Here is a 144,179-nt window from a genome sequence, read left to right as displayed (position 1 = left end):
CTCCAACAACACACTCACTCCACCCTGTCTTATACTCCAACACACTCACACCACCCTGTCTAATACTCCAACAACACACTCACACCACCCTGTCTAATACTCCAACAACACACTCACTCCACCCTGTCTAATACTCCAACACACTCACACCACCCTGTCTAATACTCCAACATACTCACTCCACCCTGTCTAATACTCCAACAACACACTCATTGCACCCTGTCTAATACTCCAACACACTCACACAACCCTGTCTAATACTCCAACACACTCACACAACCCTGTCTAATACTCCAACAACACACTCACTCCACCCTGTCTTATACTCCAACACACTCACACCACCCTGTCTAATACTCCAACACACTCACTCCACCCTGTCTAATACTCCAACAACACACTCACTCCACCCTGTCTAATACTCCAACAACACACTCACACCATCCTGTCTAATACTCCAACAACACACTCGCACCATCCTGTCTAATACTCCGACAACACACTCACACAACCCTGTCTAATACTCCAAAAACACACTCACACCACCCTGTTTAATACTCCATCACATTCACACCACCCTGTCTAATACTCCAACAACACACTCACACCGCCCTGTCTAATACTCCTACAACACACTCACTCCACCCTGTCTAATACTCCAACAACACACTCACACCGCCCTGTCTAATACTCCAACACACTGACACCACCCTGGCTAATACTCCAACAACACTCATACTCCACCCTGTCCAGTACTCCAACAACACACTCACTCCACCCTGTCTAATACCCCAACACACTCACACAATCCTGTCTAATACTCAACAACACACTCACACCACACTGTCTAATACTCTGACAACACACTCACACCACCCTGTCTAATACTCCAACAACACACTCACTCCACCCTGTCTAATACTCCAACACACTCACACCACCCTGTCTAATACTCCAACACACTCACACCACCCTGTCTCATACTCCAACAACACACTCACTACACCCTGTCTAATACTCCAACACACTCACACCACCCTGTCTAATACTCCAACACACTCACACCACCCTGTCTAATACTCCCACAACATACATACTCCACCCTGTCTAATACTCCAACAAACTCACACTACCCTGTCTAATACTCCAACAACACACTCACTCCACCCTGTCTAATACACCAACACACTCACACCACCCTGTCTAATACTCCAACAACACACTCACACCGCCCTGTCTAATACTCCAACAACACACTCACTCCACCCTGTCTAATACTCCAACACACTCACACCACCCTGTCTAATACTCCAACACACTCACACCACCCTGTCTAATACTCCAACAACACACTCACTCCACGATGTCTAATACTCCAACACACTCACACCGCCCTGTCTAATACTCCAACAACACACTCACTCCACCCTGTCTAATACTCCAACACACTCACACCATCCAGTCTAATACTCCAACACACTCACACAACCCTGTCTAATACTCAAACAACACACTCACTCCACCCTGTCTAATACTCCAACACACTCACACCACCCTCTCAAATACTCCAACACACTCACTCCACCCTGTCTAATACTCCAACAACACACTCACTCCACCCTGTCTAATACTCCAACATACTCACACCACCCTGTCTAATACTCCAACAACACACTCACTCCACCCTGTCTAATACTCCAACACACTCACACAACCCTGTCTAATACTCCGACAACACACTCACACCACCCTGTCTAATACTCCAACAACACACTCACTCCACCCTGTCTAATACTCCAACACACTCACACCAGCCTTTCTAATGCTCCAACACACTCACTCCACCCTGTCTAATACTCCAACAACACACTCACACCGCCCTGTCTAATACTCCAACAGCACACTCACTGTACCCTGTCTAATACTCCACCAACACACTCACACCGCCCTGTCTAATACTCCAACAACACACTCACACCACCCTGTCTAGTACTCCAACACACTCACTCCACCCTGTCTAATACTCCAACAACACACTCACTCCACCCTGTCTAATACTCCAACAACACACTCACTCCACCCTGTCTAATACTCCAACATACTCACACCACCCTGTCTAATACTCCAACAACACACTCACTCCACCCTGTCTAATACTCCAACACACTCACACAACCCTGTCTAATACTCCGACAACACACTCACACCACCCTGTCTAATACTCCAACAACAAACTCACTCCACCCTGTCTAATACTCCAACACACTCACACAACCCTGTCTAATACTCCGACAACACACTCACACCACCCTGTCTAATACTCCAACAACACACTCACTCCACCCTGTCTAATACTCCAACAACACACTCACTCCACCCTGTCTAATACTCCAACATACTCACACCACCCTGTCTAATACTCCAATAACACACTCACTCCACCCTGTCTAATACTCCAACACACTCACACAACCCTGTCTAATACTCCGACAACACACTCACACCACCCTGTCTAATACTCCAACAACACACTCACTCCACCCTGTCTAATACTCCAACACACTCACACCAGCCTTTCTAATGCTCCAACACACTCATACCACCCTGTCTAATACTCCAACAACTCACTCACACCGCCCTGTCTAATACTCCAACAGCACACTCACTGTACCCTGTCTAATACTCCAACAACACACTCACACGGCCCTGTCTAATACTCCAACAACACACTCACACCACCCTGTCTAGTACTCCAACACACTCACTCCACCCTGTCTAATACTCCAACAACACACTCACTCCACCCTGTCTAATACTCCAACACACTCACACAACCCTGTCTAATACTCCGACAACACACTCACACCACCCTCTCTAATACTCCAACAACACACTCACTCCACCCTGTCTAATACTCCAACAACACACTCACTCCACCCTGTCTAATACTCCAACATACTCACACCACCCTGTCTAATACTCCAACAACACACTCACTCACCCTGTCTAATACTCCAACACACTCACACAACCCTGTCTAATACTCCGACAACACACTCACACCACCCTGTCTAATACTCCAACAACACACTCACTCACCCTGTCTAATACTCCAACACACTCACACAACCCTGTCTAATACTCCAACACACTCACACAACCCTGTCTAATACTCCGACAACACACTCACACCACCCTGTCTAATACTCCAACAACACACTCACTCACCCTGTCTAATACTCCAACACACTCACACAACCCTGTCTAATACTCCAACACACTCACACAACCCTGTCTAATACTCCAACAACACACTCACTCCACCCTGTCTAATACTCCAACACACTCACACAACCCTGTCTAATACTCCGACAACACACTCACACCACCCTGTCTAATACTCCAACAACACACTCACTCCACCCTGTCTAATACTCCAACACACTCACACCAGCCTTTCTAATGCTCCAACACACTCATTCCACCCTGTCTAATACTCCAACAACACACTCACACCGCCCTGTCTAATACTCCAACAGCACACTCACTGTACCCTGTCTAATACTCCAACAACACACTCACACCGCCCTGTCTAATACTCCAACAACACACTCACACCACCCTGTCTAGTACTCCAACACACTCACTCCACCCTGTCTAATACTCCAACAGCACACTCACTCCACCCTGTCTAATACTCCAACAACACACTCACTCCACCCTGTCTAATACTCCAACATACTCACACCACCCTGTCTAATACTCCAACAACACACTCACTCCACCCTGTCTAATACTCCAACACACTCACACAACCCTGTCTAATACTCCGACAACACACTCACACCACCCTGTCTAATACTCCAACAACAAACTCACTCCACCCTGTCTAATACTCCAACACACTCACACAACCCTGTCTAATACTCCGACAACACACTCACACCACCCTGTCTAATACTCCAACAACACACTCACTCCACCCTGTCTAATACTCCAACAACACACTCACTTCACCCTGTCTAATACTCCAACATACTCACACCACCCTGTCTAATACTCCAATAACACACTCACTCCACCCTGTCTAATACTCCAACACACTCACACAACCCTGTCTAATACTCCGACAACACACTCACACCACCCTGTCTAATACTCCAACAACACACTCACTCCACCCTGTCTAATACTCCAACACACTCACACCAGCCTTTCTAATGCTCCAAAACACTCATACCACCCTGTCTAATACTCCAACAACTCACTCACACCGCCCTGTCTAATACTCCTACAGCACACTCACTGTACCCTGTCTAATACTCCAACAACACACTCACACCGCCCTGTCTAATACTCCAACAACACACTCACACCACCCTGTCTAGTACTCCAACACACTCACTCCACCCTGTCTAATACTCCAACAACACACTCACTCCACCCTGTCTAATACTCCAACACACTCACACAACCCTGTCTAATACTCCGACAACACACTCACACCACCCTGTCTAATACTCCAACAACACACTCACTCCACCCTGTCTAATACTCCAACAACACACTCACTCCACCCTGTCTAATACTCCAACATACTCACACCACCCTGTCTAATACTCCAACAACACACTCACTCACCCTGTCTAATACTCCAACACACTCACACAACCCTGTCTAATACTCCGACAACACACTCACACCACCCTGTCTAATACTCCAACAACACACTCACTCACCCTGTCTAATACTCCAACACACTCACACCACCCTGTCTAATACTCCAACAACACACTCACTCCACCCTGTCTAATACTCCAACACACTCACACTACCCTGTCTAATACTCCAACAACGCACTCACACCACCCTGTCTAATACTCCAACAACACACTCACTCACCCTGTCTAATACTCCAACACACTCACACAACCCTGTCTAATACTCCAACACACTCACACCACCCTGTCTAATACTCCAACAACACACTCACTCCACCCTGTCTAATACTCCAACACACTCACACTACCCTGTCTAATACTCCAACAACGCACTCACACCACCCTGTCTAATACTCCAACAACACACTCACTCACCCTGTCTAATACTCCAACACACTCACACAACCCTGTCTAATACTCCAACACACTCACACCACCCTGTCTAATACTCCAACAACACACTCACTCCACCCTGTCTAATACTCCAACACACTCACACCACCCTGTCTAATACTCCAACACACTCACACCACCCTGTCTAATACTCCAACAACACACTCACTCCACCCTGTCTAATACTCCAACACACTCACACCACCCTGTCTAATACTCCAACACACTCACACCACCCTGTCTAATACTCCAACAACACACTCACTCCACCCTGTCTAATACTCCAACACACTCACACCACCCTGTCTAATACTCCAACACACTCACACCACCCTGTCTAATACTCCAACATCACACTCACTCCACCCTGTCTAATACTCCAACACACTCACACCGCCCTGTCTAATACTCCAACACACTCACTCCATCCTGTCTCATATTCCAAGACCAAACTAATTCCACAGAAGAGAAAGGAACGGGACTAGATTCTTAGGCAGCATCAGGAGGCTGGGAGAAAACAGCAAGGCAGGCAGCATCAGGAGGGAGAGGGACACAGCAAGGCAGGCAGTATCAGGAGGGAGAGGGACACAGCAAGGCAGGCAACATCAGGAGGGAGAGGAACAGCAAGGCAGGCAGTATCAGGAGGGAGAGGAACACCGCAAGGCAGGCAGCATCAGGAGGGAGATGGACACCGCAAGGCAGGCAGCATCAGGAGGGAGAGGGAACACAGCAAGGCAGGCAGCATCAGGAGGGAGAGGGACACAGCAAGGCAGGCAGCATCAGGAGGGAGAGGGACACAGCAAGGCAGGCAGCATCAGGAGGGAGAGGGACACAGCAAGGCAGGCAGCATCAGGAGGGAGGGGGACACAGCAAGGCAGGCAGCATCTGGAGGGAGAGGAACACAGCAAGGCAGGCAGCATCAGGAGGGAGGGGGACACAGCAAGGCAGGCAGCATCAGGAGGGAGGGGGACACAGCAAGGCAGGCAGCATCAGGAGGGAGTGGGAACACAGCAAGGCAGGCAGCATCAGGAGGGAGAGGGACACAGCAAGGCAGGCAGCATCAGGAGGGAGGGGGAACACAGCAAGGCAGGCAGCATCAGGAGGGAGTGGGAACACAGCAAGGCAGGCAGCATCAGGAGGGAGAGGGACACAGCAAGGCAGGCAGCATCAGGAGGGAGGGGGAACACAGCAAGGCAGGCAGCATCTGGAGGGAGAGGGACACAGCAAGGCAGGCAGCATCAGGAGGGAGTGGGAACACAGCAAGGCAGGCAGCATCAGGAGGCTGGTGAAATACCTTACACTATCAAAGACAGCAGAATTACCAGCTAAGCCATTGCTATAATAAAACTTGAATATAACTCTCCCCTACTGCTGGTAGTGGTGACTACTCTCTCTTGGTTTACAATAGCTTCATCTCATTTCATGTACATTTGAAAAGTCTGCACCTCATTTTCCACTTGGGGACCTTGCAACCTCAGGACTCAATATTGAGTCAGGGCCTGGGCACCTCCCCCAACCCCCACACACCAGGCAATGTTACCACTTGAGCTGCTATAACACGCTACCCATTGTCAGTCTCTAATGTTCGCCAATAGCAGCTACTCATTCTCCCAGGCTGACCTTTATCCTCTCTTTTGTCTGTCCAACTGCTTTTCGCGCTCTCTGTCTCCGGGGTCCATCCCCACCTATTGCTTCCTATTTGTTGTTCATTCGTGGGTTGCGGGCATCGCTGGCTAGGCCAGCTGTTATTGCCCATCTCTAAGTGCCCAGAGGGCAGTCCTGAGTCAACTACATTGCTGTGGGTCTGGAGTCACGTGTAGGCCAGACCAGGTAAGGATGGCAGTCCCCTTCCCTGAAGGACATCAGTCAACTAGATCAGGTTTTTCCAGCAATCAAACTCTTCATTACCCCGGAAGACTCACAAGACCCAGAACATTAACTCTGTTTCTCTCTCCACAGATGCTGTCAGACCTGCTGAGTTTCTCCAGCGTTTTCTCCTTTTGTTTCTGTTTTCAAGCATCTTTGTTTTTTTTTCACCAAATTTCCAACTCCAGGTTTGGAGAGAGCTTCAGCTCTGCACTAATTGCATGAATTCATCTCCCTTCAGCTCCTCTAAATTCCCTCTGATCTCACTGGTTTTAATTCCGGGTAATTAAAAACACATAATTAGTCACCTCTCTCTCTCTTCAGCGCATTTCCAAACTCCATCATCAGCTTTCTCTTACACCCACGAGGCCAGTGTTCTTAATAATTAATATCACAAGGAATTTTGATATAATCACTGACATTAATGTTAAAATTCTGTCATCCAGACACTCACAAAGGGTAGTCAGGATGGGCACAAGCATTTTCCAGCCAACAAAGAGCTTTTTGACGTACACCTGTGATGTGGAGGTGCCTGTATTGGACTGGAGTGGACAAAATGTCTAAAGATGTGCAGGTTACATTCACTGGCCGTGCTAAACTGCCCATAGTATTGTTCAGGGATGTGTAGGTTAGGTGCATTAGTCAGTGGTGAATATAGGATAGTAGGGGAATGGGTCTGAGTGGGTACTCTTCAGAGGGTTGGTGTGGACTTGTTGGGCCGAAGGGCCTGTTTCCACACTGTAGGGATTCTAATATCAAAAATCACACCACACCAATAAACCTTTTGGACTATAACCTGGTGTGGTGTGATTTTTGACACTGAAGTATAGCTGGTATTTTAACACCTGAAATTCAGCTCAGAATTATTACAGGGCAAGCTCCCTTAAGCAGCAATGACTGGGTCTTTTCAAGTGAATTGGAGGATAAAGGTTTTGCAAAGAATAAACAGGGCACAGTCGGAGTACTGTAAAAAGGCTTTGGGCTCCTTATTTTCAGAATGATATATTGGCATTGGAGATAATTCAGGGTAGGTTCACTGGACTCAGCCTGGGTACAGAGGGGTTGAATAGATTGGGTCTGCATATGGTGGAATATAAAAGAATGAGAAGCAACTTTATTGAAACAAACAAAATTCTTAGGGGACTTGGCAGGTCAGGTGCAAAGAGGTGTTTCCCCTTGATCTTTCATTCATTGGATGTGGGTATCACTGGCCAGGACAGCATTTACTACCCATCCCGAATTAGCCAGCAGTGGGTTAAAAGGCAATCATATTATTGTGGGGCACATGGAGTTCAGACCAGGTAAGGATGGCACTTCCCTTCTCTCAAGGTCGTTACTGAGCCAGATGGGTTTTTTCCCAACATTCAATCATGGTTTCTTGGTTATCATGAGACACTCAATTCCAGACTTCGGACTGAAATGCCATCATCTGCCATGAGCAGGATTTGAACCAGAGGAATGTCTTCTCTGAAAGGGGAGGGAATCTGTAGAATTCTTTCTGGCAGGGGCAAGAGAGGTTGGGTCATTAAGTAGATTCCAGGCTGGAATAGACAGATTTTCAATCAGGAAGAGAATCAAGGGTGATGGGGATCAAGTGGTTTATCAGATCAGCCATGATCTCATTGAACAGCAGAGCAGATTAGATGGGCCGAATATCCTGTTTCTGCACCTGGGTCTTGTGGTCTTATAATCATTTGTCTGCACCCAAAAGGGGGAAGCCCACACACACTGACTCTCACTGGGATACAGTCCCACACACACTGACTCTCACTGCGGCACAGTCCCACACACACACTGACTCTCACTGGGGGACAGTCCCACACACGCACTGACACTCACTGCGGCACAGTCCCACACACACACTGACTCTCACTGCGGCACAGTCCCACACACACACTGACTCTCACTGGGGGACAGTCCCACACACGCACTGACACTCACTGGGATACAGTCCCACGCACACTGACTCTCACTGGGATACAGTCCCAAACACACTGACTCTCAGTGGGGGATGAGCCCACACAGGCACTGACTCTCACTGCGGCACAGTCCCACAAACACACTGACTCTCACTGGGATACAGTCCCAGACACACTGACTTTCACTGGGGCAGACACCCACAAACACACTGACGCTCACTGGGGCACAGTCCCACACACACACTGACTCTCACTGGGGTACTGACCCACACATACACTGAACCTCACTAGGGGACAGTACCACACACGCACTGACAGTCACTGGGGTACTGTCCCACACACACACACGCTGACAGTCACTGGGGGACAGTCCCACACACACTGACTCTCACGGGGGGGACAGTCCCACACACACTGCCTCTCACTGGGGAATAGTCCCACACACACTGCCTCCCACTGGGGTACAGTACCACACATACTGACTCTCACTACGGGACAGTCCCACACACACTGACTCTCACTGGGATACAGTCCCACACACACTGACTCTCACTGGAATACAGTCCCACACACACTGACTCTCACTGGGATACAGTCCCACACACACTGACTCTCACTGGGATACAGTCCCACACACACTGACTCTCACTGGAATACAGTCCCACACACACTGACTCTCACTGGGATACAGTCCCACACACACTGATTCTCACTGTGGTACAGTCCCACACACACTGCCTCTCACTGGGGAATAGTCCCACACACACTGACTCCCACTGGGATACAGTCCCACACACACTGACTCTCACTGGGGGACAGTCCCACACACACGCTGACTGTCACTGGGGGTCAGTCCCACATACACTGACTCTCACTGGGGGACAGTCCCACACACACTGACACTTACTGGGGGACAGTCCCACAAACACACTGACACTCACTGGGATACAGTCCCAATCACACTGACTCTCACTGGGGGACAGTCTCACACACACACTGACTTTCACTGGGGGACAGTCCCACACTCACTGACTCTCACTGCGGTACAGTCCCAACACACTGACCCACACTGGGGGACAGTCCCACAAACACACTGACTTTCACTGGGATACAGTCCCACACAGGCACTGACACTCATTGGGGGACAGTCCCATACACACACTGACTCTCACTGGGGCACAGTCCCATACACACACTGACTCTCACTGGGGTACTGTCCCACACACTCACTGACTCTTAGTGGGGGACAGGCCCACACACACACACTGACTCTCACTGGGATACAGTCCCACACATACTGACCCTCACTAGGGGAAAGTCCCACACACACTGATTCTCACTGGGATACAGTCCCACACACACTGACTCTCACTGGGATACAGTCCCACACTCACTGACTCTCACTGCGGTACAGTCCCAACACACTGACCCACACTGGGGGACAGTCCCACAAACACACTGACTTTCACTGGGGGACAGTCCCACACATACTGACCCTCACTAGGGGAAAGTCCCACACACACTGATTCTCACTGGGATACAGTCCCACACACACTGACTCTCACTGGGATACAGTCCCACACACACTGACTCTCACTGGGATACAGTCCCAGACACACTGACTTTCACTGGGGGAGACACCCACAAACACACTGACTCTCACTGGGGCACAGTCCCACACACACACTGACTCTCACTGGGGTACTGGCCCACACACACACACACACAGACAGTCATTGAGGAGAGTCCCACACACACACTGACTCTCACTGGGGTACAGTCCAACACACACAGACTCTCATTGGGGGACAGTCCCACACACACGCTGACTGTCACTGGGGGTCAGTCCCACATACACTGACTCTCACTGGGGGACAGTCCCACACACACTGACACTTACTGGGGGACAGTCCCACAAACACACTGACACTCACTGGGATACAGTCCCAATCACACTGACTCTCACTGGGGGACAGTCCCACACACACTGACTCTCTCTGGAGGACAGTCCCACACACTCACTGACTCTCACTGGGATACAATCCCACACGCACTGACTCTCACTGGGATACAGTCCCACACACACACTGACTCTCACTGGAGGACAGTCCCACACACACTGGCTCTCACTGGGATACAGTCCCACACACACACTGACTCTCACTGGAGGACAGTCCCACACACACTGACTCTCACTGGGATACAGTCCCACACACACACTGACTCTCACTGGAGGACAGTCCCACTCACTCACTGACTCTCACTGGGATACAGTCCCACACACATACTGACAGTCACTGGGATACCATCCCACACACACACTGACACTCACTGGGGGACAGTCCCACACACACACTGACTCTCACTGTGGGACAGTCCCATACACACACACTGACCCCTCACTGGGGGACAGTCCCACACACACACTGACTCCCACTGAGGGACAGTCCCACACACACACTGACTCCCACTGAGGGACAGTCCCACACACACATTGACTCTCACTGGGGGACAGTGTCTCACACAGAGTCTCAGATGTGTATGATTCCATTACAGAAAGGGTTAGTGACAGAGGCCCTGGAGTGATGAGGAGAGTGGATGGATGATGGTGAATAATTCTGCAATTTCATGGAAGGGAATATTCTCTGAACCAGTTCCAGTTCCAGAACCAGCAGCAAACCCTGCCCAGAGTTCAGCTTCTGATGTAGAATGCTATGAGGCAGGATCAATGGTGAGTGAGTGAATTGTAACAGTTCAGGCTCTGACCCACTAACCCAAATGGGGAGATGGCCAGAACCTTGAAGCAACCTTAGTGAATATGGCCAGCCTAGTCTCTCAGCAAAGTCTCTGCCAATTAACTGCTCTGCAACTTCACACAGCCACATCCTGATGATGGGACGTGATAATTTTCAGTAAAACTTTAAATTAAAACAAAACCTGCATCAAAGGGATTTTGAATTGTCTGAACTGCAAACTTGAGTAATTTCAGGTTCACAGGTCATTACTCAGAGGGGGATTGGAGGATTATGGGAGTGGGGCAGTGCAACGTGGGGAAACTTATTTTCATCTCAAAGATCTGGATAAACTTGGACTGGTTTCTGGTGGTTCTCTTTTGTTGTCCAGTTGCTCCTCCTGGTGGTGATTTAGGAAATCTTCTCTATTTAAACTCTCAGAGGCAGCAGGTACATAGGCACTTCTGGCGTGGATTTTCCCAATAGCCAGCAGTTGTTATTCCATGCAGCATCAGTGTGCGAGTCCCTATTGAATCCCCACCCAACCTGACACCAAGAGAATTTTCCCGGGAATTCAAGATTCTGCTGGGCAAGCTCCCTCCAAAGGTGCCATTCAGTAAAAGTTACTCGGGAGATATTAGACCATTAAAAACTCCATCGAACCCCTGAGTAATTATTCAACTGACTGCTGACATATCTCACACTCCTGGCTGCACTTTGCCCCCCAACGTCTCTTCCACATCCCAGATCTGGATCTAACCTGATCTCCGTCCAAGGTCTGACCCCCTGCCTTACTCCCCCAACACCCACATCCCCGCCACCTTGCCATCAGCCCCAGGACTCCCCAACAACACCCTACCTCCCAATTATACATACGGCAACTGCTCAGCCCAAGACTGTAAGAAATTACAGAGAGTTGTGAATGCAGTCCAGTCCATCCTGAAAACCAGCCTTCCATTCACTAACTCTGTCCACACTTCCCACTGCCTCGGGAGAGCAGCCAACATCATCACAGACCCCTCCCAATCCGGTTAGACTCTCCCCCACCCGCTTCTTTTGGGCAGAAGATACAAAAGTTTGAAAACACATACCAACAGAATCAAGCACATCTTCTTCCCTGCTGTTATCAGACTTATGAACAGACCTCTCATATATTAGAGTTGATTTTTCTCTGAACTTTCTCTCTAACCTTAACACAATATTCTGCATTCGGTTCCATTACCCTGATGTACCTATATAAGGTATGATTTGTCTGGTTGCTGCAAAACAATACTTTTCCCTGTACCTCGGTACATGTGACAATAACAAATCAAATCAAATCAAACTTATCTAGCCCTTTTGCCACTTTGTGCTTTATCATCCACTCACCTACTTCATTTGGCACTCTTGCAGCTTACTCCCTACTCTCTGGCTTGCTATCTACCTGGCATCTTAGCTATCTAACAACCTACTTAACTAGCATCTTCCCCCTACCCACCTGGCACTGCACTCACTTGGTGTCCCAGCACCCTCTCCCCACACGTCCTTACATACTTATACTGTCAAAGAGTCTGACTGTGTGGCTGAACATTAAAACCTTAGAATACACATTGACTGATATGAGAAAGAGGACATGGCTTGAGTTCCCTCGACTATCCTGAATGGGAGGGACCAGTTAGACTTAAAGTGCTCTCCTCATTTCTGTACAGAATCTCTGATTTGATTTGATTTATTATTGTCACACGTACAATGGAAAGTTTTGTTTTGCATGCAGTACAGGCAGATCACATCATACAAAGTGCATCAGGAACAGAGCGAGGAATACAATGTTACAGCTGCAGAGAAGGTGCACAGAGAGTGAGATCAACGTTAAATTTAAAATTTGGGAGGTCCATTCAGCAGTCTAATAACAGCAGGAAGAAGCTGTTCTTAAACCTGTCAGTACATGTGTTTAAGCTTTTGTACCTTTTGCCTAATGGAAGAGGTTGGAGGAGATTCTGACCGAGTTGGGAGGTGTTTTAATGATGTTGGTGCCTTCCCGAGACAGTGAATCTCCTGTCAGAAACACACAGCTCCTTCTGCAGGTAATAAAGGAGCAGAGGAGCAATTTGCGAATGATTGCCTCTCTCAAAAACTCTAGCCCAATGTTTTCCAACAACTCTCCTCCTTATTTTAATCCTTCAAAGACTGTAGACAATTTTGGTTTGAGAAAGAAAAATTTGGGCATTAATTATTTCGTAATACGTTAAAAGCTGTAACAAACACAGAAGTTGCTGGAAAAGCTCAGCAGGTCTGGCAGCATCTGTGAAGAGAAGTCAGAGATAATGTTTCGGGTCCGGTGACCCTTCCTCAGAACCTCAGGTTCTGATGCTGCCAGACCTGCTGAGGTTTTCCAGCAACTTCTGGTTTTGTTTCTGATTCACAGCATCCGCAGTTCTCTAGGAATTTGTGTTAAAAGCTGTCTCTGCCAGTGCAGTACCAAGGGAGTGCCACGCCATTAGAGACGGCAACTTCTGGATAAATCATCACGGTGAGGCTCTGCCTGCTCGAGCAACTGGATATAAAAGGTCTTTTGGAAGAAGAGAAGCAGCTCTGGTCAATACTTATCCTTCAAACAGCATCACATCGTATGGTCATTATCATAACGCTGACTGAGAGAGCTCACTGGGCACAGCCTTGCTGCTCTGGTTATAACAGCATCTACACAACTTGAGAATTTTGTCAGCTGCAAAGCTTTTTGGGAAGTCAGACGTGGTGAAAAGCACTGAATAAATGCAATGTCTGTTTTAGCAACAGGATAAAGGAGGATATGGGGTGACAAAGTGGGAGAGATTAGGGGGTAGAGGATATGGTGGGAGAGGATACAGGGGAGAGGATACAGGGAGAGGATACAGGGGAGAGGATATGAGGAGAGGATACGGGAAGATTATACAGAGGGAGAGGATACGGAGGAGAGGATACAGAGGGAGAGGATACGGGGAGAGGATAAAGGGGAGAAGATGTGGGGAGAGGATACGCGGGAGAAGATACAAAGGGAAAGGATACAGAAGAGAGGATACAGGGGAGAGGATACGGGGAGAGGATATGGGGGAGAAGATACAAAGGGAGAGGATACGGGGAGAGGATACGAAGAGAGGATACAGGGGGAGAGGATACAAAGGGAGAGGATGCAAAAGGAGAGATTACAGGGTAGAGGATACTGGGGAGAAGATACTGGGGAGAGGATACAGGGGAGCGTATATGGGGAAAGGATACAGGGGGAGAGGATACAAAGGGAGAAGATACAGGGAAGAGGATACGGGAAGAGGATACAGGGGAGAGGATACAGGAGAGAGAATACGGGGAGAGGATACAGAGGGAGAGGATACGGAGGAGAGGATACAGTGGAGAGGATACAGGAGAGAGGATACGGGGAGAGGCTACTGGGGAGAGGATACAGGGAGAGGATACAGGGGGAGAGGATACTGGGGAGAGGATAGAGGGAGAGGATACAAAGGGAGAGGTTACAGGGGGAGAGGATACTGGGGAGAAGATACTGGGAGAGGATACAGGGGGAGAGAATGCAAAGGGAGAGGATACATGGGAGATGATATGGTGAGAGGATACGGGGAGAGGATACAGAGGGAGAGGATAGTGGGGAGAGGATACAGGGAGAGGATACAGGAGAGAGGATACAGGGGAGAGGATACTGGGGAGAGGATACAGGGGAGAGGATGTGGGGAGAGGATACAAGGGAGAGGATACAGGGGAGAGGATACAGGGGGGAGGATATCGGGGAGAGGATACAGGGGAGAGGATACGGGGAGAGGATACAGAGGGAGAGGATACGGAGGAGAGGATACAGGGGAGAGGATACAGGGGAGAGGCTACTGGGGAGAGGATACAGGGAGAGGATACAGGGGTAGAGGATACTGGGGAGAGGAAACGGGGAGAGGATACAAAGGGAGAGGTTACATGGAGAGAGGATACTGGGGAGAAGATACGGGGAGAGGATACAGGGGGAGAGAATGCAAAGGGAGAGGATACAGGGGAGATGATATGGGGAGAGGATACGGGGAGAGGATACAGAGGGAGAGGATAGTGGGGAGAGGATACAGGGAGAGGATACAGGAGAGAGGATGTGGGGAGAGGATACTGGGGAAAGGATACAGGGGAGAGGATGTGGGGAGAGGATACAAGGGAGAGGATACAGGGGAGAGGATATGGGGGAAAGGATACAGGGGGAGAGGATACAAAGGGAGAAGATACAGGGAAGAGGATACGGGAAGAGGATACGGGGGAGAGGATACAGGGAGAGGATACAGGGAGAGGATACAAAGGGAGAGGATATGGAGGAGAGGATACAGGGAGAGGATACAGGGGGAGAGAATATGGGGAGAGGATATGGGGAGAGGATATGGGGAGAGGAAAAGGGGGAGAGGATATGGGGAGAGGATATGGGGGAGAAGATACAAAGGGAGAGGATACGGAGAGAGGATACGGGGAGAGGATACGGGGGAGAGGATACAAAGGGAGCGGATACAAAGGGAGAGGATACAAAGGGAGAGGATACAGGGAGAGGATATGGGGAGAGGATACAGGGGGAGAGAATGCAAAGGGAGAGGATACAGGGGAGGTGATATGGGGAGAGGATACGGGGAGAGGATACAGAGGGAGAGGATAGTGGGGAGAGGATACAGGGAGAGGATACAGGAGAGAGGATGCAGGGGAGAGGATGTGGGGAGAGGATACAAGGGAGAGGATACAGGGGAGAGGATACGGGGGGAGGATACAGGGGAGAGGATACGGGGAGAGTATAGAGGGAGAGGATACAAAGGGAGAGGATATGGAGGAGAGGATACAGGGAGAGGATACAGGGGGAGAGGATATGGGGAGAGGATATGGGGAGAGGATATGGGGAGAGGAAAAGGGGGAGAGGATATGAGGAGAGGATATGGGGGAGAAGATACAAAGGGAGAGGATACGGAGAGAGGATACGGGGAAAGGATACAGGGGGAGAGGATACAAAGGGAGCGGATACTAAGGGAGAGGATACAAAGGGAGAGGATACGGGGAGAGGATATGGGGAGAGGATACAGGGGGAGAGGATACACAAAGGGAGAGGATACTCGGGAGAGGATACAGGGAGAGGATACGGGGAGAGGATGCAAAAGGAGAGGTTACGGGGGAGAGGATACTGGGGAGAGGATACTGGGGAGAGGATACAGGGGAGAGTATACAGGGGAAAGGATACGGGGGAAAGGATACAAAGGGAGAAGATATGGAGGAGAGGATACAGGGAGAGGATACAGGGGGAGAGAATATGGGGAGAGGATATGGGGAGAGGATATGGGGAGAGGAAAAGGGGGAGAGGATATGGGGAGAGGATATGGGGAGAGGAAAAGGGGGAGAGGATATGGGGAGAGGATATGGGGCAGAAGATACAAAGGGAGAGGATACGGAGAGAGGATACGGGGAGAGGATACAGGGGGAGAGGATACAAAGGGAGCGGATACAAAGGGAGAGGATACAAAGGGAGAGGATACAGGGAGAGGATATGGGGAGAGGATACAGGGGGAGAGAATGCAAAGGGAGAGGATACAGGGGAGATGATATGGGGAGAGGATACGGGGAGAGGATACAGAGGGAGAGGATAGTGGGGAGAGGATACAGGGAGAGGACACAGGAGAGAGGATGCAGGGGAGAGGATACTGGGGAGAGGATACAGGGGAGAGGATGTGGGGAGAGGATACAAGGGAGAGGATACAGGGGAGAGGATACGGGGGGAGGATACAGGGGAGAGGATACGGGGAGAGTATACAGGGAGAGGATACAAAGGGAGAGGATATGGAGGAGAGGATACAGGGAGAGGATACAGGGGGAGAGGATATGGGGAGAGGATATGGGGAGAGGAAAAGGGGGAGAGGATATGAGGAGAGGATATGGGGGAGAAGATACAAAGGGAGAGGATACGGAGAGAGGATACGGGGAAAGGATACAGGGGGAGAGGATACAAAGGGAGCGGATACAAAGGGAGAGGATACAAAGGGAGAGCATACGGGGAGAGGATATGGGGAGAGGATACAGGGGGAGAGGATACACAAAGGGAGAGGATACTCGGGAGAGGATACAGGGAGAGGATACGGGGAGAGGATGCAAAAGGAGAGGTTACGGGGGAGAGGATACTGGGGAGAGGATACTGGGGAGAGGATACAGGGGAGAGTATACAGGGGAAAGGATACGGGGGAAAGGATACAAAGGGAGAAGATACAGGGAAGAGGATACGGGAAGAGGATACGGGGGAGAGGATACAGGGAGACGATACAGAGGGAGAGGATACGGGGGAGAGGATACGGGAAGAGGATACAGGGGAGAGGTTACAGGAGAGAGGATACAGGGGAGAGGATACTGGGAAGAAGATACTGGGAGAGGATATGGGGGAGAGAATGCAAAGGGAGAGGATACAGGGAAGATGATATGGAGAGAGGATACGGGGAGAGGATACAGAGGGAGAGGATAGTGGAGAGAGGATACAGGGAGAGGATACAGGAGAGAGGATACAGGGGAGTGAATACTGGGGAGAGGATACAGGGGAGAGGATGTGGGGAGAGGATGTGGGGAGAGGATACAAGGGAGAGGATACAGGGGAGAGGATACAGGGGGGAGGATACAGAGGAGAGGATACGGGGAGAGGATACAGAGGGAGAGGATAGTGGGGAGAGGATACAGGAAGAGGATACAGGAGAGAGGATACAGGGGAGTGAATACTGGGGAGAGGATACAGGGGAGAGGATGTGGGGAGAGGATGTGGGGAGAGGATACAAGGGAGAGGATACAGAGGAGAGGATACAGGGGGGAGGATACAGGGGAGAGGATACGGGGAGAGGATACACAGGGAGAGGATACTGGGGAGAGGATACTGGGGAGAGGATGTGGGGAGAGGATACAAGGGAGAGGATACAGGGGGGAGGATACAGGGGAGAGGATACGGGGAGAGGACACAGAGGGAGAAGATAGTGGAGAGAGGATACAGGGAGAGGATACAGGAGAGAGGATACAGGGGAGTGAATACTGGGGAGAGGATACAGGGGAGAGGATGTGGGGAGAGGATGTGGGGAGAGGATACAAGGGAGAGGATACAGGGGAGAGGATACAGGGGGGAGGATACAGGGGAGAGGATACGGGGAGAGGATACAGAGGGAGAGGATACTGGGGAGAGGATACAGGGGAGAGGATGTGGGGAGAGGATACAAGGGAGAGGATACAGGGGAGAGGATACGGGGGGAGGATACAGGGGAGAGGATACGGGGAGAGTATACAGGGGAAAGCATACGGGGGAGAGGATACAAAGGGAGAGGATATGGAGGAGAGGATACAGGGACAGGGGGAGAGGATATGGGGAGAGGATATGGGGAGAGGATATGGGGGAGAAGATACAAAGGGAGAGGATACGGAGAGAGGATACGGGCAAAGGATACAGGGGGAGAGGATACAAAGGGAGCGGATACTAAGGGAGAGGATACAAAGGGAGAGCATACGGGGAGAGGATATGGGGAGAGGATACAGGGGGAGAGGATACACAAAGGGAGAGGATACTCGGGAGAGGATACAGGGAGAGGATACGGGGAGAGGATACAGGGGAGAGTATACAGGGGAAAGGATACGGGGGAAAGGATACAAAGGGAGAAGATACAGGGAAGAGGATACGGGAAGAGGATACGGGGGAGAAGATACAGGGAGACGATACAGAGGGAGAGGATACGGGGGGAGAGGATACGGGAAGAGGATACAGGGGAGAGGTTACAGGAGAGAGGATACAGGGGAGAGGATACTGGGGAGAAGATACTGGGAGAGGATATAGGGGGAGAGAATGCAAAGGGAGAGGATACAGGGAAGATGATATGGGGAGAGGATACGGGGAGAGGATACAGAGGGTGAGGATAGTGGAGAGAGGATACAGGGAGAGGATACAGGACAGAGGATACAGGGGAGTGAATACTGGGGAGAGGATACAGGGGAGAGGATGTGGGGAGAGGATGTGGGGAGAGGATACAAGGGAGAGGATACAGGGGAGAGGATACAGGGGGGAGGATACAGGGGAGAGGATACAGGAAGAGGATACAGGAGAGAGGATGTGGCGAGAGGATACTGGGGAGAGGATACAGAGGGAGAGGATAGTGGGGAGAGGATACAGGCAGAGGATACAGGAGAGAGGATGTGGCGAGAGGATACTGGGGAGAGGATACAGGGGAGAGGATGTGGGGAGAGGATACAAGGGAGAGGATACAGGGGAGAGGATACAGGGGAGAGGATACAGGGGAGAGGATACGGGGAGAGTATACAGGGGAAAGCATACGGGGGAGAGGATACAAAGGGAAAAGATACAGGGAAGAGGATACGGGAAGAGGATACCGGGGAGAGGATACAGGGAGAGGATACAGGGAGAGGATACAAAGGGAGAGGATATGGAGGAGAGGATACAGGGAGAGGATACAGGGGGAGAGGATATGGGGAAAGGATATGGGGAGAGGATATGGGGAGAGGAAAAGGGGGAGAGGATATGGGGAGAGGATATGGGGGAGAAGATACAAAGGGAGAGGATACGGAGAGAGGATACGGGGAGAGGATACAGGGGGAGAGGATACAAAGGGAGCGGATACTAAGGGAGAGGATACAAAGGGAGAGGATACGGGGAGAGGATATGGGGAGAGGATACAGGGGGAGAGAATGCAAAGGGAGAGGATACAGGGGAGATGATATGGGGAGAGGATACGGGGAGAGGATACAGAGGGAGAGGATAGTGGAGAGAGGATACAGGGAGAGGATACAGGGGAGAGGATACTGGGGAGAGGATACTGGGGAGAGTATACAGGGGAAAGGATACGGGGGAAAGGATACAAAGGGAGAAGATACAGGGAAGAGGATACGGGAAGAGGATACGGGGGAGAGGATACAGGGAGACGATACAGAGGGAGAGGATACGGGGGGAGAGGATACGGGAAGAGGATACATGGGAGAGGTTACAGGAGAGAGGATACAGGGGAGAGGATACTGGGGAGAAGATACTGGGAGAGGATACGGGGGAGAGAATGCAAAGGGAGAGGATACAGGGAAGATGATATGGGGAGAGGATACGGGGAGAGGATACAGAGGGAGAGGATAGTGGAGAGAGGATACAGGGAGAGGATACACGAGAGAGGATACAGGGGAGAGAATACTGGGGAGAGGATACAGGGGAGAGGATGTGGGGAGAGGATACAAGGGAGAGGATACAGGGGAGAGGATACAGGGGGGAGGATACAGGGGAGAGGACACAGGGGGAGAGGATAAAAAGGGAGAGGATACAAATGGAGAGGATACGGGGAGAGGATATGGGGAGAGGATACGGGGGAGAGGATACAAAGGGAGAGGATACTCGGGAGAGGAAACAGGGAGAGGATGTGGGGAGAGGATGCAAAAGGAGAGGTTACGGGGGAGAGGATACTGGGGAGAAGATACTGGGAGAGGATACAGGGGGAGAGAATGCAAAGGGAGAGGATACAGGGGGTGAGAATGCAAAGGGAGAGGATACAGGGGAGATGATATGGGGAGAGGATACGGGGAGAGGATACAGAGGGAGAGGATAGTGGGGAGAGGATACAGGGAGAGGATACAGGAGAGATGATACAGGAGAGAGGATACGGGGAGAGTATACAGGGGAAAGGATACAGGGGAGAGGATACGGGGAGAGGATACAGAGGGAGAGGATACGGAGGAGAGGATACAGGGGAGAGGATACAGGAGAGAGGATACAGGGGGAGAGGTTACAGGGAGAGAGGATACTGGGGAGAAGATACTGGGAGAGGGTACAGGGGGAGAGAATGCAAAGGGAGAGGATACAGGGAAGATGATATGGGGAGAGGATACGGGGAGAGGATACAGAGGGAGAGGATAGTGGAGAGAGGATACAGGGAGAGGATACAGGGGAGAGGATACTGGGGAGAGGATACTGGGGAAAGGATACAGGGGAGAGGATACAGGAGAGAGGATACAGGGGAGAGGATACTGGGGAGAGGATACTGGGGAGAGGATACTGGGGAGAGGATACAGGGAGAGGATACAGGGGGAGAGGATATGGGGAGAAGATATGGGGAGAGGATATGGGGACAGGATACAAAGGGAGAGGTTACAGGGGAGAGGATACTGGGGAGAAGATACTGGGAGCGGATACAGGGGAGAGGATACAGGAAAGAGGATATAGGAGAGAGGATACAGGGGAGAGGATACAGGGAGAGGATACAGGGGGAGCGGATACAGGAAAGAGGATATAGGGGAGAGAATACAGGGAGAGGATGCGGGGAGAGGATACAGGTGAGAGGATACAGGGGATAGGATATGGGGAGAGGATACAGGGAAGAGGATACAGAGCGAGAGGATACAGAGGGAGAGGATGCAGGGGAGAGGATACAGGGGAGAGGATGCAAGGGAGAGGATACTGGGGAGATGATACAGGGGAGAGGATACAGGGGAGAGGATACAGAGGGCAAGGATATGAGTGAGATGATACAGGGGAAAGGAAACGGGGAGAGGATACAGGGGGAGACGATACAGGGGAGACGCTACAGAGGAGAGGATACAGGGAGAGGATACAGGGAAGAGGATACAGGGAGAGGATACAGGAGAGAGGATACAGGGGAGAGGATACAGGGAGAGGATACGGGGAAGAGGATACTGGGGAGAGGATAGGGGAGAGGATACGGGGAGACGATACAGAGGAAGAGGATACGGGGGGAGAGGATACGGGAAGAGGATACAGGGGAGAGGTTACAGGAGAGAGGATACAGGGAGAGGATACGGGGGAGAGGATACTGGGGAGAGGATACTGGGCAGAGGATAGGGGGAGAGGATACGGGGAGGGGATACAGAGGGAGAGGATACGGGGAGAGGATACAGGGGAGAGGATACGGGGAGAGGATACAGGGGAGAAGATGTGGGGAGAGGATACGTGGGAGAAGATACAAAGGGAGAGGATACAGAAGAGAGGATACATGGGAGAGGATAAAGAGGGAGAGGATACGGGTGAGAAGATACAAAGGGAGAGAATACAGAAGAGAGGATACAGGGGAGAGGATATGGGGAGAGGATATGGGGAGAAGATACAAAGGGAGAGGATATGGGGAGAGGATACGGGGAGAGGATACAGAGGGAGAGGATACAAAGGGAGAGGATACTCGGGAGAAGATACAGGGAGAGGATACAGGGAGAAGATACAGGGAGAGGATATGGGGAGAGGATACTGGGGAAAGGATACGGGGAGAGGATACAGGGGGAGACGATACAGGGGAGACGCTACAGAGGAGAGGATACAGGGAGAGGATACGGGGAAGAGGATACTGGGGAGAGGATAGGGGGAGAGGATACGGGGAGACGATACAGAGGAAGAGGATACGGGGGGAGAGGATACGGGAAGAGGAAACAGGGGAGAGGTTACAGGAGAGAGGATACAGGGGAGAGGATATGGGGAGAGGATACAGGGGAGAGGATACGGGGAGAGGATACAGGGGAGAAGATGTGGGGAGAGGATACGTGGGAGAAGATACAAAGGGAGAGAATACAGAAGAGAGGATACAGGGGAGAGGATATGGGGAGAGGATATGGGGGAGAAGATACAAAGGGAGAGGATATGGGGAGAGGATACGGGGAGAGGATACAGTGGGAGAGGATACAGAGGGAGAGGATACAAAGGGAGAGGATACTCGGGAGAAGATACAGGGAGAGGATACAGGGAGAAGATACAGGGAGAGGATATGGGGAGAGGATACTGGGGAAAGGATACAGGGAGAGTATACAGGGGAAAGGATACATGGGGAGGGATACAAAGGGAGAAGATATAGGGAACATGATACGGGAAGAGGATACGGGGAGAGGATACGGGGAGACGATACAGTGGGAGAGGATAGTGGGGAGAGGATACGGGGAGAGGATACAGGGGAGAGGATACAGGAGAGAGGATACAGGGGAGAGGATACTGGGGAGAGGATACTGGGGAGAGGATACAGGGGGAGAGGATATGGGGAGAGGATATGAGGAGAGGATATGGGGAGAGGATACAAAGGGAGAGGTTACAGGGGGAGAGGATACAGGGGAGAAGATACTGGGAGCGGATACAGGGGAGAGGATACAGGAAAGAGGATATAGGAGAGAGGATACAGGGGAGAGGATACAGGGAGAGGATACAGGGGGAGCGGATACAGGAAAGAGGATATAGGGGAGAGAATACAGGGAGAGGATGCGGGGAGAGGATACAGGTGAGAGGATACAGGGGATAGGATATGGGGAGAGGATACAGGGAAGAGGATACAGAGCGAGAGGATACAGAGGGAGAGGATGCAGGGGAGAGGATACAGGGGAGAGGATGCAAGGGAGAGGATACTGGGGAGATGATACAGGGGAGAGGATACAGGGGAGAGGATACAGAGGGCAAGGATATGAGTGAGATGATACAGGGGAAAGGAAACGGGGAGAGGATACAGGGGGAGACGATACAGGGGAGACGCTACAGAGGAGAGGATACAGGGAGAGGATACAGGGAAGAGGATACAGGGAGAGGATACAGGAGAGAGGATACAGGGGAGAGGATACAGGGAGAGGATACGGGGAAGAGGATACTGGGGAGAGGATAGGGGAGAGGATACGGGGAGACGATACAGAGGAAGAGGATACGGGGGGAGAGGATACGGGAAGAGGATACAGGGGAGAGGTTACAGGAGAGAGGATACAGGGGAGAGGATACTGGGGAGAGGATACAGGGAGAGGATACAGGGAGAGGATACGGGGGAGAGGATACTGGGGAGAGGATACTGGGCAGAGGATAGGGGGAGAGGATACGGGGAGGGGATACAGAGGGAGAGGATACGGGGAGAGGATACAGGGGAGAGGATACGGGGAGAGGATACAGGGGAGAAGATGTGGGGAGAGGATACGTGGGAGAAGATACAAAGGGAGAGGATACAGAAGAGAGGATACATGGGAGAGGATAAAGAGGGAGAGGATACGGGTGAGAAGATACAAAGGGAGAGAATACAGAAGAGAGGATACAGGGGAGAGGATATGGGGAGAGGATATGGGGAGAAGATACAAAGGGAGAGGATATGGGGAGAGGATACGGGGAGAGGATACAGAGGGAGAGGATACAAAGGGAGAGGATACTCGGGAGAAGATACAGGGAGAGGATACAGGGAGAAGATACAGGGAGAGGATATGGGGAGAGGATACTGGGGAAAGGATACGGGGAGAGGATACAGGGGGAGACGATACAGGGGAGACGCTACAGAGGAGAGGATACAGGGAGAGGATACGGGGAAGAGGATACTGGGGAGAGGATAGGGGGAGAGGATACGGGGAGACGATACAGAGGAAGAGGATACGGGGGGAGAGGATACGGGAAGAGGAAACAGGGGAGAGGTTACAGGAGAGAGGATACAGGGGAGAGGATATGGGGAGAGGATACAGGGGAGAGGATACGGGGAGAGGATACAGGGGAGAAGATGTGGGGAGAGGATACGTGGGAGAAGATACAAAGGGAGAGAATACAGAAGAGAGGATACAGGGGAGAGGATATGGGGAGAGGATATGGGGGAGAAGATACAAAGGGAGAGGATATGGGGAGAGGATACGGGGAGAGGATACAGTGGGAGAGGATACAGAGGGAGAGGATACAAAGGGAGAGGATACTCGGGAGAAGATACAGGGAGAGGATACAGGGAGAAGATACAGGGAGAGGATATGGGGAGAGGATACTGGGGAAAGGATACAGGGAGAGTATACAGGGGAAAGGATACATGGGGAGGGATACAAAGGGAGAAGATATAGGGAACATGATACGGGAAGAGGATACGGGGAGAGGATACGGGGAGACGATACAGTGGGAGAGGATAGTGGGGAGAGGATACGGGGAGAGGATACAGGGGAGAGGATACAGGAGAGAGGATACAGGGGAGAGGATACTGGGGAGAGGATACTGGGGAGAGGATACAGGGGGAGAGGATATGGGGAGAGGATATGAGGAGAGGATATGGGGAGAGGATACAAAGGGAGAGGTTACAGGGGGAGAGGATACAGGGGAGAAGATACTGGGAGAGGATACAGGGGAGAGGATACAGGAAAGAGGATATAGGAGAGAGGATACAGGGGAGAGGATACAGGGAGAGGATACAGGGGGAGCGGATACAGGAAAGAGGATGCGGGGAGAGGGTACAGGGGAGAGGATACAGGGGAGAGGATATGGGGAGAGGATACAGGGGAGAGGATACAGAGGGAGAGGATACAGAGGGAGAGGATATGGGGAGAGGATATGGGGGAGAAGATACAAAGGGAGAGGATATGGGGAGAGGATACGGGAAGAGGATACAGAGGGAGAGGATACAAAGGGAGAGGATACTCGGGAGAAGATACAGGGAGAGGATACAGGGAGAAGATACAGGGAGAGGATATGGGGAGAGGATACTGGGGAAAGGATACAGGGAGAGTATACAGGGGAAAGGATACACGGGGAGGGATACAAAGGGAGAAGATACAGGGAACATGATACGGGAAGAGGATACGGGGAGAGGATACGGGGAGACGATACAGAGGGAGAGGATAGTGGGGAGAGGATACGGGGAGAGGATATGGGGGAGAAGATACAAAGGGAGAGGATATGGGGAGAGGATACAGGGGGAGAGGATATGGGGAGAGGATATGAGGAGAGGATATGGGGAGAGGATACAAAGGGAGAGGTTACAGGGGGAGAGGATACAGGGGAGAAGATACTGGGAGAGGATACAGGGGAGAGGATACAGGAAAGAGGATATAGGAGAGAGGATACAGGGGAGAGGATACCGGGAGAGGATACAGGGGGAGCGGATACAGGAAAGAGGATGCGGGGAGAGGGTACAGGGGAGAGGATACAGGGGAGAGGATATGGGGAGAGGATACAGGGGAGAGGATAAGAGGGAGAGGATACAGAGGGAGAGGATGCAAGGGAGAGGATACTGGGGAGAGGATACAGGAGAGAGGATACAGAGGGCAAGGATATGAGTGGAGATGATACAGGGGAAAGGAAACGGGGAGAGGATACAGGGGGAGACGATACAGGGGAGACGCTACAGAGGAGAGGATACAGGGAGAGGATACAGGGAAGAGGATACAGGGAGAGGATACAGGGGAGAGAATACATGGGAGAAGATACGGGGAAACGATACAGGGGGAGAGGATATGGGGGAGAAGATACAAAGGGAGAGGATACAGGGGTGTGGATACGGAGGGAAAGGATATGAGGGGAGAGGGTACCAGGGGAGACGATACAGGAGAGAGGATACGGGGAGAGGATACAGGGGGAGTGGATACAGGGGGTGAGGATACGGAGGAGAGAGGATATGAGGGGAGAGGATACAGAGGAGAGAGGATATGAGGGGAGACGATATGGGGAGAGGATACAGAGGGAGAGGATACAGGGTAAGAGATTACTGGGGAGGGGTTATGCAGAAAGGATACTGTGGGGTGAGGATACGGAGGGGAGAGGATACGAGGGAGTGGATACAGAGGGAGAGGAAATGTGGGGAGAGGATATGATTGGAGAGGATATGATGAAAGGGAACACCGTGGGAACACGTCAAGAAATAAAGAAAGAAGTTGCATTCATATAGTGCCTATTACAAACTCCAGCCCTATCTTTTCCAGCTCTGTATCTCCTTCGGTAGATGATTAATAGTCAGGCCAGGACAACCGGTGATGGATAAATAATGGGGCCTTGCTACTTGCATCCATATTCCAAGTACAATAATGATCTGTATTTATATATCACCTTTAAGATGTGATAAATTCCCACAGGTTTTCAAAGAAGTGACAGTCAAATGCAACATAAAATCAATCACATTGAGGTAAGTTTGGGGCAGGTTTGGTTCAGACAAAGATCTGGGACTTGGGGAGGAGTAAGAGGTGGAGATGGTGAGATCTTAGGGAGAGAATTCCAGAACTAAGGATCCAGGGAGGCATCAGAGGTAGTCGAGAGGCCAGAATTGGAAGATCACAGATGTTGTAGAGAGTTCCAAGGCTGGAGAAGATTATAAAGATGGGAACACCATGCAGAAAATTAAAAACAAAGATAGAAATTTTAAATAGAGAGGCTGTTCAACTGACAGCCAATGTAGACCAGCAAGCCCAGAGGAAATAGGTGAACAGGACTTGGTGCAAGTTAAGAAATATTCAAAGTTTTATATGAGCTCCGGTTTGTGGAGAATCAACATATTTCAAGCATTTGGTGTTCGCTCCAATTCACACTTGGCTGTTATGCATCTTCCACTAAAACGGTGGCTGTGTGTTAAAAATATTTAATGAGACATAAGACTTTTTGAGACATTCTGACATCACGTTATATAAAACCACATGTGTTCCTTTATTGAGCTGATTTAACCCATTTGTTACCAGAAGTCACATGACACCAGGTTATAGTCCAACAGGTCTATTTGAAGTCACAAAGTTTCAGAGTGCTGCCCCTTCATCAGGTGAGGTGAGAGAGTAGCGCACAGGCACATAATTTGAAGGCAAAGAGCTCAATGGGCAGAGGATCAAAAAAATCACATAAATGGTGTGAGTGGAGTGATGATAGGCTGAATAATAAGTCTCTGCAGGTGATCAAAAGTGTCAGACAGTGTGAGTAAAGTGCAAACAGCTGAATAGCAAGGGAAGGGATGGCCTGTAATCTGATTAATTGAGGCAGAGAGATAATTATAAAAAATGAAAAATAACCTAGTGGTGGAAACAAACCAAATGACTGGAAGAGTATGATAGGGATAAGAGTCACATACTGAGAGTCTAACCAAAGTAACAAGCAATCCAAAACAGTACAAGCTAATTAAGGGAGAGAGACCATAACAAGATGATGGTGTCATAACAGAACATAAGTTGCTCATGTTGTACCCCTGTACAAGAAGGGTAGTAGGGATATTCCGAGTAACTACAGAGCAGTGAGCCTGACATCAGGGGTGGGAACATTGCTGGAGAAGGTACTGAGGGATAAAACCTACTTATATTTGGAAAAGAATGGGCTTATCAGTGATAGGCAACATAGTTTTGTGCGGGGGAGATTGTGCCTTACAAATTTAATATTGTTCTTTGAGGAAGTGACCAAGTTGATGGATGAAGGAAGGGCCGTAGATGTCATATACATGGACTTTAGTAAGGCATTTGATAAGGATCCCCGTGGTAAACTAATGGAGTTCTTTGAGGAGGTGACAAGACAGGTCGACGAAGGTCGAGCAGTGGATGTGGTGTATATGGACTTCAACAAGGCATTTGATAAGGTTCAACTAGGAGACAGTGAGGACTGCAGATGCTGGAGACCAGAGTTGAAAAGTGTGGTGCTGGAAAAGCGCAGCAGGCTAGGCAGCATCCGAGGAGCAGGAGAATCGACGTTTTGGGCATAAGCCCTTCTTCAGGAATGAGGCTGGTTTGCCAAGTGGGTTGAGATAAAAGGTGGGGGAGTGGAATTTGGGGGAGGGGTGCTGGGAATACGATAGGTGGAAGGAGGTGAGGATGAGGGTGAGGGTGATAGGCCAGAGAGGGGGTGGGGGCAGAGAGGTCAGGAAGAAGATTGCAGGTCAAGAGGGCGGTGCTGAATCCAAGGGTTGGGACTGAGATAAGGTGGGGGGAGGGGAAATGAGGAAGCTGGAGAAATCTGATAAGGTTCCCCATGATAGACTCATTCCTAAAGTCAGGGGGTATGGGATACAGGGAGATTTGGCTCTTTGGATTCAGAATTGGTTGGCTGGCAGAAGGCAGAGAGTGGTTGTAGATGGAAAGTATTCTGCCTGGAGGTCAGTGTTGAGTGGTGTCCCGCAGGGCTCTGTTCTTGTGCCTCTGCTCTTTGTAGTTTTTATAAATGATTTGGATGAGGAGGTTGAGGGGTGGGTTAGTAAATTTGCAGAAGACACAAAGATTGGAGATGCCATTGATAGTATAGAGGGCTACTGCAGGCAGCAGTGCGACATAGACAGGATGCAGAGCTGGGCTGAGAAATGGCAGATGGCGTTCAACCTGAATAAATGCGAAGTGATGCATTTTGGAAGGCCGAACTCAAATGTTGAATATAGGATTAAAGACAGGATTCTTGGCAGTGTGGAGGAACAGAGGGAGCTTGGTGTTCAAGTACATAACTCCCTCAAAGTTGCCACCCAAGTGGATAGGGTTGTTAAGAAAGCATATGGTGTTTTGGCTTTCATTAACAGGGGAATCGAGTTTAAGAGCCGTGAGGTTTTGCTGCAGCTCTACAAGTCCCCGGTGAGATCACACTTGGAATATTGTGTCCAGTTCTGGTCGCCCTACTATAGGAAAGATACAGAGGCTTTGGAAAGGGTGCAAAGAAGGTTTACCAGGATGCTGACTGGACTGGAGGGCTTGCCTTATGAAGAGAGGTTGACTAAGCTTAGACTTTTCTCTCTGGAGAGAAGGAGGAAGAGAGGTGACCTGATCGAGGTGTACAAGGTAATGAGAGGCTTAGATAGAGTCAATAGCCAGAGACGTTCCCCAGGGCAGGATTGACTGGCACGAGAGGTCATAGTTTTAAGATATTAGGAGAAAGGAATAGAGAGGATGTCAGAGGAAGATTCTTTACGCAGAGAGTTGTGAATGCATGGAATGCGTTGCCAGCGGTGATGGTGGAAGCAGAGTCATTGGGGACATTTAAGCACCTACTGGACATGCACATGGTTAGCAGTGAGTTGAGGGGTACGCAGGTTAAGTTATTTTATTTTATATTACAATTAATCCTCGGCACAACATCGTGGGCCAAAGGGCCTGTTCTGTGCTGTACTTTTCTATGTTCTATGTTCTGTGACATGAAGATTGGTGGAGTAGCAGAAAACATAGTAGACTGTCAAAGAAGACAGGAGAATATAGATAGACTGGAGAGTTGGGCGGAGAAGTGGCAGATGGAGTTCAATCCAGGCAACTGTGAGGTGATGCATTTAGGGAAGTCTAATTCTAGAGCAAACTATACTGTAAATGGAAGAGCCTTGGGAAAAGTTGATGAGCAGAGAGATCTGGGAGTTCAGGTCCATTGTACCCTGAAGGTGGATGCACAGGTCGATAGAGTGATAAAAAAGGCATGTGGTATGCTTGCCTTCATTGGACAGGGAATTGAGTAAAAGAGCTGGCAGGTCATGTTAAAATTGTGCAAGACTTTGGTTTGGCTGTATTTAGAATACTGTGTACAATTCTGGTCGCCACATTACCAAAAGGATGTGGACGCTTTGGAGAGGGTGCAGACAAGGGTTACAAGGATGTTGCCTGGTATGGAAGGTGCTAGCTATGAAGAGAGACTGAGTAGGTTAGGTTTATTTTCACTAGAAGAAAGGAGATTGAGGGGGACCTGACTGATAATGAAGGGTATAGACAGGGTGGATAGAGACAAGCTTTTTCCCAGGGTGAAGGATTCCATAACGAGAGCTCACATGTTCAAGGTGAGAGATTAAAAGTTTAAGGGAGATACATTTAGAAATTACTTTACACAGAGGGTGGAACGCATTGTCAACAGAGGTAGCAGAGGTGGTAGAGGCAGGTACGGTAGATTCATTTAAGGAGCATCTGGACAGCTGCATGAGTAGGTGGGGAGCAGAGGGACACAGATCCTTAGGAATTGGGCGACGGGTTTAGACAGTGGATTTGGATCGGCTCAGGCTTGGAGAGCTGAAGGGTCTTTTCCTGGGCTATAATTTTTCTTTGTTCTTTGTTTAATACTAAGGTCTTTTTTACAAATATAGAATAGTGGGGTTACATGTAGCGTGACATGAATACAAGATCATGATTGAGGCTGCCTTCATGGGTATGGAACTTGGCTGTCAGTTTCTGCTCAGCGATTCTGCCTTGTTGTGTATCTTGAAGGCCACCTTGGAGGATGCTAACCCAAAGATCAGAGACTGAACGTCCCTGACCACTGAAGTGTTCCCCAACTGGGAGGGAACATTCCTGTCTGGGGATTGTTGCACAGTGTCCATTCATTGTCGTACCATCTGCATGGCCTCACCAATGCACCATGCCTCAGGGCATCCTTGCCTGCAGCGTATGAGATTGACAACATTGGCAGAGTCACGTGAGTATCTGCCGTGTACATGGGGGATGGTGTGCCCACGTGTAATGGTAGTGTCCATGTCGATGATCTGGCATGTCTTGCAGAGGTTGCTGTGACAGGGTTGTGTGGTGTCCTGGTCGATGTGGTCCTGAAGGCTGGGTAGTTTGCTGCAAACAATGGTCTGTTTAAGGTTTGGCAGTTATTTCAAAATGATAAGTGGAGGTGTAGGGATGACCATGGTGAGGTGCTCATTGTCATCGATGACCAGTTGAAGGCTGTGAAGAACAAGGCATAGTTCCTCTGCTCTGGGGAAGTACTATTTGCCAAAGGGTACTGTATTGGTGATGTCCTGTCATAGAGTCATAGAGATGTACAGCATGGAAACAGACCTTTTGGTCCAACCCGTCCATGCTGACCAGATATCCCAACCCAATCTAGTCCCACCTGCCAGCATCCGGCCCATATCCCTCCAAATCCTTCCTATTCATATACCCATCCAAATGCCTCTTAAATGTTGCAATTGTACCAGACTCCACCACTTCCTCTGGCAGCTCATTCCATACACGTACCACCCTCTGTGTGAAAAAGTTGCCTCTTAGGTCTCTTTTATATCTTTCCCCTCTCACCATAAACCTATACCCTCTAGTTCTGGACTCCCCCACCCCAGGAAAAAGACTCTCTATTTATCCTATCAATGCCCCTCATAATTTTGTAAACCTCTTATAAAGGTCACCCCTCAGCCTCCGACGCTCCAGAGAAAACAGCCCCAGCCTGTTCAGCCTCTCCCTGTAGCTCAGATCCTCCGACCCTGGCAACATCCTTGTAAATCTTTTCTGAACCCTTTCAAGTTTCACAACATCTTTCTGATAGGAAGGAGACCAGAATTGCACGCAATATTCCAACAGTGGCCTAACCAATGTCCTGTACAGCTGCAACATGACCTCCCAACTCCTGTACTCAATACTCTGACCAATAAAAGAAAGCATACCAAACGCCGCCTTCACTATCCTATCTACCTGCGACTCCATTTTCAAGGAGCTATGAACCTGCACTCCAAGGTCTCTTTGTTCAGCAACACTCCCTAGGACCTTACCATTAAGTCAATCCAATCATTGACAGAGCTCAGTGCAGAGTCGAAAAGGGTGGTGCTGGAAAAGCACAGTAGGTCAGGCAGCATCCGAGGAGCAGGGGAAATCAATGTTTTAGGCCTAAGCCCTTCATTAGGAATGTGATGAAGGGCTTGTGCCCAAAACATTGATTCTTCTGCTTCTCGGATGCTGCCTGACCTGCTGTGCTTTTCCAGCACCACCCTTTTCATCTCTGACTCTCCAACATCTGCAGTCCTCACTTTCTCCGAGAGGTCATTGCTAACACCAGGCGGCGCTGCAGCATCAGATAGGACAACCACTGGTGTAGACAGAGTTTATTTCTGAGAACTTTTCTGAGTAATAATACCAACGGGAATTTCTTTTTTCCAGAAGAGACTTCAAACAATAAAGAGTTGAGGAGGCAGGAGGGGTGAAACCAGGCAAATCTGTGGAGATTTACTGCTGAGAATCTTTATTTCCAGAACAATTCTTCCCTTTAAAACTGCAGGGGTTTGACTATATTCTCTAAAAGTCTTCTGCTATAAAATATATGTAATGTATTTAAGTTATTTTCAATTATCTATTTAATATTATTTCAGTATATGGCAGAACAGGTTGAATGGGCTGAATGGTCTACACTTGCATCTCTTTTATTCCAAAAAGACGTTGACAGGTTGGTGCAGGGGGTAGATGGTCGGCAGGTGAAACTCAACACAGACAAGTGTGAGGTGATACACTTTCACCAGAGGGACATGGAGGCGCAGTATAAAACAAAGGTACAATTCTAAATGATGAACAGGAGCAGAGCGCCGAAGTTATTAACAATAACAGGACAGGTGAAGGGAGCAATGGTAGAATACATTGTACCCGAGGTGTTATAAATGGGCCTTAGAGTACAGGAGCAAGGAGGAAAGAACAAAGAAAATTTACAGCCCAGGAACAGGCCCTTTGACCCTCCAAGCCTGAGCCGATCCAAATGTACTGTCTAAACCTGTCGGTCAATTCCTAAGCATCTGTATCCCTCTGCTCCCCACTTAATCATGCATCTGACCGGACGCATCATAAATTAATCTTCCGTGCCTGCCCCTACTACCTCTGCTGGCAACACATTCCAGGGACCTACCACCCTCTGTGTGAAGTACTTGTTACGTGTATCCCCCTTAAACTTTTCACCTCTCACCTTGAAAGCGTGACGTCTCGTTATTGAATCCTTCACCCTGGGAAAAAGCTTGTCTCTACCCATCCTGTCTATACCACAGGAGTTGTTGAACATGTATAAGGCAGTAGAGTGTCCACAGCTGGAGTATTGTGTACAGTTCAGGGTGCCACACTTTGGGATGTGGACACATTAGGGAGAGTGAGGGAGAGATTTATGAGAATGAATCCGGGGACAAACAGGTTTTGGTTATGATCATAAATTACACAAGCTGGGACTGTGCTCTTTGAGGAAGAGAAGACTAAGGTCTGATAACAGAGACTAAATGTTCCCAATCATGGAAAGATTGAGAAGTTAGAAGGATTCAGAATAATTCATCATATAGAATCCCTACAGTGAGGAAGCAGGCCATTTGGCCCATCAAATCCACCATGGCACTTCAAAGAGCATCCCAGCCAGACCCATCCCCTACCCTATCCCTGTAACCCTGCATTTCCCATGGCTAACACACTGAACCTGGACTATGGGAGGAACCCAAGGCTGGAGTCAAACCTGGGTCCTAGTGCTGTGAGGCAGCAGAGCTAACCACTGAGTCACCGTGCGACCCAATGCGGTTCAACATTTTCATGCACAACTGGTCAAAGTCTGGAAGGTACTGCCTGAGTGATTGCTGGGGGCATTTGGAAAGGAGTTAGACTGTGATCTGTAAAGGAACAATGTGTAGGGTTCTGGGGAGAAAGCTTGAGAATGAGCCAGCAAGGACACAATGAACCAAATGAACACCTTCAGCATTGTGACAATCCTGTGCCCCTACGTTTGGTGAGTTTAAATCACCAGGAAAGGTTTGGACTTTTTAAAATTGGAATTGCTTTATTTTAGCTGATGAGCTAATTCCAGCTGAGTTTGTTAAACTTCCTCAGGCTCTTGCTTTTAAACCCATCAATGGATCAGAAACACAGGCATTCATGAACAGCTTCATTGTGATGAGCTCCATGCACCTGTGTAAGGCTTCTCACTAACACAGCGTGGACAAAGTCAGAAGTCACATGACACCAGGTTATAGTCCAAACAGTTTATTTAAACTCACAAGCTTATTTGAGCACTGCTTCTTCATCAGATATGGCTGGCATCTGACTTTCTCCACCCCAGTCCAACCCCAGCACCATCAACACAGCGAGAGTGGTCCTCGCTAAAATGAAACTGGACAAGGCAGGGTTCCTCTGCAGCTGACCCTCAGCACTGGGACCTCAGTCCAAACCCTGTATTCTGATCTTGTAGAGAGATGCAAACAATACTGCAGTTCCTGAGGATTACTCACTCTACAGAGTCAGCCTCCGGGCATGTGCATGAGTTAAATAAGTATCAAGAAGTACCATACAATAGAAATCAGGAGAAGAGTACATGATTATTTCTGACAGTGCAGTTTGAGAACAAGAGTTGGTAAGAGGTTGACAAGAGCCAACAAGATTCTATGCCATGCTCTGTCATACAAAAGAACAAGACCTAATGAGCAAAGTGACATTGGGATATCTAAAACATTCTTTCACTCCTTGGTCCCAAATAGAGATTGACTGTAGAGTGAAAACCAACATCTTCCACTCACATCATCCCTCCAGACAAGGTAATAGCGTAGTGGTATTATCGCTGGATGATTAATCCAGAGATCCAGATAGCATTCTGGGGACCTAGGTTCAACTCCTGCAATGGCAAATGGTGGAACTTGAATTCAATAAATATCTGAAATTAAGAATTGAATGATGACCGTGAATCCAGTGCTGATTGTTGGGGAACAACCCATCTGACTCACTCATACCTTTAGGGAAGGAAACTGCCATCCTTACCTGGTCTGGTCTATGTGTGATTCCAGACCCACAGCAATGGGGTTGACTCTTAACAGCCTTCTGGGATGGGCAATAAATGCTGGCCTAGCCAGTGACGGCCTCATCCTGTGAATTAGTTAAAAAGCAAGGGAAGAATTGACAATAAAAAAGACAGAGCTGTGCTGACCAGGGTACTAAGCAAGAGAAATGATCAATAAGAAATGCTCTCTAAATGAAGTCTTTAAATATGGCAGAGATTTTCAAGTAACCCAGGCAACATCAGCAAAGCTTTCAATTAAGAACTGTGTGGAATTTGCACATTCTCCCCGTGTCTGTGTGGGTTTCCTCCGGGTGCTCCGGTTTCCTCCCACAGTCCAAAGATGTGCAGGACAGGAAGATTGGCCATGGGAAATTGCCCCATAGAGTCCAGGGATGTATAGTATAGGTGAATTAGCCATGGGAAATGCAGGTTTGTAGGTATGGAGCAAATTGAGATGGGATGCTCTTTGGAGAGTTGGTGTGGAGTTGTTGGGCCAAATGGCCTGTTTCTACACTGTAGGGATTCTATGAAGAACGTGCATTTTTGTAGGGTCTTTCACAATCCTAGCCTGTTTCAAATGTGCATTGCAACCAATTAATAGAAATCTGATTTCTGTTATAAAGAAGGGAGCATGACAGACAATTAATACATAGCAAGATTCCGCAGAAAGCAGTGTGACAGTAGGCAAACAATTTACTTTCAGTAAGTGTTGGCCACAGGATAAATATTGGCTGGAGGTCTGGGGAGAATGCTGCTGTCCTTACAGAGGGATTGTTCACACCCACACAAGGACCTTGGTTAAAATCTCATCTGGTGGATGGCACTTCTGACAGTGCAGCACCCCCTCGGTGTGGGAACTGGGACTTGCAGATTGAGTTTTATCACTGGGGTTGAAGATCAGACTCAGAAGCCAGATAGTGCTACCCTCTGAGCCACCACTTCACAGGGGCTTCTCAATTCCAAAGGCCAACAGGAATAAAAAAAGGCAGGCTTTGCTACATTCTGCATTTCAGAAAATCTGTGTGACTTTGCTCTCTCTCTCCGCACTGTGCACTTCCTTTCTGAAATGAAAAAGTCTCACTTGTTTTTTTTTGCAGATGCTCTACAGGAGTTAATTAATGGGAACTGTGTCCCTTTACAGCAATCCACTGATTGTTACAACTCCATCTGCTGCTCTCCTGCTTGTTAACTGACACTAATCATCACTAAAATCAATTAGAAAATGGTCATGGAGGGGAAAGAAATTATTCACATTTTCAGCAGTTTAACACAGTTCGACTGAGTGAGACTTTTATTAAAGGCGTGTTGATATCATTGACATCTGAGTTGAAAGCCAAATGATTCTCCTCATTAACAGGCAGTGCGCTGTAAAGGAGAGGTGTTTGAGATTATTTGCAGCATCTGCCACCTGACTGGGTCATGGAGAATCATTCCAAGTGTTCACCCTGATGAGGTGAGCGGTTTTAAAATCAATCTTTACATCACAGCTTTTGAAGTAGCTCTTTAATATGGGCTGATAGATCATAGGTCTACGCTGGTGGATTGTCACATACTCTCCAACTTATAGACAAAGAGATCCTCTGCCTGTGCTGACACAGGTCAGAGTTCTTCAAGGGTTTACACAGAGCACTGATGCTACATTAACTGTTTCCTCCCCCTCAATGTGATTAAGTCAGAGACACAGTCTGTCTACCACGAGGGAATATAACATTTAGCGAGAATCAGCCTGCTATATCTGGATAATGATCAATGGGTGCCCAGCATAAATAAATTAATTGTTAATAAAAAAGTTTCAATTTCTAGTGTAATATTTAAAGTCAAGGCTACAACCGTTGGACTTATGCTACAGGGTTAATGTCCCTACCTTTGGGGTAGAAGGTTCTAGTCCTACATGCTCCAGACGTGTCTGAAAGGTTATTTAACAATACAGTCAGTTCATCTCTAATGTCACGGTTGGGTTCTTATGCAACCCTGTGTAATAGAAAATCACGCTTAAACTGTTGGTGATGTAATTATGTTACAGCCAACACCTGTTTTAAAAGTTCACACTTTAGAAACAGTATCCCCAATTTGTCAGCCACGATTAGTGGCACAGTGGTTAGCACTGCTGCCTCACAGCGCGGAGACCTGAGTTCAATTCCCGCCTCAGGCGACTGACTGTGTGGAGTTTGCACATTCTCCCCGTGTCTGCGTGGGTTTCCTCCGGGTGCTCCGGTTTCCTCCCACAGTCCAAAGATGTGCAGGGCCAGGTGAATTGGCCATGCTAAATTGCCTGTAGTGTTAGGTAAGGGGTAAATGTAGGGGTATGGATGGGTTGCGCTTCGGTGGGTCGGTATGGACTTGTTGGGCCGAAGGGCCTGCTTCCACCCTGTAATGTAATCTAATTTAATGATACAGTGAATTCGCATTGATGAAACGTGCATTATAGTTGAACAACCTGTATCTCCAATCTTTGGCTCAATGAAAGGAACTTTCAACCCACTGCTCAGTTCAAAATCTTGGAAGCGAGAACAAAAGAATTGAACATTATTTAATTAGAGAGAAACTGTAGAAAGCTGCAACACAAAAGGACTTGTGGGGACTTGTGCATGAAATGCAGAAAGCTGCCACACAGGGGCAGCAGGGAGTAAGGAAGGGTAAAGGAACGTTGGCCCTTATTTCTGTGGGTCAGAGTTTAAAAGTAGGGAAGTGCTAACTGTTCAGACCGTACAAGGTGCTGGGAAACCACATCTGGAGCACTGTGAGCAGTTTTGTTCCCCTTATCTGAGGAAAGATATCATTTCATTGGAGGCAGATCAGGGAATGTTCACTGGGATGATCCCTGGTGTGGAAGGATTGTCTTATGAGCAATGGCTAAACATGCTGGGACTCTACTCACTGGAGTTGAGGAGAATGGGAGATGATCTCACTGAAACATGTCAGATTCCAAAGGGGTTTGACAGAGTCAATGCTGAGAGAACATTTCCCTCATGGGAGAGTCTAGGACCAGAGGGCAAAGTCTCAGAACAAAGGGGCACCATTTTAAGATTGAGATGAGGAGGAATTTCTTCTCTCAGAGGGTTATGAGTCTTTGGAACTTCTGGGAGAAGAATCCTTGTCTATATTTTAGGCTGAGATCGAGAGATTCTTGATCAGTCGGGGAAAGAAGGGCTATAGGGATAGGGCAGGAAAGTGGACGAGAGGAATGTTGGAGCAGCCATGAACTAATTGAATGCATGGAACAGGCTGGAAGGGCTGAATGGCCTACTCCTGTTCCTATTTCTTATGGTTTTATAGAAGGCTTGGGTTTTGTCCCATTGGCTCCAGACATGTCTGAACAGGTTATCTAACAACAACTATTGGGTCATTTGAAGGATGTTTCAACACCAACCATTTATCCCACTGTCCCATGATCCATTTCAATGTAGCCCTCAACCCACCTCACTGTTTCTCACTACAACATAAGATAAAGACACTGGAGGGAAAAACTCCCATTAGAGAGAGACAGAAAGAGCAGGCTGATGGTTGTTTAACCTGAGGGTCACTACACATCAGGCAGGGTTGAGAAAGTGGGACTTCTAGTAACCTCAACTGGTCTAGGAATTGAACCTGTGTTTTTGCTGTCATTCTGTATCATAAACCAATTGTCCAGCCTACTGAGTTAAACCGCCCCTATCGTGATCCTTAGCCCAACCACCCAGCTTGCTATAACCTCTCCCCACCTTCACTATTTCATTCAACTCTGGTCATCAGCTTCACTATTTTACTTCAGTTTTGCCTGTGCTCTTTCTTGCTGTATAAGAAAGCTCTGGCACTGGGTGAATGTGAACTTTTTTTTTAGCAAATTTCATCAGAGCACGGACTCTCTCTGTTAGTCTTATCACAACTGCAATGTCCTAGTTCTCACACTCTTTGTCAGACCCTGAGTATTAAACAGGGATTTTGCTACAACTCTGTTTGAGAAACACTGACAGATTCCATGGATCAACTGAGGGGCTGAGATTTATACAAATAATCTGCAGTGTCAATGGTCAGCTCTTCAAAGGAGTTTTGGTGGCTCGCACGTCATGCTGATGCTCTTAACAATGTTTAACTCTTTCTCATTTAGTTTCTGATTAGACACAAAACCCACAGTTCTACATGGAGGGTACTGTTATTCTCATTTACACTGTCATGATGGTGATATTGGACCAGCCTGATCCCACAACGAAACCAGCTTTGCAGGTTGTATACTAGATGAACAACTACTGAAAGAACTGCAGATACTAGAAATCTGAATCAAAAACAGGAATTGCTGAAAAATCTCAGCAGGTCTGGCAGCATCTGTGGAGAGAAATCAGAGTTAACGTTTGGATCCAGTGATCCTTCCTCAGATGGTAGCTAGGAAAAATATATTTTTTATACAGATGACGGGTTCGGAGGGAACAAAGAGAACAAAGAGAGCAAAGAAAATTTACAGCCCAGGAACAGGCCCTTCGGCCCTGCAAGCCTGAGTAGATCCAAATTCACTGTCTAAACCGGTCGCCCAATTCCTAAGCATCTCTATCCCTCTGCTCCCCATCTATTCATGCATCCGTCCAGACGCATCTTAAATGAATCTACCGTGCCTGCCTCTACCACCTCTGCTGGCAACACGTTCCAGGCACCCACTACCCTCTGTGTGAAGTACTTGCTGTGTGTATCTCCCTTAAACTTTTAATCTCTCACCTTGAAAGCATGACTTCCTGCTATTGAATCCTGCCCCTGGGAAAAAGCTTATCTCTATCCACCCTGTCTATATCCTTCATGATTTTGTAAACCTCAGTCAGGTCCCCCCCATCTCCTTTTTCCTATTGAAAACAATCCTAACCTACTCAACCTCTCTTCATAGCTAGCACCTTCCATACCAGGCAACATCCTCGTAAACCTTCTCTGCAACCTCTCCAAAGCATCCACATCCTTTTGGTAGTGTGGTGACCAGAACTGTACACAGTATTCTAAATGCAGCTGAACCAATGTCTTGTACAATTTTAACATGACCTGCCAGCTCAACTTTTTCCCAAGGATCTTCCATTCATTGTATAATTCGCTCTAGAATTAGAGACTTACCTAAATGCATCATCTCACATTTGTCTGGATTGAAATCCATCTGCCACTTTTCCACCCAACTCTCCAGTCTATTTATTTTCCTCTGTATTCTTTGACAGTCCCTTATGCTCCACCAATCTTCATGTCATCTGCAAACTTGCTGATCATACCAACAGTGCCCTCTTCCAGATCATTTATGTATATCACAAACAACAGTGGCCCCAATACTGACCCCTGTGGAACACCACTGGTCACCTTTCTCCATTTCGAGAAACTCCCTTCAACTACTACTCTCTGTCTCCTGTTGCTCAACCAGTTCTTTATCCACCTAGCTAGAACACCCTGCACACCATGTGACTGCACTTTCTCTATTAGTTTACCATGGGGAACCTTATCAAACACCTTACTAAAGTCCATGTATATGACATCTACAGCCCTTCCTTTATCTATCAACTTGGTCACTTCCTCAAAGAACTCTATTAAATTGGTAAGGCATGATCTCCCCCGTACAAAACCATGTTGCCTATCACTGATAAGCCCATTCTTTTCTAAATATAAATAGATCCTATCTCTCAGTACCTTCTCAGCAACTTTCCCACCACTGACGTCTGTAGTTACTCAGAATATCCCCACTACCCTTCTTGTACAGGGGGACAACATGAGCAACCCTCCAGTCCTCCGGCACCTCACCTGTGTTTAAGGATGCCCCAAAGATATCTGTCAGGGCCCCAGCTATTTCCTTTCTCGCCTCCCTCAGCAACCTGGGATAGATCCCATCTGGTCCTGGGGATTTGTCCACCTTAATAACCTCTAGTCTACCCAATACATCTTCCCTACTTATGTCAACGTAATCCAGACTAATCACACTTCTATCTCTAATCTCAACATTCATCATGTTCCTCTCCTCAGTGAACAATGAGGAAGGTGAGAGAGAATTTTTTTCTCTCTCTTTGGATTCTATCCCCACCTATCATTTATTCTTTCTCCCTCTCCCCCACTCCAACTTCTGTATAAAATCCATCCTTTTCCGAGCTACCGTCAGTTCTGAGGAAGGATCACTGGATCTGAAACGTTAACTCTGATTTATCTCCACAGATCCTGTCAAGACCTGCTGAGATTTTCCAGCAATTTCTGTTTTAGACTGGTTGTACATTTGACTTTTTGCAGTTGGTTAATGTGGTGTATAATCATTGAAACATATTCATTAGAGGCTGCATATGTTCTTTAACGACAGAACAAATGTTTATTTTACAAAAGAGAGGCTTCAGTCAAGCAAAATGATAAATATAAACATGAAAGATTTTAACAAAAAGTGCCAAAATGATGTTTCAATGTGTTTCACAACACCATCTATTTACAGATACTCAGTTCCACAAGGTATCACTCATATCCCAAACTCTTCAAGAGTTAACTTTTAAATCTTACATCTCTGATTCCTCCCAATTCCTTTCCCTTTGACTAAGGAGACAATTTTATGATTCATGTTTAATTCTAGGGCATGAATCTTTCACAATGCTGACAGTATGGAGTTTTTTTTTAGTTCTAACAACTCGAAAATTTCTATCCAAACTTCCCTGGCTTGGAAACTTCACAGACTAAGACAGCTCAGTAATGGATTGCCCTGACCTGAAACTTAATTCTCTTGCTGGAAGAAATTGTTTTTTCTCCTGAACTGAACACCTAATTCTTCTAAGATGAAGTGAAAAGTTAAAACTAATGACATTTTGGTCTGTTGTAAACTCAGCAGTGTAAACATTCTGTCCATTAACACCACAGGAATTCTGCCAGGCGCTTAACTGAAATCATTGCTTTCTTAGAACTGATACACTGAGGTCACTGCTCTCAATGAGTTTCTGACTTGTTGCTTAAAAAAGAATTACTCTCACAGAACTGACCCACATCCATCTGCCTCCAGGTTAAAATCCAAATGCCAAAGTAAAAGATATAATACACCTTCCATCACAAAATGAAATGGATTAACAGAAGTTAATAGCATTGTTTCTGCAACATATTTTACTATCCTGTGATACCCAGTATAGCTCTTATTAGAAATGCAACAACTACCATTAGGTACAAAAAGCAGCAAAGGAAGATCCCACAGACAGCAAAGTGATCATGACCACGCTATCAGTGTTTCTGATGTTGATTGAGAGACTAATTTTAGTTCCAGTGCCAGGAAAATCAACGGAATCTATTCCATCAGTTGGGACCACCAGAGACAGCATCTCTGACAGTGCAGCATTCCTTCAATGAAGCACGGTGAGTGTCAGGATGGGTTAAATGGCCCAGTCTCTGAAGTGGGACTTTAAACATGCAATCATGACTCAACAGCAGGGGAGATAGTTGTGGGAACTGGTAGTGTAAAAGCTGACTGCTGCATTTCCAAAATTATGGGAGTGACTGTACTTCAAAAGTGCTTTGTTGGCTGTGAAGCATTTTGGACACCTGAATGCAAATGCGAGTCTTTGCTTTAATCTCATATTCCCATGAATTCACAAACATGGAGGGGGCAGAGAGAGGGCCCTCTCCAAGTGGATGTTTCTGGCACATTGTCATGAAACATGCTGGGTGCCAGAAAAGTGTAAGGAGATGACACTGAAGATCCTGACAGGTTTCTCTATGGGAGCATAGACAACAGCAGAGCCAGGTCACTGCCACTCTCATCTCACTATCATCAGTCAAGTCAAAACTGGGGGAGGGGATTTCATAAAAGAGTATAGCATAGGAATGGTCTCTTGAGCCCACCATGTCCGTGCCAACCTTAGCGCCATTCTAAACTAATCCAATCTCCCTGCACATGCTCCCTCTCACTCTATTCCCCTGCCTATTCATGTAGGAGAAAGTGAGGACTGCAGATGGTGGAGTTGAGAGTGTGGTGCTGGAGAGGAGCAGGAGAATCAATGTTTCAGACAAAAGCCCTTCATCAGGAATGAGGCTTGTGGGCCGGGGGGCTGAGAGATAAATGGGAGGGGGGTTGGGCTGGAGTGAAGATAGCTGAGTGTGCGATAGGTAAATGAAGGTGGGGAAAAAGGGGATAGGTCAGAGAGATGGGAAAAATGATGGACAGATCAAGAGAGCAGTGCCCAGTTGGAGGTTTGGGACTGGGATAATGTGGGGTGAGGGGAAATGAGGAAACTAGTGAAATCCCCATTAATCCCATGGGTTGCATGGTCCCAAGGTGAAAGATGAGGCATTCTTCCTCCAGGCGTTGGGTGGTAAGAGTTTGATGGAGAAGGCCCAGGACTTTGACGGAGTGGGAGGGGGAGAGGGAGTGTTCAGCCACGGGGCGGTGGGTTGGTTGATGTGGGTCTCCCAGAGATGTTCTCTGAAGCAATCCACAAGTTGCGTCCTGTCTCCCTAATGTCGAGGAGACCATATCTAGAGCAATGGATACAGTAGATGACATTTGTGGAAGTGCAGGTAAATTTCTGTCGGATGTGGAAGGATCCTTTAGGGCCTTGGATGGAGGTAAGAGGGTTGGTGTAGGTGCAGGCTTTACACTTCTTGCAGTAGCAGGGGAAGATGCCAGGAGTGGGGTGTGGGCTGGGGAGGGTGGGGGCCTAGATCTGATGTGGGAGTCATGGAGGGAATGGTCTCTCCAGAATGCTGATAGGGGTGGGGAGGGAAATATATCCCTGATGGTGGAGTCTGTGTGAAGGTTTCTTTCTCCATTTCTTCCTCTCCCACCATCCCAACCAGTATCCAACCATCGACACCCTCATCTGCTTGACTGAACTGGTCCTCACCCTTCACAACTTCTCCTTCCAATCCTGCCACTTGCTCCAAACCAAAGGGGTAGCCATGGGCACCCACATGGCATCCAACTATGCCTGCCTGTTTGTTGGGTATATGGAATAGTCCACCTTCTGCAGCTACATTGGCACCATTCCTCACCTTTTCCCCTGCTTCATCGATGACTGTATCGGCACTACCTTATGCTCCCACAAGGTGCTTGAACAGTTCATCAACTTCACTAACACCTTTCACAACTTCAAATTCACCTGGACCATCTCGGACACCTCTGTCCCCTTCCTCTCCATCACCACCTCTGGCGACTGACCAATCACAGACATCTACTACAAACCCATGGACTCCCACAGCTACCTGGACTACACCTCCTCCTAACCTGCCTCCTGTAAAAACACCATCCCTTATTCCTAATTCTTCCACCTCTGCCGCATCTGTTCCCAAGATGACCAATTCCACCTCAGACAGTCCTAGATAGCTTCCTTTTTCTAAGATCACAATTTCCCCTCTCACATGGTCAATGATGCCTTCCAACTCATCTCCTTCACTTCTTACACCTTCGCCCTCAAACCCAAACCCTCCAATCGCAACAAGGACAGAACTCCCTGGTCTTCTCCTTCCACCCCACTAACCTCCATATACATCACATCATCCTCCACCACTTCTGTCACCTACAAACTGATACCACCAGGGATATATTTCCATCCCCACCCCCATGAGCATTCCAGAGAGACCATTCCCTCCATGACTCCCTCGTCAGATACACACCTCCACCCTCCCCAGCCCACACCCAACTCCCAGCACATTCCCCTGCCACCATAAGAAGTACAAAATCTGCACCCACACCTCCCCCCTCACCTCTGTCCCAAGGCCCCATGGGATCCTTCCACATCTGACAGAAATTTACCTGTACCTCCACCAATGTCTACTGTATCCGTTGCTCCCGATGTGGTCTCCTCTACATTGGGGAAACAGGACGCCAACTTGCAGATTGTTTCAGAGAACATCTCTGGGAGACCCACACCATCCAACCCACTGCCCCGTGGCTGAACACTTCAACTCCCCCTCCCACTCTGGCAAGAACATGCAAGTCCTGGGCCTCCTCCATTGCCGAACCCTTACCACCTGATGCCTGGAAGAAGAACACCTCATCTTCCCCCTTGGGACACTGCAACCACATGGGATCAATGTAGTTTTCCTCATTTCCCCTCCCCCCACATTATCCCCAGTCCCAAGCCTCCAACTCAGCACTGCCCTCTTGACCTGTCTATCGTTTTTCCCATCAATCTGCTCCACCCATCTCTCTGATCTATCACTTTCTTCCCCACCTTCATCTACCTATCTCATGCCCCTTAAATGTTGCTATTGTATCTGCTTCTACCACCTTCCCCTGACAGCACATTCCAGGCACCTACCACCCTCTGTGTAAAAATGTTGCCTCACACATCTCCTTTACACTGTCCCCCTCTCATCTTAAACCTATGCCCCCTAGTATTTGACATAACCACCATGGGAAAGAGTTCCTGATAGCATTAAGCCATTCACAATGCCAAGGAGATATTAACAGATAATACCTCTCTTAAGGGGTAATGTATTATTAGAGCTGTGACTGAGTTACTCTAATATTTTTTATATTGTTCACACAATCTGTTATTAAAGACCCTTTGTCATTAACGTGATACCCCATCCGATTTTCCAGGGGAGTGTAAAATATTTTGTGGCACACTTAAAAGATAAGCAGTGACCTACCCAATCTCTAAGCTCAAACAGCTGGCCATTAATTCAATTCCTCATCTCGACTTTGGCTGTGCACAGTTGCTACATTTGCAAATAAAACTACAATAACAACATTTCTAAAGTTAAAAATCACACAACACCATTTTATAGTCCAACAGGTTTATTTGGAAGCACTAGCTTTTGGAGCACTGCTCCTTCATCAGGTGATTGTGGAGCAGAATCATAAGACACAGAATTTATAACACATTTCTAAAGTCCTTCAATGTCTGTAAAGCACTTTGGGTCATCCTGAGGTTGTGAGGGCACTATGTAAATGCAATCAGTTTCTTTCTCTCTCTGTTTTATTGTTGAGCTTTGATAATAAGGTACTAGGTGAAATGGAGACTTTTGTTTCCATAGTCCCCATCCCCAATTATAATGAAAATTATAACCATTCCTCTTCAGATCTCAGCAGCACGTCAGTATTAAATGAACTAAAAGTTTGCAATTATAGAGTAGTAGATGGCTGTCTCTTGATAATGATTGTCTGAAACATATCAGACCAATCTGAGGCTCAAAACCATGCCCTGAACATGGTAATTATATAATGAAATAGATAAAGTGATAGGTTAATGAGAATTTCATATTTGAGATCTAATTGTCAAAGCACAAGTTTGTAATACACTTCTCACATCCTCCAAAGTATTTTACGGACACTGGAATGCTTTAACTTAGGAAATGTGGCAATCATTGATGTCTCAACAAATTTCCAATCTTCTAATGGCCACCCTAATCGGATCTGCTTCAGGAATAAATATTAATCAGAATACCAATGATAAAACTCCCATTATTCCTTTGGAAAGGACAGACAGAACCTCCACTTAATTCCTCAGTTGAAAGACTGAACCTCTAACGGTGTAGTATTCTCTGAAGAAGGGTCACTGGAGCTGAAACGTTGACTCTGTTTTCTCTCCACAGATACTGGCAGACCTGCTGAGTTTCTCCAGCAATTTCTATTTTTACATGTAGACTCTGTCAGTACCCCACTGGAAGTGTCAGCCTAGGTTGAATGATTATGTCGGATTCAGGATTGAGAGATCTAATAACGGAGGCATGGCCAGCTCTTGATATTACAAAGGAGTGCGGATTAGAGTGGTGCTGGAAAAGCACAGCAGGTCAGGTGACATCTGAGGAGCAGGAAAATCGACATTTCAGGCAAAAGCTCTTCATCAGGATTCCTGATGAAGGGCTTTTGCCCGAAACATTAATTTTCCTGCTCCTCGGATGCTGCCTGACGTGCTATGCTTTTCCAGCACCACTCTAATCTAGACTCTGGTTTCCAGCATCTGCAGTACTCACTTTTGCCTATTACAAAGGAGTGTGGTAAATTTAGTCAGGTCAGAGTTTAATAGTGTGCCTGCCTAGTTCTATGAGATAGTTGTTTCTTAACAATGTTTAAGAACTAGTCAAATTGACATTCACTTTGTAAATACTACCATGTAAGTAGGCAGTCAAATTGTGTAACGATATCTGTCTGTCTAGCTCAATCAGTACAGCATGGGACTCTTATTCCATCCCACTGCTGTACGTTCAAGCCCCATGCTTGCCAATGAATCATTTCCACTAGTGAAAAGAATGAGATTTGAAGTAATTGGCAAAAGCATTATGAGAAAGTACTTGTTCCACAGCTCTCGGTTAGGTTTTGGAATGCACGTTGAGAGTGTGGCACAGACACATTCAAAAGGAGTCGAGAGTGTGGTGCTGGAAAAGCACAGCAGGTCAGGCAGTGTCCAAGGAGCAGGAGCAGGGCCTGATGGCCGAAATGTCGATTCTCCTCCTCCTCGGATGTTGCTTGACCTGCTGCGCTTTTTCAGCAACACACGTTTGACTCTGATCTCCAGCATCTGCAGTCCTCACTTTCTGCTAGCACATTCAAAGGGAGTCAGACTATTATTTGGAAAGGAGCAATGTAGAGGGAGAAGGCAGAAGGATAGCACTCAGTGAAAAGCTCATCCAGAGAGCTGGTGCAGACCCAGTGGCCTGAAAGGCCTCATTCTGTGTTTAATAGTGCTAAGATGCTTATGGCAAAGAGGAGAGCCAGTGATACGCTCACAAGAATCACTCACTGAAACAGAATGAAAAAGTGAAACACCCTTGCATGTGCTTTGTGCTTCTTGCAACCTTACGATGCCCAGAAATGTCCTGTACAGGAACAGACTTTGGCCACTCGTTCTCTCATTTCGATAAGATCATGACTATCTAATTACTCCACGTTCCCGCTTATCTTCCAATAAAAAAAGACTCTTCCATACCAAAAATCTACTCACCTCTGCCTTAATAATATCCAAAGTCAGAAGTCCCACGACACTAGGTTTATTTAAAATCCGAGCTTTCATAGAATCCCGAGAGTGTGGAAGCAGGCCATTCGGCTCTTTGAGTCCAGACCAATCAACAGAGAGCACCCCACCCAGACCCACCCTCCTACCCTACCCCTGTAATTCCAATAGCCAAACCATCTAACCAGCACATAGAACAGTACAGCACAGAACAGGCCCTTCAGCCCACGATGTTGTGCCGACCACTGATCCTCATGTATATCTTTGGACTGTGGGAGGAAACCCACGCAGATACAGGGAGAACGTGCAAACTCCACACAAACAATTGCCCAAGATTGGAATCAAACCCAGGACTCTGGCTGTGAGGCAGCAGTGCTAACTACCGAGTCACTGTGCCACCCCTTCATCAGGTGAAGTGGAGGGAAGCGCACAGGCACAGAATATATGACTATGAACAGATAAGTACAAATGGTATCAGTGGAGTGGCAACAGGCTGAATAATAAGTCTCTGCAGGTGATCAAAAGTATCAGACAATGTGAATAAAGTATCGATAGCTGAACAACAAGTGAAGGGATGACTATGAACTAATCGATTCAGGCAGAAAGATAATTACAAAAAGTCAAAAATCAGATGGTGCTAGAGACAGACCAAATGGCTGGAATAACATGAGTTATTCAAAGATTCTACTCCAACTGTCTTTCAGGAAGAGAATGCCAAAGAGTTGTGACCCTCTGAGAGAACAAGACATTATCCTTGTCTCTGTCTGAAAGGAGCCATCCCCTATTTTAATTCCCCCACAAGAGAAAAGATCCTCTCCACATCCATGTGGTCAAGTCCTTTCAGGACTTTACATGTTTCAATCAAGTTATTTTTCCAAACTCCAGTGGGCTCAAGAGCCTTTTGTCATAAAACAAACCCCATATTCCAAGTGTGTGGTAAATCTTTTCTGAACTGTCTCCAACAGATTTACAGTTTTCCTAAAAGAAAGAGATAAATACTGTTTACAGAATTAAGAGTCGAATGATGACCATGAAACTATTGTCTAGTGTCAGATTCACTAATATTCACCTGGTTTAGCCTACATGTGACTCCAGACTCACATTTACCTCTTAATAATAAAAACAAATAAATAATAGATGCTAGCCTACCAAGTGCCACCCTCGACCCTGTGAATGAATAATAGAAAATAGTACCAAAGACTTATGTCCCAGAATTGGCTTCTTTCCTAGCCAAGCTATTCCAAGTTACAATACTGGTATCTACCCGACAGTGTGGAAAATTGTCGAGTTATTTCCTGTACAGAAAAAGCAGGTCAGATTCTATCCAGCCAATTACAGCTCCATCAGTCTACTCTCAATCATCAGTAAAGTGATGGAAGGTGTCAGCAACAGTGTTATCAAGCAGCACCCGCTCAGCAATTACTTGCTCAACGACACCCAGTTTGGGTTCTCCCGGGGCCACTCAGCCCCTGACCTCATTACAGCCTTGGTTCAAACATGGACAAAAGAGCTGAATTCCAGAGGGGAGGGGAGAGCAAAAGACTTTGAAATCAAGGCTGCATTTGACCAAGGGAAGGATAATAAATGCTGGCCCAGCCAGTGATGACCACATCCCATGAGTGAATAAACAAACCCCCACAGTAATGGGTTTTACACTAAATGGAACAGCAGGAATAGGAGACCAGTTAGCTCTTCAGCCTTGTCCATATTTCAGACTGGTTATTGTTTATGTGTCCTGGAACTCTAAAGAAGCATTGTTTCAATGCACACATGCAGGGAAATGCAGAACATCAATGGAATAGATGATCAGTGCTTCAGTGATCTTGGTACAGATGCTCTTGGACTTCTAGATGTTTACAGCATAGAAGGAGGCCATTCAGCCCATCATGTCCATGACTGTCAGCAAAGATCTGAACTACATGAATCCCATTTTATGACCCATGGCCCTGGAGGCTATGGCAATGCAAGTGAACATCTAAATACTGTTTAAATGTTACGTAGCTTCTGATTCAACTACCTTTTTAGACAGTTCCAGATCCCCATTACCCTCTGGTTGAAAAACGTTCTCCTCAACTGTCCTCTTAGCCTTCTATGTCTTACCTTAAATCTATGCCCCCCTGGTTACTGTCCATCTACTACTGGAAAAAAAGTGCCTTCCTATCCAATCCATCAATGCCCCTCACAATCTTTTACACCTCTGTCAGATTCTCACTCAATCTTTGCTGGTCTAAGGAAAACAACTCCAGCCCATCCAATCTTTCCTCATAGTTCAGACCCTCCATCCGGGCAGCATTCTGGTCAATCTCCTCTGAAACATCTGTCGTGCAATGATATCCTTCATATAATTTAGTGAGTGCAAGGAGGTCAACCAGGTGGACTTCATAAAATATGGGTTCCCTGATCAGACCTGGTCCAAACAGGGAGCCCTGGCTGATAGAAATGAACAACAGTGTCAGACAGCCTGTTCACTCTGAGAGTTGGCTCAGAGGGAGCTGGATCAGTGTCAAGGACTCTCCATGTGTAAATAAAGCGTGACTTGGTGGTGGGATACTGGTCCCTCTGAAGTTATTTCAGTGGCAACAAGAGAAAAACACACTCCTGAAGACGTTCACTCACAACGGTTGTTTTGAGTTGGGGTAAGCATTTCTGGCATCATGCCTTTATTTGGGAAGCTTGACTCATTCAATCCTACCGTCAAAGACCAGACCCATAATATGGAAAGAATAGGTTATTTTTTCCAGGCAAATGATATTGGGGCAGATGAAAATCAGCAAGTAATTCTCCTGATGGCTTGTGGAGCTGCAGCTTTTTAGGTTATTGGCAGCTTGACTTTCCTTGAGGCACCAGATACTAAAACATTTCAAAAGTTGATGGATTTACTTAAGAAATATTATTACCCTAAGACTCCTCTAATTCTGAGATGCTATCAGTTTTACTCAGCAATTTGTCAACCAGGGAATCCCTATTGGGACTTTTGACCAGGTGAAGACGACTGGCAAAGGCATTTGACTTTGGTCTAACCCTAAAATAGATGTGAGAGACTGTTTGGTATGTAGGATTAATGATGCAACCATACAAAAGCGCCTATTAGCTGATACCCAATTGGACTTCAAACAGGCATGATAACTGACTTTATCATTGGAAAATGCAGGAAGTGGAGCATATGAGTTGCAGGAGACTCTGATGGAAGTAGACACTCTCACCAGTCTGAATGAGCTTGGGGAACACCAATGCAGGGAATTGCATAGCCTCACTCTTGCTAGCCCACAGCAAAACCCCAAAACAAAGCCAAGCCTCGGCCGAAAGGTTAAAATTTTTTTCAGGATCCGAAATAGCTAGCCATTGTAGCGGATGTCAGTGTGTGGACTGAGGACAGTAAAGAGTCCCACCACATCTAAATTAAATAATATGATTCATAGATCAGTATACAGGAGAATGCACACCCTGGAAATATCTGGTTTGGAACAGTTAAATTGCTTAGCAACATCCAAATCAAAACCAATCAAAACAAGTATCTGTCTAAATGGTCACCCAATTCTAATGGAGGTTGATATCAGTACGGCCATTTCAGTGATTGCAGAACAACTCTTCAAAAAATTTGCATGGGACTCCAGCCCATAAGTTTGTGTAAGGCCTCAGCTAGACTGAGAATTTATACTAGGCAACCTTTACAGATTAAGGGTACAACTTTGGTTCCGGTCTCCTACGAGAAGCAGCCAGTTCAGTTACCACTGATTATAGTAAAAGGTTCAGGCACAAGCTTGATGGGGCAAAATTGATGGAGAAAGATTCACCTAGATTGGTTCGGCAATTTTTGATTAGAAAATGTCTGTGTGAGTGAAGTCTTAATAAAATATCCAGAATTTTTCAAGAAGGTCTAGAGATTATCAAAGGTTGAGAGTGTGGTGCTAGAAAAGCACAGCAGGTCAGGCAGTATCCGAGGAGCCAGGGAATCGATGTTTCAGGCATGAGCCCATTTCCTGATGAAAGGCTCATGCCCAAAATGTCGATTCTCCTGCTCCTCAGATGCTGCCTGACTGCTGTGCTTTTCCAGCACCACACTCTCTAGTCTTCACTTTCTCCTCCCAGATTATCAAGACCACCTTGCATGTTGTCCAAGAAGCAATTCCATGATTCTGCAAGGCCTGCCCAGTGCAATTTACCTTATGGCAAATAGGTCGGCATGGACCTATGCTGTAGGACCCGATGTCACTAGAGGCAGAAATCAAAAGATTGGAAAGTGAAGGAATCATCAAACTAGTCCAGTTTGTGGAATGGGCAGCACCAGTCAAACTGATTTTTGCAGGTGGATAAATCCCAATCCCTTGCTTAGAGGATTTAGATGCAAAACTGGCAGGGAGGAGCTGTCCTTCATGAAACTGGACGTGAGCCATGCATACTTGCAATTGCGGTCAGATGAGGATTCCCAGAAGTATGTTATAATTAATACACATAAGGATTTGCACCAATATACAAGACTGTCTTTTGGATCGTCAGCCTGCATAATTTTTTCCAGTGAACGAAGAAAACATTTTACAAGGTCTACCCCAGGTCACCGTTTATCTAGATTATGTGCTAAGAACAGGTAGCAATCAGAGAACTTGGACATAGTCCTTAAACATTTCTCAAAGGCCGACCTATGGCCTTAGAAGCAAAAGCTGTGTGTTCCAGGCACCCCAAGCGACCTACTTGGGCTACAGAGTTCACAAGATGAAATCACAACCATTGGAAATTAAAGTGAGTGCGATCAAAGGTGCCCCTACTCCCACCTCTGTACTGGAGCTTAGGTCTTTCTTTGGGCTGGTAAACAATTATGGAAAGTTCATATATAACCTGGCTTCCATCCTGGCAACTTTGCATCAACTCTTAAAAAAGGGTCAGCCTTGAAAATTGTTGCATTGCCAAGCCATAGCCTTCAGAGAAGTGAAGAAATAGCTATCATCCTCTAAGGTGTTGGCGTTAAATGATCCCAAATGAGACCCTGTATTGACATGCGATGCCAATAAGGACATTGAAATAGTCATTGGATAGACATATGGATGAAAATGGAATACTGTAGTGTAGATGGGCTTCAGATTGGTTCCTCAGGTCGGTGCAACATCAAGGGCCGAAGAGCCTGTACTATTATATGTTCGATCTCTGGCTTAAATTGGCACCCTTCCAAGACGATGCCCTCTGGTCATAGACGCTCCCATGAAGGGAAATATTCTCTTTGCATTTACCATTTAAGAATACTATACACTTTAATGAGATCACCTCATTTTTTAGAGTTTAGAGGTGTGGTCTTAAGAAAGTCCTTTAGATATTTCATAACCTATTCATAAAGACACTATGACAAACCTCTGGAGCAGGTGCGACTTGAACCGAGTCTCCTGCCTCAGAGGTAAGGACACTACCAGTGTGACACAAGAACCTGCACTCTAAAGGCTCTGCTTCACTGCAAGCTGCATGCTCCAGGTCTGAACTGCTCTTTGATGAGCTGTCACATGAGAGCGTGGCCTTGCCCTTTAAGAAGGCGGGAGCTCTGTGAATGTTTGACGTCGGTCGCAGCCAACCACCATCTAGTGTGGGTTCAAACCCCCATTGGGCGGGCCCACAACTTTGATTGGCGTCGATTCTATGCAATGGGAGGTCCGAGACCGGCCAACGGCGATGGGGCGGAGGCGGGACTCGGTTCGGGCACTCCGTGGGCGGGGTCGGGGCAGGCCGCGGAGAATGGGAGCTTTGTGCAAGCGGTAGCCGCGGCGGATCGAAGGTCTTTGGGCATCGGCGGAGAGCGAGAGGCGTCAGTGCGGGGAGCCGCGGTGTTATACGGCGGGGTGGGCAGGGAGGGAGAGCAGGGTGTGTGGGGGGAGGGGGTTTGTTGTGTTTTTGTCGGTGGGGGGATTCCAAGATGGCGGTGGCGGGGCCTCGGCTCGCTCCCTGGTTACTCGCGGCCGCTCTCCTCCTGGCAGCAGCGGCGGCAGCAGCAGCTTCAGCTTCTTCCTCGGCTTGTCCCCCGCAATGCATCTGCGACGACAGCCTGGTGGATTGCAGCAAGCGGTGGCCGGCGGCGATTCCTCAACAGCTTCCAGTCTGGGTCAGGCAACTGTGAGTGTCCTGCGGGCGGGCGGGCATGAAACTGCAAACAGGGGCGCGGGAGGGCCCGGCACACACCGCAGAGAGTATCATTGTATCAGCCTGAGCCCAGAGCAGGACAGGTACTTACACCCTCAGTAATTATTGCACCCTCAGTAATTATTACACCCTCAGTAATTATTGCACCCTCAGTAATTATTACACCCTCAGTAATTATTGCACCCTCAGTAATTATTGCACCCTCAGTAATTATTGCACCCTCAGTAATTATTACTGAACATCCCCATTTATAAAAAAATAAATAATTGCTGGAGATCACAGCAGGTCAGACAGCAGCTAGGGAGAGAAAGAGAGAGAGCGTTCAGTGCAGATTCCAGCATCTGCACTAATTGCTCCTACATCCCCAATAAAAACCTCCATTTGCAAACTTCATCAAAACGCTCGGCCTTCCTCTCCTAAGGTGTCAGTTTTGACCTTTCTCGCCAGATAGGGCTGGAGTAGAAGGTCATTAACGCCCCCCCCCCCCCCCCTCTGTCTCACCACAGAAGCTGCTTGACCCCCCCCCCCCCCAACCTTTCCCAGCGCTTTCTCTCCATTACCCATTTCCAGAAGCTGCACTGGTTTGCTGCTTGTTGTTTTGTATGGTTTCCAGTGTTTGAGGGGGCTGGTGTGCCTCTGAAGAGATGAGGGATATCACCCAGAATGACCCGGCATTCCCCCCCCCCCCCCCCCCCCGCAGCCCTGACATTCTCCCCCCCCCCCCCCCCCCCGCAGCCCTGACATTCTCCCCCCCCCCCCCCCCGCAGCCCTGACATTCTCCCCCCCCCCCCCGCAGCCCTGACATTCTCCCCCCCCCCCCCGCAGCCCTGACATTCTCCCCCCCCCCCCCCGCAGCCCTGACATTCTCCCCCCCCCCTGCAGCCCTGACATTCCCCCCCCCCCCCGCAGCCCTGACATTCCCCCCCCCCCGCAGCCCTGACATTCCCCCCCCCCCGCAGCCCTGACATTCCCCCCCCCCCCCCGCAGCCCTGACATTCCCCCCCCCCGCAGCCCTGACATCCCCCCCCCCCCCCGCAGCCCTGACATTCCCCCCCCCCCCGCAGCCCTGACATTCCCCCCCCCCCCGCAGCCCTGACATTCACCCCCCCCCGCAGCCCTGACATTTACCCCCCCCCGAAGCCCTGACACTTCCCTCCCCCCGAAGCCCTGACACTTCCCTCCCCCCGAAGCCCTGACATTTCCCTCCCCCCGAAGCCCTGACATTTCCCTCCCCCCGAAGCCCTGACATTTCCCTCCCCCCGAAGCCCTGACATTTCCCTCCCCCCGAAGCCCTGACATTTCCCTCCCCCCGAAGCCCTGACATTTCCCTCCCCCCGAAGCCCTGACATTTCCCTCCACCTTCCCAGAATGATCTGATGTCACCCCCCCCCCCCGGAATTATCCGATGTGTACCGCCCCCCCCCATGCATTCCCCAGAATGATCTGGCTTTCCCCCTCATCCCCAGACTGGTCTGATATTCTTCTCCTCACCAGAATGATTAACAGCTCTTGTGATAAAAATAGAATTTGCAACCCCACTCCTCTAACCCGCAAGCCAGTGGCTGTGTTCATTTAGATTTGTAACTGAAACGTTTAACACTTTGTGACACAAAACATTGAACTTCCAGGTAGTCTCCCCATAACGAAAATTACGTTTCCATTATTCAACCCCCCTCAGAACTGCTTGGCATCAAAAATAAATCCTATTTATTTCCCAGTTGCAGTTTCTGCAGTGAATCAAATCCATCCGAGCCAGCAGCTGTCATGATCATATCAGCCCTCGTAAAATTTTATGATCTGGCCGACTCCCCTGATGGTGATTTGATCTCCCAATGCCGGCTGTGTATGAGCACATTCTGATATTTTCCCAGCCCCTTGTCACTGTTAAGTTGCAGTTTGGTCCTTGAGGGTATAGTAAATGGATTCTAATTGTTATGAGTTGGAGTGGATTGCTTAAGAGAGTAGTGGAAGCAGATTTAATAGAAACTGATTTAATAGTAACTTTAAAAAGGGAATTGGATAAATACTTGAAGGGATGAAATTGTAGAGGAGTGAGACTAATTGGTTAGTCCTTTCAAAGAGCCTTTCATTCTCTAATGTACCAAGTTTTTCTGATCAGTTTGTGTAGGTTTCTGTAAGACAGCATTCCTCTCCGTAATGTTGGGGAATTTAATTATGGTACATGACAAATTGCCTTCCTACTCTTTAAGGTTCTGTGATTAGTTGTGGAGTGGGTACAAATTCGTCTTTATTGTTAACTGCTTTTTTCTGAGTTTCATATCCTGACTTATGTTGAAGTATATTCATTGTTAACGTAGAAAAATGTGGTAACCAAATTGTTCACAAATAAAAACAGGCTATTCTTTTCTTTGCAGAGATGAACTTTGCCCAGAGTTTCTTATTAAAATACTCATATTATTCAGAATAACTAGTTTACTGATGAATGTTGGTTTTTGTTTGACACATTGGAAGTTTTAACCCCAAGTAAGAGTCTCGAAAAGAAAACTGGATTGCGAAGTGGATTAATCCCATTTGATACTTCCTGTTTTATTGACTACCTCAATTCTGATTCCATTCATTCATGCTGTCTTAAGGTTCCATGTTTCATTTCATCAGTCCTATGCAAAAATTTGTTTCAACAAAAATAGAGCAATACATTGCATATACCTAGAAAAGCAAAATCAGATTGAGTTCCTGTTCATGATGAGTATCTGTTACCCTTGCCAAGTAAGGATATGAAAGTTAAATGTGAGCAGCATATAGGATGATGCCCATCACAGTTAAATGTCCTGTAACTCACATGTGAAGAGTGGTCAGTTGTGAGTTGCCTGCGGGATGACTGGTGCTCGCTGAATTTTACTAGAGCACAGTTTTTGCTCTATTCTTTATTTTTAGCCCGAGTGATAATGTGTACAACTGCTTAAAATGTTTTTGCAGAGCCTTGCAAGTGTTTTTCTTCTGTTTGGATGCCAGTGTCACTAGCTAAGTCGGTATTTATTGCTTATACCTATTTATTGTTGAACTGAAAGACATTCTAAGTTACTTCAGAGGAAATTAAAAGTCAATCACATTAATGTAAAACAAAGAATCCTGGATGATGGAGATGTGAAACAAACAAAAACAGAATTTGCTGGAGAAGTTCAATAGGACTGGCAGCATCTATAGAGAGAAAAACAGAGTTAACATTTCAAGTCCAGTGACCCTTCAGAACTGTCCAGAATTTCTGAATTTCAGTCACATGTGGGTCTGGAGTTACAAGTAGGCTAGAACAAGTAGTGTAGAGTCATAGAGATGTACAGCACGGAAACAGACCATTCGGTCCAACCTGTCCAAGCCGACCAGATATCCCAACTCAAATCTTCACCCAAACTTTGAATCCCAACCCAGTCTAGTCCCACCTGCCAGCACCTGGCCCGTATCCCTCCAAACCCTTCCTATTCATATACCCATCCAAATGCCTCTTAAATGTTGCAATTGTACCAGCCTCCACCACTTCTTCTGGCAGCTCATTCCATACACATACAACCCTCTGCGTGAAAAAGTTGCCCCTGAGGTCTCTCTAATATCTTTCGCCTTTCACCCTAAACCTATGCTCTCTAGTTCTAGACTCCCCGATTCCAGGGAAAAGACTTTGTCTATTTATCCTATCCATGCCCCTCATAATTTTGTAAGCCTCTATAAGGTCACCCCTCAGCCTCCGACGCTCCAGGGAAAACAGCCCCAGCCTGTTCAGCCTCTCCAGCCTCTCCCTATAGCTCAAATCCTCCAACCCTGGCAACATCCTTGTAAATCTTTTCTGAATCCTTTCAAGTTTCACAACATCTTTCCAATAAGAAGGAGACCAGAATTGCACACAATGTCCTGTACAGCCGCAACATGACCTCCCAACTCCTGTACTCAATACTCTGACCAATAAAAGAAAGCATACCAAACGCCTTCGTCACTATCCTATCTACCTGCTTAAAGATCATTCATGGACTTTTAGGTTTTTACAGCAATGACAGTAGTTACATGGTAGCCATTTTAATTGCAGATATTTATTGAATTCACGTTTCACCATCTGCCATTATATTAGACTGGGACTCCGGATTACTAGTCCAATGGCATTCCATGACACCACCATCTCCCCAGCTAACTTAAAGAGTGACTTATGTATAGACTGTGCAAGGATCTTTGGGGGTCTATATGGCCATGCAACTTACAGGAAGCATTGTTTGGGGAATAAAGGAGCTTTCATGTTTTAATTAATGATATGCTAATGTTGATATCTTTCTGTAAGCCACAATGTATAGCAACAAATTCTCTCTGACCCCACACTCCTGACAGTAAAGTTTTATTAGGCCAGTTTTAGCAGGTGTAGTTATGAATGGCTAACTTGGTGCAGAGCAGAGATCGATTGCATGAAGTTCCTAGTGTACAGCAGTTACTCACTGAACATACTTGCTGTTTGAAATGGAATTACTTTTAAATATCAGTAGATTAAAAAGGAAAATTGTGCTTTTATCTGGCTTCTTTCACCATTTAAGGATGCCCCAAAGTGCTTCACAGCCAACAAAATGCCTATGAAGGGTGCATCCTTTTGTAAGGTAAAAGAAACGCAGCAGTTAATTTAGGCACAGCGAGATCCTATTAACAGAAAGCGAATAGGTTAATGATGAGATTTTTAATGTTTTAGAGATAAATATCAGCTGGGAGAATGAAGTATATGCAGAGGTTGTGGTCTCAATGTGGACACCTCAGCCTTCAGAAATGGGTGGGCCTATGGCTTTCTATCACAGATGTACTGAGAAGCCCTTCAGTAAGATTTTATTTTAGTTTTTTGAAGTATGGTTAATGGCTACAATTTTTCCACTTGTGCAGTCAACAGTTCAGATCTGTCCAATAAAATAATCTAACGGAGGAAAGACTGCAAGCTGGCGATGGCAGAAGGGGAAATCATAATTTTTAAAGAGTACTGGTGTGTTGTAAAATAGCAAAGTGGCACTGGGTGGATATTAAATCTAAAATTTCATTTATTTAGCTGCTTTAACATTGTAAGACACCGATATTATCTGACAAAATTTGACATTGATTCAATTTGGAGTTATCAGGCCGTATAACCAAAAGCTCAGTCAAAGAGACCGATATTTTACTGTCTTTAAAGGAGGAAGACGGACATGGAAGATGTAGAATGTGGGGAAATAGATGGTGACATCTTGAAATATGTTCATATTACTGAGGTGGAGCTGCTAGATGTCTTGAAATGCATAAAACTGGATAAATCACCAAGACCTGACCAGGTGTGCCTGCAAATGTGGTACTACTGTCTAAGAAAGGTGGTAAGAAAAAGCCAGGGAACCATAGACTGGTGAGCCTGGCGTCAGTGTTGGGCAAGTTGTTGAAGGGAATCCAGAGACACAGGATTTACAAGTATTTGGAAAGGCAAGGACTGTTTAAGGATAGTCAGCATGGCTTTGTGCATGGGAAATCATCCCAGGAGCAGGAGAATCGACGTTTCGGGCATAAGCCCTTCTTCATGCCCGAAACGTCGATTCTCCTGCTCCTTGGATGCCGCCTGACCTGCTGCGCTTTTCCAGCAACACATTTTTCAGCTCTGATCTCCAGCATCTGCAGTCCTCACTTTCTCCGCGTGGGAAATCATGTCTCACAAACTTGATTGAGTTTTTTGAAGAAATAACAAAGAGGATTAATGAAGGCAGAGCGGTGCACGTGATCTATATGGACTTCAGTAAGGCTTTCGACAAGTTCCTCATGGGAAACCGGTTAGCAAGGTTAGATCTCATGGAAGGAGAAAGTGAGGTCTGCAGATGCTGGAGATCAGAGATGCAAATGTGTTGCTGGAAAAGCGCAGCAGGTCAGGCAGCATCTAGGGAACAGGAGAATCGGCGTTTCGGGCATTAGCCCTTCTTCAGGAATGAGGAAAGTTGGTCCAGCAGGCTAAGATAAAAGATAGGGAGGAGGGACTTGGGGGAGGGGCGTCAGAAATGTGATAGGTGGAAAGAGGTCAAGGTGAGGGTGATAGGTCAGACTGGGGTGGGGGCGGAGAGGTCGGGAAGAAGATTGCAGGTTAGGAAGGCGGTGCTGAATTTGATGGATTTGACTGAGACAGGCTGGGGGAGGGGAAATGAGGAAACTGGTGAAATCCGAGTTCATCCCTTGTGGTTGGAGGGTTCCTAGCCAGAAGATGAGGCGTTCTTCCTCCAACCGTCGTTTCGCTGTGGTCTGACGATGGAGGAGTCCAAAGACCTGCATATCCTTGGTGGAGTGGGAGGGGGAATTGAAATGTTGAGCTACAGGGTGGTTGGGTTGGTTGGTCCGGGTGTCCCAGAGGTGTTCTCTGAAACGCTCCGCAAGTAGGCGGCCTGTCTCCCCAATATAGAGGAGGCCACATCGGGTGCAAAGGATGCAATAGATGATATGTGTGGAGGTACAGGTGAATCTGTGGCGGATATGGAAGTTTCCTTTGGGGCCTTGGAGGGAGGTGAGGGGGGAGGTGTGGGCGCAAGTCTTGCACCTCCTGCGGTTGCAGGGGAAGGTGCCGGGAGTGGAGGTTGGGTTGGTGGGGGGTGTGGATCTGATGAGGGAGTCACGGAGGGAGTGGTCTTTACGGAATGCTGATAGGGGAGGGGAGGGAAATATATCCTTGGTGGTGGGGTCCGTTTGGAGGTGGCGGAAATGACGGCGGATGATGCGCTGTACATGGAGGTTAGTGGGGTGGTAGGTGAGGACCAGTGGGGTTCTGTCCTGGTGGCGGTTGGAGGGGCGGAGGATCGGGAAGTGGAAGAGATGCGGTGGAGGGCATCGTCGACCACGTCGGGGGGGAAATTGCGGTCCTTGAAGAAGGAGGCCATCTGGGATGTGCGTTTTTGGAACTGGTCCTCCTGGGAGCAGATGCGGCGGAGTCGAAGGAATTGGGAGAATGGGATGGCGTTTTTACAGGGGGCAGGATGGGAGGAGGTGTAGTCCAGGTAGCTGTGGGAGTCGGTTGGTTTGTAGTAGATGTCCGTGTTGATTCGGTCGCCTGAGATAGAAATAGAAAGGTCGAGGAAGGGTAGGGAGGAATCTGAGACTGTCCAGGTGAATTTGAGGTCGGGGTGGAAGGTGTTGGTGAAGTGGATGAACTGTTCAACCTCTTCGTGGGAGCACGAGGCGGCGCCAATACAGTCATCGATGTAGCGGAGGAAAAGATGGGGGGTGGGGCCAGTGTAGTTGCGGAAGATGGATTGTTCCACATATCCTACGAAGAGGCAGGCATAGCTGGGGCCCATGCGGGTGCCCATGGCTACTCCTTTCGTTTGGAGGAAGTGGGAGGATTGGAAAGAGAAGTTGTTCAGGGTGAGGACCAGTTCAGTCAGTCGAAGGAGGGTGTCATGGAAGGGTACTGGTTGGTACCGCGGGAAAGGAAGAAGCGGAGGGCTTTGAGTCCTTCGTGATGGGGAATGGAGGTGTACAGGGACTGGATGTCCATGGTGAAAATAAAGCGTTGGGGACCGGGGAAGCGAAAATCATGGAGCAGGTGGAGGGCATGGGTGGTGTCCCGAACGTAGGTGGGGAGTTCTTGGACTAAGGGGGACAGGACGGTGTCAAGGTAGGCGGAGATGAGTTCGGTGGGGCAGGAGCAGGCGGAGACAATGGGTCGGCCGGGGCAGTCAGGTTTGTGGATTTTGGGCAGGAGGTAGAAGCGGAAGGTGCGGGGTTGTGGGACTATGAGGTTGGAGGCGGTGGATGGGAGATCCCCCGAGGTGATGAGGTTATGGACGGTCTGGGAGATGATGGTTTGGTGGTGGGGGGGTGGGGTCATGGTCAAGGGGGCAGTAGGAGGAGGTTTCTGCGAGCTGGCGTTTGGCCTCAGCGGTGTAGAGGTCGGTGCGCCAAACTACTACCGCGCCTCCCTTGTCTGCTGGTTTGATAGTGAGGTTGGGGTTGCAACGGAGTGAGTGGAGGGCTGCGCGTTCCGAGGGTGAGAGGTTGGAGTGGGTGAGAGGGGTGGGGGAGTTCAGGTGGCGGTTAATATCGCGGCGGCAGTTGGCTATGCAGAGGTCGAGGGCAGGTAGGAGGCCAGCACGGGGTGTCCAGGTGGGTGGGGTGTGTTGGAGGCGGGAGAAGGGGTCGTCAGAGGGTGGGCGGGAGTCTTGGTGAAAGAAATAGGCGCGGAGGCGAAGGCGGCGGAAGAATTGTTCGATGTCACGCCGCGTGTTGAATTCATCAATCCGGGAGCGTAGGGGAATGAAGGTGAGGCCTCTGCTGAGGACCCGCCCCCGACCTAACCCCGCCCCCACACCCAGCTCCAGCCCCACACCAGGTCCTAGCTCCCAGCCCTGCCGTGTTTTAACTATCCCTCCAGACCTACCCCTCTCTGAGGATGAAAGATCAGTCCTCAGTAGAGGCCTCACCTTCATTCCCCTACGCTCCCGGATTGATGAATTCAACACGCGGCGTGACATCGAACAATTCTTCCGCCGCCTTCGCCCCCGTGCCTATTTCTTTAACCAAGACTCCTGCCCACCCTCTGACGACCCCTTCTCCCGCCTCCAACACACCCCATCCACCTGGACACCCCGTGCTGGCCTCCTACCTGCCCTCGACCTCTGCATAGCCAACTGCCGCCGCGATATTAACCGCCACCTGAACTCCCCCACCCCTCTCACCCACTCCAACCTCTCACCCTCGGAACGCGCAGCCCTCCACTCACTCCGTTGCAACCCCAACCTCACTATCAAACCAGCAGACAAGGGAGGCGCGGTAGTAGTTTGGCACACCGACCTCTACACCGCTGAGGCCAAACGCCAGCTCGCAGAAACCTCCTCCTACTGCCCCCTTGACCATGACCCCACCCCCCACCACCAAACCATCATCTCCCAGACCGTCCATAACCTCATCACCTCGGGGGATCTCCCATCCACCGCCTCCAACCTCATCGTCTCACAACCCCGCACCTCCCGCTTCTACCTCCTGCCCAAAATCCACAAACCTGACTGCCCCGGCCGACCCATTGTCTCCGCCAGCTCCTGCCCCACCGAACTCATCTCCGCATACCTTGACACCGTCCTGTCCCCCTTAGTCCAAGAACTCCCCACCTACGTTCGGGACACCACCCATCCTCTCCACCTGCTCCATGATTTTCGCTTCCCCGGTCCCCAACGTCTTATTTTCACCATGGACATCCAGTCCCTGTACACCTCCATCCCCCATCACGAAGGACTCAAAGCCCTCCGCTTCGTTCTTTCCCGCCGTACCGACCAGCACCCTTCCACAGACACCCTCCTTCGACTGACTGAACTGGTCCTCACCCTGAACAACTTTTCTTTCCAATCCTCCCACTTCCTCCAAACGAAAGGAGGAGCCATGGGCACCCGCTTGGGCCCCAGCTCTGCCTGCCTCTTCGTAGGATATGTGGAACAATCCATCTTCTGCAACTACACTGGCCCCACCCCCCACCTTTTCCTCCGCTACATCGATGACTGTATTGGCGCCACCTCGTGTTCCCACGAGGAGGTTGAACAGTTCATCCACTTCACCAACACCTTCCACCCCGACCTCAAATTCACCTGGACAGTCTCAGATTCCTCCCTACCCTTCCTCGACCTTTCTATTTCTATCTCAGGCGACCGAATCAACATGGACATCTACTACAAACCAACCGACTCCCACAGCTACCTGGACTACACCTCCTCCCATCCTGCCCCCTGTAAAAACGCCATCCCATTCTCCCAATTCCTTCGACTCCGCCACATCTGCTCCCAGGAGGACCAGTTCCAAAAACGCATATCCCAGATGGCCTCCTTCTTCAAGGACCGCAATTTCCCCCCCGACGTGGTCGACGATGCCCTCCACCGCATCTCTTCCACTTCCCGATCCTCCGCCCCTCCAACCGCCACCAGGACCGAACCCCACTGGTCCTCACCTACCACCCCACTAACCTCCATGTACAGCGCATCATCCGCCGTCATTTCCGCCACCTCCAAACGGACCCCACCACCAAGGATATATTTCCCTCCCCTCCCCTATCAGCATTCCGTAAAGACCACTCCCTCCGTGACTCCCTCATCAGATCCACACCCCCCACCAACCCAACCTCCACTCCCGGCACCTTCCCCTGCAACCGCAGGAGGTGCAAGACTTGCGCCCACACCTCCCCCCTCACCTCCCTCCAAGGCCCCAAAGGAAACTTCCATATCCGCCACAGATTCACCTGTACCTCCACACATATCATCTATTGCATCCTTTGCACCCGATGTGGCCTCCTCTATATTGGGGAGACAGGCCGCCTACTTGCGGAGCGTTTCAGAGAACACCTCTGGGACACCCGGACCAACCAACCCAACCACCCTGTAGCTCAACATTTCAATTCCCCCTCCCACTCCACCAAGGATATGCAGGTCTTTGGACTCCTCCATCGTCAGACCACAGCGAAATGACGGTTGGAGGAAGAACGCCTCATCTTCTGGCTAGGAACCCTCCAACCACAAGGGATGAACTCGGATTTCACCAGTTTCCTCATTTCCCCTCCCCCCAGCCTGTCTCAGTCAAATCCATCAAATTCAGCACCGCCTTCCTAACCTGCAATCTTCTTCCCGACCTCTCCGCCCCCACCCCAGTCTGACCTATCACCCTCACCTTGACCTCTTTCCACCTATCACATTTCTGACGCCCCTCCCCCAAGTCCCTCCTCCCTATCTTTTATCTTAGCCTGCTGGACCAACTTTCCTCATTCCTGAAGAAGGGCTAATGCCCGAAACGTCGATTCTACTGTTCCCTAGATGCTGCCTGACCTGCTGAGCTTTTCTAGATCTCATGGAATACAGGGAGAACTAGTCACCTGGATACAGAACTGGCTCAAAGGTAGACGACAGGGGGTGGTGGAGGAGGGTTGTTTTTCAGACTGGAGGCCTGTGATCATTGATGTGCCATGCTGGATCCATTACTTTTTGTCATTTATATAAATGATTTGGATACGAACATAGGAGGTATAGTTAGTAAGTTTGCAGATGACACCAAAATTGGAGGTGCAGTGGACAGTGAAGAAGGTTATCTCAGATTACAATGGGATCTTGATCAGATGGGCCAATGGGCTGAGAAGTGGCAGATGGAGTTTAATTCAGATAAATGTGAGGTGCTGCATTTTGCATCAGCAAATCAACCATTATACACTTAATGGTAAGGTCCTAGGGAGTGTTGCTGAACAAAGAGACCTTGGAGTGCAGGTTCATACTTCTTGAAAGTGGAGTTGCAGGTAGATAGGATAGTGAAGAAGGCATTTGGTATGCTTTCTTTTATTGGTCATAGCATCGAGTACAGGAGTTGGGAGGTCATGTTGCGGCTGTACAGGACATTGGTGAGGTCACTTTTGGAATATTGTGTACAATTTTGGCCTCCTTCCTATTGGATGGATGTTGTAGTGTTCAAGACCTTGCAGCACAAGGACTAAGGAAGTTGGTTTAAAATGTGTTAAGCTTCACAGTCGGAAATAAATGGCAGTATGTCACTATAAAAAAAATTACTGCCATGTTAAGCGGAGTGCATTGTTTCAGATTTAATTAAATTTGTCCTTCCATACTGAACAACATGATCATTTTGAAGCAAATATCAAGCTCAAATTGTGGTTTTGCAAATCAGTGCAAGGTTAGATGAGACAGAAATCCACTATGGTCAGTACAACACAATTCTTCCTTTTAATAGTGACGGATTTCTTATGCATGGAGAACATATTTCATTTCCATTAGGGTTTTTTGAAGTTATAACCATCCCTAGGTGTATTAGATTTGACTGATCCCAAGATTGCAGTATGATTATCAGTACGAAAGACCTGTTAGTTTTTGTTCAGAAATGCCCTCCAGCTTTCCTATTGCAGCATCTAATATTTTTCTCTAAAATGCAACAAGAGTTTTTGCCATCAATACTACCAGAAAACTTACCTGCAAACGTTGGTTCTTCTCGTCATTGTTTTTTTTCCCTCAAGTTCTGAGGGCACATTGGACCAACAGCACCAATGATTTCCACTTTTTAGATCAGCTTTAATAGGAATTGAATCTGAATACTTGGAAGATGAAAATGTTTATACTCTCAATATATAATTTTATAAAATGAATAGTACATTTTTAACCATTTAAAATATTCTGAGTGATTTTTGTTTCAAAAGTTCAAATGTAGTTTGTTTCATTGCAACAATTGGAAACTGACAGAAAAAAATATTTCTTCTGGTTCATGGTGCAATTACAATGGTGTAATTACAAATTAGTTTTTGTTACGTTACCTTAGTGTTTTGGTTACATTCCTTCAGAGAGGAGTCCAAAGTTATGATGTTTTGTGTGTGTGGAGGAGTCATGTCATAGATGTTGTGTTAATCAGCGCTTGTTAAGCTTGATTTAGCAAATGTCTGATTTAAATAAAAATTAATGTCGTGTAGCATCATGTGAATACAGTTATTTATTTCGATGGACAATTGAGTTATCCTCTCCATCATTCCCTACTTGAGGGAAAATGTTTTTCTATGCTCCCAAACTAATATAGGATATTGGTTGTCAACTTTACCTATTCCCAACTACTCTTGGCGCAAGACTCGTGAGTGAAATGTATTGGAGTGTTCAATGAACAAAGGATTCTTCCTGATCTACACAGTTCTGGATTCATCTTCAGCTAATGTTGTTATTAATAGTAGCCTATCATCGGAGTTCCAGTAACAGTGAGGCTTTAAACCAGATGTTAGGTTTGAGACTGTCATTGGACACCTGTTCATTGACCTATCTGCACTGCAGCCATGTCAGAGCCTGCTGGTTGTTAATTGAGTCAAAAATTATATCTGTCTTTTGATGGCATTTCCTCCATTGAATGTCTCATTCATTAAGGTTCCATTTTCACTTCCCAAGCCTTTGAATTCTACCACCGAGGACAGCCCACACTTGGGAGCACCACCACCTATGTATTCCCCTCAAAGTCTCATGCCATCCTTACTTCGAAATGTGTCAGTTTCTTCACTGTTATTGGATTAAAGTTCTGTAACCACCTCCTCAACAGCCCTGTGGGTGCCATACATCTCAAGGACAGCAGCAGTTTACAAAGCTGGCTCATCGCCATGTCCTTGAGGGCAGTACGGATGAGCATTAATTTCTGTCTAACCCTGTTGTGTCCACATCCATGGAATAAATAAAAAATAGTCTCCAAGTGTTTATCTGTCACCTGTTTTCCACTCTTCAAAAGTGCTACCTGTTGTCAAGTAGAAGGTTATATACCTGACCTGCCACCATTAAGAAATAGCACACAACTTTATTTACAACAACAGATCTGATCTAGAACAGTCATGCAGCACAAGAAGTGTAGCAAAAGTATTCTTGACATGAAGCTGAACTCTTCCCTAGTACAACCCTGAATAAATATTCTTACTACCCTTAGTGGTTCATTTGAATAGGTACTCTGAACATTACCATTCTGTCAGTTTGTCTGCCTTTAAGAATTGACTTTAGGATCCTTTGCTTTAAATATATTGCATGGTCGTCTTCATTACTGCTACAACAGAGTCCTCCAGATATTTATCCTTACAAGTGCCTACCACTGCATCAGAACAATGTAAGCTTGTAATTTGCTGTCGTGTGCAAAATTTTGGAAATGGCGTACCTTCCTTTTCAGAATCTTCTTTCTCTTTTTTTTCTGCTTACAATTCTTACCTTGTTCTTCCTTGGGTTCCCCTGTCCATTGGTTTCTTCCTCTTTTTCTTTTCTTTCTACTTCTCTCGACTGTTCTCTCTTACCTTTTGCCCTGTGTGGCTACTCTGTATGCTTTTCACTGTACTCCTGTACTCAGTTACAAGAAGCAATGTAGACCAGGAAACATCTAATAATGATAGCATATTAAATAATGTAGCAAGGGTAATCTCAATATTAAAGTAAAGTACTGCAATGCTGTAGATCAGAAATAAGAGAAAATGCTGAAAGTGCACAGAGGAACAGTTGAAATTTCAAGTAAAGACCTTTCACAGATGCTGCCAGACCTGTTGAGTCTTTCCAGTATTTTTTTGTTTTTATTTTATATTAAATTCTTTCTTCCAGCTAAGTACAGAAGGTCAGTGTGGAGGAAAACTTAGCTTGAGTTGATGCAATGTATACATGTAAAACTGTCACTAGAAATAAGAAAACATCTGCCAAGCGGATGGTAATAGGGGATTCTGGATACTGAAAATATGAGGTTCAATTGTCCAATTGCTTTATTTTCTTAACCTTTAAAGATATGAGCAACTTTCTATAAGTTGGTGTTTAATTTGTTTTGTTGATTTTGCGCAGTGACTGCTCATAAAGTCACACAGAGTGGAAACAGACCAGTTGATCCAATCCATCCATGCCGACCATGTTCCCAAGCTAAATTGGTCCCACCTGCCTAAGCTTGGCCATGTCCCTCCAAACCTTTTCTATTATGAACTTATCCAAATGTATTTTGTACTTGTATCCATCGCTTTCTCAGGCAGTTCATTCCACACCAGAGCCACTCTGTGTACAAGTAAAAGGTTGCTCCTCCTTTTAAAATCTGTCTCCACTCTCCTTAAAAATATGCCCCCTAGTTTTGAACTCCTGCATCCTAGGGAAAAGACCCTTGTCATTCACCCTATCTATGCCCCTCATGATTTTCTAAACCTCATTAAGGTCACCCCCTCAACATCCTACACTCCTGTCTATTTTTGTATCTGAAACCCTTCTTTCCCAGCAACATCCTGGTGAATCTCTTCTAAACCATCCCCAGTTTAAAAATATCCTTCCTATAACTTAAAAAAAAATTCAATAACAATTATTCTCGTAAATGAAGAATGACACAGCCATGATGTTAGTGCAGCAAATACTGTGGACTTTTGTGACTGAGGTTTGAATGTCTAAGATAACCAGATATTCCACTGATAGATACGTGTCCAGTCTCCCAATAATAATTCCTTGTGTGAATTAGTCTTTCATTGAGCCAGAAAGTATTTCAGCCATGTAACATTGAATCAAAGCACATTGGTCTGTACTGACTGTAAAAACAAGTAATTGTGCCAATGTAACATTTCTTCTATAAATTCAAAGTACTGTTCATTTCAAGTTCTGAATTGTTTTATTCTTTGGTAATGACCAGAAACAATGCATCTGCTACTGAATGTGAAGTGTGTGGGGCACTTACATGAAATATGCAATATCATGTTTATGTGTCTTTTGTACTGACCTGAAAACTATCCCTGCGGATCTTGCATACTGCTGTTTTTGTTGTCTTCCTCCTCCCATGGACTTGACCTCATCCAAAACTCTGCTATCCAAACTCTGGCTTGTACCAAGTTCCCATTCCTCTTGTGTTTGCTGACTGATAATAGACTACTGATCCACCAAATGTACACATAAGATTTTAATCTTCATTATTAAATCCCACTATAATTTTGCTGGCTAACCCATCTCCACCAACTCTTTGGCCTACTATTAATTGAGACCTTTTGTTTTACACCCTGCTTGCTTGTCCATCTTACCCTGGCTTTACTGCAGTACTAACGACCATTTCTTCAGCTATCTTGGTCCTAACCATGAAATTCCATCTCTGGATATCTCTGCTTCTTGTCTGCATCCATTACTTTGGATTTGACTTCTACAAGTTAATGAAGGCAGCATTTATGGCCGTTGCCACCAGTAGGGTGCTTCAAGTTACAGCGTTTTTTTGCGCACGTGTAAAATGGTTCACAATTTGGAGTTGACCACTCAATAGTGAGTGGAATACATCAATTGAACTCATCTTGTTCTGAAGTCACGTCAGAGCTTTACTCCAGGTTGACATGATAATTTACACTAAGTTGTATACGTGAGCAGATAAAAGTCATTGTAACATTACTGTAAGTGTTTAGACAGGGAACAAAAGCTCAACAAAACATAGTTTAATAACATTGTTAAACATTACTTGAGCTGAATTAGGGTTAGTAGGTATCAAAGGGCCATTTGTGCAACTGACAGTTGCTTTCCTAAAGACATCCTGCCTCCTCAGTCACTGACAGTTTGTAGCTAAGCAATTGTTAACAAAAATTGAAGGTATTCAGTAGGGAAGTTCATTTCGTGGGAATTGTTTGTACATGTGCTGTTTCATGTGCTTATGCAAATGACTCAAGCCCCATTTTAAATGTCAGCCTGCATTGGGAACAGGCACTGTTTAATTGGAACAAGGGTAAGCCATTCAGTTCATTGAGCCTGCTCCACTATTTAATATGACAATAACATCATTTAATACATCAATAATTTTTTCTCAAGTCCATCCACATATCCTGCATATCATTGATAAAAATCTGTAACAATCTCGACCTTAAACATACTCCCAGACAGTCTTCTGTGTTAGAGAATTGCAAAAGTTCACAACTCTCTCAATAAAACAAATATTCTCCTTGTCTTGGACCTAATTAGTATCACCTTTATTTTTAAATTGTGCTTCCGAGTTCTGGGCACTCTAACCAGGAAAGATGTCTTGCCTGAATCCACCCTCTGTATCCCTTTAAGTACTTAGTAAGTTCCAGTGAGAACATCTTTCACTCTTCAAAATTCTGGAAAAACAAGGCTAAATTTGCCCATCTTCTTAATAAGACAGTCCTGCCATCCTAGGTAAAAGTCATTGTTCTCCCTCAGACAATAATGTGCTTCCTGAAATAAGCAGACAAAAGCTGTACTGAGTACTCCAGGTGCAGTCTAACCAACTCCTATACAATAGAAGGAAGACTTCACTACCCAATGAAATGTAATTATCCAGCCCTACTGTGTTTTCAGGATTGTGGGAGCAAACTACTCGAAAAGCTGAATGTCAGTACTAATGTTTTACTGCAAAACTGGTTAAATGTTTCTCTGTACAGTAATAAGCTATCAGCATGAATAGAAAATTTCATCTAAGATATCAGGTGAAGAATGTTAAGTTTTATAGAACAAGTCAAATTCAGTTTGTCGAGAGGAGCAGGAGAATCAGCAAGTTCAGTGTGTGTCATATGTGTGCTTTATCATCCATCTCAATAGCTATGGATCAGTGGTGTCTCTCTGTTTCTACTGAGGCAGAAGGTTGTGGGGTTCAAGTCTTGCTCCAGATACTTGAGTGCACAAATGTAGACTGATGCTTCAGAGTGCCATCTAGTCCCTCAGGCAGATGCAAAAGATACCATAATCATAGCTTGGAAAAACAGGCAAGCTTTTTGGTGCTCTCAGCCAAAACAGATTATCAAGCTTGTTATCACATTGTTGTTTGTAGGATCTTGCTGTGTTCAAAAAGGCTGCCATATTGCAGACAGTGGGACCTTGTTGTGGCTCTTGTTGCTGTGTTCATTCTTCGGTACTGTATGAAGGGAATACTGCACTAAATGTGCTGCTGCTTTTTGGAAAACTGAGGCCTGAGTTGTCTTCTCTGGTTATCAGTGAAGATCCCCACAGAATTGATTCAAAGCAGAGTGCATGTCTGAAGCCGATATTTATTTTTATTTCACTTTTCAAAAAGAACTGAATATTGTCATGTTGCTGTTTATGGGAGCTTGCTCTGAAAATTTAGCTGCTGTGATCCGACATTGCAATTGGGTCTTCTTTTCAATGGGAACCTTAAAGCACTCTACAACCAAAGACCTGAAAGGTGTAAATGAATTGCAAGTTTTTCTTTCCTGAAGGTTTTTACATTTTTCACAGACACTGGTTTTAAAAAAAAATTTTAATTCTAACGTTGATATTGTTCTGCATTCTCCTCCTGTAGTTCTCAGAGCCATATGAGCAGTTGTTGCTTGTATGATTTGCTGCATTAACTGTGGAAGTTAATGTAAATTAACGTAGGCTGTAAGTGGAGCTTGTCTGCTCCATGTTTCTAAGTACCAGTGTATACAAACATGTTTATGCTAATTTGAAATGGACTGCTTTTTTACCCTGTTTTGCTAATTGCAGATTAAAATGGTTTAATTTTAATTTTTGTTACAATTGTTAATTTAGCTTTGAAAATGTCATCAGGCAGCAAATGTTTGTAGATTAATTTGTATTGGCAGATATGGTTTTGTAAATGGAGGGATATGTTTTAAATTTTTATTGTGGCGGCAAATACAGCAGGCTAAGATGTTGTTCCAACAGCAGTAGCACTTTTATATATAGCAGTCAATCATTACATTATTCACAAGACTTGACAACCAAAGCTACCACCTACTGGATATGACAATGTAATAGTTACATTTCTGATTTTGTAATCCAGATATCTGAGCCAATAGTCAAGAAAACATGAACTCTCTTGATATTATATGACTTAAAGGAATTGAATTTCGTTTTTAAACTCTACAAATAAAAAACTGGCAACAGTGAAGGTGATCACTAAACTGTCTGATTATCTCACAAAGACACTGGTTAACCAATGGCCTTTTAAATGAGTGCATCTGCCATTCATGTTTGACTGGTCCAGTCCAAATTTGACTCCTGTCTCTTAGCCAGTCTCTGAATTGATCTCAAAGCCATCCACATGTATTGAATATCTATATCAGGCAAATAGAAATGGGTAATAGTCTTGGTCTTGACAGTGAGTCTTTTTAAAAGTTAAACATTTAATTGCTTTGTGCATTATTTTAAATCTGTGTTGGGAATATTTTGCTGTTTGAGTTTTACCTGCTGTGCTTATTGCCATCTTCTATCGGACAGTGTCATGTCAGAATTTTGATTATTATTTTGGTTGTTCTGTTCAAATTCTAAACTACTTTGTCTGGATTGCTGCATGGTACTGTTTGATTTCAAACCCCTTGATCTGAGGGCTCTATAACTTCATCAGATAGGCTTTTTTTGGTGCCGTTTTAAGTGCCTAAGTAGACTTTATTGTTATCAGGCAGTATTAAGAATTCTGTGGTGTGAATTTTAATAGCTCTGCATCAGATATCTGTGATCTTGGCAGCTTTCTGTCAAGAACTTTAAACTCATAATTTAAAGGGCATGAAGCTGTCAGGTTAATGGAAGCTGGGTGTGTTTGGTTTATTATCTCAACTACAAAACTCAATGGGATTTACAGTGTGCACTTGAAGTGACCTTTGAAGGAAGCAAATCAGTCTTTTTGTAGGGCTATAAAAAGAATCTGTCAAATAGTGCAATATGAACTTAGTGTGATCTGAAGAAGAATACTTTGGATGAGCAGTTGCCTACACCCGAGTTGTGAATTAATGATTATAGATCACAAATGTTGAGGTAGACATTGAGAAGCATTTTGTTAATTGTAGAATGGGTGAGTGGATTGAGAATTTTCTTGGGATCTGACAATTGGGCTTGCAATAAAGTAAGTTTTTGTTTTTCTAAACTCTGGTGTAATCTGACAACCTTCAAGATTATAAAGTGTGAATAATAACTGCGACTAGTTAATGAGATGGCTTATTAGAATACAAATTAAATTGAATCACAAAAATTGAAGTGACAAGCTTATGGAATAATTCATTCCACAGGAGATAGTTACAGTTAGAATGTGAAATTCTTGGCCACAAATTGTTGAACTAGGCTTTTTTCACTGGGGAATTAAATAGTTGGATAAAAGAACTGTTAAATATTTTGAACAGTGGCAGTAGAGTTGTGTGCAACAGTTTATAAAGAAAAGCTGGCACAAACTTGCACAATGCTGAACATCTGAAATAAAAACAGTAATGCTGGCAATAGTGGAACATAAACAGAGAGCATGCAGCTGGTCAAATCCACTGTACCATTCACTTAAATCATGATTGATCATCTACCTCAATGTCACTTTCCTGTGCTATGTCCATATCCCTGATAGCATTAACTCCAGAAATCTACCTTTCTGTCTTGAACATGCTCAGTGAGCTTCCACAGACCTCTGGGGTGGAGAATGCCAAAGATTCCCCACTGTCTGAGTAGAATGTTTCTGCTCATCTCATTTTTAAATGGCCTTCCCCTTATTCTGAGACTGTCTCCCTTGGTTCTAAATCACAGCCAGGAGAAACATCCCATCCACATATACCCCTCTCTATGGCAAATAGATCTTTCTTTAGATAAGCAGACCAAACTGTACACCACTCCACATGTGGTCTCATGAAGACCCTATATCATTGCAGCAAGATGCTATTACTCATATATTCAAGCTCCTTTGCAACAAAGACCAATGTACTGTGTGCCTTCCTTATCGATTGTCCTACCTGCATGGTAACTTTAGTGACTCATGAATAGAGACATCAAGGTCCCTTTGGGAACCAACAATACTTAACTTTACACTATTTTTACATGCTACTTTTATTTTCTACCAAAGTGGATAACTTCACACTTTATCGCACTCTATTCCACATGCCCATGCTCTAATCCATTCACTTTACCTGTCCATGTCTGCTTAAACCTCTTTACAATCTCTTCCACGCTCTTTCTCATCTTTTTTTGTATCATTAGCAATTTAGGAAAAATTCCACTTGGAATATTGTTCTCCACACTGAAGTTTGCAGACTCAGCAGGTTTAGCAGTATCAGTGGAGAAAGAAACAGGGTTGATATTTCTGATGAATGATCAACCTGAAATATTAACTCTGGCGTGGTGCCTGACCTCTGGCTTAAAGGGCAGTTTCGATGGGAATGCTGAAGAACCATCTCAGCCCGTATATTGTGGTATTTGTTTCATTGTCAGTGTCTTATAGAAAGGTGTGTAGCAGTCTTCCTGTTATTCTGTGTTTATTATAGTGGAGACATTTAAGTTCCCATGGTGTTGCTGTCAGAATTTATGACTGTGGAATTTTAGTACTGTTTCCAAATTCTGCAAGTATTATACAAAGAGAAGTATAACACAGGAACAAGCTCTTTGGCCCTCCAAGCCTGTGCTGATCATTGTGCCCTAAAGTGAAAAAACAAGCCTTCTGCCCTTATTCAGTCCATATCCTTCTATTCCCTCCCTACTCATGTAACATCCAGAAGCCTCTTAATTGTCACCAACATACCTACTTCCACCATCTCTTCTGGCAATGCGTTCCAGACTCTTACCACTCTCTGCATGAAAAACGTCCCTGTCACATCTCCCTTAAACTTTTCCCCCTCTCACCTTGAACCTGTGCCTCTTTGTAATTATGGGGGTTGTGGTTAAATACAGGTTCCAGCAATTGGCCTGAACATGTCTAGAAGGTTTACCTTGGGAGTTGCAAGGAAACTGAATATCAGAAATCAAGAGCTCTGCCAATCCATTTGAGTATTACATTAAGTATACCTGAAGAAGTCAGGCTCTACCCCAATATGATTTTACTCCTTTTAAAAACTAATGCTCTTTCCTTCTTTTTATTCACTTGGCTTCTGTTGCCTGTGTGGCTGAATATTGTGGGGAAGTGTACTTTATGGTCTCTTTTCAATGCGTTGATGTTTGTCAATACATTAAAAAGTGAGTACAGTTGTTGAAAGTATGATCCACAGAAATACTAAGCATATTGTTTTGAGAATAAATTCTTCAATCAGACCAGTACATTGCTGTCTGAAGAATGAATGATGTTTTCATAAAGTGTTAATTTGTTAAAAATAAATTCTGGATTAGAGGTGCTGGAAAAGCACAGCAGTTCAGGCAGCATCCGAAGAGCAGGAAAATCGACGTTTCGGGCAAAAGCCCTTCATCAAGAATACAGGCAGAGTGTCTGAAGGGTGGAGAGATAATTGAGAGGAGGGTGGGGAGAAAGTAGCATAGAGTACAATAGGTGAGTGGAGGAGGGGATGAAGGTGATAGGTCAGGGTGTAGTGGATAGGTGGAAAAGAAGATAGGCAGGTAGAACAGGTCATGGGGACGGTGCTGAGCTGGAAGTTTGGAACTGGGGTGAGGTGGGGGAAGGGGAAATGAGGAAACTGTTGAAGTCCATATTGCTGCCCTGGAGTTGAAGTGTTCCGAGGCGGAAGATGAGGCGTTCTTTGGGCGTCGGGTGGTGAGGGAGCAGCGATGAAGGAGGCCCAGGACCTCCATGTCCTCGGAAGAGTGGTAGTGGGAGTTGAAATGTTGGGCCACAGGGCGGTGTGGTTGATTGGTGCGGTGATGTTCCCTAAAGCGCTCTGCGAGGAGGCGTCCAGTCTCCCAAATGTAGAGGAGACCGCTTCGGGAGCAACAGATACAATAAATGATATTGGTGGATGTGCAGGTAAAACTTTGGATGTGGAAGGCTCCTTTAGGGCCTTGGATGGAGGTGTGGGCGCAGGTTTTGCAATTCCTGTGGTGGCACGGGAAGGTGCCAGGACAGGAGGATGGGTTGTAGGGGGGCGTGGACCTGACCAGGTAGTCACAGAGGAAACGGTCTTTGCGGAAGGCGGAAAGGGGTGGGGAGGGAAATATATCCCTGATGGTGGGGTCCGTTTGGAGGTGGCATTTCCTAAAGGAGCCTTCCACATCCATCAAAGTTTTTCCTGCACATCCACCAATATCATTTATTGTAGCCATTGCTCCTGATGCTGTCTCCTCTACATTTGGGGAGACTGGACGCCTCCTTGCAGAGTGCTTTAGGGAACATCTCTGGGACACCCGCACCAATCAACCACACCGCCCTGTGGCCCAAAATTTCAACTCCCCCTCCCACTCTGCCGAGGACATGGAGATCCTGGGCCTCCTTCACCGCCCTCCCTCACCACCCGATGCCTGGAGGAAGAACGTCTCATCTTCTGCCTCGGAACACTTCAACCCCAGGGCATCAATGTGGACTTCAACAGTTTCCTCATTTCCTCTTCCCCCACCTCACCCCAGTTCCAAACTTCCAGCTCAGCACTGTCCCCATGACTTGTCCTACCTGCCTATCTTCTTTTCCTCCTATCCACTCCACCCTCCTCCCTGACCTATCACCTTCATCCCCTCCCCCACTCACCTATTGTACTCTATGCTACTTTCTCCACACCCCCACCTTCCTCTCATTTATCTCTCCACCCTTCAGGCTCTCTGCCTGTATTCCTGATGAAGGGCTTTTGCCCGAAACATCGATTTTACTGCACCTCGAATGCTGCCTGAACTGCTGTGCTTTTCCATCACCTCTAATCCAGAATCTGGTTTCCAGCATCTGCAGTCATGGTTTTTACCTTATTAAAAATAAAGGTAACCTAAGTACATTACAAGTTGAATTTGCCTTTTTGACAATGAATATTAGTGTATGCCACCTTCAAAATGATAAAGGTTACATGTGTGTTATAACAGCAACATGAGGACTTGTTAGTGGTCTGTCTTTCTTTGTTTCCCCCAGATGCTTCACAGCCAATAAAATATTTTGAAGCATTGTCCCTGTTGCAATGTGAGAACTGTAAAAGTTAGTTTGTGCACTGCAGTCTCTGGCATACAGCTCTGAAATATTGATGATAGGGGCAATAAATGTTAGCAAGACCACTAGAGAGACCTCTTCTGCTCTTTGCATAATGCATAGCTCTTACAACTACCTAAGACGGTATGGGAGCTCAGTAAGGGTGCTAGCACTGAGCCAATTGGTCATTAATGTTCTGGGTGAAGGTTTGCTCGTTGAGCTGGAAACTTCGTTTTCAGACATTTCGTCAACATACTAGATAACATCTTCAGTGAGCCTCCGGATGAAGTACTGGTGGTGTAGCCCGCTTTCTATTTATATGTTCGGGTTTCCTTGTGATGATGTCATTTCCTATGGTGATGTCATTTCCAGTTCTTTTTCTTAGGCAGTGTAAATGGGATCCAAGTCAATGTGTTTGTAGATAGAGTTCTGGTAGGAATGCCATCCTTCTAGCAATTCTCGTACGTGTTTGTGTTTGGCTTGTCCTAGGATAGATGTGTTGTCCCAGTCGAAGTGGTGTTCTTCCTCATCCGTATGTAAGGATAGTAGTAAGAGTGGGTCATGTCTTTTTGTGGCCATTTGCCATTTCTCGGCCCACTCACCCAGCTGATCAAGGTCTTGTTACAATTTATGATAACCTTCCTCACTGTACGTGATACCGCCTATTTAGTGTCATCTGCAAACTTATTAATCATGTCTTGGACATTCTCATCCAAATCATTGATATAGATAACAAACAGCAATGGGCCCAGCACTGACCCCCGAGGCACTCCACTAGTCACAGGCCTCCAATCCGACAGACATCCTTCCACTATTACCCTTTGCTTCCTACCATCAAGCCAATTGTGTATCTAATTTCCCAGCTCACCCTGGATTCCATGTAATCTCACCTTGCAGAGCAGCCTACCATGTAGAACCTTATGAAAGGCCTTACTGAAGTTCATATCGACTACATTTACCGCCCTGCCCTCATCAACCTTGCTGGTCACTTCATCAAAGAACTCTTAACAAATTTGTGAGGCATGATCTCCCACGCTCAAAGCCATGCTGACTATTTCTAATCAAAGCCTGTCTTTACAAAAGCATGTATACCTTATCTCAGAATTTCCTCAAGTAACTTACCTACCACAGATGTTAGGCTTACTGATCTATAGTACTTAGAGTCATAGAGATATGCAGCATAGTTCCCAAGTTTTCTTTGCAGCCCTTCTTGAGTAAGGGCACAACATTCACTACTGGGACCTCACCCATGCCTAATGATGCAGAAATGTCAGCCAGGGCCCCTGCAATTTCTTCTCTAACTTCTTGCAGTGTTCTTGGATATATCTGGTCAGGGCCAGGAGATTTATACACCTTCATACATTGTAATATATCCAACACCATCTCTACTGTGATATGTTCTGTCCCCAAGATATGACTACTAACTCCCCCAAGTTCCCGTGTCTTTCTCCATGGTAAAATATTCATTGAGGACCTCTCCCATCTCCTGCAGTTTGACACATACATGTCCGCTTTGGTCCTTGAGGGGCCTTATTTTCTCTCTCTCTAGTTATTTTTTCTTTAATATTCTTGAAGAACCTCTTTCGAGTCACCCTAATCTTCTCAGCCAAGGCTATCTTATGCCCCTTTGTGCCCTCCTAATTTCCTTCTTCAGTAAACTCCTGTATCTCCTATATACCTCGAGGCATTCCCTCGATCCCAGCAGCCAGTACCTGAGCCATACCACCATTTTTCTGGTCAAAGCCTCAATCTCTTGTTCTCCAGGTTTCCTTCTTCCTGTCAACATTGCCTTTTACGCTCACAGGAACATATAGACCTTGAACTGTAGCTATCTCGCTTTTAAAGGCACCCCATCTGCTGGAGGTCCCTTTGCCTGCAACAAACTATTCCAATCAACCCCTGTAAGTTCCGGTCTAATTCCATCAAAATTCACTTTGCCCAAGTTTAGAACTTGAATGTGAGGACCAACTTTGTCCCTCTCCACAAATATTGTAAAATTAATAGAACTATGGTCACTGGTCCCAAAGTGTCCCGTTTCTCCCCCCTGTCACTTCAGTCTCCTGTCCTGTCCTATTTCCCAAGGATAAGTCGAGTTTAGCCCTTTCCTGAGTAGGACCCTTTGTATACTGCATGAGGAAACTTGCCTGAACTCACTTAACAAAGCATGTGGGAGGCTTTCTTCTAATTACAGTATCTAGATTGCTGTTTTGTTTTCAAATTGGGACTGGAACTAATCAGTTCCTGCATGATGTTGAGTGCTTAGTTTGTGGACTATTTTGACCTAGTTTGGATATTCCTGCTCCTCTGCTGCTTGACCTGCTGTGCTTTTCCAGCACCACACACTCGACACAGATGTGCAGGTATTTATTATCCTAAATCAGGTTGCAGTTATTTTGCAAAGCAGTGTGTGTCAGCAATAGAGTCATAGAGATGTACAGCATGGAAATAGACCCTTTGGTCCAACCTGTCCATGCCGACCAGATATCCCAACCCAATCTAGTCCCACCTGCCAGCACCCATCCCATATCCCTCCAAACCCTTCCTATACCCATCCAAATGCCTCTTAAATGTTGCAATTGTACCAGCCTCCACCACATCCTCTGGCAGCTCATTCCATACATGTACTACCCTCTGTGTGAAAAGGTTGCCCCGTAGGTCTCTCTTTATCTTTCCCCTCTCACTCTAAACCTATGACCTGTAGTTCTGGACTGTCCGACCCCGGGGAAAAGACTTTGTCTATTTATTCTATCCATGCCCCTCATAATTTTGTAAACCTCTATAAGGTCACCCCTCAGCCTCCAATGCTCCAGGGAAAACAGCCCCAGCCTATTCAGCCTCTCCCTGTAGCTCAGATCCTCCAACCCTGGCAACATCCTTGTAAATCTTTTCTAAACCCTTTCAAGTTTCACAACATCTTTCCGATAGGAAGGAGACTAGAATTGCACGCAATACTTAGATTGAATATGAATGTCTCTCTGTTTTTATCCTTAGCACTGCACCAAATTTACGTATTGACTTTAGTAATGGTGCTTTGTAAACTCTTATTGGTAAACCGCTTTTGAGTGTGTCTTGATATTTTTAGCTTGAAAGTAAAGTAGCTTACCCTGCTACAGGTTAACTTTGGGCTTGGGTTTCTGGCAAGATTTCATTAATTAAACCGTTTTCTCTCCATTTTTTAAAAAAAGGTACTTCCTTCACAATTAAGCAAATACAGTAGGGATATCAAATCAACTAACAAGTTGTATTAGTGTGGTGCGTTTAGTGTAACAAAAATCATTTACACTTGGCGAGTTCATTAGAATCCAAAAGTTGATACATGAGGTAATAGGACACAATAATTAGCTTGGTCAGTTAGCTTGAGTAAACAGAGAAAGTGTGTGAGAGTGAGATAGATACACAAAGGTTTAGGGAGGGAATTTGAGTTTATAGCCATGACTGCTAAGCTGAAGGCACATTTCTGTTGTGCTCAAGTCCAAAATTAGAGCACAATGTCAAAAGAATTATGTGATTGGAGGAATTCAATATGGAACGTAAGATAAGTAGTACGCAATTAGATTGAATGCACCTGCTGAACCATTAAATAAGAAATTGGCAGATCTAATCCTGGTCTTAACTCCATTTCACTGCCTACCACCTTCCTCCTTTTAAACCTTCTGCTTCTTTGTACATCAAGACCTGTCTGACTTGACCTTGAACATATTTCATAGCCCAGCCCCTCTGGTCTCTGATGTAAGGAATTCATTTCATTTTGACATCACTTGGATGAAGTACTGAGGGTAACAAGGGGGCAAAATGTGGGAAATATTCTTTTTAAGTTTGTTTATGGCCAGTGGGCAATGATAGTCATGTCTTGCCCTTCCCTGGTTACACTAGAGAAGGTGGTGAGCTGTTGATTTTGAGTACATGTGGTATGGATGAGCTCTCAATGCTGTCAGGGAGGGATTTCCAGTATTTTGATCCAGTAAAACCGAACAAACAACAAAAAAATTTAAAATCAGGATGGTGAGTGATTTGGATGGAAACTTCTCATGTACGAGATGAGTAAAAGCAGTGGAGATGAGGAATTGATTGAATGTTTTCAGGAAAGTTTCTCAGACCAACATGTTATAGCACAAACCAGAGAATGGGGGTTTTGACCAACGAGATAGGCTTAATTACTGACCTCACAGTGAAAGCACCCTTGGGTAGCAGTGATCAAAATATTTCTGTTTAAGGGAGAAAAGTGAGAGTCCAAGACTACTATTTTAATTTAAACATGAGCAATTATGAGGGCATGAAAGCAGAGCGAGCAAGAGTCAGCTGGCAGTTTAGATTAAGACTCCAAAAAAAGACATCATTGTGCAAATATAGGTGGCCGGTCAGGAGAATGGACTGAATATTAAAGAAAAACAAAAAAAAAGTTAAAAGTTCTAATGGAAGTTAGTCAAAAATATAAGAATACATAGAAAAAGTGTATTCACATGAATTAAAAGAAGTTAACAAAGTAAGTGTCAGTCCATATAAAATTAATCTGGGGAATTAGTAATGGATAGGAAGGAGATGGCAAACAAATTGAACAAACGTTTTGAGTCAGTCTTCACTAGAGACAATATGAGTAACATCCTGGAAATAACTGTAAATCAGGAATTGAAAGTGCAGAGGCAACTCAAAATAACCAGGAAAGTAGTACTGAGTAAGTTGTTGAAAAGGCAAATTGACAAGTCCCCAGGTCCTAATGGATTTCATCTTAAAATAGCAGCCCATAAGATGCTTGATGTGTTTTCTTTAATTCTCCAAAATTTATCAGATTCGGGAAAGGTCATTTTATATTAGAAAACGGTCAATGTATCTCCATTATTTGAAAAAGAAGAGAGGTAGAAAGCAAGAAATTACAGGCCAGTTATTTTAACACCTGTCAAAGGAAAAGTAGTAGAAGCTATTGTTACGTAATGACAGGGCACTTGAGTAAATTCAAGGTAATGCAACAGAGCTAATATGAGTAGAAAGCAGGAGCAGGAAACTGAATTAGATGATCAGCCATGATCATATTAAATGTTGGATCAGGTTCAAAGGGCCAAATGGCCTATTCCTGCTCCTATTTTCTTTGTTTATATTATCATTACATAATGCTAATCTCCTGCTTTTCCCCATCCCTTGCACACTACTACTGTCCAAATAACCAACCAGTGTCCTCTTGAATGTCTGAATCGAACTTGCAGATCAGGCAGCATCCGAGCAGCAGGAGAATCGACATTTGGAGATTCCTGATGAAGGGCTCCGGCCCGAAACATCGATTCGCCTGCTGCTCAGATGCTGCCTGACCTGCTGTGCTTTTCTAGCAACACACTCTCAACTCTGATCTCCAGCATCTGCCGACCTCACTTTCTCCTCCTCAATTGAACTCGCCTCCATCACACTTCCAGACAGTACCTTCCAGACCCTGACTACCCCCAAGTGAAAATGGTTTTTCTGACATCACCCTTGATTCTTTTGCACATCATTTTACGTCTATGCCCTCACATTCTTGTTCCTTTTGCCAGTAGGAACAGTTTCTCTCCCCTTCTGTCCAGTCCATTCATGATTATGAAAGCTTCTATCAAATTCCTATCGTTGCCTTCTCTCCAAAAACAGTCCCACCTACTTCAATCTATCTTCATAACTAAAGTTTCTCACTGCTGGAACCATTCTTGTAAATTGATCTCTGATTCTCCAGTGCATTCACTTGTTTCGTTTAATGTAGTGCCCACAACTGTAGACAGTACTCCAGCTGAGGGCAAACAAGTTCAACATCACCTCCTTGCTGTTGCGTTCTATGCCCCTATTAATGAATGAAAGGACACTATTTATTACTGTTCTTGCTACTTGGTCCTGTCACCTTCAGTGATCTGTGCACATGTAAACTCAGGTCCCTCTGCACCTGCACCCCTTTTAGAATTGTTCCCCTTACTGTATGTTATCTTTCAATGTTCTTCCTACCAAAGTACACCAAACTGTCACATCTCTTGTCATCTATTCACCCACTCCTCTCATTTGTTGGAGTCCTTTTGGAGTTCAACATTGTCATTCTCGCAGTTTGCAATTCTTATTGGACTAGCCATATAAATACACTGGCTACAAGAACAGATAGGAGGCAAGGAATCCTGCAGTGATAAACTAACCTTTTGACTTCCAGTGCCTGTCATCTGTTTATAAGACCCCAGTTCAGTTCCAGCAACACTCAGGAAGTTTGACACCATCCGGGGCAAAGTAACTGCATGAACACATCACATCTGCAAATATTCACTTCCCACTACAGACAAACAGTGTCTAAGACACACACTACAGTACTTCAAGGCTCGTTAGACAGCATCCTCCAAATTCTTGACAATTGCAATCTGGAAGGACAAGGGCAGCAGATATCTGGGAACCACCACCTGCAAGTTCCCCTCCAAGCCGCTCGCCATTCTCATCTGGAAATAAATCACAATTGCTTCATTGTTGCTGTATCAAAATCCTGAAACTCCCTCCCTAGGTAGTACATGTCTACCTACACCAGATGGACTGCAGCGGTGTATGAAGACAACTTGCCAACACTTTCTCTAGGCCAATTAGGGATGGCAATAAATGCTGACGCAGCTGGTAAAGCCCACTATCCCCGAACAAATTTTTTAGAAGATCTGTTCTAAATTGATAGTCCCTTGTTCTGAAACTCTAAATTCCTCCATAAAGTGAAACATCCTGTCAGCATCTATTCTTTGAGATTCACTCAGATTCTGATATTTTTCAATACAATCATCTTTCATTATTTAAACAGCAGTGACTATAGTTGCAAACTGCTCAACCTGTCTCAAAAGGCAGTCCCCTCCTTCCAGGGATCAACCAAATGAAACTTCTCTGGTTTGGCTCCAAACCAATTAAACTTGAAGATCACAATTGTACAATTGGTAGCAAGACCTCGCCTTCTATATCCCATTCTCCATGCAGTAAAGACTAAGACCCCATTTATCTTCGTAATTACTTGCTATACCAGCATGGTAGCTTAGGATTTATATGCAAAAACACATTATTCTGTTGATAATTGTGTAGTCTGGAATCATTATCAAATGTAGTGAAAATTCATATTCACTGCATTTACCATTTCCCCTTTTTAACCACCCTTCTCTTTACACCTTCTAAAATTTGTCAGGCATCATTTTCCTTTCTTATTTTTTCGTGTTAACTCTGCTTGATTGTATTGTGATTTTCAAAATGCCATGCTACTGCTTCCTCAATGGATTTCAGCATAGGAAAGGGATGTTCCTCAGTACTCCCAGTGAGGCCCCAATGATGCTTAGAATGTTAAATTGTTTTCTGTAAACAGTTGTGGACGAAAGGTCTATGATCTATTTTCTGCTATTGAATGTGTTTCTACATTTTAAAAAAAAAGGTATGATTTGAGCAGGAAAGTGGGATCTGTCCAGGGGAGGAGACTAACTTGATGGGCCAAATGGTATTCTAAGATTCCAAGTATGTGAACCAGTCCTAAGTTTGCACACATCACTGCTAAAAGCTCAGTTTATTTGTAAGGAGTCCTTTGGGTTGGATTGCAGTCCTCCACAAAGTGTCCTTATGTTACTCAAACAGGTTAGCACTGCTGCCTCACAGCGCCAGAGACCTGGGTTCAATTCCCGCCTCTGGCGACTCTCTGTGTGGAGTTTGCACATTCTCCCCGTGTCTGCGTGGGTTTCCTCCAGGTGCTCCGGTTTCCTCCCACAATCCAAAAATGTGCAGGTTAGGTGAATTGGCCATGCTAAATTGCCCGTAGTGTTAGTTGAAGAGGTAAATGTAGGGGAATGGGTCTGGGTGGGTTGCGCTTCGGCGGGTCGATGTGGACTTGTTAAAAAAAGTGGGCAGCACGGTGGCACAGTGGTTAGCACTGCTGCCTCACAGCGCCTGAGACCAGGGTTCAATTCCCGCCTCAGGCGACTGACTGTGTGGAGTTTGCACGTTCTCCCAGTGTCTGTGTGGGTTTCCTCCGGGTGCTCCGGTTTCCTCCCACAGTCCAAAAAGATGTGCAGGGTCAGGTGAATTGGCCATGCTAAATTGCCCGTAGTGTTAGGTAAGGGGTAAATGTAGGGGTATGGGTGGGTTTCGCTTCGGCGGGTCGGTGTGGACTTGTTGGGCCGAAGGGCCTGTTTCCACACTGTAATCTAATCTAATCTAATCTAATTTGTACTTGCCATGAGCTGCAAATGGTTTCAGGCAATCTTCTGTTGAATTTTTGGTGCTGTACATTCAGCATTGGTTATAGTGAGCCTTTTTTCTAAAAGCAAATACATAAAGTAGCACAAAAAGTTCTACATATTCAACAAAATAAAGTTTTTTGACAGATATTGATGATTATTTCAATAGTGGCAGGCACATTGAGAATGCGATATAGCAGTGGATGTTTGGTTCATTGTGCCTCTGGTGTTGACAATTTTTCAGCTGGAGCTATCTGATTATGATTCCCACTGTTTTAGATTAGATTACATTACAGTATGGAAACAGGCCCTTCGGCCCAACAAGTCCACACCGACCCGCCGAAGCGCAACCCACCCATACCCCTACATTTACCCCTTACCTAACACTACAGGCAATTTAGCATGGCCAATTCACCTGACCTGCACATCTTTGGACTGTGAGAGGAAACCGGAGGACCCGGAGGAAACCCACGCAGACACTGGGAGAACGTGCAAACTCCACACAGTCAGTCGCCTGAGGCGGGAATTGAACCCGGGTCTCCGGCGCTGTGAGGCAGCAGTGCTAACCACTGTGCCACCGTGTGTTGTTTTCTCTTTTTTTTTCCCCCCACCAGTTGTCTAACTTAATTAGAATTACTTATCCCAGTATTTTGAAACACTGCAATTCTCAATGCTTGACCTTGTCTCTTCAAACAGCATTCAAATAGTTTTGCCAATGCTTGAAGGAGAAAACATTGTCAAATTTTGATTAATTCATCTGTGCCACACTAACAAAGTCATCATTTATTTCCCATTACTAAATACCCTTGAGAAGCTGCTGATTAGGACACTATAAACCTACAACCATTGGCATCTACCTAACAATGTGGAAAATTGCCTAAGAATGTTCTTTGGTGTAAATGTATGCAGAAATGTTGCAATACTGTTCAAAGCTTTTAGTTGCCGCTAACAATTTTTAGCGTGTGGTGGTATCGACCTTGTGTCCACATAGATTCAGCCAGATACTCTCAAATTATGTGTCGACTTATTATGCTAGCTTCAATGAATAAATTGCTGACTGAAGTAAAACTTTTGCTCTAAAACAACTTCTTTTCCACCATGTTGACTGTCTCAGGTGTGATTAATTTCCAAAAAAAACTCTTGTTTTATTTCTGTCACTAACCCTCTATAGATAAAGATACCATAACAGGCCGTCTAGTCTCGTTGTGGACGTTTCAGCTAGTGAACGAGAGATTTAGAATTCCAAATAGTGTTAATTTACTATTTCTCTACTATGAATTTGTTCAATTCTGTGGCTGTTAAAGTGTTTTATACACATCCAATTGTAAGCTTGTTGGAGGAAGTTGTTCATTGTCAATAGGAAGTAATTAGACATCTGGAGTAACCATTGGAAACAGTTGAAATTTGCCAAAGCAGCCTCCTTTTTCCTTTGCAATCTGCAGTAAAACATCTAGAAAAACTGTTTCGAAGAAGAAATTTTTTATTATCTACTGCTTTTGAAAATCCAGCATTCCTGTATATTGAAACTTCTTTAACATAGCTGAAAATGTGTTGCTGGAAAAGTGCAGCAGGTCAGGCAGCATCCAAGGAGCAGGAGAATCGACGTTTCGGGCATAAGCCCTTCAGGAATGAGGAAAGTTTGTCCAGCAGGCTAAGATAAAAGGTAGGGAGGAGGGACTTGGGGGAGAGGCGTTGGAAATGCGATAGGTGGAAGGAGGTCAAGGTGAGGGTGATAGGCCGGAGTGGGGTGGGGGGCGGAGAGGTCAGGAAGAAGATTACACGTTAGGAAGGCGGTGCTGAGTTCGAGGGATTTGACTGAGACAAGGTGGGGGGAGGGGAAATGAGGAAACTGGAGAAATCTGAGTTCATCCCTTGTGGTTGGAGGGTTCCTAGGCGGAAGATGAGGCGCTCTTCCTCCAACCGTCGTGTTGCTATGGTCTGGCAATGGAGGAGTCCAAGGATCTGCATGTCCTTGGTGGAGTGGGAGGGAGAGTTGAAGTGTTGAGCCACGGGGTGGTTGGCTTGGTTGGTCCGGGTGTCCCAGAGATGTTCTCTGAAACGTTCCGCAAGTAGGCAGAAGCACTTCTTTAACATACCCATGCATCAGTACATTGTTACTTCCCCAGAGAAGGCTGGTTGAAATGTTGCTCCCTGGGTCTCCATTTCTTCCTGTATGTTGTGATGAACAGCTAAGGAAACCTGCCTCACTAAGAACTAAATGTTTATACGACTGGCCGCTTTAACAGAATCAGTGATGCATTGTGCACTTGTTGGCGCATTTTCTGCAACTTGCTGGAACCCAGGGTGAAGAGTGGAAGTGAAAACCACCGAAATCAGCATTCCAAGTGCAAAGTTAACTTCCCTTTCAGATATCAATTCAAATCCATTATCCCTCTTTCCCTTTTCTTAAATTGGTCCTGAAAGGAAAGTGCTGACTTGTGATTTTTTTCAGAGGCTGGAGCAGTTCTCTAATAGATTCCATTAGTTGTTTCATGTAGTGAGTTTGTACAGATAGTTTAATTGCATCACATCCAAATCTGATTCTATTTTACCCAGACTCCCATGAGCATAATTTCTAGCAAGGGTCAGTGTATAGAAATCAGGCAGAGCAATAAAAGCAAAAAATACTGTAACCACTGGTTTGGCAGCAACTGACATCAGAACATAATGTTAGTTTAAAAAAAAACGAGTTGGGGGGAAGATCTGTGATACAGTGGAGGTGAGGATTGATTATATGACAAAGATGTGGTTAGTAACAGGGCAATAAATAAACAAAAGTTGGGGGGTGGGGGTGTTTGGGGAGGTTCACCTAAAACATTCCCACTGATAATAAAAGGAATGTAGACTGGATAATTCCAGTAATAACCCTGGTCTGATTTTTAAGAGACAGAGAAAGAAATGATTCCAAAACAGCGTATTGGAAAAGTGAGTTTTTATTTCAGATTTTCTGCATCCACAGTACTTTGCTTTATTTAAGAAAGATCATTTTTATTGTCTGACATCATGCAATAAAATTTAATTAGAAAAAAACTGGGAGAAAAATGAATATCAATACGTAGGAGGAATGCTGAGGAAGGTAACTGAAAGCATGATCAAAGATTGACTTTTGAAAGAAGCCCTGAAAAGAATTGTGGGGTGGGGGGGAAGGCAAAAGGCAATTCTAGAGCATTGGCTTTTGGCACCCAAATGAATGCCTGTAAGTGTTGCAGCAAATTAAATTCTGGAATTCCCTACCTCACAGCATTACGGGAATACTTCACCATAACAGGATCTCCAGTGATTCAAGAAAGCAGTCCACAATGACCTGAAGAGGAACTTGGGATGGACAATAATTGCTGGTTGTTTTGCCACCAGTGCCCATATTCCAAGAGTTGACATTTCAAAATGTATAGAAAAGAAATGTGCAGATTGAAATAATTGCAACTTGCAACTCAGGCAGCAGTAAAATGTGTACTTTAACTATTTTGCAAATCATTCTTTGAAACAGATGTATTAAAAATTGGCGAGAAGAGGCATTTGTGTTCAGAAAGGAATCAACCCTCACCTGAAAGTTGGAGCTGTGGATAATGGCAGACCTTTTAAAGCTCAGAATCAGTAAGCTTGTGTTTCCCAGACACTTTCAGTGCTTCCAGTATCTGAATAATTCAGACATTGATGGCACTAAAAGGCTACATTATCAGCACCTGTGCCCTGTGTAATATCAGAGCTGTGAATAATTTATGATTCTATGTAGTTATGTACATGGAACTAACAATTGGTTCTGCAGCCACTTATTCAGAATTCAAAGCATTCATCTATTAATTTATTATAAACGCTCGAATAATTATCTAATATTGTTGTTTCTGTTCCATGGTAGGTTTAAGGATGCAAGAGTTGGCTTGTATGTTTAGAATATCCTCATTATTTAAATATGGGACCATTTTGCATTTCCTCCCTAATGTGTTCAAATCTGATTAAGTCTCTGATTTATTTGTGTGTCAATAGTTATGTTGCATTTCCTGTGTTGCTCCATTTATAATGTAGAATATAAGAAAACACGAGTGCAAAACAGGAAGGATTTTGTAGGCCATTAATACTGCTCTACAATATGTTCTTGCTGGATCACTGACTTTGTCTAACCTGTTTAATCTCCTGTGTAAAGAATTCTTGATTCCTGAAGGTAATAAAGCATTAATTTTCATAACCGCTATTAAACCCCAGCTTGCTGTAATGGTTAGGAAGTACAGTTCCTCAACCTTGAACCCCTTTTAAACCATTGTCATATTTGAACATCGTGAATCAGGTTGTGCCTTTTTGAGTCTACTTTTTAAATGAGTTAATCAAGAAGGGTTCTGCTCTTATTGCTCTTATAACAAGCATTTTGTTTTAAATATCTGTTTATTTAAATTTGAGACTTATGTATTAGGTTCTGTTAGTTATATGTGTGAAACTATTCATTTTATCTGTATTCATTAAAGGAGCTTAAACTGTCATCAATAACTTGTATTTGATAAATATGACAGTGGTTCTTGCAGCTGAGCAAATCCTCACTCTACATAGACATCAAGCCATATGCCATCACTGGACCTACAGATTGTGAAATAATGTGATATCAAGAATTGGAGTGAATATTAGTCTCACTGGATTGCCACAGAAATGATTTTTCATTAGTTTAGTGTGAACAGTGTTCTGATTCTTTAGAAAAATGAACTCCTGTTGTAATATATGTCGTATAAAGTTTCATTTGGGAGTTGAACTATGAAAAACCTAAAGGCTTTTAAGGGCTTTGTCGGTTTTTCAGCCATTGGTCAAAGCATGTTATGTTACAAATATACAGCCTTGGCCCAGTTGTAGCTCTCATCAGGGCCAGAAGGTTGTTTGCTCAAGCCACACAAAAGACAGTACCTTATATAGGCTTCAGTGCAGTATTGCAGGAGTGCTGCACTATCGGAGGTTTTTTTTTCTTCATTCTTGAATGGGATGTGGGTATAACTGGCAAGGCCAGCATTTGTTGGCTATCCTCATTTGCTATGGAAATAATTTGGCTTTTAGGACATTTCAGAGGCAAATCTATTTTCAAAAGACCATCACACATAGGAGCAGAAATAGGCCATTCAACACATTTTGTCTGGTCCACCATTCAAACATGACTGACAGGTTTCTCAATTCTGTTCTCCTGTCTTCTCCCTATAATTTTTGATCCCCTTACTAATCGAGAACCTGTCTACCTCACCCTTAAAGACACTCATGACTTGGCCTTCACAGCCCTCAGCAACAGTGAGATTCATCAACCTCTGGTTGAAGAAATTCCTCCTCATCTCTGTTCTAAATGGTCGTCCCTTCACTCTGAGGCTGTGCCCTTGGGTCCTACTCTGTCCTAGTGGAAACATCTTCTCCATGTCCAGTCTGTCTAGGCCCCCCTCTCTTCTGTCAGTTTCAACTTTCGGCCCAGCGTCGTAGTCTCTCGGCCCGGCATGATCTTTTGGCAGTATGTGGCGGTCTCTCAGCCCAGTGTGGACCTTTGAGGTGATTCCTCAAAGTTTAGTCCCACTGTAGCTAAGCGCTTAAGAAAGACTGTAATGATTGAACTTTAAGCTTAATTTCTGTATTTTCTAACAAGGTCTGCAATGTGTAACTTTTAACCTTATTTCATATGTTTTACATTATACTATAATTACTGCAATGCTTAGCTTTCTACCTTGTTCTAAAAGTTCTGTACCTAGGTACTTGTATTTAATGTAGCGCCTTGTGTGGCGACATTAAACACTTTTCACCATACCTTTTGTACTTGAGTGCATGTAAAATAAAATAAAATCAAGATCCCCTTATCTTTCTAAACTCCGCAGAGTACAACCGCAAAGTCCTTAACCACTCCTTGTATGGCGAGCCCTTCGTTCTTGGGATCAGTCTTATAAACTTCCTCTGGATCCCTTCCAAGACCAGCATTTCTTCGATACGGAGCCCAAAACTGCTCTCAATGTTCCAAATATGGTTTGACCAGACCCTTGTACAGCTTCAGTAGAACGGCCATGCTTTGTTTTCTAGCCCTCTCGAAATGAATGCTAAGATTGCATTTGCTTTCCTAACTGAATCTGCATGTTAATCTTAGGAGTTCGAATATAGGATTCTCTTGTTTCTTTGTGCTTCAGATTTCAGAAACCTTTTTCTCATTAGGAAATAGTTGACCTCTCTATGCTTACTGCCCTGGTTTATAACCTCACACTTGTCCACATTGTTTGCCCACTCTCCTAGCCTGACTAGGTGCTTTTGCAGCCACCCTGTTTCCTCAACTCTACCTGTCCCTGGAAGAGACAGGCACTTTAACTGGATGCAAAATTCTCATGACCTTAGTTGGAAAACTGTGAAGTTCTTTTATCCTTGTCACTATTTATTCGTCAAACATTAGGTTGTGTTCTTTATGTGCAAATTAGCAGTCTTCTCCACCTAGGTGAAAATGACTGCTTTGAAAAAGTAAGTAAAGTATTTGGAATGTCTTGAATGATGATATAGATGCAGGTTAGTTTTTTTTTTAAAAACTGTATCAATGCAGGTTATTAAAGGATTTTGCTGTGAATACTTTTTTTCCCAGTAGACAAATTGAGACAATTCTATAGAACTTACTAAGCACTGTAGTGACCCAGTCAGTAAGACATAATGTTTTAACTTTGTATTTTAGATTTTCCTTGTCTGCATTCCAATGCTAGTGCAGTGTTAGTGATATGGTTTACAGTTTAAAATAGAAAATGCTGAAAAACAATATATGAAGATAGAGAGTCAATGCTGAAAACATAAAATACTGTAGTCTCTTTCTTAGAACAAAGAACATTTCAGCGCAGGAACAGGCCTTTCGGCCCTCCAGCCCTGCGCCGTTCCACATCCTCTATCTAAACCTGCCATCTATTTTCTAAGGATCTGTATCCCTTTGCTCCCTGCCCATTCATGTATCTGTCTAGATACATCTTAAATGACGCTATCATTCCCACTGTTAGTACCTCCGCTGGCAACGCATTCCAGGCATCCATCACCCTCTGCGTAAAGAACCTTCCACATATATCTCCCCTAAACTTTTTCCCTCTCACTTTGAACTCGTGACCCCTAGTAATTGAGTCCTCCACTCTTGGAAAAAGTTTCTTGCTATCTACCCTGTCTACACCTCTCATGATTTTGTAGGCCTCAATCAGGTCCCCTCTCAACCGCCTTCTTTCCAATGAAAATAATCCTAACCTACTCAACCTCTCTTCTTAGCTAGCACCCTCCATACCAGGCAACATTCTGGTGAAGCTCCACTGCACCCTCTCCAAAGCATCCATATCCTTTTGTAATGTGGCGACCAGAACTGTAAGCAGTATTCCAAATGTGGCCAAACCAAAGTTTATACAATTGTTGCTGAAAATGTGTTGCTGGAAAAGCGCAGCAGGTCAGGCAGCATCCAAGGAGCAGGAGAATTGATGTTTCGGGCATGAGCCCTTCTTCGGGAATGGCTCCTGAAGAAGGGCTTATGCCCGAAACGTCGATTCTCCTGCTCCTTGGATGCTGCCTGACCTGCGCTTTTCCAGCAACACATTTTCAGCTCTGATCTCCAGCATCTGCAGTCCTCACTTTCTCCTCCTTTATACAATTGTTATATGACCTGCCAAGTCTTGTACTCAAAACCCCTTTTGATGAAGGAAAGCATTCCGTATGCCTCTTGACCACACTACTGACCTGCATTGCCACCTTCAGGGAACAATGGACCTGAACACCCAGATCTCTCTGGACATGTTTTCCCCAGGACTTTTCCATTTACTGTATATTTCATTCTGGGATTGCATCTTCCAAAATGCATCATTCCTGCAAGTGAACACACACTGTATTTTAAACCTTTACCACATACTGAGCATTTTCCGGTTTTTTGTTTAGTATTTTTTGCCCATCCTTAATTCATACTTTGTTATGGTGAGATTTAAATTCATGATTTCTTAAAAAAAAAAACTCTAGGGCAGAATTATTGTGGTACTCCATTGGGTAGATTTCACATTCCCTATGATTTTCAACAGGATAAGCATTTGGCAATTAGGCACAATCTGCTGTTTAATCCTGTGTGGGATAGGAACAGAAGATAAATACTTTATCCCTTTGTGTTGCAATTTGGAAGTTAGCAATGTATGACTTTGTGATAGGTTCCCTGAGCTGACACCTTGCTTCCATTTCAGTCCTCTCTGTGAATGAGTCAGGGACTGGTTAAATGAGCTTCTCAAATGTGTAGATGATCAGCAGTGACTTCTGCCAGCTGCTGGCATAGAAAATTATTCAGCCTTTAGTGCTGTATTTCAGCGCATTTCCTGCTCAAGTCGTGTGTTGCAAGGAGCTTGTAGGTAATAATTCAATTATACTGTGTCAACTAAACATTTAGCAAATTCAGCATTTGATGATAGACTTTTGCTCGGTTCCCAATGGGGTAAATTTTTATTTCTAACTATTTAAATGTTTGACTATTGTGTTCAGCTTTTAACTTTTTTTTTATTATTTTCCTACTTTGTACTAAGAAGGACTGTAATGTTTAGCTTTTAACTTTGTGTCTTTATTTTTCTACTTAAAATTTTGTACCTTGTATCTAAGATGGTGCCAGGAATGATGACACTGTACACTTTTCACTGTCCTTAAGTACTTGTATACTTGAGTACACATGACAATAAAATCTAATTCTAAATGAGTAAAGCTGATTTGGAAAGTGATAATATTTATTCTGTTTTGATCCTGACCCCCTTATTTTACATTAGTTTCTTAAGATTTTCAAGCTCTTATTTAACTCTGTACCACCACCCTCTATTCTTCCATGTACAATTCATCATTGCTTGGATGTCCAGGACAGTTGGCCTACTCCCAAACATATACTACTTGTTACAAACATCCAACTTCTCTTGTTTTGATATTTGTATGCTTGTGGTATATTTTGAATGATTATTTCACTATGTGGTGGTACATAATCATGGGCTGTGTCTGACACGCATGATCTCCATCTCTGGCTTGCACACGTGTTCCCATCGTGCAATCTCCTGTAGGTCAAGTGGAGGTAGTTAAAGATTCAAGCATAATAAAGAAAGGGAGAAAACCAAACTAAGTTTAGAGCAGCTTGGACCTTTGAGAGAGGCTAAGCTTTTACAGTAGACAGCACTGAAATGGTCAATAAAAGTGAAAAAAATCCAGGTTTAATGAGCCTGTTTTCATCCAAGTGTTGAGTGATATCAATGTTGTACAGATGAGCATTTTCTTAAGTGAAACGTGAACAGAGACTGAGGGCAAACTCCAGACTATACTTTAATAGAGACATTGTTCATGCATGTTCAGTCTGTCAGCAGCTGTGTGCAAATTGTGACTGTGAGCAACAGACTGTGGAAATCTCATACAGCATTGCCTCAGTTATCCATCTTGCTTTTCAGTCCTGTTAAGATTATGATAGACTTGGACTTGAATATTACAGTCAAGCTGTCAGCACTAGGAGCCGGCTGTCCTCTTTCCAGTAAGAGGTACAGGCAAAGAATGCAAACTTAGAGTCTTCAATGCTTCTAACCTTCCAGTAAATGAACAGGGCATTTAGCAATTGCTGATGGATGGCTCATTTTAACAATTTGTCAACAATGGTCACTTCACTTTCCAGGGAATGATATGTTGACAATTTGCAACAAGTGCACCTGTGCATGAATTTATGAGCACTCCTGAATTTTCTGTGCAGAAACATCATGATATGAGTTCCATGTGCTGGAACTATGGAAATAGAAAATGAATAATGCTGATTGATCCACTTTTTGAAAGAAATTACTCCATATTAAAGTTTGTTTCCCCATCACATTTCGATTATGATGTCTAATTTTGTTTTAGTTTTGGACTCTTTGATTTGAGTAGTTTGTGGCTTTGATGAATTGTGGCTTTGGTTTACATTTTATCTTCCTTGCCTCTCCTAAAATGATGCTCTGTTGTGGAAAGATTATTGTAGAATGATTACTGTTGACAGGCGAAGGGCATGCTTTCCTATAACAAAATTGGGAAACTTAATGCATTATTGGGATGATTAACTTATTTTTAAATGCTTTAGTCTTCTTCTCATTCCGATGAAGATTATGTTGGTGGCTATTTCATTCTTTTTACATCGCACGTGCACTGAATTTAGAAATTCTGCCTCTTTTTATCACGTAGCAAGAATTTGTGTTTAAGCCATTAATGAAATTATATATCCCAAAGTTTCATAGGAGTTTAATCCCAAAAAAAAGGGGGACATAGAGGTGTTACATGCATGACCAAATGTATGATGAAAGAGGTGAATTTTAAGAAAGGTCTTGAAGTGAAAAGTGGTCGGCAGTGTGTTTTTAGCAAGAATAATGGATTGGTAGCAGAGGAGCAGGTTTGAGATTGGGACAAAACCATGAAGAGATTCAAATATGACTTCTAGAACTGTGGTGAGCAGATGTTAGGTCAGCATGGACAGGCATGATGGATACAGGAGATAGGATAACAGCAATTCTATGTCATCACAAGTGTTTAATTCTCCTCTCCTTGATTAGGGCTGGGAAAATCTTATGAGACTTCAACATTGATTTTAGAATTCTTTCTTATTGCAGAGACTTGAGTCATAATCAATTGGTTTCCACAAAACACCCAGTATTCGAGGGTCTTCACACACTTCTGGAAGTGTAAGTAGTTTGAGATATAAATTCTGTGAATTACTTGAAAGAATTGAATGTTAAATATCAGAAGTTTTCAAACTGATTAATCATTTGTGCTCTTCAAGGAATATCAACCACAATCTACTCTCTACAATCCCGACACTGGGGTCAGCCACAGCCAACATTACCATCCTGTCACTGTAAGTAAAATATTAGGGCTTAATTCTGAAACCTGCTTTGTATTTGTAATTTTTAAGAGAACATACTGTGTAACTGCTGACACATTTTGTCACTTCGGGGAGAGCTTGCCACAGTTGTTGTGGGATCATGACATCATGAATGTTACAGGGAAAATCTACATCACTATTTTCAAATGAATTTGTAACAGTTGTAAAAATCCCAGATCACCATCTCATGACAAATAGCTGACAATGATTTTAACTCCACCATTTGTGCTTTGCAATTGTTTATGACCTCTTTAAGGTGATGAATATTGGCACTTAAAAATTGAACCGTTTCTGTGTGTTTTAGTTGCATTCCCAAGTCAAGTATGGGACAAGTATGTGAAGAACATGCCTCATTTTATTACTGGCTCATCTGTAAGACTCAGCTACCCTAACCCTGAACATATTTTAACTTGCCACAACAACCATAATGTGATATATTTTCCCTGGGTAGCACAAATACTGCTAAATTAATGCTAGTTTGCAATTTCAGTTCTCATAACCAAAGTTTTATTAGATAACTTTGCCTGTTGTTTTGTGCTGGTGTTAAGCTAATCTTGATGCATCCTAATCTAACCAGTTGCTTTGGCATTCTGCATTTTAATTCGGCAGTTTTGAAAATCACTCATTTTGTGCCTTCCTGTGATTCTAAGTGTTAAAATTGCAACTATTCTTAATTTAGTTAAGATTCAAAGTGAAAATTGGCTTGATGGATCATAAGATTTTTAAATTTAATTACCGTAGTGGTCTATGACTACATAGTCATAGAGATGTACAGCATGGAAACAGACTTTGGTCCAACTCGTCCATGCCCACCAGATAATCCCAACTCAATTTGGTCCCACCTGCCAGCACCCGGCCCACATCCCTCCAAACCCTTCCTATTCATATGCTCATCCAAATGCCTTTTAAATGTTGCAATTGTACCAGCCTCCACCTCTTCCTCTGGCAGCTCATTCCATGCATGTACCATCCTCCGTGGAAAAAGTTGCCCCTTAGGTCACTTTTATATCTTTCCCCTGTCACCCTAAACCTATCCCCTCTAGTTCGGGACTCCCCGACCCCAGAGAAATGACTTTGTCTTATTTATCCTATCCATGTGCCCCTCATGATTTTATAAACCTCTATAAGGTCACCCCTCAGCCTCCAGTGCTCCAGGGAAAACAGCCCAGCCTTTTCAACCTCCCCCTATAGTTCAAATCCTCCAACCCTGGCAACATCCTTGTAAATCTTTTCTGAGCCCTTTCATATTTCACAATAGGCTGCCATTTTAACATTCGATGTTCAATTTTAACAAAAGAACATAAGTTTGTTACACAAAATAATAAGGAAAAAAAACTAAAGGAAAGTTTACAAATATCTTCTATGCAACCAAAATGCTCCTTTTTCTGAGCAATATCCTGTACCAACACTCTGCCTGGATGAATGCAGCTCTAACAACACTCAAGAACCATCCAGGACAAAGCAGCCCCCTTGATTGGCACCACATCCACAAACATCCATTCCCTCCACCACAGATGCTCAGTAGCTGCGGTGTATACTATCCACAAGATGCACTGCAGAAATTCACTCAGGATCCTTATCACCTTCCAAGGCTGTCCAAACCATGACTACTTCCATGTAGGAGAACAAAGCAGCAAATACATGGTCACACCACCACTTGCAAGTTTCCCTCTGAGCCACTCACCATCCTGATTTGGAAATATACTGCTATTCCTTCATTGTCACTTGATCAAAATCCTGGAATTCCCTCCCTAAGGGCTTGAGAGTCAACCTACAGTATGTTGACTGTAGTGTTTCACAAAGGCAGCTCACCACCACCTTTTTAAGGGCATTAAGGATGGGAAATAAATGCTGATCAGCCAGTGACGTCCATGGGTGGCACAGTGGTTAGCACTGCTGCTTCACAGCGCCAGAGACCCGGGTTCAATTCCCGCCTCAGGCGACTGTGTGGAGTTTGCACATTCTCCCTGTGTCTGCGTGGGTTTCCTCCGGGTGCTCCGGTTTCCTCCCACAGTCCAAAGATGTGCAGGTCAGGTGAATTGGCCATACTAAATTGCCCGTAGTGTTAGGTGAAGGGGTAAATGTAGGGCAATGGGTGGGTTGCGCTTCGGCGGGTCGGTGTGGACTTGTTGGGCCGAAGGGCCTGTTTCCACACTAAGTAATCTAATCTAATAAAAATGTCCCATGAAAGAATTTTAAAAAACTAAACCATCACTGGAGGTTTTAGTTGAAATATTCTAGAATTTAATTGTAGCCTTTATGCTAGGGGATTGCACTTTAAAAATAGGAAGCCTTGCTATAACAGTATTGCTATATCAGCATTAACAATATTAGTGTTGGTGAGTCCACACCTGCAGTATGATCAACAGTTTTGGCCCCTGAATTTAAAAAAGGATATATTAGCTTTGGAGATAAAAACAAAGTGCTGGAGAAACTCAACAGGCTTGGCTGCATCTATAGAGTGAAAAGCTGAATTAATGTTTCAGTCTGACAAGTATTTGTTTTATTATACTGATGTTGGAGACAGTTCAAAAGAGATTTCTTAGCCTGATTCCTGGTCTGAAGGATTTGTCATAACAAGAATGACTTAATAAGTTAAGCCTTTGTTCATTAGAGTTTGGAGAAATGAAGAATGATCATATTTAAACAGTCAGGATTCTGAGGGGTCTTAGCAGGTAAGGTGTTAAGAAGATGTCTTCACTATTAAGGGAAACTTGAATTAGGAATCATTATTATAGAATGAGGCAAAACCCATTTAACACTGAGATATGGAAGAATTTCTTATGAATTTAATGAAATTCTCTGCCTTGGTTTGTGGAGGCTAGGTCACTGCAAGTATTGAAAGGTAGATAGCTTTTTGAAGTATTGAGAAGTTGAGGACTATGAGGAGCTGGCACAAAAGAGTCGCAGCCATAATATTACAGGTTGACTGGACAGGCCTGAATGTCCTCCTATTTCTAATGTTCTTATCAACCTAATGGACTGGAGTTGAGAGAATCATTCATGAAAAGCTTTGCACTAACTCTCAATCAATTAATTTACCATTTGATTCTACGTAGCTAGGTCACCACAACATTATGCTGCTGGGCAGCTGTGCTTGTTTTGTCAAGGACTAAATTGTGAAATAATTATCTGGCCAGCATGACACCATCTTTTGTTTATTTGCCACAGAGTGGAGAAACTTTGTCAATAAGTATGTCGCAGATCTATTTTTCTATCCTATACTTTAGAATTCCCTCTTTAAATGGCTTCTCTCCACCTCCTTTTCCATTACTTCTAAAAATCTACTCGTTTGAGCTAAAATCTTAGTTTTTTTGAAGATCTGTTGAGTTGGAAGTGTCATTTTTATTGTGTTGTGGAGGTGCTGGTGTTGGACTGGAGTGGGTAAGGTCAGATGTCACATGAAACCAAGCTATAGTCCAGGTTTATTTGAAATCACAAGCATTTGAAGCACTGCCCCTTTGTCAGGTGAAGCTTGTGATTTCAAATAAACCTGTTGGACTGTAACCTGGCGCCGTGTGATATTTTTTGATGCACTTTAGATGTGGCATGAATATTTTTCTTCATTAAAGGCACTGCACATTTTGCTACAATTTAGCCACATTTGAGCCACATTCCTGATTTAAATTCTTTAACTCCCACAGGTGAAATTTGAGTCACTGACTTGAATTATATTGACAAAAAGATATCTACAATATTAGAATGTTTAAAGCCAATTTAAACATTTAGAGAAAGTGGTCCTCAATTCCTCAGTGAGGGAAACATTTTTTCTTCAGTTGACCTATTTTACTTAATATAATTGCATTTGAAAAATATTCTTTGAAATATGTTCTTGGAGTTATCAAACAGATTTTAATGCATTCAAATTATATAGTTATTTTAAAATTGGCTTCACACTCCAAATATCTCCTTCCTTCTGGTTTTCAAAGGCAGGTTTTTCTAAACTCACAGTGGAAAAAATGGTAAAAATCCAGGCAGTAATTTTGAGTTTTTTTTTATTGGAAGCATGCTTGTGATTCTTTGCAGCATGGCAGAATAATTAGTAAGAAAGTTGAACAGTGACTTTTTACTTTTGCAGAGCACACAATCGGGTAACAGAGGTAATTGCTGAGGACCTTCTACCATACAGCGCTTTGGAAACCTTGGATCTGAGCTCAAATTTAATTTCAGAAATCAAAACTTCTTCGTTCCCTATAATGCAACTGAGAAACCTGTGAGTAACAGATCTACACTACTTTTCTTCATGTTAGTGCTCCACAACATTGTGTGCTGAGCTTCAACAGTTTAGCTTAGGAATCACAGGGAGATAGAGTGTGGCAACATTGGTGATACATTGCAAACTAAGGAAGAGAGCTGCTAGCGGTGAACCAGAACATATTGTCCATATGGGACTGCCTTGCATTCTTCAACAAAACCTTGCCATTTTTTAGGGATATCACTTCATTAATCTGTGCTGTGTCCTGACCAAAAGTAATATCAGTTGAAACTTTGAAATTTGCGTTATTTATCTGCACAGAGACATAAGTACGTAGAGTGTGTTTTTAAAAAAAAAAAATCGATTCATGTATTTTGTGGGAAAAGGCCAATGGCTAGCTGATAATTCAGCTCTTCTATTGATTCTCATGTTATAATCAGCTGCAACTACATCATTGTTTTGTTGCAGAGGAGAAGGGGAAAAGGCATGGAACTCTGGAGAGAGTATGTACTATTTATGTATTCCATTTTAGAGAAAATTCTACTAACATGCCTTTCTTTCAAAGATCCCATATGGTAATAATAAATGTCTTCATTTTACAGCATTCATTTTGTTGTTTTTGAAACTAATTCTTAGAATATCAGCTTGTAGGCATCCAGGACTCTTGTCCAAAATCTGTTCAGCATTTCAGCTCATACAATGAACTTAAATCATAATGTTGCAGTAAAGGTTATTGAATAGAATTTGCAACACAGCAGTGTTTGTTCTGTACTTCAGTGCCCCGCCAATCAATCTGCAAATAATTATTACTGTGATCCTATGTCAAACATTTTAAATGTCAAAATCAATTATTTTGCCTTATGTTTGCTTTTCTTTCTAATGTAATTCATTTTAATCTTTGCTTTCCCCATAGCATTGTAGTCATTAAACATCAGAATTACCCTTATCTGTAGTTTGTGTTTACCATGATGGTGGATTTTCATGTCGTGATATTTCTTTAAAATAACCATCAACACATTCAGAATAACATAAGCATCAATGAGAGTAACGTGAGCTGAATATTACAGAAGAATATTTAAATTAATTTAAATTATTTTGTAGTTAATTTCTTTTTAAACACTTAATAGACTTGAAGGCAGAAGAATAATCCTGATTCATAGCGGTGGATTAAATAGTATTTGTTGAATTGCATGCAAATGTCATTTCAATTATAAACCGAAGTGTAAAACTGTCTGAGCTGCATCATGCAACCCATTCTGATGGGCTCTTTGGAGCCCGGTGTACATTATTCTGTGTCTTACCAGTCAACAGATAGCATATGCAGCCAGAACTCTAAGACGCACAGGGGTTTTCTTTTCAATTGGTATTTTCTGATGTATGAATATCCTTAATAGGCTGTGCATTAAACGCTCTCCATTCACCTTTTGAAGTTTATGACCTGGAATATACTACAATACATCATTTTTACACAATGCATCCAGCTCAAAATTGTTTGATATACTAATTTACAGTATAGATTTTTCTCTGTAATCTGCTGTAAAATTTGCGAGTCCTGAGGATTCACAACATGTGCTTAGTTAGCTGAATAGATGACATTGATTCTGGAGGCTAGATGTATCGCCAGCAGTTAGGAGTCTTTCTACATAACACAGATAATAATGGGTCTGGTGGCCCTTTCTGGACAAGTAGTTGAAAACTGTATGTCTTGTGTTAATAATTTGTCAGTTTAACTGATGAATCTCCAGGAGTGTCCTTTGCACGCACACATACACACACTTAGCTCTGCTGACCTGAACTTGGACTTTCCAGGTTTGTATTATTGGGGTGTTTATCTTTACGGAAAATGTTTGCAGTTCATAGTAGGCAGATGAAATTTCTCCATGTTTTGAATTTGAATAGCTTAATTTTAAAGCCTTTGAGCATGGTGAAAGAATTTAGTGCTTGCCAGGCATCTAGTTCTTTTAGAGTTAAGTGTAATGCGAGATTTGTTGAAATCTGTCTGAACTTTTAATATTGAGAACTGCAGCTTTGGTGCGAGTGGCGCATGGGATTTATGCTCAAGTTGCTGCTTTTTAAATTCATTATTATTGATTTCAAAAAGGAAGGCAAATATGTTTGCACTGTGAAATCCATTTGGGAACATTTGCATTGCCTTGACTAGACCCAGTGAAGTTCTGTACAATGGAACAGTTTTACACTTGTGTTTGAGATTATAAGATGCTTGTTTATAATAGCATCAGTTTTTATTAAAGTTTTTGATTGCAAGAAATGCTGTTTTTGTGGATATGCCAAGCAACATCTCATGTGGCTGCAGACTTTTTCATTGAACCTTGGCAAACATGGGAAAAGATGTTCAATGCACTGTAAGAAGCAATTTTTTTTTAAATTCGGTATGTCAGGCAAATAGACTACTGAGTTCTGAACCAAGGCAGCAATGCCCAGACTTTTTTTAAGTAGTTTTATTTTGCACTACTTAAGGTAAATAAAAACAACAGTAGAACATAGTGCCAGTTTGTGTCTTTTATTTGCTGAGTGAACTGTGATGGTTTAAGCCTGGTTAAGTCTTGTGTGTCACTTGTTATATATTAATTTCCTGTTGGAGTAATCCTTGTGGTTATCTCTTAAGTGTGATTGCTCATTTGAGCTGGATTAGTAGCTGCAACTCTCAAAAAGCATAATTGAAGCTGTCCCAGACTCACTTCATAAATGGAATTTACTAACGAGAGAGTGGATATTTTTCCATCAGTGTAGACTGGATTCAGCACCATAGTCATCAGTGAAAGCACATTATGTTGCCTCACTAAGTCATCCAGTCATCAGATGAATATATTTAAAAAGGACAAGCAAATGCATCTTAACCAGTAACTGAAAGTAATCAACTACCTGTCCTGTGACAGCACCAGTTCAATTCATAATAAAAATTGACTACTTTGTCTGTTATTCAGCGCAAAAGGTAAAGCGCAAAAGGTAAAATGTTATGGCTACAGTTGCAGACTTATCCCAGTAGGAGGTTTCCGGGTTACTCCAACCTCTATTACATTGGAAAGGCATGCAACTCCTAAGACGTACAGGCAGGTTTTGTTACTAAAGCTTTGTTTTTAAATTTTGAAATACAGTATGAATATTTGACTTCCAAAAATTTTTTTAGTAATACAGCTATGTCTTATTTTCAGACACTTGAATAATAATCGAATTACCATCCTAGAACCGGGCTGTTTTGATAATCTGTCCAGCACCTTGCTCGTCCTCAAACTGAACAGAAATAAAATTACTGTCATTCATCCAAAGAGCTTCCACTTGCCTCAGCTTCAATACCTGTGAGTGGTTTTGTGGCTTTCATAGTTCAGAGTCTAGATGCATATTTCATTGACTTTTTGATTAAAAATATTGTTCCTTATGTAACAGCTTTTGAAGGAGATAGAGGCTGGATCATCAAAAAACAACCTTGTGGTTTGTTCTGAGTTGCTTGAGTGCAAGTTGAATTTGTAGCTAACAGGATCAATTATAATATAAACTGAAAACACTGAAGAGTTTAGCAAGTCACCTAGCATCTTTGGAGAGAGAATGCGAGTTAACACTTTCAGTTGATTGTATTTTAACTTAAAGACATTGTCCTGATGGTAGTAACTCTTGTCATGTACAGGTACTGCCTCCGTAATTATGGTTCAGGTTTTCAGCAGCTGCAATATTTATCTTCATCTTGAGTACAAGATGAACTTACAACCAGTTTATCATGGAGTTTACTGTGTAACTTAAAAGCTTCACTTTGCACTTGAAATTTTAGTTAAATTCTATTTTGGGAGGGTATCCAATGAATGGACTTTTAGTGCTGCTTTCTATCAATTGTTCAATTGTGTACAGGTGAAGAAGGAATTGTTGTCTTGTGCTGGATCTGCTCCTGTAGTAATTTTATTCTGGGACTACTGACTAGATTAAAAATTCTCTTCTTGTGTTTTTAAGCATAGAAAAACATTACATTTGGAGCATTTAATAAGGAAGAATTAATACTGGTTTGTTAGATTTATTTATATCAGGTTGAGGGTAACTGGATTGAAAATTGTTCCAGTGCCTGCAGATATTAAATATTTGTTGCGATACGGTACTTTATCTTCCCCATTGTGAATTATAATAAAATGAGAAGTTTATTAGCGCAGGTAGATCTATGTCAGTAATACTTTTGAAGTTATTGCTGAGCGTCATGATGTCTAACAGGAAAGCTGTCTTAGCTAATTAAATCCTCTGCACGCAATGTGAACTATGACCTTTTGGCATGGACAGCATATGTTAGGCCTGTCTCTAAGTACAACTTGTTTATATTTAAAAATCTTGTCACAAGTGGTCTTTATGTCCCTGTTCAGCTGTGTGTAAGAAAACAACTCCCAAGTATGTGGAAAAACAAACAGCCAAATGTAGGTAGGATTTAATTCACTGAATATGGCAATTGTCAGTGCCCAGCTTTGGGGGAGGTGGGGATACTGGTGTGGTGATACCCTGTTGCTAATAATTGCCTCTGTTTTTCTTGTTTCTGCTCCAAAATATTCAAACGTGTGTGGAAACCACATTGCAATTAGAATATCTAGAAGTATCTTCCAAAAGCAAATATATTGCAATATGCATTCATTCTTGCCAGTGGTCAGTATGATGGCTTTTTAACTGGTTCTTCATTTTTTTTTCCTCTTTTATCAAGTTTAATCACCACATTTGATGACTTTGAGTTTTATATTTAAACAGGGAGCTAAAACGTAACAGAATGAGAATTATTGAGAGTCTAACGTTTCACGGCCTCGACTCATTGAAGTCATTGAAACTGCAGCGTAATGGGATTTGCGAACTGAAGGACGGCGCCTTCTGGGGGCTGAATGAAATCACGGAACTGTGAGTCCTTTTGATGACTATGCTGGAGTAATTACTTTTTCCCAGTTGTTGTCTAAATGACATTTGAAATGCTTTAATGCATAACGACAAAATGATAATCTTTCGTCTTCCTCCAGTGAGGTTAATGACAGTCTTATAATTTCTATGCAATCTGGAATAGTTACACATTTTAAACCATTTCTTTCCAACACTGACCAGGACTAAGATACAGATTCACCCCGTGGAATGTTTGGATGTGGTAATTGACCTGAGAGCATCTGGCAAGGAAGGACAGAATTAGTCACCTGGCTCTCATTTGTGAGGAGTTACCTGAACAGCCTTCCAGAATTTCCTATTAGAGTTTAAAGCCAAACCTACATGATTACTCAGGATGAGAAACTGGATGTCACTGAAACCAAACCACATTAAAGGAGAGTTGGTGGGAACCTCCACCTTAAAATAAAACTCTAGCTGGGATACTCTTGATACCACGAGTGTAAAATTAGAACAGCCTTAGCTTTTAACCAGTAATTGTATAATATCACAGTAGCTCTGTGAAAGTCTTTGTCAGCTCTTGAACTTGGTTTAAAATCTGTTGTCCGATTGCTTTTGAGTCAAAAATGTCTAAAAAGTAGTCTTGCTAAACTGGACGTGGGATCTTATTTCATCTCTGTGTTAGAATATTGGATCTTATTTTACCTCTATGTTAGAATATTATGCAACTAGAACAAGGTGTGCACTATGCAGGGTTGTATCTCAATTCCCCAGGTAAACAAAGATCTTAGATAATTTTATAGATTTTGAAGGAATATTTGAAGAAATCTGGAGTACTGCATGCAGTTTTGGTCCCTTTGCTTGAGGAAGGCTGCCTTGGCACTGAATGCAATTCAGAAAATATTCACTAAATTGATTCTGGCGAAGAAAGTTTTGTCTTACGATGAGAAATTAAAGAGTTTCGGCCTGAACTTGCTAGAGTTTAGAATAAGTTTAATTGATGTATATATGATGCTAAAGAGGATTGATGAAAATGTAGAGCAAATGTTACCCTTTCTGGGGAAATCTCGAACAGCAAGTCATAGTTTTAGGCTAAGGACTGACAGATTTAAAACAGATGAGAGGGAATTGTTTCTCTGTAGGTCACAACTCTATGAAATTCACTACTTCAGAGTAGACATAGAACATAGAACATAGAAGAATACAGCGCAGTACAGGCCCTTTGGCCCTCGATGTTGCGCCGATCCAAGCCCACCTAACCTATACTAACCCACTATCCTCCATATACCTATCCAATGCCCGCTTAAATGCCCATAAAGAGGGAGAGTCCACCACTGCTGCTGGCAGGGCATTCCATGAACTTACGACTCGCTGAGTGAAGAACCTACCCCTAACTTCAGTCCTATATCTACACCCCCTTAATTTAAAGCTATGCCCCCTTGTAATACCCGACTCCATACGCGGGAAAAGGTTCACACTGTCAACCCTATCTAACCCCCTAATCATCTTGTACACCTCAATCAAGTCACCCCTAAACCTTCTTTTCTCTAATGAAAACAGCCCCAAGTGTCTCAGTCTTTCCTCATACGATCTTCCTTCCATACCAGGCAACATCCTGGTAAACCTCCTCTGCACCCGTTCCAGTGCCTCCACATCCTTCCTATAGTATGGCGACCAAAACTGCACACAATATTCCAGATGCGGCCGCACCAGAGTCTTATACAACTGCATCATGACCTCAGGACTCCGGAACTCAATTCCTCTACCAATAAAAGCCAGTACGCCATGTGCCTTCCTCACCGCACTATTTACCTGGGTGGCAACTTTCAGAGATCTGTGTACATGGACACCAAGATCCCTCTGCTCATCCACACTACCAAGTATCCGACCATTAGCCCAGTACCCCATCTTTTTGTTATTCTTCCCAAAGTGAATCACCTCACATTTAGCTACATTGAATTCCATTTGCCACCTTTCTGCCCAGCTCTGCAGCTTCTCTATATCCTGCTGTAACCTGCCACATCCTTCCTCACTGTCAACAACTCCTCCGACTTTCGTATCATAGACACCAGGACACTGAATAAATCTGAGGTGGTGGACAGATTTTTAATTAGTAATGGTTTAAAGTGTTATGGGGAGCAGGCAGGAAAATGGAGTTGAGGCCGAGATGAAGTCAGCCATGATCGTATTGAATGGTTGAGCAGGCTAGAGGGGCTAAGTTGTCTGCTGCTGATTATGAAAGTATGTTGCAGTTTGATGATACTGGATCTCAAGTCACTATCAAGCAAAAAGTTTTTGTTCGAATCTGATCAGTTTTGGAATTGCTAACCATTTATTTTGCTAAGAATAATGATTCCTGAAGAAGGGCTTATGCCCAAAACGTCGATTCTCCTGTTCCCTGGATGCTGCCTGACCTGCGCTTTTCCAGCAACACATTTCAGCTAAGAATAATGATATGCATGGAGGCAGCTTAGAAATGTTCCAGTTAGTCTGAAACAATACATCGTTTCTTTTCTCTATTATAGAAATCAGCTGTTTCTTTTTTCCTTTCTAGAGACTTGGAACATAATAACTTAACAGAAGTCACCAAGGGCTGGCTATATGGCCTCAAACTGTTGCAGCATCTCCACCTGAGCCAGAATGCCATCACCAGAGTCAGTGCAGATGCCTGGGAGTTCTGCCAGAAGCTGACTGAATTGTGAGTTTTTTTTCCCTTTTTATCCTCTGGCCCTTCATTTCTGGTGCCTCATTCATCTTAACCGTCACATTCCACCATTAGCGGGCATGCCACTCAATGCCTGAACCATGAGCTTTGAAATTCCCTATCTGAACCCCTCTGCCTTTGCACCTCTCTCTTTGTTTTGTCAGACATTCCTTCAAATCTTCCTCTTTAACCTTTTAGTTACTTGTTCGAATAATTACGAAAATTTTATTTGATAATTGCTCCATTGAAGTTCCTTGGGGCATTATACTGTCTCCAGGACACTGTTTTAAAAGAAATTGATTTTAATACTGCATAACTGAATCCTCAAGAAAAGGCATAATAGCCGGCTTAATAAAATCTGGGAGCATTGCTTATTCTTTGCATTACTGTGTGTATGCAAATGAGTTACTTAATATCATAGATTGAACGCATTTTCATTTGTTGGTAAATCAAATTGGTTGGTTAATTGTGACATAGAAGTGATTGATGCAGCTGTGCTTTGTTCTAACAAAATTTGTTCATACATCTCTCAATAGATTATCATAAGTTCCAATCATTTCATGCCTAGAACACAGCTGAGTCTAATCTACAATGAATTGTTTTTTCTTCAGGACATCAGATTTAAATAAGGAAGCATCAGTTGTTCCTTCTCCAACTATTCTGCTTCTTCATTCATATAGTAGGCAGGAGGCTGGAAGAACTTCATTCATATACTCATTAATTTGATTTGGCCATTTTACATGGAAGTTATCACCTACCAAGTGTGCATTGGAACAGAGCATATGATGCTGTCTGCGATAAAGAATCTACCTGCCAAACATAGCACTGAAATGTCAAAATAAGATTGTTTTTGAATCTGTATAATTTGAAATGGTGTTTTGGATACTGTAATATTACTGTATCCAGAATTGGTTGAAGAATTCCTGTAAATAGGATGGACGAACTGGATCAAATTGATTTATGTTGAAATTTTTGTTTCACTTTTATCCAGAGACATGACCTACAATCAGATGACTCGTTTAGATGAGTCTACTTTTGTCGGCTTGAATTTGCTTGAGAGTTTGTACATGGGAGACAACAGAGTAAGTTATATCGCTGATGGAGTCTTTAGCAGTTTGTCTAACCTGCTGACACTGTAAGTACACAGAATAAAATAGCATTATATGATAAATACAGAAAACTAACTTAACTTCAAGGTTGTGTTAGAGCAAAAGTCTACCGATGCTGGAATCTGTACTGGAAACAGAAAATACTGGAGAGATCACAGTGGCTGGAGCAGCCAGGGAGAGAGAGAGCAAGCTAGATGACTATTCATCATGTGACATCAGCTCTGATGAAGACTCATCTGGACTCAAAACGTTAGCTTGTTTTCTCGCCATGGATGCTTTCTGACTTGCTGTGATCTCCTGCATTTCTTGCTTTCAGTTTAGAATTGAATCATTTGCTCCCACCCCACTAACTATTCTCTATAAACTTGGTCAGCTTATAAGCTTGAAATTGAGACTGGAAATCATTGCTGGCCAGTGGGTAGCCAATGAGTCACATGTCCTCCATTAGAAACTACAATGCTCCACTGTAATGGGCAGTAAAGCTGTACCTTCTGCGTCACTTTGCATATGTTGGACTACTTTCTGGACTGAGTTTATGTCAAGATGAACAATCAAAAATCCTATTGTAATGAAGTTTTAAACTTGTGACAATGAGTTTGATCTGTTACTATAATGCATGTTTCTTACTTGTACTTCTGGTAGAAAGTGTAGGAGTTGGTACATCTTAGACTGCAAAAACAAAAGAGCGAGGAATTTCTGTACACCAGCACTCATTAGTTATGATCCATCTGGTGTACCCAGCTGTATGAATAGGAATGCAGAGGACGAGCGAAGTTCATGCTGATTACACAAGAGATGAAGTTAACAGGCTGTAGATTGAACTCTAGCTTTATCTTTTCCTGTTTCAGTCTGCACTATCTGCTAGTATATTATAAATGAATCCTCTTTTCTGTTCTCCCACCTGGCCAGGCAACTGCAAGGCAGATATTGTGTCAAAAGTGCTTAAGTGAGCTGAAGTGGGAAAAGGAAAGGTCCAAAAATAAATTGGATGGGGATGAAGTAACTTGGAATTCTTTGTCCTTCGTGTAACCTTTAGTAGTAGAGTGATCATAACTGATCTGCTTTGGTTCAAAGTAACATTAAATGGAAGAACAAAGTAAGTTGTGTTGTTGGGCCTTAGGGGGGAGGCATGTAAAAGGAAATGACTGGCAAGCTTCAGTTCAGGGTCACTGAGTGTATTCATGTTTCGGGGCATTGCTGATTAATGAGGCTCCAACTATTCCTGCCTGACTAGTTGTGAGGAGAAAGGAAAACTAACTGATCAGTGTAAGGGCACAAGCGTGGAATTAATTTGTTTAGTCAAAGTGAAGTTAGAATAAAGTGTGATACATTTATTTTTCCTGCTCAAACTTTTGGACGGATTCATGTAAAGTGTGTATTTTTTGTGCATTGTGGTAAAAATTTGAAAGCTTGCACTCTTCGTCTTTACGTCTGGCCATGTATTACACAAATCAAAGCAATAGAACGTGTTAGGCTGAAACTGTTTCACACCGGTATGAGATTAGAGTGCCATTGACAATCCCTTGCTTATTGAGGTCTTTTTCACGTAAGGTTTACAGAATATAACCCAGAAAATTTAAATTGGAATTCACCAATTACCCCACCATTTCAAACAATACCAAACATGCATCTCCATCCAGGCACTAGTTTCAGAATTCATCTCCAAATTCTGGCAAAAGTTTTAATCAGCGGTGTTCAGGAACTGCCTATTTTACTGGGCTTTCACTTCCATTACAAGTATCTTTAAAACTGTTGATAGAATGATATAATGGTTACACAAAAGAGGTGTCCGCTCACCTTGTTGAGTCCATGCCAGCTCACTGCAAGAGTAATTTCTTTGCCTGTTATCCTTAAACTTTTACTATATTTTTTAATCTTCAAGTGCTTATTAAAAAACCTTTCATGGGTCACAATTAAATTTACTACACTTTTTCTAGGCAATTCATCCCTTGTGCAAGGGTAACTCCCTTTTAAGAAGAAATGTAATTTCTTCAGTATCTATCCTTCTTGCAAGAAAAGGCTTTAACTGCTGCAAAAGGTTTTGTTCAAAAATTTGGCTGCTTTGTGAGATGCAGAGGACACTTTTCACTGAGAGGCAATACAAACGTGCGAATCTTTCATATGCAAAGCAGTAGGGATTCCCTTTTGATGACAGATACAGTTCCAAAATGTTTAGTTGTCTTTGCCATTTCTGATGTTAACAAACTTGTTTCTAACATTGTGTGTATTTACCTCAGACACTCAGCATCTGTGATGCTCTTTAATTTAACTCATAGTGGTAATGGTATAATGTTATACCTCTTGTTTCACGTTAAATGAACTGCAAATAAGAAGCAAATTTGTGTACTATAGTCCAATTATCCTCCGGCCCTGTAACTCCTCCTCTGAGATTACACTTGGTCTTGAGTTTTATGGTGGAATGGTAATGTCCCTACCTCTGGGCCAGAAGATCTGGCTCAAATCTTATCTGTCCCAGAGGTGTTTCAGAGCATGTCTGAACAAGTTAATTGACTACATATGGTGTTGACTGTGCACATGCAATACCTCTTTTTTTGAATTGTGATTAATTTTCAAACTTATTTTTCTGTCATATAGTATTGGTATCAGAATTTGGTCTTTTGGTACCATTACATAGAGAGGATATTTTCAGTTGTTTGAGATAAAATCTGGACTGGAGACTGCGAAGTGGGGATCATAAACATGAGAGTCACTGATCAAGCCAATAAAATTTCAGCAGAGTCCTTTTTACTTTGAGTAGTTAAAATGTGGGACTGGTCACCATAAGAAATATTGGAAATGAATAATAGGTGAATTTAATGCAAAGATAGATAAACAAAAGGGATGCAGGTTGAATGAGATGGAGAGGAGATATGTGTGAAGCATAAGTGCCATCATAGACCAATTGGATTGAATGGCCTGTTTCTTGACTTTTTTTTCCAGAGTCTACCAGTGTGCTGGGTTGCTTGCATTCAGTTTGATGTCTCTTTTGTATTTTCAATTTATGCATGGTACTATATTATTACTGTGGTCTGTGAAATTGGTAAACTTAGATCATTTGATTGTCCGTCCTATTTATAAAAGTAGAATAACAGCAGTTTTCTTCTTGCAGTGATCTCAGGAATAATGAAATTTCATGGGCCATCGAGGATTCAAATGGTGCTTTTACCGGATTAGCCAAGCTGCGAAAGTTGTATGTACTTGATAAACAAAAATTACTGTGGTTCATGGTGCTTTAATTTTAAATCTGTACTTTTGTACATAATAAAGAACAATACAACACAGGAATAAGTGCTTTAACCCAACAAGCCTGCACCAATTGCTAATCCTTATTTAGACCCGCTATTTATTGCCCATACGCTTTTTCTATCCATCTGTTCACCTCTTGTTCATGTGTCAATCAAGTATGCCTTAAACATTGTTAAATTGCCTGCTTCCACCAATTCCACTGGCAATGCATTCCAGGCATCCACCACTCTGTGTGATACAATTTCCCCACACTTCTCCCCTAAACCTTTCCTCCTCACCTTGAACCTGTCCCGTCTTGTAGTTGACCTTTCCACCCTGGGAAAAAGCCTCTGATTATCCACCTTATCTATGTGTCTCATAATTTTGAATATATCTATCAGGTCATCCCTCAGCCTCTATCTTTCCAGGGCGGTAGAGTGCCTCAGTGTTTGGCACTACTGCCTCAGCACCAGGGTCCCAGGTTCAATTCCAGCCTCGGGTGACTGTCTGTGTGGAGTTTGCACATTCTGCTCCTGTCTGTGTGGGTATTCTCCGACAATACAGGTTAGGTGAATTGGCCATGCTAAATTGCCCATAGTGTTCAGGGATGTATAGGTTAGGTGCATGAGTCATGGGTAAATGTGAGGGAATGGGTTTGGATGGGGTACTCTTTGGAGAGTCAGTGTGGACTTGTTGGGTCAAAAGGCCTGTTTCCACACAGTAGAGACTCTAATTCAAAACATTGAGTTTATCCAACCTCTCCTCATACCTAGAACGCTCCAGACCAGGCAGAATTCTGGTAAAATTTCTTGGTACCCTCTCCAAAGCATCTACATCTTTCTGGTATTGTGGTGACCAGAACTGCGCACACTATTCCAAATGCGGCCCAACTAAAGTTTTGTACAGCTGTAACATAACTTGCGTACTTGTATATTCGATGCCCCAGCTGATGAAGGCAAGTGTGCAGTATGCCTTCTTGACCACCTTATCCACCTGTGTTGCTAGTTTCAGAGACCCTGTGGACTAGTACACCCAGATCCCCTCTGTATGTCAGTGCTGCTAAGGGTTCTGCCATTTATTGTGTAATTCACACCTGAATTTGATCTTCCAAAATGCATCACTTCGCATTTAGAGTCGTAGAGCTGCACAGCATGGAAACAGACCATTCAGTCCAATGTTGAAAAATATGATGCTGGAAAACACAGCAGGCCAGGCAGCATCCGAGGAGCAGGAGAATCAACGTTTATGCCCGAAACGTCGATTCTCCTGCTTCTCGGATGCTGCCTGGCCTGCTGTGTTTTTCCAGCATCATATTTTTCAACTCTGGTCTCCAGCATCTGCAGTCCTCACTTTCTCCTCCATTCAGTCTGATGCTGACCAGATATCCTAAATGAATCTAGTCCCATTTGCCAGCATTTAGTTCCTATCTCTCTCAAACCTTCCTATTCATATACCCATCTAGGTGCCTTTTAAATGTTGTAATTGTACAAGCCTCCACCACATCTTCTGGAAGCTCATTTCAAACATGTACCACCCTCTGTGTGACAAAGTTGCCCCTTAGACCTCTTTTAAATCTTTCCCATCTCACCTTAGTTTTGGACTCTCCCACCCTGGAGAAAAGTCCTTGCCTATTTATCCTATCCATGCCCTTCATTATTTTATAAACCTCTATAAGGTCAACCCTCAACCTCTGTGCTCCAGGGAAAATGGCCCCAGCCTATTCAGCCTCTCCCTGTAGCTCAAACCCTCCAACCCTTGTAAATATTTTCTGAACCCTTTCAAGTTTCACAACATCCTTTCTATAGTTGGGAGGTCAGAATTGCACACAGTGCTCTTAGATCAACTGTGATGTCTAGATACCTGAAGCCAAACAGCAGAGGCACTCAGCTGTGCAGGTTTATTTCACCATTTGATTCACTTCCCATGTAGTCACTGTCTTTATCTCTGTTCCTCCTCTTTAAAGTGATGTTCTTTTGATATTTTTCCCCAAAGTTCCAAAATAATGCAACAGCTTATAAAACAATAATTACTGCTCCTAGAATTTGAGGAAATCTGCTCCAACACGTAAAATACCTCAAAAAAGGATCAGCTCTTGCAGCCACGTTTTTTTCCCGCCTTCCACCTTTGTCTGAATTAAACTCCACCTGCCATTTCTCTGCCCAAATCTGCAATCTATCTATATCCATTGTTTCCTTTGACAGTCCTTCTCACTATCTGCAACTCTGCCAATTTTGGTGTCATCCACAAACTTACAAATCAGGCCACCTACATTTTCCTCCAGATCATTTATATATATATTACAAACAATAAATGTTTAAGCACTGATCCCTGTGGAACACTGCTGGTTACTGATCTCCATTCTGAAAAGCACCCTTCCACTGCTACTCTCTCTTTATTCTATGACTAAGCCAATTCTGCATCCATCTAGCCAGCATACCCCGAGTCACATGAGACTTTACTTTTTATACCAGCCTGCCATGAGGTACCTTATCAAGTGCCTTACTAAAGTTTCGGTGGACAACTTCTACTGCCCTTCCCTCATCAATCTTTCTTGTCACCTCCTCAAAAAACTCAATCCAGTTGGTGAGGCATGACCTTCCCCACACAAACCCATGCAGCCTATAACTAACAACTCCATTCGCTTCCAAGTGTGAATAAATCCTGTCTCCCTATCTTCAGCAGCTTCTCCACCACTGATATCAGGCATAAACTTGCCTACTTAGTTGCCACCCTTTCAAATCCATGGCTGCAGTAACCTATTCCCCGATTGCTCATGTTAAGCTAAGTGGCGCATAATTTTAGAAGGACAAAAACTATATCCATCTAACTTGTGTTTTTTGCTGCTACTAATGTGAAACTATGTATAATGTGGTCTTTTAAAGATGACAAGGTCCGAATTCCTGAAGTTAAATATAGGCTGTGGTGTGAGTGGGCTTTATTTGTGTTTTCAAATACCCACCATCATCTTGCTGCTACTTATCTCTGAAATCTCCTCCAGACCCACAACCCTCCGCAGTTTCTGTGCTTCTCTAATTCTGGCCTCTTGTGCGTCCCACTCGTAATTGCTCTATCATTGACTGCTTCGGTTCCAACTTATAGAATCACCACCCTACACCTCTGAGCTGTAACCTTGCTTGTCTCCTTTAAGAGAGTTTATATTACCTACCTACTGCACAGTATCATATGTTGTTTTGCAGTGCTCCTCTGAAGCACCTTGAGACACTTAATTAGTTTAAAAATCATACAACACCAAGTTATAGTCCAACAGGTTTATTTAGAAGCACTAGCTTTTGGAGCACTGCTCCTTCGTCAGGTGGTTGTGGAGTATAAGATCGTAAGACACAGAATTTATATCAAAACTTTACAGTGTGCTGTAACTGAAATTATATATTGAAAAAGACTGGGATTGTTTAAGTCTCTCACCTTTTAGAATGAACATGTTGGTTTCATTTCTTTCGTATGTAAATTGAAGAACTTTCTTAATGTTACATTCTCAAGTGAACTTTAACAATTGGTGTCATGTCGGCCCAGTTAATGCATTAGTTAGGTTAACGTCTGACTGTGGAGGCGAAACAGTTGGATATGAAGTTCCCCTTTGACCAAAATCTATAAATGTATACTTTATAGCTGGCTCACTGCTGAGATCATGGATGAGAATCTTGAAGAATTTTTATTTTCTTGCTTTTCGCACCTAATCTAGGGATGTTAAAGCCATTTGTGGTCTACACATTATTGCTCTGCCCTAGACTTGATCTTTCGCTCAGGTTTGTTCTTAGTGAAAAACTGACAGTATGTTCAGTGCTTGTCTTTTTCTCAAAAAGCCTATTTGGTACCAGCTGTATTTGGCTACAAGAGCTGATTTTCTGTAAATCCAAGATGCAGTTTCCAATGTTTTTGTTAGACCCACTATCTTGGTTGTCTTCTTCTGCATACGTACTCAGGAATGCATGCGTAATGGCACAAACTGCATAGGGAACTTCAGAACCAAAGTTACAAGAACAATAAAGAGCAGTTAGTGTGGGAGAATATCTAGAAACCTTCTCTTTTGTAATGGTACTAATCCAAGGAGTATGATTTGATAATTACTGTTTCATTCTTTGTAGAATCCTGCAGGGCAGCAAAATAACATCCATCACAAAGAAAGCATTTTCTGGGCTGGAAACACTTGAATACCTGTGAGTATCCACTTCAAAATAGTCCTCCGTTATATAGTCACGTCACCAAAATAAAATTTAAAAGCATGTTCTTCTGCATTTATATTAGATGATAAATTAGTCCTGGGAGTTTCCATTTCTAATTGCACTTTGTCAAATAATTCTGTGGATGAAAGATTTCTGTGCCAGGTTTTAACTCCTCATGGTTGCAGCCTAGATCCTATGGTGTGCCAGTTGTTAAGGCAGAATGACACTGATATGTCACTGCTTATTGACCAGGAGGCAGAACATGAGAATTTAGATGCGGATCCGATTTTGTCAGAAAATGTTAATACCTTTTGAGTTTAAGCAGTGACCATTGTTTAATCATCGTTGCCCACTTTAAGTTGCCCCACATAGCAATTGAGAAGGTACTACACCTTGCATTCTCATCCCCTTTAAGATGCGGTACAAGATTGGCACCAGAAAATAATTTAAAGATATTTTGCAATTAAGTGAATAGGTCACACATGTAATCATCCTGATTAAATGTTCACCAGTTCGATGAACTGACTCAACAAGCACTATTTCAAGAGGAGGTGGAAATTCTGTGTTCTGGTCAAACCCCATTCCCCTAAGCCACCAGAAACCAAATATTAACTAGTCCTTCAGCTCATCAGTTTTTTTTTTAAGATTTCTTGCTGTATGTGAAATGGTTGCTGACCTTTTGTGTATAAGTCACTGCACTTTAAAAATGAGCCATTGTGTGTGAAGTGCTTTGATATGTTAAAACTCTGGTATTCCTTTCAACTTCTAGTTTTTAAGCAAGTTTACTTTATCTCTCTTTTAGAGATTTGAGCAACAATGCCATCATGTCTATTCAAGAAAATTCTTTTGCCCAAATGAGCTTGAAAGAACTGTGAGTATTTAAAAGATTCTATTAAATCAATCAGTACAGCATGAATTAATTTAATTAGAAAGCCTTTTTTTGGATGAATGCATTCCTCGTTCTTGTGTATAGCCTTCTCCACTGAATCCTGAATGATGCCTGCTCATTATTTGAGAGTTGTTGGGTTTGGGAGTGGGGCGAAGAGGGAAGTTAGGAAGGCAGGTGGTCTTTGTACATATCCAAAATCAGGAGTAATGTCAGTAAGTTGGATGACTTTTAGCAAGTGTTTGAGTGGTGAGTGGTTTAATGAGAAATGTTGAGTGGCTAAATAAAAGGGGTTGCTTTTGCTTCCTTATGCAGTTCACCACATGCTGAGGTTCATTTGGAATAATTGCTGTCTTAAGGTTCAGTAGTAAAGGTGGCTGAGTTGGGGTGAGCAGGTGATGGAAGAGGGCAACATATTACACAAGTAATGCAAACCCTATAATTGCCAAGCTGTATTTTAAGAAAGACAGCCTTGGAATCGAACTTGCTGGTTAAAATGTCAACTGAGGTTGGCTTCTCTGTTTCGGGGGATGAGCAAATTCTGGTTTTTGAGTTTTGTTAATGGGATTTGAGCTTAAGAATGCTTAAATGTCCTTAATTAATCCACTTATTTTAAGAGGATTAAGGCCTCCATTAAATAGACCTATTATTTCAAGGCGCCAGCAATTTTAGCAATAGGTTGCCACAAGTGGGTTGACCTGAGTGACTTGCTGGTGAGTTCCACCACTTGAGCCAATTTTGCTGCTTTCATTGAAATCCGTTTCTGTATCCTCACTCTGTTTTCCTGCCTTGATTTGATATCCGTAGGTATCTTGTATGCAACAAAATAAATTAATGGGAAGCAGCTTGTGTTTTGTTACACAAGTCTGTTGTTTGTTGTTATTAGTACAAGTGTTGGACACATGCTCACTCAAAAATGTATTATTCAAATTGACTAACACCGCCTTGATGCATTGAGGACTTGGCTATAAACAATGTTCTTTTTGCAGTTTACCCTGTGCCAATATGAAGACTAATTTAAAAAGAGGATTGCAGTCTGCTGTCAGTGATATTGCTGGGAGGGTCCTTTTGTTTTCAATCCATAAACAAAATGCTCCTGTTAGAGCATTGCTAATGCTGTGCAGTGTGCTTATCACTTATCTACTACTAAATTGCCAGTTACTGTCATACATATGCATAACATCACATGTTGTGCCACTTATCTTGGGTTCAGTCCCCTCTTTGTTGAAGAGTAATGTCTAAATTAAATGCAGTCCAAGCCCTGACAGCAATTATTCCTCTGTCACAAAACCACTTTCTCGTCACCTTGTGATGAGTTAGTTATTTTCTCAAAAGCCTCCTGTAATTCACTGCCTCGCATCCAACTCTTCACTGTTACACATTTCTGAAGGATGTATATTTTTATTTGCTCTCTGCAGGGGCCTGAACACGTCCAGTCTTCTGTGTGACTGTCAGCTGAAGTGGCTGCCTCCATTTCTGGTGGAAAAACAGTTTCAGCACATGGTCACTGCCAACTGTGCTCACCCTGTATGGCTGGCAGGGAAAAGCATCTTTAATGTTGATGCAGAGGACTACATTTGTGGTTTGTATAATTCATGTTTATTATGGCTTAATTCATAGCTCAAAGTCCTAGCAAGTGCCTGTCTGCCTCAGCTTGTTTTGTGATCTAGTTTTCTCTTACTCTTTGCTGAATCTGCAAAGTTAAATGAATGTGTCAATAATTGGAAGGTGCAAATTGAGCTGAATAACTGCTGGTGCTTATGATGTAACTTGTTACAGACATTGGATTGAAAATAAAAGACATTAGACGTCAGCTGTTTGTTTGAATTAACTAAGTATGGGAAACATATTGACATTATCTCGTTTATTCTTAAAACTACAGCTCGTAGAATAAAAGGGGTAGTAGCAACATGGGTACAAAATTGGCCATGTAATAGAAACAGGCTATTGGTCAATGGATAGTTTTCAGGCTGACAAAAGGTTTTTTTAGATTAGATTCCCTACAGTGTGGAAACAGGCCCTTCGACCCAACAATCCACACCAACCCTCTGAAGAGTTATCCACCTAGCCCCATTCCCCTACATTTACACCTGACTACCTAACACTATGGGCAATTTAGCATGGCCATTTCACCTGACCAGCACATCTTTGGATTGTGGGAGGAAACCGGAGCACCGGGAGGAAGCCAACGCAGACACTGGGAGAATGTGCAAATTCCCCACACAGTCGCCCAAGGTGGGAATCAAACCCGGGTCCCTGGCACTGTGAGGCAGCAGTGCTAACCACTGTGCCACCCTTTGTAGTGAATGTCTCTGGGGTTAGTGCTGAAATCTTTTTCCTGGTATATTTGAATGATCTAGAACTTGGTATGCAGGGGACAACTTCAGGTCTTGAGGATGATGCAAAATTTGGAGGCAGCATAAACGGAAGAAGGCGGTGAATAATTCCAAGAGGACATAAGCAAGTTGTTGGAATGGACTGAAAGATGGCAGTTAAAATTCAATGCAGAGAAGTCTAAGGTTATGCATCTAGATAGGATGAACATAGACAGACAGTTGAAAATAAGAGTAACGATACTTGAGGGTGCTGGAGTAGACAAACCTGTGCAATGATCACTGGTGGCAGGACAGGTAGATAGTAGTTGAATGAAATGCACAATCCTAAACTGTAAATAAAATGCCTAGAGTACAAGAGCAAAGAGGTTATGCTGAACTTGTTAGACATTCCCTCGAGTATTGTGTACAATTCTGGTCATGGCGCTGTAGGAAGAATATGAACGCATTGAAGAGAGTGCAGAAGAAATTTAGAAAAAATTGCTCCAAGGATGCAAAAGTTCAGTTATGAGGATAGATTGGGACTGTTCTACTTGAAGAGAAGAAAGCTAAGAAGAAAGAAAATAAAGTTTTCAAAATCATGGGAAATCTGTAGATGGGGCAAAACTGTTCCCACTCATAAAAGGATCAAGAATGTGATGGTACAGATTTAATGCATTTATAAACATAGCAAATGTAATATGAGAGGGGAAAAAAGTACTTTATACAAAAATTTGTTCAGACATGGAATGCAGTGGGTGGAAGTGTGGTGGAGGCTGGTAAAATTGAGGCACTCGAGGGCATTGAAGGATTATTTAAATAGAAATAATGTATATGGGGAAAAGGTAAATGGGTGGTTCAAAGTCATAATGCTCTTTGAAGAACTGGTGCAAGCACTGGTTGAATGCCCTCATTCTGAACTGTACCAATCTGTGCTCTTGTAAGTTAAATCTAATCAATGTGTATATTTATTCCCTGACTTGGCGGAGCTGTTATCAGGATCATATTACATTCAGTATTGGAAATTTCATATGTTCTCAACAGAATCTCTTCTGCAAACTTCTGTGTTCCTACAGTTAACTGACGATGATATTGTACATTAAGGCATGAAGACTGGTTGCACAGATTAGTCTTCCATTCCTTTTTAGTGTAGAAAATTAAGGGTCTTCTAACTGAAGTTTTGAGATCATTAAAGGAATAAGTACGACCTATTTTCTTTTGTGGGAATTGGAACGTCCAGAATAAAAGTGGCATGATCTTGAAAGTAGAGCTAAGTTGTTCAAGATTTATGTTCTAAGTATCTTTTAGTGTAAGGGTAAGTGAAAATTTGTAATCCTCTTCACCAAAAAAGCTGATGCAGGAGTTCACTGCAAAATGGCAAAAGTGAGATTAGTTTTGTGCATAATGTGGGGTATGAACCCAAAGCAGTGACATTAGGATACAGATCCCTCATGATCCATTTGAATAGTGCAGACACGAGCTAAATGGCCTCGTCCCACCCTCATGTTTCTGGTCTCCTCTACTTGGCATGTTTTGTATGTCTTATTAACTATTTGGCATTTATATTAAATTTGCTTAGATGCCACTTGGAACATGTTTTATGTATCAGCATTTTGTTTTACAAGTAAGCTGTTCACACAGCAGCCCAGATGAATGTGTTGAAAATTATACTGCTGCGTGTCTTGTTTCAATGTACACTTCGCACTTTTCATTTGACGGTGCTCAAGTGATTCCTTTTGAAGACCCAAACTCCATTTGGACTGAGCTTTCCCTTGTTGGGACCTTTCACCTGGCATCAGGGTCCAGCCATTCCACAGCGGTTCAAGTACTAGTTGTAGCTCACCCACCTAATTTTTTAATGGCTTGAGTTATTCATTACCCAGTCATATCCAACTGACGAAGCTTGGATAATGTTGATGTGCCTGAGGAAAAGTAAAGCAAAACAATTTTTGCATGCCGAATGAACTCGGGAAATATGCTTCGTATTTGCATGCATAGGATGTAATTGGTCAACAGGTCAAACTGATATCTGTGCTCTGACTTTATTTGTAATAATTTAGCTAATATCCATCCAGATTACTTATCAAATACTGAGATTTACACAGTTCCTGTCAACTTTTTCCTTCAATTCTCTTGTGCCCATTTATAAAGGAAGCTGTCTGTGTAAACTTGTAAGTGCAACCTTTCAACTATTGGGGGCAATATGACTACACTAATGACAAGTTAATAAAGATGTTTTTTAGGGTTGAAAACATAAAAGGGGAGAATGTAACTGAGCCACATTTTGTACACCCTGGCCTAATTACCCATGGTCCTTCCCACCTATCGACTCCACCCTCCCCTCTGACCTATCACCTTCATCCCCACCCCCATCCACCTATTGTACTCTTTGCTACCTTCTCCCCAGCCCCACCACCTCCCATTTATCTCTCCACCCTGGAGGCTCCCTGCCTTCATTCCTGATGAAGGGCTTTTGCCTGAAATGTCGAGTTTTCCTGCTCCTCAGATGCTGCCTGACCTGCTGTGCTTTTCCAGCACCATTCTGGTTTCCAGCATCTGCAGTCATCACTTTTGCCTAATTATCCATGGTTTCGAACTCTGCTTTACCTAAAGACTTGTGACTGTTCTTGATTTGCCTGGGATCAACTAATTCCTGATGGACCGAATACGGTTTTCTAAAAGGAAGTGTTTTGCTTGTTGAGAAGGTTTTACAAATAAAATTACTTTGAAGACATAATGTCTTTAGACAACATAATGTTTCAGAATAAAAGCAATTTAAGGCTGATAGAGATATAACTAGGTCACAATTATCCCAAGATCATGAAAATGTAGAGCAGCAAATGGGGAAGAGGATTTATTAAATCATAGAATCATAAAGTTTCTACAGTACAGATAGAGGCCATTCTGCCCATCAAATCTGCACTGAGCCTCCGAAAAGCATCCCACCCAGGAACCCCCTGCATTTACCATGGATAATCTATCTAGCTTTCACACTTTTGGACACTATCACACGGAGGAAACTTACGCAGACGTGAGGAGAATGTGCAGACTCCACGCAGACAGTCGCCCAAGGCTGGCATCAAGCCTGGGTCCCTGAAGTTGAGGCAGCAGTTCTAACAATGTGCCCCAAATTAAGAGAGTTGGACAAAGATGATATGTGAGATGAATTTACTTATACATTCTGTGGTTTGAATTTGCTGAATTCGTATGATCAGATATTGCAAATCATTTGGTGCTGAATACCCACTTGTTCTGTTTATCTGCCTGTATTTGTCTAATTGGAATGTTTGAAAGTGACTTCACATTACTATCAGCAGACAGACTTTGGTTGACAGTAAAGAGTCAAGTGTCAAGAGTGTGGTGCTGGAAAAATACAGGTCAGGCAGCATTCGAGGAGCAGGAAAATCGACATTTTGGGCGTAAGGATGAAGAGCTTATGCCCGAAATGTCGATTCTCCTGCTTCTCTGATGCTGCCTGGCTGGCTGTGCTTTTCCAGCACCACACTCTCGTCTCTGACCTCACCATCTGCAGTCCTCATTTTTTCCGAAGAGTCAAGTTGTGTGAAACATAAACAGGTGCAACCTCAGTTTTTATTTTGTACTGTTGCCTAAAATTTTAGTGTTGCATTTTTTCACTCTGCAGATGCTTTCCCTCGGCCATTGATCACTGTCCATCCTGAAACCACTGTGGCATTGAGAGGAATGAATGTCAGCTTTAGTTGCACAGCTTGCAGCAGCAGTGACTCACCCATGGCTGCTGCGTGGAGAAAGGACAGTGAATTATTATACGAAGCTGAAATCCAAAACTATTCTAGCTTGCAAGAACAGGATGGTGAATTCGTCGAATACACCACCATACTGCAACTGCGGAACGTCAATTTCACAGACGAGGGGTGGTACCAGTGTGTCATCACAAATTACTTTGGCTCCAATTACTCTAACAAAGCAAAGCTAACGGTGAATGGTATGTTGATTTGTTTGCAGGCTGTTCAACTATTTGCATTTTGCTCCATAACCTTATGAGAATAGACATATCCAAAAGCAATAATGCAAATTTTATTCATTCAACCACTGAATCTAACCGAAGCTCAAGTTCCTGCTGGAAATCAGGTCTGTCAGTCTTATTAAATAATTTGTAGCTTTACTATCAATTTATTATGTTTTAAACAGTTTGGAAAAACTCAGTTATGCCCAATTTTATATTTACACTTTCTCCACATTTTAAGGCATATTTTCATTTTCACTAATTCCCCAGTTTAATTCTCATCTCTCCGCATTTAAACTTTTTTTATCTTAATCCTAAAGACATGAAAACAGACATGAAAACTTTCTCAGTTTCATTTTGTTTACCTTTAAAACTGTCCCTTGCTTTCATGTTACTCTTCCTTCCAGAAAAGAGTGAGTATAAAAAGTTGTAGATTTACTACCCAGCCTTCTTATTCCATCTTTGATGAAACACCAATGTATAGGTATTAATGAGCTGCTGAGTGAATTAAAGACCATGGCTCTACTAGTGATGTATCCATTAGTACATTCACAAAATGTATACTTGTAATAGGTCAAAAACAAGATGCTAAACTGAATGCCCAATGAATTAACATAAAATTATATGGTCATTGGGGCTATTGTGTACCTGCAACTGTATAGTATAAAGTCTGTTCCCTTTTACTTTTTGGATTAATTTTTAGTAAAAATAGATATGCATTTATGGTTTGGAGGAATGCATAATGTGATACCTGATCTCTCAGACCCAAAACGCACATTACTGATCAATAGTTTTCTTCAACTTGGATAATATTCAACCAATTAAGCAGGTTTTCATTATTTTTAAAAACAATGCATTTTATTGAATTGTTGGAATCCAGGTGTATCGACTCTCGGTTTCACTTGGGCTCCCGTGTTTGTACTTGATTCCTATTCCCAATGCCACTGGAGAATAAACAAGTAGAGAAGTTATAGATAAGATTGTTGTCCCAGTAAGCTTTAAATTAAAAAGTAAACAGATATTTGCCTCCAACCACCTGGAAAGCTCTGGAATTCTCCATCCAAACTATAGTACACCTCTAACCATCATTCTTCTTTTAAAGCCTATTAAAACCCATGTCTTTGAGTAAGCTTTTGGTCATCTGAGTTAGTTCCTCAGTGTCAAATATTGTTTGAATGTGGTCCTGCGTGGTGTCTTGATATTTTCTATATTGTGGTAAACTAATGACAGTTTCTTGTTGCTGACATAATTGTTTGCTGCTTGTTTTGTTCCTATTAGAACTCCCCTCATTTATGAAAACCCCTATGGATTTAACAATCCGGACGGGTGCAATGGCACGGCTGGAGTGTGCTGCAGGAGGTCACCCGATGCCACAGATTGCTTGGCAGAAAGATGGCGGCACAGACTTTCCAGCAGCACGGGAACGGCGTATGCATGTCATGCCAGAGGATGATGTCTTCTTCATTGCAAATGTTAAGATGGAGGACATGGGCATGTACAGCTGTATGGCCCAAAACACAGCAGGGGGCATTTCTGCAAATGCCACACTGACTGTCCTAGGTGAGCGGTTGGCTTTCATGAAAAATATTGTTAACTTAAAGGCTACAGCTGCTTGAAAAAGTTAGTGTCTAAATTGATAAAGGAGCAAAGTAATTCCAAGTACAAGCACACATTTAGTTGAATTTTGGCTGCTTGCTAGATTATTGTAGCCTTGACCAATATTTACTATATCTGACTCACTGAAATGACAGGGGATGTATTCTTATTTCATAAAATAGCTTTGTGTCATCAGCAAATTTGGATATACAGAGGAATCTCGATTATCCAAACGAGATGGGCGGGCACTATTTTGTTCAGTTAATTGATTATTCAGTTCATTGACTAAATGCCTTTGCTCTGGGACTGGGAGTTTTCTGTTAAGTCCAGTGCCTGTTCGGGAGATAAGGCAGCAGCACACCGCTAGTGAGCATTCGCCCCCGTTCCCGCCCCCCCTGCCCTCCAACACTGCACCCCATCTGCCATCCAACATTGCCCCGCCTGACCCCCATGCACCCTCCCGTCGGCCTCTGCCCCCTCTCCCGGCAGCCGGACTGGCCACCAACAACAAGACTGCAGCTGCCTTTTGGAGGGGTGAGTCTCACACACACACGCAGCCACAGCCCTACACACAACTTTTTACTGCAACTTTTTGACAGGTTCCTCCTTTGCCCTGTACAGGACAATGTTACAGAGATTATCTGGGGAAGGGGGATTTAGGGTACATGCCTATGTCCAACTCCAGGAAATGTGTGGTGGGGGGAGAGAGAGAGGGCAGGAGGTCAGTCATTTGGAGGCAGTGCCTGGGCTCCCATCAGTCCAGGACTGTTCTCTGTTGCATTTCAGGAAGCGGAGTTCACTTTTAATGACTGTAAACAAAAGACGCGATCAGTGTTGGAAACGCGTCTTTGATGTATGTTTCTATCGGGACCTCGAGATTTCCTTCAGATAATCTGATATTTGGATAACCAAGGTTCCTCTGTATAACTTTCTATGCCATTATTCTGGTTGGCAATAAACATTGTGAATTATGTGAACCTGAGGTGTTCGCAAAGTTCTTAACACTGCTACCAGGCTGGACTAATCTCATTCCTCTGTTCTCTTCCTCTACCCTCCAGAAACCCCCTCATTTGTGCGGCCATTGGAAAATCGGACTGTTGCGAGAGGAGAGACTGCAGTTTTACAGTGCATAGCTAGTGGTAGCCCCACTCCACGCCTGAATTGGACCAAGGACAATGGCCCTTTAACAGTAACAGAGAGACACTTTTTTGCTGCTGCCAACCAGCTTCTGATCATTGTGGATGCTGGCCCAGAGGACATTGGGAAATATACCTGTGTCATGTCAAACACACTTGGGACAGAGCGAGGGCACATTTTTCTGAATGTGATTCCAACTTCCAACTGCGACTCCATGCAGAAAACTTCTGTCTTTGGAGATGACGGCTGGACAACAATTGGAATTGTAATCATAGTCGTGGTGGTTTGTGTGGTGGGCACGTCTCTGGTCTGGGTGATTGTTATCTATCACATGAGACGGAAGAGTGAAGATTACAGTATTACAAATACAGGTACACAAGTTTAAAACTGTTTTCATGTCTCCATAAAGTACTACACCATGACATTTTTATTTCTATTGTAAGTTCTTACATCTGTATTTATAATTGAAGTTACCTATGTAAATATTCACAATGTAACTACAGCCTCCTGATAGTGGTAGTGCTGCAGCACGTTTATATATGTACTCTAATGTAAATGCTGACTTAGACCATTGCGGTGAAGTCTGTGTGGACTAATGCTCTCTGTATTCAGACTGGAATGTGAACAGTCTGTATGGTTCAGTGAAACAAAGCATCTACACCAAGATGCTAACCTACTATTCTTCTCGCCGGATACAGAAACCCCACTGTGTAGTTTTTCTTTTTCCTGTAGTGCCTGGCTTTATCCAATTGGAACTTAAGTCTGCACTTGCTTTTTGTGCACAATGACAAAAAAAAACATAGATGTGGTTTTATTATGTGCGTAGACAGTGTAGAATATAATTTTCCTCAGATGGCAATATTTGATGTGTTAATAGATTCCAGGTGGTCTTAACTCAAGTTAGAGTCTGGCCACATGATAATTTCTTGGAATGAATGACTACAGAAACTGTGTCGAGGGCTACAAAAAGCAATAACAAATGTAATTTTGGTTCTCATCCTTTAAATGGAGTCTCCAACCCATCCCTTGCCTGCTTTATCTAGTGAAGCAGGTCTGGTGCTAATATAATTTGCATGACTGCATTGAATGGTCATGTTCAATTAACAATCAGCAAGGGTCCCCTCCACTATGGAGGATTATCGAGTATTTCTGTCGAAGGATGGTGTTTGTATTTGATAGATGACAAACTTGTCAGTAGTGATTTAAAGGCTTAGCTTGTAACTGGACCACTATCTCTGGCTATGTGATACACTTTGATGTGTAAAGCAGTTAGTGTACTCTTTGCTGACCCTGTAAGGAATGCCTCTTGTTTAAAAATGACATACCAAATTAGTTCAGTCTCTTTAGTAAGAATCTGCTGAGACTTACACTTTTGTGTAAATTAGTGACTTAGAAAATAACATTGGTCTTATTTCAGTATCAGTGAATTAACTATCCTAGTATAAAGAAAGGATCTCTTCAAGTGCAAGTTTAATAGATGGACCTAAAGTATAAATATTATTGCTCAGTGTAATGTTTTAACAAGCTTACTCTGTTCCTCCTAGATGAAATGAATTTGCCCGCTGACATTCCAAGTTATCTGTCATCCCAAGGAACGCTATCTGAGCCTCAGGAAGGCTACAGCAACTCTGAGGCTGGAAGCCACCAACAGCTGATGGCCTCCACTGCCCATGGCTACGTACATAAAGGAACTGATGGTGAGTAAAGTTGGCTGTTCTGATTTGTGCCCTAGCTTGTTGGGATGGTGATTTGACTTCAGTGCCACAGCGTTCTGGTTATAGTTGATAGATTCAAACAGGAAGAAAGGTAAAAGTGGAGTTAGACATACAAGGGTACCTTCTTCACACAGAGCTTAATAAAGTTGTGGAATAAATTACCAGTGTGGGATTTTGAAGTAAACAGGGGTGATGCAGGCTGGTTCAACATGTTCAGTGATATCTTCCTTCCCATTTGGGAACTTCCCCAGGTGGATGGATTTCTATTGTTCCGGTATTCTTAATGATGTACTAACATAGACTTTCAAACTTGTTGTTTTTCCCAAATAGGTATTTGCTATGTGGATACTGGGAGTGAGACGGATGCTGATTTGCTGACCACTCCCCTTGGTACAAATCTGCATGGGAGAATGGGATGTTTCTATGCAGGGCGAAGCAGCTTCCACCCGAGTGAGCCTCGTGAAGGACTAGCACAGCAGACCAACCCAGGTGTGTATTACAGCTGCTGTTCATGTTTGGGCGAACCAAGTAATACATATTTGGACTGTGTAAACTGCAGCGCAGTAAAACCAAAATCAGCAGCCCAGAAAAATTAGTCTGTTTCAAAGACTCGCATGTTTTACTTCACTATTGGTTTGGCTAATTTATTTTAACCGTACTGGTTCAAGTATTAATCAAAGACTTAAAGTCAAGAGACCTTGTGTACAAAATAACAGCTGCTTTTGCCACTGCAGCAACTCTGAATGTAGTTCTAGGAGGTTATTAAGATTAAATTGTAGATATTTTAGTTTTACTAAGAATCCAAGAAAAACTGCCAACCAGAGAATTGGTGCTTAAATTATTTACCTTTAACCCCTAAATCTGTGTTTTCAGGTGGTACTTCTGGGCCATTAGTGATCTGCTCAGACTGTTACGACAATGCAAACATATACTCAAGGAATCGAGAGTACTGCCCATACACATTCCTTGGAGAGGAAGATCCCCTGGAACATTCTCTGACTAACATTATGGGTCAGCTTCCAAAGGACAGCTTCACAGTACATGCTCAGCATGAAGGTATAGCCATAGACAGTCTGATGACAGAGGCCAACATGTCCGTTTATTTAACAAATCACAATAGGAAAAGCAATCCAGCAAGTGCACAGCAGCACCAGAAAGGTAAGTTATTTGTTTCACTTATGAAACCTTGAGTCTCTCCAGCAACAGCCAACTTTGAGGCAGAATGACAAAAAAATCTACAGCCCACATCTTACAACGAACATAGTTTAGAGGATGCCACTGTTATTTGTTTAAATTGAGTTTGAATATTGACAGATGGGGACATTGAACTATACGGTTGTAATGTCTTAGTTTGAATTATCTAAAATGGAGCAGAGATTGCTATCTGGTCATCTTCATTCTCTAACTTTAAGAGTTTGGACAGGCTAGATATCCTGGATGGAAATGATACCAGGTAAACTGGAGCAGTGGGCTAGTGTGGAGTAAATGATACTGTGTTAACTGGAGCACTGAGCTAGCGTGAAGTAAATGATACTGGGTAAACTAGAGCAGTGGACTGGTATATCTTCAGGTCCAGTTGGGCTTCATCCTTATGTCACAAGATTGTTTGCTGATGAAATAGTAGATTTACTGATAATTTTCCCAAATTCACTTGATTTAGTAAAAATTCCATCTGACTGGACAACAGCAAATTCAAGAAGAGAGGAAGGTAGAAACTAAAGACAAGTTAGCTGGACAGCTGTCACAGGGGATCGATTGTTCGTGAAATTATTGCTGGATATATAGTAAAGTTCAAGGTAATCAGTAGTCAGCATGGTTACCTTAAAGGGAAAAGAGTATTATGAGCAGTGAATACGTTAGTTTGATGCTAGAATGCATTTAATAAAGTGCCATGTTAAATGTTATTTCAGAAATGAAAGCTCATGGTGTATGCTGTAACACTAACATACATAAATTGGTAGACAAAAAACAGAATACAGTCTCTAAGTTCTATTGTGGTTTCATTCTGGAGTCCATTCACATGTTAAATTGTACTTAAGCACAATACAATGCAGGATAATATAAAGTAGTCATTTATGCGTCCATAAAACATTTGTAATGTTGCATGTTTAAAATTACACCTGTGTACAGCATCACATTCATAAGTTGGACATTTGTAAATCGGAGAACCCTTGTTTGCATAAGTGGGTCTTTGTCTAATTGGTCATAGGTTTTTTGAAAGAAAGGAATCTTATCAGGGGTCTCTGTTCAACATTGATTTAGATGAGGAAAGCAAAGGTGTGGTAGCTAAATATGCAGATGTCATCAAGATACGTAGAAATGTACATTGTGAAGAAGACCAGAATTTGTAGACTGACATAGATTAAATGAGTAGGCAGAAAGCTGGCTGATGGAGAATAATGTGCGAAAATATGAAATTGGTCCCCTTGGCAGGGAGGATGATAAAAACACTTATTTACAGGGCGAATAATTGTAAGATTCAAACATACAAGTTTTGGTGTCACAAAACATTCATATGTATGTACAGTACATAATTGAGAAGGGTAATGGGTACTGTCCTTTATTAGTAGAAGAAGGAAATCAGCATAAAAGATGTTATACTTTAGTTATAGTGGACATTGGTGAGACTGCATATAATCATACAGCACAGAAACAGACCTTCAGTCCAACCAGTCCATATCAAATATAACCTCAAACTAAATTAGTCCCACCTGCCTGCTTCTGGCCATGTCCCTCCAAACCTTTCCTATTCGTATACTTGTCCAAATGTCTTTTAAACATTGTAATTGTACCCACATCCACCACTTCCTCAGTGTGTAAACATATTTCCCCTCATGTCTTTTTTAAATTTCTCCTCTAACCTTAAAAATGTACCCCTTAGTCTCACAATCCCCCATCCTTGGGAAAAGACAACTACCATTAACTCTATCTATACAGTCATTATTTTAGAAACTTCTATCAAGTCCTCTCTCAACCTCCTTCGCTCCAGTGATAAAAGCTCCCAACCTTTCTTTATAACTCAAACCTTTCATACCTTCTGAACCCTCTTCAGCTTAATAATATCCTTCATATAATTAGGTGACCAGAACTGGAGACCTAAGAAGAAGCCTCAGCAATGTCATAGAGATGTACAGCATGGAAACAAACCCTTCGCTCCAACTCGTCCATGCCAACTGGATGTCCTAACGTAATCTAGTCCCATCTGCCAGCACCCGGCCCATATCCCTCCAAACCCTTCCTATTCATATACCCATCCAGATATCTTTTAAATGTTGCAATTGTACTAGTCTCCACCAATTCCTCTGGCAGCTCATTCCATACACGTACCATCTTCTGCATGAAAATGTTGCCACTTGGGTCTCTTTTATATCCTTCCCCTCTAACCCTAAACCTATGCCGACTCGTTCTGGACTTCCCCCACCCCAGGGAAAAGACTTTGTCTATTTATCTTATCTATGCCCGTCATGATTTTATAAACCTCTATAAGGTCACCCCTCAGCCTTCAACGCTCCAGGGAGAACAGCCCCAGCCTGTTCACCCTCTCCCTATAGCTCAGATCATCCACCCTTGCCAACATCCTTGTAAATCTTTTCTGAACCCCTTAGATTCACAATATCCTTCCAATAGGAAGAACACCAGAATTGTACACAGTATTCCAACAGTGGCCTAACCAATGTTCTGTATAGCCACAACATGATCTCCCAACCCCTGTACTCAATACTCTGACCAATAAAGGAAAGCGTACCAAACGCCACCTTCACTATCCTATCTACCTGCGACTCCACTTTCAAGGAGCTATGATCCTGCATTCCAAGGTCTCTGTTCAGCAACACTCCCTTGGACCTTACCATTAAGTGTATAAGTCCTGCTAAGATTTGTTTTCGCAAAATGCAGCACCTCATGTTTACTTAAATTAAACTCCATCTGCTGCTACTCAGCCCATTGGCCCATCTGATCGAGATCCCGTTGTAATCTGAGGTAGCCCACTTCGCTGTCCACCACACCTCTAATTTTGGTGTCATCTGCAAACTTACTAACTATACCTCTTATGTTCACATCCAAATCATGTCCTGTACACCTCAACATGACTTCCCAACATCTATAACCAACAGACTGAGCAAGTGGGATACTGTGCAGTTTTAGTCTCCTTATTTAAGGAAAGATCCAAATGCATTGGAAGCAGATGAAGAGAACCTCAGAAGAGGTTTTTTTAAACTAATACCTGGAATGTTTATGGTTGTTTTAGATTAGATTACTTACATTAGATTAGATTAGATTACTCACAGTGTGGAAACAGGCCCTTCAGCCCAACAAGTCCACACCGACCCGCCAAAGTGCAGCCCACCCATACCCCTACATTTACCCCTTTTACCTAACACTCCGGGCAATTTAGCATGGCCAATTCACCTGACCTGCACATCTTTGGACTGTGGGAGGAAACCGGAGCACCCGGAGGAAACCCACGCAGACACGGGGAAAATGTGCAAACTCCACACAGTCAGTCGCCTGAGGCGGGAAATGAACCCGGGTCTCTGGCGCTGTGAGGCAACAGTGCTAACCACTGTGCCACCGTGCCGCCCACTACTGGCTGTGCAGGAGTGCAGGATCATAGTTCCTTGAAAGTGGAGTCGCAGGTAGATAGGATAGTGAAGGTGGCGTTTGGTATGTTTTCCTTTATTGGTCAGAGTATTGAGTACAGGAGTGGGGAGATCATGTTGCGGCTGTATAGGACATTGGTTAGGCCATTGTTGGAATACTGTGTACAATTCTGGTGTCCTCCTATTGTAAGGATATTGTGAATCTATAAGGGGTTCAGAAAAGATTTACAAGGATGTTGGCAAGGGTGGAGGATTTGAGCTATCGGGAGAGGCTGGTATATGAGGATAGGACAGATTGATCTGCTTTTTACTGATGTTTAGAAGAAGGAGTGACTTAATTGGTGTGTATAAAATTCTAAATTGCCTTGATAAGGTGGAAATGGAAAGGATGTTTCCTTTTGAGGGTCAGTCCAGATATAGTGAATGCAGTTTTAAAATTGTGTCATCCTTTTAGGGCACACATGAGCAATGTTTTAGGGTTGAGAAGTTTGGAACTCTGCCCCAGAAGGCAGTGGTGGTGAGGTCACTGAGCAAATTTAAGACAAGTGGATAAGATTCTTGCTAGGGGATTGGTGTAGATGGGAATGTGGAATTTTCAGTGAGCAGATCAGCTCTGATTTTATTGAGTGACACAGGCTTGAGAGGCCAAATAGTGTACTTCTCCTATTTCATATACTTGTAGGTTATAAAAAAAAATTCTCGAGGAGAAAGTGAGGGCTGCAGATGCTGGAGATCAGAGCTGAAAATGTGTTGCTGGAAAAGCGCAGCAGGTCAGGCAGCATCTAAGGAACAGGAGAATCGACGTTTCGGGCATAGGCCCGTCTTCAGGACGTTTCCTGAAGACGGGCTTATGTCTGAAACGTCGATTCTCCGGTTCCTTGGATGCTGCCTGACCTGCTGCGCTTTTCCAGCAACACATTTTCAGCTATAAAAAAAATTCTGACAAGTACTGAAAATTAGATTAGATTAAGATTCCATATAGTGTAGAAACAGGCCCTTTGGCCCAACAAGTCCACACCGACCCTCTGAAGAGTAACCCACCCAGACCCATTTCCCTCTGACTTATGCACCTAACGCCATGGGCAGTTTAGCATGGCCAATTCACCTGACCTGCACATCTTTGGACTGTGGGAGAAAACCGGAGCACCCGGAGGAAACCCATACAGACACGGGGAGAATGTGCAAACTCCACACAGACAGTCACCCGAGGCTGGAATTGAACCTGAGACCCTGGTGCTGTGAGGCAGCAGTGCTCACCACTGAGCCACCATGCCGCCCATATATAGCATGAAAATGTTAGGAATTCAGTGTCTTAAAAAGAAGTGGATTTGTGTTTATGGTAAAAATTCTGACATGAATCTAAAATAACATCATCATTCCTTCACCATAAATCAATCAGCATAAAATGCTTTGACCTTAACATTGGGAAACTAAATTCCTCGTATCACAACTGCTGCACATTTTCGGGTGCTTTAAGGTTTTTTCCTTATCACTGCGTACTTGTGTAGGTGTGCACCATACCTTTAAGAGAGACTGGAAGCTGGAACAGACTCGGAGAGGCACAGAATGTGCTGAAAGAAGTTAAAATGTTTGACTGTGAAACCACATGAGTTGCCATGATACAAAAACAAATTCAAATTTGGCCAATCAATTTAAATTATGCCCCAGATATGAAAATCCAATTAAATTTGAATTTAGTATTTTGACAACAACAAACCAATGAAATGATCCAATATTTTGAGGGTATAAAACCGGACTTTTTGAACAGTTAGGGGGAGAACTGTCAAAAACACCAACAAGTATAGACTGCTAGCTGAAGAGCTCTCCCAAAGGTACCTATTCATATGAAAGACCTGTGAAGCAGAATACCGAAGAAAAGATGACAGAGAAAAACCTACAGAGGAAAATTGACAAAGCTGACTGGTTTTGAAACCTTTTTTTTTGTAAATCTGAATCAGGCTTTTTTTTAATTGGACCAGTATGGTAGAGTGGGAGGTAAAAGATAGGTTTAAGTGAAAGGAGTTGTAAATGGTTGTCTAACGTTCTCTTGTGGTTTTAAAGAATAAAGTTATTCATTTTTACTTTAAATTGTGAAATCTGTGATAGTTCTTAGCCTCTCAAAATGTAAAAGATTATGGTGCGAGGTGAGCTTCTGTATGTGTCGGATTTAAATTAGCAGAGGGGTTTACCCTGTGTCGTAACAAATTATAACACTAATTGCAATTTCTTTGTTATTTTTGATGCTCACTGAAATAGTTCAGTACAGTAAATAGTGTCTACATATTGAGTTTAATCATGCGCTAAGAATTGCTTAGGCTAAATGTGTGCACATATGAGGCTGAAAATTATGTTGTGACTTAATTTTAAGAACTAATGTTGTGTTAGAGTTAATTGTTGCATATTAATTTTCTCATTGTCTATCTGTCTGTCTGTCTTTGCCTTTTTTCATTAGAATCCTGCCCACAGCCTCCTTGGGGTTCGAGTACAGATTCAGGACATTCTCATTATTCACAGCAACCTGTGACTATTCACGAGAATCCCCAGGCTTTTTTGGAAGGTGACAATGAGACAGAGGATGGGGCTGAACCCTCCGTAGCTAAAAGCAGACTGAGCCAGAGGAGCCTTGAGCAGAACACTGGCAATGAGCGGACTTTAGACATGCAGGCTTATGGTGCCACTACGTAGATCATGTATGTGATGAATGCACATGTACTGTTGGTCCCCTGGGCATCAGAACCTCCATTCACTACCTCAAAGCATTGACACTGAGGCCAGAACTGGCTATGTATGTTTATGATTAGGCTTGACAGCTCCTCATCTTCATTTACAACAATCCTTGGAAGGAAGCAACAAAGAATGGTTCGTTATTGAGTACATTTTTCTGGTGTAAGCCACATTAATATGAGACTTTAGTATTTCAGCCACTATCCTAGGGCAAAGATGACAATTGGAATTGTGGAATGCTCCCTGAAATATTGGCAAACCTCTTGGAATCCCATAATAAAAATTAAAATTGCCTGCAAGCATTGGCTATGGAAAATGCTCCCTCCAGCTAAATAATTGGACCCCTTAATTTTCTCCCTGTGTACTCACCAAAACTTCATCTTGTGTTCAGCTCAGTGTCCTCCTCCATATAAGTCCAGCTTTGGAACACTAAAATTAGGTTACTGGATATATATTTCATAGTTCCAGTGAATGCAGTGTGCCGAATGTTACTGACATTGTGCTGTCAAAACTAGAAAGTACATTTAACTGATTTGAGAGCAGCAAATGGATGAGTAATCATATGTAATTGTTCTCCTGTCTGAACTGACTTCACAGGGACACAATTGCAAGGTGTCCAGCTCCAGTTGGGACTTAGCAATTAGCCTTTCGAAAATAATCTCATCTTTGCCAAGACAGCAGCTCTCCGTTGTAAATGCATCCAAAAGAACATTCTCTCTTCTCTCGCAAGTGTGATTATTATGTAGGCAGTCAGCTGGCAGATACCACACTGAGTTATTAGTTATAATCCAGCTTCAGTGCACCAAATACAGAGCCATTACAGTATCTGGACTGCGCTTATAATGTAGGATATACTGATTGAATTGTGAGTTTTTGCACTGCTGCCAGAAGATTTATAATGCTACATACATTCCTGTTTTTTTTTAAATCATTGGAGTTTTAAAAAGAACTTGCAGTGCTCCAGCCACAATGAACTCAGTGTGACATGACTGTTGTGTCTCGCCTGCAAGATTTGAGCAGGACGATTTTTGGATTGGCACGGGACTATTGCTGAGAAAAAAGATTGTCTTCGACTGCCTGTCTGAGTATGAGAATTTTAAAATGCCGGATGTTGGTTGGCCAGCTGATGTGTTCATGCTTGAGGTTGTCCTCGGCTGTTCAAGACTTGAACTGGAACCGAAGCAGTGACAACAGCTGCACTTAATGAATTTGAGTGGCAAATGCAGTGAGCCTCTCCTCCTCGTGGATTGCCATATAATCTTGGCATGATAATCATAAACATACACGCTTGGATTTCATTTTGGCCCTACTGGTGATTCCTTGTTGGTTAGCTAGCAGGAGAGAACGTGTTGGTGGGGGCAATGTCAAAGCATTAAACGGTTCCATGTGGCTGATAAAACTTTCCTCCCTGGTCACAATGTCCTTGTCTATATTGGAACCTTTGGTATAAATTGACTGTTGCATTTATAACTTTTATATATATTATATATATTCTATACATATGCACATGTTAAAATCAAATGTGGAGCCTTACATATTGTAAATAAGTTTCCTTTTTTAAATTATGGATTTGAAAGCTTGTTGTGAGAACGGGTGCACATGATATACATAGCTGGGCCAGCATCTTCACTCCCACAGTCTGCATTGTCCTGAGTTAGTCCTGGTAGCTGCAACTTTAAAAGATAGTTCCAGTTATTGATAACCAAATATTACAGGACAATGGAACATGATGAACAGTGGAGCTATTCACCACTTGCATGCTCAATTTGAGCCCTGTGCATATAACAACCTGAATGTTTCATAATTACCTGTGATTTTGGAGAGTGCAATCCCATGGTGTTAAAACATCAGTGTGAGATGGCAGCTGGAAACATCCATCTGAATCATCAACTTCAGAAACTTTTAAATTCTCCCATTGAATCAGCACCTGTTAAACTTCCTGCATCTACATGGACCCACTCTTAATATAGATGTGATCATATTGAAGTTGTACAGTAGCACCTGTTGCTAAAACTAAACATTAATGTTTCCATGTAGCTCAGTAGCAACAGTTGCGTCTGCAGTAGTTTGCTGTGTTGATGAAAGCAAAGTGCTGAAATAGAAACCGAGCATGCTGGAAATTCTGTACCCAACAGGTCAGGTAGTGTGCGAGGTGAGAGAAAAATAAACCAAGTTCATATTTCAGGCCAATGAACAGTGAAAGCAATTCTGATGGAAGGTCACTGGCCTCGGATATTTAAACTGTAAAATGGAGGTGAAGAAACCATGGCTAGACCATAACTTTGTTTAAGCCCTTCAGGATTTAAACTATTGTTGGTCACGTTGCAGGGTATTAACTAAATAATCAATCCTGACTGAATGTTGCCTTCAGATGAACATAATTCTAATTATGGTCAAAAAGTCAGTTTCAGCTTAATATTGATGAACACAGCATGTTTCTTGCAGGGAAGACTGAAAAATCACTCTAAATACCATACTGTGCCCGCCATCTTATATAGCGTTAGGTGATGCATCAGTCTGCATGTGATAGGCAGTATCCAAGTCTGAACATGTGGGTACATTCATCTTGTTGTTCTAGTACAGATCTCCAAATGTTTGGAGATTGAATTCAATAAAACTGTAAACTTGTGTTTTTAAATAGGAGAATTGTACAAAAACTTCCCAATTATTGTAGAAATCCAACAGATTGACGAATGTCTGTCAGAGAAGAGAAATTGCCATTCTTGCATCATCGGATCCTACTCGTCTTTAGCTCACACTGTGGTTGACTCATCATGCTTTATTAGTGTCATCCATGTCCATACAATTATCAGTCACAAAGCTGGAAAACTACAAACTGTCAGCAGACTATTTTTGACAAGTGATTATGTCTGTAATGGCCATCAATGAACTAATTGGGTTTTTGTTTTGTGACAATCCAACACCTTTATAATCAGTTCATAATGTTTTCAAGGAATTTGATTTCATGTTCTCTGTTTATTACAGGCTGCTTTTACTATTCTAGGAACAACTGCACCCATGACCGACCTGTTTGTTCTCTGTAGTACTTGCTTTTGACTGTCCATATCTTAATGTCTTTGTCTTGCTCTTGTGACAAGCTGCCACCTGATAATGTGTTAATTGCAACTTGCTTATTTCTGTTTTCTCTCTACTTTTGAACCACAAGTTGGGGAAATGATGTAATAGAATTTCATTAATAATTCTTCAAAGTTTTGTGGGTTTTTAAACAAGCCAGTGGTAATGATTAACAGCATATTTATTTGACCCGATACTGTCAGTGACTGTAGTACACTGATTTATTTCATTGATGTCAGGGTTTGTTTCAGTGATTAATGATTTACTTTGGTGAATTATTACTTAAATATTCCATTCTAAAACATGCATTGGTGATTGTGAACATCCGCTAAGGTGGATTTGGCTGGTTAGTAATGGATTTCTGACTTTTTCTTTAATTCATCCAAATTTTGGAATTTGACAGACAGGCCATTCAGCCAATTTGGTCTTTGTTAACGTTTATGTTCCTGATCAGCTTCCCTCGCCTGACCCTACTTAATCTAACACAACTAGCATAACCTATTTTGTAACCTTTCTGCTTGTCTAGCTTCCCCTTAAATGTTAACAAATTCCATATTCTAAAATAAAGTATTGCTCTTGAGTAAAGAGGTTTCTACTCAATTCCCCATTAGTTACCATCTTCTATTTAATGGGTACTAGGTTTGGATTCTGCTCCACAAATTGAAACAACGTTGTCAAATCTGTCAAATACTTTAAACAGTTTTAAAGAACTCATCAGGTTGTCCCTTAAGTCTTCTCTTCCTCCAGAGAAGAGACCGAGCCTGTTGGCTTATTCCCGATAATTAGAATTTTTTGATTTTACATCCATCCTTGTAATGTAATGTTTTTGAAGTTTAATTTCTTTTAAAATCTACAACATTTCTCTGCTATTGAGATTGACAAAAGTGGAAAAAAGTTTGGTCAGGGACTGTCACCTGTATTACAGAGGTGGCCCTGTCACTAAAGTCAGTTGGTTTCTGCCATCTAATGTCTTTGAAATGTTAACACTTTAACAGTTGTACTGTCGTTGTTGCTGAGCTTTCCTCTCGTTCTTTCTCAAGCTGAGTCTATTCTTGGTAGGTTAAGTATGGTCTGGCCCTGACCACAGATACTGTCTGCATTTATTCACTTTCTTGCCCTGTAAATTTCACCAATTTACATAAACCCATGCGCCTCACCCACAAGCTGTTCCATAGAAATTTCTGCAAGCCTGTCATTCCAGCCCTTCAGTATCAAGATATTCACTCATGACTAAAGGTCCCTTTCTGACCTTGCCTCCTCTGCCCAACCTCTTGAACTACCTCTCCTAACAGACCTCCTTTGAAACTCCTCGTGAACAGGTACTGTGTTGCAAATCCCTCTTCCCAGCTACTGGATTCAGTGTCCCTCTAGAGATAATGTGCTATGGGCCATCTGCAACTACTGTGTGCGATGTGTGACCAGTGTCTGTCCTTATGTATATTTGTTGCTCCGCAGTTATCTGTACATTATGTAAAGCATGTGTAAAATAAACTTCCTGTAAAATATCTTGTATTTCTGCATACAGTAAAAAATATGAAAACTGAGCTGTAGGTATTTGGAATGTTTAAACCACCTTGTGACATGGTGATCAGACACAATGGGATTAGAAGGTGAGAATTAATTGGCCTAACATGCACAAGCTATTTGATTTTATGTAAGTGAAATGAAATTGTTCTTGTAGTCTTATCTGAGGGGTAATCTAAGGTATTTAAAATAACAAAGATTTCAATGGGTAGATTAAAGAGAAATATTTTTTCCTGGTGGAAATACGGAATAAGAGTGAAAAATCCTAAATTTAGTCATAGTATTTAGGAAAGATGTTTGCGCACACATTTGAGAAATCTGGAATTCCAACAGGCAGTGAATGTTCGGGCTCGGTGAAATATTCAAGGTGAGGGAATGTGGACAAAGTCAGAAGCCACACAACACCAGGCTACAGTCCAACAGGTTTGTTTGGAATCTCAAGCTTTCGGAGCACTGTCCCTTCACCTAACCAAGGCGCTGTGCTCGAAAGCTTGTGATTTCAAATAAACCTGTTGGACTATAACCCGGAGAAAGTGAGGGCTGCAGATGCTGGAGCTCAGAGTCGAGAGTGTTGTGCTGGAAAAGCACAGCAGGTCAGGCAGCATCCGAGGAGCAGGAGAGTTGATGTTTCGGGCATAAGCCCAGTGTGGTGTGATTTTAAATTTTGCCCACCCCAGCACCTCCACATAATGGAATACGGAGCAAAGGAGGGAAGCAAAGTTCAGAGGAGGGTTTAGCTGGGATTTAATTAAATGACTAAGTGAGTGTGAGGCACTGAACGACCTTTTTTTTGGTGGGGGTAGTGTAAAAAGGAGAAGGATGAGAGGTAAATTAGAAACCCAAATGCCTTTTTGCATGCATTCCATAACATCCTGCAGCACACAACCCCCGCTCCCCCACAATGATAGAAAAGGACCCAGGACCGCTTTAAAATGGGGTTCTTCTGATTTACATTTCACTATCATTTAATAAAACTATTGGAATTCACAAGGTAACTGATGAGCTCACTGTGCCTGTACAAATGACAGAACCATCCGTTTTGATCCATTTCCATTTTTTTTCCCATAATCCGGCAAATAACCATCCCCTTCAAGTATGTTTTCTCTAGAATTTGGCTAGTTAAGGAGATCTGATTGAAGTCTTTAAGGTATTAGCTAGAAGAGAGCAGGGACATAAACTGTTTTTACTAGTTGGAGATTCTACAACTGGCTGAAAATGTGTTGCTGGAAAAGCGCAGCAGGTCAGGCAGCATCCAGGGAACAGGAGAATCGACGTTTCGGGCATAAGCCCTTCTTCAGGAATGAGGAAAGTTTGTCCAGCAGGCTAAGATAAAAGATAGGGAGGAGGGACTTGGGGGAGGGGCGTGGAAAATGCGATAGGTGGAAAGAGGTCAAGGTGAGGGTGATAGGTCACACTGGGGTGGGGGCGGAGAGGTCAGGAAGAAGATTGCAGGTTAGGAAGGCGGTGCTGAGTTCGATGGATTTGACTGAGACAGGGTGGGGGGAGGGGAAATGAGGAAACTGGTGAAATCTGAGTTCATCCCTTGTGGTTGGAGGGTTCCTAGGCGGAAGATGAGGCGCTCTTACTCCAACCGTCGTGTTGCTGTGGTCAGGCGATGGAGGAGTCCAAAGACCTGCATATAGGGTCTTGGTTGAAGAAGTAGGTGCGAAGGCGGCGGAAGAATTGTTCGATGTCACGCCGTGTGTTGAACTCATTAATCCAAGAGCGTAGGGGAATGAAGGTGAGGCCTCTGCTGAGGACTGATCAGCAGTCCGCGCCTACTTCTTCAACCAAGACTCTCGCCCACCCTCTGACGACCCCTTCTCCCGCCTCCAACACACCCCATCCACCTGGACACCCCGTGCTGGCCTCCTACCTGCCCTCGACCTCTTCATAGCCAACTGCCGCCGCAATATTAACCGCCACCTGAACTCCCCCACCCCTCTCACCCACTCCAACCTCTCACCCTCGGAACGCGCAGCCCTCCACTCCCTCCGTTCCAACCCCAACCCCACGATCAAACCAGAAGACAAGGGAGGCGCGGTAGTAGTTTGGCGCACCGACCTTTACACCGCTGAGGCCAAACGCCAGCTCGCAGATACCTCCTCCTACTGCCCCCTTGACCATGACCCCACCCCCCACCACCAAACCATCATCTCCCAGACCGTCCATAACCTCATCACCTCGGGGGATCTCCCATCCACCGCCTCCAACCTCATAGTCCCACAACCCCGCACCTCCCGCTTCTACCTCCTGCCCAAAATCCACAAACCTGACTGCCCCGGCCGACCCATTATCTCCGCCTGCTCCTGCCCCACCGAACTCATCTCCGCATACCTTGACACTGTCCTGTCCCCCTGAGTCCAAGAACTCCCCACCTACGTTCGGGACACCACCCATGCCCTCCACCTCCTCCATGATTTTCGCTTCCCTGGTCCCCAAAGCCTTATCTTCACCATGGACATCCAGTCCCTGTACACCTCCATCCCTCATCACGAAGGACTCAAAGCCCTCCGCTTCTTCCTTTCCCGCCGTACCAACCAGTACCCTTCCACTGACACCCTCCTTCGACTGACTGAACTGGTCCTTACCCTGAACAACTTCTCTTTCCAATCCTCCCACTTCCTCCAAACGAAAGGAGTAGCCATGGGCACCCGCATGGGCCCCAGCTATGCCTGCCTTTTCGTAGGATATGTGGAACAATCCATCTTCCGCAACTACACTGGCCCCAACCCCCACCTTTTCCTCCGCTACATCGATGACTGTATCGGCGCCACCTCGTGCTCCCACGAGGAGGTTGAACAGTTCATCCACTTCACCAACACCTTCCACCCCGACCTCAAATTCACCTGGACAGTCTCAGATTCCTCCCTCCCCTTCCTCGACCTTTCTATTTCTATCTCAGACGACCGAATCAACACGGACATCTACTACAAACCGACCGACTCCCACAGCTACCTGGACTACACCTCCTCCCATCCTGCCCCCTGTAAAAACGCCATCCCATTCTCCCAATTCCTTCGTCTCCGCCGCATCTGCTCCCAGGAGGACCAGGTCCAAAAACGCACATCCCAGATGGCCTCCTCCTTCAAGGACCGCAATTTCCCCCCTAACGTGGTCGACGATGCCCTCCACCGCATCTCTTCCACTTCCCATGCCTCCGCCCTTGAGCCCTGCCCCTCCAACCGCCACCAGGACAGAACCCCACTGGTCCTCACCTACCACCCACCAATCTCCATGTACAGCGCATCATCCGCCGTCATTTCCGCCACCTCCAAACGGACCCCACCACCAAGGATATATTTCCCTCCCCTCCCCTATCAGCATTCCGTAAAGACCACTCCCTCCATGACTCCCTCGTCAGATCCACACCCCCCACCAACCCAACCTCCACTC

General features: G+C 44.0%; 1 protein-coding gene and 1 pseudogene across 1 annotated transcript; one reads left to right on the top strand and one right to left on the bottom strand.

The window, feature by feature from the left end:
- Positions 1 to 31,377: 31,377 nt before the first annotated feature.
- Positions 31,378 to 54,391, bottom strand: LOC148145068 (uncharacterized; annotated as a pseudogene).
- Positions 54,392 to 54,517: 126 nt separating this feature from the next.
- Positions 54,518 to 140,803, top strand: LOC122563029 (leucine-rich repeats and immunoglobulin-like domains protein 2). The gene is made up of 19 exons (XM_043716348.2): positions 54,518 to 54,714; positions 96,698 to 96,769; positions 96,868 to 96,942; positions 101,048 to 101,182; positions 104,338 to 104,481; positions 105,896 to 106,039; positions 108,567 to 108,710; positions 109,708 to 109,851; positions 112,935 to 113,015; positions 117,154 to 117,225; positions 118,034 to 118,102; positions 119,536 to 119,699; positions 124,073 to 124,393; positions 125,693 to 125,974; positions 127,069 to 127,518; positions 128,692 to 128,844; positions 129,193 to 129,351; positions 129,736 to 130,020; positions 135,913 to 140,803. Exons 1-19 carry the CDS (start codon positions 54,518 to 54,520, stop codon positions 136,143 to 136,145), a joined length of 3,324 nt encoding a protein of 1,107 aa, XP_043572283.2. The 3' UTR covers positions 136,146 to 140,803.
- The last annotated feature ends 3,376 nt before the right edge of the window (positions 140,804 to 144,179 follow it).

Source organism: Chiloscyllium plagiosum, unplaced genomic scaffold (assembly GCF_037043375.1).
Source record: "Chiloscyllium plagiosum isolate Xiang-an unplaced genomic scaffold, Cpla_swu_hap1 HiC_scaffold_26, whole genome shotgun sequence".
Taxonomy (NCBI): domain Eukaryota; kingdom Metazoa; phylum Chordata; class Chondrichthyes; order Orectolobiformes; family Hemiscylliidae; genus Chiloscyllium; species Chiloscyllium plagiosum.
This window is presented reverse-complemented; position numbering and strand designations above follow the sequence as displayed.

Excerpts from the sequence above, each read along its gene's own strand:
- LOC122563029 (XM_043716348.2), top strand. The coding sequence starts at position 54,518 with ATGGCGGTGGCGGGGCCTCGGCTCGCTCCCTGGTTACTCGCGGCCGCT. Across the intron at positions 54,715-96,697 it reads CCAGTCTGGGTCAGGCAACT|AGACTTGAGTCATAATCAAT; the intron begins GTGAGTGTCCTG and ends TTCTTATTGCAG. Across the intron at positions 130,021-135,912 it reads TGCACAGCAGCACCAGAAAG|AATCCTGCCCACAGCCTCCT; the intron begins GTAAGTTATTTG and ends TTTTTTCATTAG.